Source organism: Rhea pennata, chromosome 3, assembly GCF_028389875.1.
Source record: "Rhea pennata isolate bPtePen1 chromosome 3, bPtePen1.pri, whole genome shotgun sequence".
Lineage (NCBI taxonomy): Eukaryota > Metazoa > Chordata > Aves > Rheiformes > Rheidae > Rhea > Rhea pennata.
In genome coordinates this window covers 92147198-92291376 of record NC_084665.1, presented here as the reverse complement: position 1 = coordinate 92291376, position 144179 = coordinate 92147198, and the positions used below count along the sequence as shown (strand labels likewise).

Sequence of the window (144179 nt, the reverse complement as noted above, 5' to 3'; positions counted from 1 at the left end):
TCCTTTGCACTGCTACTCCCAGTAATACTAAGTACAAGCTTTTGTTTCACTGCTTACCATTGTTTCAATGAAATGATGTATCTAAGACACACAATTTAGGTTATTTTATTTAGCCAAATTGAAGGGATTGTCCAAGGACGTTCTGTAGACTTGCAGTGAGAGGAAGTGAAAGTTCTATTATAAAACTCTTCCATTAGATAAACTGTATTACCTTATGTTTTGCTGCTGGCTCATAGGATATATATGGACAGCTAGAGCAATTCAGATGCTGATTGGTAACTTGTTATGCCAGTGCACTGGCAGAGGGTGGATTCCACAGAGTGCATGTGATAGTGCTGTTCATCTCCCTGCCCATCACTCAACTGCTGATAACCAACAAATACCTTAGGTGCTACATCAATTTTACTGGTAGGAAACTGAGGGCTTTTAAGGAAGCATCACACAGTATGACAAGAACAGCCATGGAGCGCTCCAGATCCATCAAGTTCAACACTCTTTAGCACACCACTCCTTAAATACCATTTTAATTGCTCTTTTCTTATTTATTTCCTGTATAGTGTTATGAACTCACTTCCAGAATTTAGTGAGTCCAATAGTCCTATCTGCTGGGCTAGGCAGTCTTCAAGTGTAAGATTTAGATTCTCAAAAACAAAATGATGATGCACTTGCTAAATAATCACAATTCTCTAAGCAAACTAGCCATTAGAGTACACACAGCATGCACCCGGCTCACCCGCAGCTGAATGAACAGACATGACAACAAGGTCCCACAATCCTGGCAATCTACATTTTGCATTTAGGGACATCCTTAAAGATATTTGGCTTAACTCACATTCCAGACACTGGTTAAGTAGCCAAGGAAAATTCAGCTTCACAGAGCTAACGTTCTCTGTGCATTAATTTTAAAACACATACCCGTACAAAAATCAGCAGACAGCTCCACCATATACCTGTTCATCCACGGTCAAGTGAAAAGAAAAACAAACCTACTCCGCAGAATGTATAGATTTAAGTATCACATTAAATTTGTCCACTGGAGCCATCTTCACCATCCACCCCAAGCAACAAATCCATTCAAAATGATACAAACAAAAGCACAGAAGCAGTGCAACTTTCCAAAGAGTAGAACGCTTTAAATAATAATTTCCTAAACTTAAGTATTTTCTAATACAGAAAAAACTATCCTTCCACCATAAGACTCACTCATTGACTTTAAAAGATAATTGTTGACCTAGAATGGTAATGACCATCAGTAATTAATGCCTAATGAGAGCTAACCAATCTAAAATCTAAAGCCCTGCCTTCTGATGTTTGTAACTTTCTGCACCTTCTAGCTATAAATGTTGTCTTCCATGGTGTGCAAGATGTTTGCATGTCAGGCTCCAGATATATATCTAACACTCATCCCTACCCCACAGTTTTGCTAAACATTTCAATGATCGTCTATGCTCTACATTATTTTGTTTCCTTCCATACATGAATGTGGGTCTTTGGATCAGCACAAGCAACACTGCATTTAAGCAGCACTAGAGGATATATGCAAAAATAGATTCAGGATGATGTACTACAAACAGCAATTCTACTGCAAAGTGATACAAGTTCTAGACATAATAAAGCAACATGTATAAACCATGCTGAAATTTGATCCCACAGCAGGCTGAGTTGTCCTCTCACTTTCCATTTCTCCCCAGTGGGAGCTAAGGACCTCAGGGAGTATGTAATGCAGCATTTTGCAGCATCAGATGATTGTATTTCTCATTTAGTTTCTCTTCTCTAGATTTACTCCCTCTTCAATCTGCTGATTCCTATTTTGCCACCAAGCAGAGGTTGCTTCAAACCAATCTCAAAGCTATAGTCGCCAAAGCACCACAGTATATCAACATAAATCAACAGAGATAAGCTGAGAGTTGTTATGAGGAACAGCTGGCATCTAGACTCAATTTAACAATCCACACATAAACAGTCTTCCAATGGTGGACAATAAAGCTGCCTCTTAGACCAGGAAAAACATTATTTGGCCCTTTCTTTGAACCATATAACAGCAATAAATATGTATGTAGTCATATTTCACTCCGTTATGCTTTGATTTATGGATAACACAGACAAAGATTCCTCAGTTATCTCAATCTGATCCTAGTTAAAGCCTGGGTATGTGCTGATAAGCTTTTTCTCATTGACTAACCCTAATCAAGTGATGGCCGTTTGTCCCAAACTTCTTCAAGCCAGAATTATTCTATCTTTGTCAGTCCTTTAAAAGAATCAGCTACAGTTTAAACTAGCTTCAATATAGCCACAAAACACTTTAAGAAGCTTGTTCACTTGCCTATTTGTTTTTAAAGCTCTAAAAGTGCTCATTTCTACAGGGATAGGAATACTCTATACTGTGGAACTGTTTTCCATTAGTTGTGTGATCCTAGGTCTGCAACAAAAATTTTTACTAGTTTCGTACCACAGGCTGTGGGTTCAATGATCTATTTCTTTTTTAAATGACAAAAGCGTAATGGCTTCTCAGTTATATCAGGAGGGAAAAGAGTGCTTCAGTTATGTATTGTTTATTTTATACCTGCAATGCCATGAAGCTCTGCCAGACGGATTATTCTTTTGTCATCAAAGCCTACATTTTCAGTAGAAGAGTTCAGCATTCTCATTATAGGCAGATTTTCTGTGAGACTACTAGTCCATTAACACTTTTCTACAAATGAATGGCTGCACTGATTTTAAATGGAAATGTATTTTTCTTCAAACTTCATAAGTACATTTTCCCATACTGTAGCTTTAGGTATTTGATTCCAATAAGCAATAAAATACTAAGTATATTTTGCTCATTTCCTGTAGCCTCACAAAGAAAAGCACTAAAAGTTATATATTATTCCTTCTAAAAGTTCATAATCCTAAAAAAAAAAAAAAGCAAGAGCTATAGGAAGTCTCTAGCAGTAGTGAGGACCAACACAGAGGATCAGGACTTTTTTTGGTTTTTTTTTCCCCATACGAATATTACATTTCTTGACTGAAAGGCAAATAAAATTGGCCAGTTATGGTTCCTGGCTTTTTAATACACCATTATTACAGTTCATTAGAAAAAAACATTAGAAACAAATATACCTTAGTAGGAAACGTGTCATATTAACATAACTGCCTGATGTCACAGACTTCCCAAGCACCAAGGCTCATTGCTACCAGCGGTATTGAAAAAGGCAGAACAAACAGAACATTTGCACCACAATAAAAAATGATGATTAAAATAAAATGGTGTGTGATCTGCCACAGGCCAAATGAAGCCTTTTACACAGACGTCAACTCTGACCTCAATTTCTAGCCTCTGAATTGTTTGACTTACGTTTTAAAAATATGTATTTAGCTGCTTACTAACGCAACAGTAGTGACAAGTAATTCTACTTAAACAAACATTCACAAGCACCTCTGAAATGATCATCTTTTGAGCACCCATGAGAAAATCCAGCTCTCCAAAATTTGTGGCCTGTGCTAGACTCTCAGTTACACTCAGCCTACTCACTCAGTAATCTTAGTGATTAACAAAGTCTTGTACTTTGCAGGAGTTTCTTGGCACAATGGGTAAAGTTCTCTAAACATAACAAAGAAGGTCCTGGATGCTGCATGTGCAAATTTGCAGAGCATTTTGTGCTGAATGTGAACTGAGATGAAGGACTGAGGGCAAACTCTATGCAATGCACGGTCTCCAACCATGCAGACATGGCATCAGGGGCCTGACAGAGTCAGAGCTACAGTTCACAGGCCCATTGTCTAACACGGCCCTGACTGCTTTCATAAGCAATCTGACTGCTTCTCCTTTGCCATGGCACCCTTCCAAATAAAACAAACAAACAAACAAACAAACAAACAAATAAATATAATAATAATTCTTTACCTTATAGTAACTCTGGTACTTTCAAGTGTATTGTCAACCTAGATTCCACTCTTTGGGGTTCATTCAGCTCAGGTAAGAAAGATAGGTTGCTTTAGCAATGTCTTTTAGAATATCCTTAAGAACATCCTTATCCTTAAGAATATCTTATCTACTTCTGTTCCTTCAGCATTCAAGCAGCCCAGAAGCACAGGAATTTAACACTAGGGAAAAAAGTTGCAAGCACTAACCCACGCAGACAAAGTGCCTCAAAAAGGCTGGTTGCTGTAGTAATCTAATAGCCCTTCTCTATTCTTTCAGAGATTACCCACATGGATCCCACCATGACCAAAAATCAGTAATTGTAATGCATAACTACAAGCACATGAAGATCTCCCTAAATATGACCTTCTGAGATGGGCATCTAATCCATAATGTTCTACCAAAAGAAAAAAAATAAAGTCCAGACCACATCAGGTGTGTTCTGAACATGGAACAAGTCTCATCCTGCTGCTTTGGAAATTTCAGAAATGTGGCTGTTCTTCAAAATTTGTTCTTCAAAAATTCAAAAAAAAAGTTTGATTTGCCAAGGTGTTCTGAAGACGAAAAAGCACCAGTGTCAAAGCCATCAGACCTCCAAAATCTGCCTGTTAGTGCTTGTAACTCTTCAGATAGACAGACAAACTCAGTTATGAGGCAGATATCCCTCCCTTATCGCTGGGTGCGAATACTAGGTGGTTGAAGGTAGGTAGTTTTATCGCCTCACTTGAAAAGCAGCTTAAAGAATTCCCTATTACATTTATCCCTATATATCCCTATTTATTTATTTATTACTCTTAATAACTGACAGAAGAAGGTAATGGTTTTAAAAGATATGCTATACAAAATACCAAAAATGATCTTGAATCAAAGCATTTTGATCAGCAGAAAGGTCTCATAAATGAGATGGAATGTACTAATTAGCTAACACAGTTGAACTGGAACCTCTACAGAACCCTGATTATCATAGGTGCATTGAATGGCAACATGATCCAATTTAAAAATAAAAACAAGATCAATCATCTTCCACATTTGGACTTCCACATTGGACTTGGATGAGAGATGGTGTGTCTGGTCTAACAAATATCTTGTCATTTTCCCCTTAATTGCATGTTTAAATAATTTTCAAAAAATAATAAGAAGAAAAAGAGTCCAATAAACCAAACAATTTACTTCTTGAAAGAGACTTTCAGAGCCTCATTGGCATTAACTTTCATTGCCTATTAATCAAAATTGCAATTTGAAGAATTATTGGTATGTTCAGGCTGTCTTGGCATCTCTCAATATTTTTTCATTAATTTCAGTTTGCCACAAGAATACTGTACACCTGAGTTTATGATTCACAACATAACATACAACCCTAAAACAATCAGCAGTCACAAATGTCTCACAGCAGTGCCCTGCAAAATATCCACTGTATCTAAAATTCATCACTTCCTAAACAATCTAATAAAAATGATGATTTTAGGGATACCTGCAGCAATGCAGGTTGTACACAAGCCTGTTCTTCCACATGCACTTCAAAATGCTGTTATTAACATTCCTGAGTGGTAAAGCTAGCTGGTAGAGATCTAACTATTGGCTGTCAGCTTGTCATGTTGAATCAGTCACCACTGATATGAGTGAATAATGCAGTTTAAAGTGAGCACTGCTGCAGACTATGACAAAATATCATAACAATAGTAAGATCATTATTGACTATACAACATGATACTTATTTCAGAGTTTTATTTAATAATACTGACAGTGAATAGGGCCCTTTAAGCACAACAGCACAACAAAAACACAGTTATTTATGCCATCCATATACACGATATCAGAGAAGTCCAGACTTGTAGTGAGAAAGACATGAGATTCCTTCTTGAACAAAGACAGACTAACTGGTGAGAAATAGCTCTCCAGAGGGCCTCCTAGGGGAAGCCAGATCTCCAGTATCACCAGGTTCACCATAGGGTCCAACACCACTGACATTCCAGAAGTATGCTGCTGTTCCCAAACCTTCACAGCTATTTGTGCTGGGGCATGTCCCAAGGATCCTTAGAAAAAAAGGATGATATTGGGCATACTCTAAGATCAGCTTCAGTTATTTCATACTACTTATTCATGTAACTTTCCGACTCTAGCCTAACCTCTTGTTTCAAGATCGTCTCTTGCTGCAATAGCCTCACAGTTACCTTGGTAGTCCTGTCTGATGTTCAGAGTGAATTCAGAGAAAGCCAACAAAGCCAGGGTATCTCTTGGAAGCAACACATCTGTGCACAGACAACCCTTTAGAGCTACCATTCAACCTGAGAGGAGCTTGGAAATGACAACTTGGCCAAATGGCATAAAAGCATCTATATGAGTCTAGAAATACTAGTTCCCAGACTCAGGGTAAAATTCTCCTGTGATGTGCACTAACTAGTGCCTCTCTGGCTAAAATCCTATTCACACTTTCAAGTACTCTGCTGATTCATGTCAAGAAAATAAATCTCCAAGAAAGGCAAGAGGGACAAGTACAATTTTGAAAAAGTCTTTACACAGAGATAGATGCAAAGACATAGCTGTGCAACCATTGTAGGAAAGGGGAAGTACCTTCAGCTCGATTTTGGATTTTAGGAAGAGCTCTTTCTAAAATCCTTAAATTAGTATGGTTACCTGCAGGGTTAGCACAGAGTGCATTTTGTCTACTTTTCAGATTGTTTTCTGGAGATATAACCACATAAACCTGCTATTCTTTAAGCAAACAGCAGGCAACAGAGTATAAATAATAGATACTGCAATGCTGAGGTTTTTCCTTTCAAGGGAGCAGATTGTTAGACTTGCTGAGACCTTTTAAACAGCAGTTCTGACTGCCGCAGCAGACTCAAATTCAATGGTTCCATCCAAGAAAGACTTAGTATTCAGAATGAATATAAAAAGATGTTTTTATCCACAGAACAGAGTTACTGAAAGCTTCCTCAAGTGCTACATTTTTTTTTCCATTAAATCTTTCTATTCAGTTAGAAGTACTGTCTTTGCCATCAAATTGGAGAGATTCTCATATGGGTCCCTACGTGCAGGATAAACGCAGAGGTTCTGACAGCCACAGTTTATGAAAAAGAGATCAAAGCACCAGGTCTGAGATATCTTTGACTGAGGGAAAAGAATACATAGGCACCTCAGGTTCCACGACACTAGGAGGTGTTGAGCCCTATAATCTACCTGGAAAGGAGATCAGCAGATGTTATCTAGACTTGTCCACCAATTGCACATTTCACTAGGCTCTACTAATTTTTATTTATACAGGAGAACTATTTTTCTGCAGTGCCCATACCACTGGTGTTACTGACAGTGCTGTTGAACTGCAAGGAAGTAATTTATCATTCCATTACAGCTATACTTCCCCGCAGTACAAAATCTGTTATGGAAATAAGAGATTCTTAAATTGCATGACAGAGACCTAGGAAAAAAGTTGAAAGTAATCCAAGAGCTGTATGTTATGTAAAAAAGTACAAGAACAGATTAACATCTCTAATTACAAAATGGGGATTATCCTTAAATGTTTGCATTTGGATGGGTAATTAACTGAGATAATAACTGTTTATAAGTGGTCTGGGGTATTCTTACCTTCCATGTCAAAATAAGACTTCCATAAGGAAGAAATGTTCTCAACGCTTACTTGCCATATTAATCAAATCTCTCCATGTGGGAGGATAAATTCTCTCCCATAAATTGTGAAGCTCTTTTTGTGGCTTTTCTCTTTAAGCAGCAGAAATGCTACAGTGACTTCATGCGGAGAGCTTGATGGCTTGGTACAGCATGAGCTCCACAAAGATTAATCTGACCCAAACCAGGCAATGTTGTCTCAGTTCTCATCTGCGCAGAATAGCGTAGAGAGGGGAGAGAGCAAGTTGCGCTGCGTAGTTTGCTTGAACATCAATCTCTCATGAGAATGTAATCCACAAGGCACTTAAATAAACTCTGGTTAATTAAAAATAAATAAACGAAATAAAAACCCCACCCATACATGCAGCTTACAAACATCCTGGGCACAAAGGGCAGAGCCGGGGCTGCAGAGGTGCCCGCGGCTGAGGAGGCGCAAGCTGCCCTGCGGTCCGTTGTGGCCGGTTCCAGCCGGCCCCCTAACGGCGCCCTAACGGCTCCCTAACGGCTGGCAAGGCCCCACCGCGGGCACGGGGCGCTGAAGGAAGGGCAGCACGGGAGGAGAAACCGGAGAGGTGTCTGAAGCAAGGAGAGGGAGGAGGCAGGGCCCTGGGGACGCGGCGGGGGATGCAGCGGGAGGCGCTCTCCAGGAAGGGGGTGCCCTGTGCTGGGGCGGGGATCCCTGCCGGGGTAGAGGAAGTGGATGAGGAGCCAGGAGTAGCAGAAGAGGAAAAGAGGCATCAGAGGCAGGACCTCAATATCCTGCGCTGCCCGTGGCCCCGGCGAAAGGGCTGGGAGGGCAGGAGCGCAAGGTGCAGCGAGCCCAAGGAGAGTGGAGCCTGGGGGCGGGGGGGAGGAGAGGTCTTGGGCTGAAGCGGAGTTGGGGAAAAGGGAGGAAATGTGCTTCGCTTCATGTTTGTTCATTGGTGTTTCTCAGTACCCGAATCAGTAATTAAAGCCTATATGAATTGGCAATAAAGTAAATTAAGTGAAATTCTCCTTGGACTGTTTTGCCCGTAGCAGTAAGTGGTGGAGGGTGAGAGCAGCATCCAGGCCTGGCGTGGCTGTGGTGGTTTGAGACTCCTGAAGGAATCTTGATTTTGGTGCTGGGGATTTGTGGTGGTGAGTTGTGGTGGAAGTGGCACAGCTGCTGCCTATGGGGGATAGGCATGAGCAGCATGTAACAGGGGAGAAACCAAGGGAACCCAAGAAGGCTCTTACAGATGGGAAGGCACTGGCAAAGAACTGGGTTGGGCCCCAAGCCTGGGAGCCTGGACCACTGCCTGTCTCCATGGGGGATCCCCAAGCACTTGCCCAGGGCTGCAGAGGGGCTGGGGCACCTGGGAAACCCCTGGAGAAAAATGTGCTGCTGCCCTGTGGGGGGCCAGGGCTTGCCCTGTGCTCCCAGCAGGACTCCAAAGAGACCAGGACCCCTTGGCTGACCAATGGAGATCAGCTGACAGTCTTTGTCGGAGTAATGGGCCACTTTACTTTAAAACATTAACAGTGCAGAAGGCAGCCCTTGCTTAGAGGTGAGCTGCTGAAGTGGCCACATGCACCGGGCTGCCCAGGTTGCTGCCATTGCAACTGGCAGGCTGAGAATGACTGCCCTGCAGGAAGGGACACTGCCCTGGGATGGGGAAACTGAGAACTCAGATTATGAAAACAAAGCCCTTCCAGGCCACCCCAGCTGGAGTAATTAAACGGACTTACTTAAATGAGAGCACTGCTCCCCAGAGTGTGAAATGCAGGACACTTACAGCTGCTGCTCTGGAAAGCAAGCTACAGACGTGCTGGGAAACCAGAACTGCTGGAATACAACTGATGGTCCAAGAGAGCATTTGCTTTGGGGAGTCTGGGGCCTGTGCCAGTGCCTTGCACAAGGAAGGAAGGCTTCGCAATTTGCCTATGGAAAGATATGTGGCGCAATGGCCTGAGGTAATTGACTGCAGTAGCTTGGACCGCTAAAGTATGTTTATAGGCAAGGAGGAAGGGACTCCAGAAAAGTAGTGATCACTAATGTCATGGTCTGATAGCTCTGACAGCTAGCCGCTGTTACAAAGACCGTGCTGGTATCACCTGATAAGCTGGTGTAAGTCCAGTTGATCAAGGAGTGATTTGTACATACCTTATGGGGGAAGGGACATGCCAGAAGACAGGTGTGAGATTAGCAACATGGCCAAGGATGATGCAGGGATTCCAACAGCATGGGCAGCCTTGAAAAAGTTGTCAAGAAAGGATGAAAATTTTCCATACTTCTGCCCTACATGCTGGGACTTATCGATGTTCTTCAAGGAAAAGGGGGAGGATATGATGGAAGTGGGACAGGACACCTCCCCAGAGATCTAGAGTTGTGAGTTAGGAATTGCAAGGTCAGAAGGTTGTTACAGGATTTAGAGTGTGCTCTAGGAGATCAAAGCCATTTGGTGCATCATTTCACACTTCAAATGCAGAAATTTCCCCACTACATCAAGTGAACACTGTTCACCACCCATTTGGGGTCTAGGTAAAGCCCTGTGGTAATTGGAGTCGTGAACCCGATGATAGTACCTCCAATAGTGGTGATACTCATTGCTCATGCTGTCTTTAATCATTGGCTTATATGCTAAAGTAAAGTGAATATTCAAACTGATGTAGACATGGCATGAAGTCTGTAATAACAGTTCAGATTATTATGATGTCAAAGATAATAATCTGGTCAGAGGTAAGGGGTGAAGTTTGTAATGCGTGTATTTCAGACGATTTTAACTTTCTTGATCCTATGTTTTACAGGGGCAAGGGGCAAAGCTTGTAATAGATGGGTTCAGTTTGTGGCAACATTAACCTCTGTAGCCTGATCTGCAGGGACCAGGGGTGGACTTTGTGGGGAGTACATTGTCGAATTGTTACAGTGTTAATAATACATTTTTCAGGGGTGAGGGGTGGAGTTTTACTATGTGTATGTACACATTGTTCAGTACTGCTCTCCATTGTCTGGGAGAAGGGGTGAAGCTTACAATGTATGAATGTTGAAGTTCTAATGATGTTTAAATATACATCTATTATAAACTCTACTTTTAACACTTCTTAAATACATGTTTTGCAGGGACAAGGGGTAGAATGTATTGGGCATAAAAGTCAGGGTGCAGGAGGCTGCAGGAGTGCCCTGCGTGAGCGGAGGCTATGAGCTAATCTGTGCCTGTTCTGGCCATCTCTGTATCAGAGGAAAACAAGCCCACCATGCACCAAAGTTTCAACCAGGTGGAGAAGCACATGGCACCTCTGCTCATTAAGAAAGTGTGACAACTGTTTGGGGCAGGAAACACAGGAGGACATGCAGGCGTACATACATGAAATTAGACACAGTAGGAGACACAAAGAGGCAAATGTGAGAGAAATATGAAGAGATGCATTTGGAGAAGCAAAATGGAGGAGACAAGTAGAAGAAGATGGTACTGGAAACACTGGGAGACTGGGGTATGCTCTCAGAAGGAGACTCTCTATGCCAGAGGAGGTATGCCTCTGAGAGGACCGTGGTCTATGAATGAGCAACGCCAAAGCAGGGACACCACCAAAGGGATTTGTGTTGGGGGGTGGGGAGGACCCATGCCAGGGAAGAGAAAATGAGTAACAAAAGAGTAAGAAGTCAGCAATGGTAGAAGAAAAGAATAAGAGGAAAAGAGTGGCAAAATGAAGCCATTACACACAACCTCGACTTGTACCAGCTGTTGCCTTGCCATAGAGACAAGCATATTGTGTAGCTGAAACGAGAGTGAAGACTAGGAAGGGAGGAAGAAAGTGTTGGACTGAAGCAGAGCCTGGGGAAAAGGAAAGAATGGTGTTTCCCTAAGTGCTCATTAATTGTTTATTGTCTTTGTTTCCCAATACTGGAATCAGTAATTAAAGCTTATGTCGTGAGTCAAGACTGTTTTGCCTGCAACAATGAGCATGACCTTTGTAGGTGGGAACGACACTGTATTTTGATGTTTTCTGAAACTGCACCTTGATAAAAGTTCACACAAGTGATTAACAGGATAACTACTTTGTTTCTAGTCCAGTCATCTTATTTACAGTAATTAGCTAGCACGTCCTGACGTGCCTCATCAGAACTTTAAACCTGGCTCTTATATATGGAGTATATTCTTAATCTGTATTTTTTTAGATTCAGTTTAATTTGGTTTAAATGAACACATGGCACACAACACTTCTAAATTTTGGCTTTGTTTCCAAACCTGGCAGCTCTTGCCTAGATGTAGTGATGAGGGTGCTAGGTAAATCACGTTAGGTGTATGGCCTGCAAATCAGGTGCAATTCCATCCTTTCCTGGGCCCTTCCCTGCCCTTTCTATGCTTCTGAGAAACAGCATCAGCAGCAGGTGCAGAGAGACTGCTGCTCATCTTGAGATCACAGCTGGGAGTGAACTGGCATAAATGTATCAGAAGATACTATACTGCCAGCTGGCAATAAAAGCTGAGTGGGAACAATGCTCCCCCAGACATTCAGACCGTCCCATATGCTCTTAGTGGTAAGCTAACAGGCTGCACATCCTGGCCTGTTCACTAGAGAGTAACTGAAGTGGAACAGTTCCAACGTGCAACAGATTCCAGCTGCTACCCTATGCCCTGTTGTTTCTGGAGTAGGTGTAGGTTTTATGAAGTAATATCCTTAGATGCTCCACAGGGGATAAGGTTGTTTTCCAGAGCAATGACCATCAGTCTCCTTACATGCTACAGAAATTGCTGTAGTTCTTGTTTTCTAAGTTACTGCTTCAGACCTGGTTAAAAAAAAAAGAATACCTGCATACTTTGGTTATATCAAATAAGCATGAGATCATTAAACATACCTGTAAAGCAATGAGATCTGCAAGATGTAGTAAGCAGAAAAATATCATGGAGGAAGTAATGAGGGGCCTTTGAAAACTGCAGGACATTCTCTGCCTTTAAAACACATTTCTGAAAACAAAACAAGGAATAAGCATTTCATGCAAAGATGAATGGACAAGAAATTGTAAAAATAAAAATAAATAAGACACTATGTAGGAAAGAGACAGGAGAAAATACAGCACAAAAGAAGGAAGGAAGGAGCACAGCAAAAAATCAGTTTGCAAGAATCTGTAAAAAGTTTAGATTCCAGAGGTAATTTTCATAGTCAGGTTAATAGAAATAGATGCAAAATGTATTCAGATCTTATTCATCCACAATAACTAAAGTTATGCTAGTTTACTTTCCAATAGACATAAGGTCTGAACTTTGTACAAGGCTTGTAGATCTATGCACATCCAAGCCAAAAGACTGTCTGGATCTTTACTATGCAGATTTAGAAAATATGGCTATGAAAAGCATCTGTAAGAATTAGGCCCATACCTTTTACCAGTGGTCAGGTGTTAACTCCAGTGGGAATTCTTGAGGAATGTGCATGTGTATTTATGGTGGGAGAGAATAAGGAAGGAACACAGCAAAAAGTCCTCATTCGGGGCTGGGTTGGCTGAACTAGCTTCTGTTATAGTCATTTCCAGACCAAGAACACACTGCTTGTTCATAGCTTGTGGAGAGCTAATTGGTTTTAGTCTTTTTGGCTCTTCTTCTCATTTCCACTTGATGTTCAGGAAGTGACATAGCTTCAAGAAACATGTTGTGTAGTTGTGAGCAGCAGAGGCGTTGTGAGCTGGGAGGCTAAGGAGTAAGTGTGATCCATCTATTTGGGAAAATCCCTATTTAATCACTGTGCCTTTGCGGCAACATTGCTTAAGGGGGAAGGGTCCCTTAAGAGAATTTCTGGTTTCTCAGTCTTGTTTTGTCTGTGTCAGTGGGGCTGCCTCAGCAAGATTCAGACCCTTTGACAGCTCCTGGCTCAGCCCCATCCCCAGTTGCTTCTCATTTTAACAGTAGTTTACCAAGTTCACAACTAAGATTCACAGGCAGAAGCTTCTCATTCAGAGCTCTGCTAAATCCTTGCACAAGAACAGGAGACAAATTATGTGATGGGGTACAGTGGGAAAATGTGTCTTGTTGCCACTCTTCCAAAGTATCTTCATGAGATAAATCAGTAATTAAATCTTTCCAGGTTGGCAACTCTCATGACTCTCACAGCACAGGGGAGGGAAGGGGCAAGGGAAGAGGAAAAACAGGTCTCAAAAATGCAGATACTCTTTTAGTAAGGCAGATGCAAGTGAAAACAGATGAGAGCAAGAGGTTTGAAGGCAGGAAGTTATTGAAAATTGGTTTTTTTCGTGCGTGATGTTAAATACTGTTGTTAATGCAAAAAATTGCCTTGTCCATAGGCCTCATGCTCAACTATATTGTAAGAGGCCAGAATGTACTCTCTACTGCAACGTGAGTATTCCCTCATCCACTTTGATCTCACGAAAGTTGATTTCATAGTGCTGAGCTAACTGTGGGTTATTACAACAGGTAAAACTACGGCATTGAATATAGGTGCTGCTTATTGGCTGTCTATTGAGATAGTATCTAGACTGAATAATCTAAAAATCAGAAAAAGACCACATTTCTTTAATACCCACTTAGCTTTGTTCTTGATTTCCTTGAGAAACCTCAATCCTTTGTTTGGACTTCCCTTGCATCTTCTAAACAACATCCCAAAGGCAACAGCATCAAGCAGGCTACAGATATTTTGACTAAACTAACCGTAAATGCTAACACTTAAACACAGAAAAAGCTACGGGGAAACCTTATCACAAGGACTGCAGTTAAACTTAAAATATCACACAAGAGAATTTGAATGGCAGTTGATGGCTGTTTTAAGCAGAGGGTCTTCATTTATTGTTTTTATGCAAAGGTTGATAGAAAGTCAGCTATTTAAACTCTGAAAGACCTCATAGTTTCTTACCAAAACAGCCTCATAGCTTCTGTTTTACCTGGGGGAGAATTATTGCAAGGAAAGGTTGTTACTGCTGATTGAAAGTTTTGGTAATCCAGGGCACTTTTCTTAGCATGGCTTAATTTCTGCTTCTGTAGAGGATTTCAAACAAAAGTGTTAAAATTGTCTCCCCTAATTGTTCAGTCACTGGTGCTGTTGGGGATAGCATATGAAGATTGGGGCTAAAGAGTTCATGCAGGTACTGTAAACTATGTAAAATAAAGCGGATGCCTGAGTGTATTTGCTCTAGTCTGCATTTCTTTATATATACTTGCACATTCATACTGCTATTATATATTTCTACTAAAAACTAGGTCCTTACATTCTGTACTTAGGCTTCTGATTTCCAAGATTCAGGCACTCAGCGCTCTCTTCAGACACTAAAATGTCCAAATCGTAGTCACTCTTTCAAAAATGTTTTTTAAAGTGGATATGTTTTACATAATTCACACAGACTTAGTAGTATTAGTATGTTATTTTCATTGAGCCAATACAAAGCTCTAGATGCTTTGAATGGCACTGCAGGTGCCCAGATGCATACTAAAAGCCACATGCTGAAATAAAAAGAAAATAAAATAATTTCTGATTATGCTTAAAGGTAATTTCAGAGCAGTGAAAATTGATAATACAGTCAAATCTTGTTATTCAGCTATGACACATTAAACTTATGCTTTGATGATTGTTAGTTATTTAATTGTTTCCCCTTCAAACATTGATTTGTTGAAATTTGATAACTCTCCAGGGTTGTTCTAAACTAGTCTAAAGCAATTTGTCCTTAAAAACTTGTTGGTGATCATAATAAGTTGCAAGTCTGAGTGCATCTGAGTATGCTTCATGAACGTCAACTGCTAATAAGAACTCCTCCCAAAAAATACAGAAAGTTCATTGTAGTAATAATAGCCTTTAATGCAGAAGCTTTCCTCATAATAACTGAGTATACAAAGGTTTTCATACAGACATCAGCAGTGGCAGAAAGTGCTTCCTTTACTGGAGGATGCACATTGTGATTTTAGGCTAGCTGCTAAGCACTGTTTATACTCGAACATAATCTGCATGAAAAATGGAAGAAATGGCTTGGAATGGTACCTCATCCACCTTATCCTGAGGTGGGATTAATTAAACTTGACTTCATCCAAACTGTTCTTAAAGATTTTAGTGATGAAGACTGCCTAGAGAAGCTATAGCAGTGCTGCACTATCTTTATTACAATAATTTCCCCAGTGTTTAAACCATGTCCTTCATGCTCCAGCTTAAGCTTTTTCTTCCTTATTCACCATAGACAACAACAATAGATTATGCTTTTCCTCTGTGCAGATTTCTCATGCATGGGAAGATTCATTACCATTCTTCTCTTTTTGCAGCTAGACAACTTTAATATTTCCAGTCTTTCCTCAGTGGTCAAATTTCCGATTCCAAAAATGCTTCTTGTTAGCAAACGTGTCCGTCTCAACAGAAAAGCTCCACAGGAAAAATAGTGCAGACAACTTTCATAGGTATGATTTTACTGTAGAGAAATAGTAGGAGGTGCTCCCAAAGCCTGCTGCGACCTCTGAACACAACACGCACCTGTGCACACACAACTAATACGTGATTCCATACATTTATGTAAAATCATACATGCAGGAACAAAAACGAAAGCCACAGTTCAGTATGAGAGCTTACCTGAGAAAATAGTGACTAGAGAAAAAGTAGCTAATGAGCTAAACACAAGCTCTCAGTATGCAAATAGATTTAAGAGTTACCGGGATTCTTGTACACATCAGCAAGTCAAGTCAGAAAACTGGGAAAACATTTCATACTTCAGCATTTAGCTCTAATGCGATTGCTAAGGCAATGCTGTATCAGCCTACTGCAATCCAGTATTCACATTTCAAAGTCTCTATTTTTTAAAAAGTGGAAAACTTTCAAATAAAAGCTATTAAAATAACTACAAGATGGGGATATGGCCCTACAATAAAGTGCAGAAGGAATCCAGCATACTTAGTTTAGAAAGTGCTGAATTACTTTCTTTGATTCTAAATAAATAAAATAAAAAGACTGCAGACAAAGCAGTATTGAGACCCAGTGATGGGAGGCTGAAGCTAAGCAAATAAAATTCAAAGTCAGTTCAACCTACTACTGTAGGAGACCAGACTGTTTGAAGTATTTCACTGGACCTACAGATCTATCAGTTGACTTTTGGATGACAGACTGCGTACCTTTAAGTGTCAAGGTGCTGCACTTACATCAAAACTTGGTTAGATTAATATGGATAAATTTCAGACTTGCTGATTCTGGGAATTCTCTGTTCACTGCGCTGTTGCTGGTCTATAATTTTTTGATACAGCTTTGATTGCTTGATTTTGCTTTCTTAAGAGCAACAAAAGAAAGGAACAATGCAAAGTTTTGCTTTGGAAGAACCACTCACATTTTCAAATTAAGCAGCTCAATTAGCTTCTTTTTCATCACAAGAAATGTGGGACATGAGTTAGTCCATCTTGTTCATATGCAAACATACCTAACAGGAAGAAAGTAATTAACAAAAAAAAGGGATGAGAGGAAACAAAAGCATTATAGGATTTGACTCTAGCCTCCATAAAAAGCAGAGAGCTCAAACATGAGCATTGCTGACAGTGAATAAAAAGGTTGGTTAGAGCTCTTTTTATTCTGTTGCAGTCCTCTGTGCTTCACAATTCATTCTCAAGACAACATGACATACCACAGAGTAACATTTCTGACCTAGAGTAGCACGTAACACATGAGAAAGCCTCTTCCTATTCTGTGGGTCATACAGACCCACAGGAAAAGAACTCAGCAGAGACATTTGCTGGAACTAGACATTTCTGCATGCGCTATGGCCAGGCATCGTTTCTGAGGCAGAAAGGTACTGTTCTCGCAATTTCAACACTCCTCCATTGTATCAAAAACCTGTATCCCTATTTATCAGAATTACATCAGTTTTTACAAGAGTCAGGATGCAGAAATCTGGCTTGGTACTCAAGATTTTCTACTAAAAATAATTGAAAGATTGTTTTATTTTCAGAGGCTGGCAGATTTTCTCTATTGATTTACCCTCTCTTACTTAACTATCACTGATTCTCTTAATTTGATTTCAAAAATACTTAAGCTGCTTGATAAAGAGGGAAACAAGCTTCAGAAGTTAAAAATAATGGCACTAACTGCTGGAAACTTACTTGTGAGATAACACAATGAAGTGGTTCAGGACAGGGGAATCCCAACTGGGTGTACTCCTGAAATGACTTTGACTGCCCAACATACAGGCTAGCAATTAGCAAAATATTGTAAGAACAGAAAACTGTTTCCAGAGATCTGGCTGAATGTAGTTTTATAGACTTCTGCAGAAACTCAGAATAGATAGTAAACTTTAATCCAATTTCTAAATTGTATTTAAAAACTGAATATGGGCCAAAAAAGAGAACTGCCTGCATCCAGAACTAACGAAAAGAATAGAAAGCTTCAGTGTGACTGGCTTCATGATGAATCACATCTAGAAACAGGTCTAGATACCATATTACTAAAGTCTCAGGAACAGACATCAAATGAGAAGTTTTGGATATTACAAAAGCAATATTTAAGTAAAATAAACCAATGAGAACCTGGTAGTAAACCAAGTTCTTGTTTTCAAAGAGATGAACTTCAAAGGGAAAACTTTTAGTAAGTAAGTTTTCTTTAAATAGTGACAGTACCAAATTACAGTATGAAGGGTTAAAATGAATGGGAGCAAATACAAGTGGCATAAGGAGCAGCATTTAGAAAAAAAATACTGCTACCTAATACCAGAACATTATATAAATCAACAAATAACAGGAAGGGGGAGAAGGTATCCTAGGAATTCTCAAAAAAAAAAGTTTAAACCCTTTAAAAAATTACATGCATGAAACATCTTTTTGAACAATGTAATCAAGAAATTGAAGAAACCATACAATAATATTTTGCCAAGTTATGAAAAAAAAATGTCTGACTCCTGCGATTATCCAGTTTGCAAAGACAAACAGATGGTATTAATAACAGAAATGAAAAATGTGCTAACTATAATGAAAGCATAGAAGTTTCATGCAAACTCTACCAAATATTAAGAGACTCAAGAAAACGTAATGAACAAGTTTATATCCAAACATAAATCATAAGTCAGAGATGGACCATACACTGAGAAAAAAGGAGGCAAGCAAACAATACAAAAATAAGCTCACATTCACCTCAAAAGCAAACATACAAGACAAAATAAAAGGAGAAAACCAATGACAATGTGTAGAAAACTTAGTGAAGAATCATTATGTCAGCAGTATCAGAAGAAAAATATGCATATATATGTATGTATGTGCATATATATATATATTAATCATCAGGCATGACATTAATGAAATGCAAAAATAAAAATAAAGGTTTGTCAGCCCCAGATACAAGACAAGATAGCAGCAAATTGAAAGGAAATCAGAAGCCATTGAGAAAAAAAAATGGAACATTTGTGCCATACTAAAAGCTGTGCAAAATAGTCTGGCTAAAATTGTACAGTAAAATGATAACGAGATTTTTATTACAACAGTTATATACACATGAAAAAGCATAAAGATTGAAATTCCACACTGAGTGGAGAAGCCACAACTTCCAACTAAAACAAAGTGCATATAAACTTACACTGCTCTTAATACAAACAAGTAAATGTAAAATTGAGTAAAATCACAATGGTTTCAAGTCAGTCACAAGTCTGAGACATTTGTTGATCATTCAGCTTGAAGTAGAAACACTACTGCAGATACATCTTTAATGTTATCAGTGCAGTAATTAAGACTTTTAAATCATCTCTGACATTTCTCCAAAGACCTCCATGCATGTTCAGCACCTGAGGCAACAGAGTGAACTTCTACAGTATATTTACCTCAGCATGCTCTTAACTCCTATACTGAAGGGAAAGTAGTGAATGAAAAATATTGTATGGCATGAGATGAGCCAAGCAGAGAAGTACCGCTCCAGCAAAAAAGTAAGCAGGCAAATTGCACATGGTCTTTATATAATCAACAGATGATCAAGCAACACTTGCAATAAATGTCTGCATGAGAAAAGTTTGACTAGAATTTGTAAGAGTATGGAAAAACTAGTAGGAAGGAAGCACAAACCAATGGAGAGAGGGTTTTTTATTTGGTTGATTAGTAGGGGGTTTTTTTGGTGGGGGGAGGGGGTTTGTTTGTTTACAGAAATGCCACAATCAAACCAATGTTTAAGTAAAGGGACTGGGTTACCTAGCTAGCTGCTGAGACAGAGTTGCCTTTTGATATGAAGATAAATTAAGTGAACAAGAATATTAAACCCAATCAAAGAGAAAGCACCAGCCATCACATTTAATTGAGAATTTTTAAGGAAGGTGATGGAAGGAAACAAGAATGAAGTAGAGGTATCAAAGTGCTGACCCAACAGGAGACAAGAAGTTTTGTTTGTTCCTGGGAAGGTAAGAACTGTAAAGACAAGCTGAGTCTACCTGGAAGCATTGCACAAAAGGTAGACTGGATCACTGAGAATAAAAACAATCTCACAGTGGCCAGAGCCACTGTGAGAGAGCAGCCTATTCCTGAAAACCCTGAACTGCCAAATTCAGCTAAGGACGCAAAAGTAAGTGGTTATGATACCTGCAGATAAAGCTCAGTGGCAAAGAATAATGACAAAACCTGGGACCTGCTACAGTTTTTTTTTGTTTTTTTTTTTTGTTTTTTTTTTTTTGTTTTTTTTTTTTTAAACAAAAGTAGGAATGGCATTGTACTGGAAATGTACACAGACCTGCCTCTGCATATTATAGAACAGTATTCAAAATTGTGGAAGTTAGAACATGCACGCCCTCAAAGAAGCCTTTACGGAAAGAGAAGCACAGCATTTCAGCAGAGCGGCATTGCAGACTGGCCAGTTGATTTGCAGTGAGTTTGTGATATGTGCATATCCCTTTACCACTATATCACAGTCACATAAAAAGGAAAGCCAGATCTTCTGTTAAAATCCCAAAAGCACTGATGTTGTTTAAGTTGAAGAGAAGAAAAAGTATCTTTTGAGTCAAGAAACTCTCCTGCAGTAAGATTACCAGCAAACGCTTTCAAGGTGTGGTATCAAGCCAACGCATGCTCGGAAGCTCACTAGCCGCAGCATTTCTAGAGACAGAAACAAAATCAGTAAGATAATGTTTGCAAAGGTCGGTCTACAGTGTCAGCAAATCAAAGCCCCCCAGAACTGCAAACAAGACTTTGTCAGGATCAACCTTTTTCCTTAGGACAAATCACTAGAGATGTGGAAGAGCTAAATTCTAGTCTCTCTTTAATGCAGGATTGAGCACTTCAGTGAAATACAATTAGTTTGGATGAATGTGGTTGTGCTTTTTTAAGGATAAGGACAATTTGGTATTGACAAATATATAGTATAGTCAACTAATCTATTGATGCTATTTAAATTTACTTTCTCAAAATAAGTATGACAGAGGGAGAAGTTACACAATGTCCCCTTATTGGGTGCTATGATCTTAAACAAAGGAACTGGAAAATACAACTTTTTGAAAGCTTTACTTGGTGAGGACCAAGCATGTGTAAGAAGAAACAGGACTTGCACACTGCTCTTTTTTAGCTCACTCGTTTGTCTCACACCCAAAACAAGAGGAAACTCTAACAGTCTGTGGGATAAATTGCTTGAAATACTCCTAGAATCAATTTGGAATTTTCAGCCTGTTCTTTATACTGCTTTTTATTCTTAGCTGCCTATACCTGCATACCACTGTGTAGTGGTTAGTGTAATCTCCATGTCAAGGAACCAAGAGCAGGCATTAAAAAAACTGAGATATAACTTTCCTCTCTCAGGTCCTTGGTTTTTAACTCATTCTGGTTAAATATTCCTAAGATCTTTTGTAAAGTGGATACACTTACAGAACTTGAGCCAGCCTAAAATAGCTTAACGAGAAACTAATTCTAAATTTCTCCTTTCCATTCAAGCAAGTGTTTAGTGAACAGTTGATACTATATATTTTACATTCACTATCAAAACATCATCAGACAGCTTTAACCCACACCCTTCCTTGGTAATGTAATTGTTATTTCAAGGCAGAATTTTAGTCAGTCTTACATAATGCATTAAAATACATGCAATTTGTTTTTTTTTTTTCCCTCTCTCAGCCTGATTCAAAATGTATTAAATCAATAGAAGAATGCCAAGAGTGCTGCAAAGGCTCAAGCCTGACACATTGTAGATACAACTTTAGTGCAGCTGATCTTCATCACAGCTGTATCACCACAGAAGTAGTACAAAAAGAAGTCGCCACGCTTTCTGGAGATTTTCAAGGCACAGGCACTTTGGGGGAAATAGGGCTGCCAAGACAGTATCTGATTTGAATCTGGGAACCCCAGGAGAAATACTCAATGTACATGGCCCAGCATGATGGATTCCTTTTCCACTTCCATCTTGCACTTGAGTTTCACAAAACTTAAGCATTAACTTCCCTCTTCGTAAATTGGCCAACAAGGACTAAAAGGAATTTTCGTCTAGTAACTGAAATTAATCATCATTACACTTCTGGCAGTAGAGCCTAAAAGAGATGTTATTAAAAATGTTAGAAATATTTATACAAGAGTCAAAAAGCTTTTTCGAGTCCCTTGGCAGTCAGCATACTGGTCTAAGCGTCTAAAGCAGCATTAACAACATCCAGCTCTAAGCTTAGTGATGACGCTTTTAATGAGTTATAGTAAGGAAATATTAAATACCTATTCATCACAGCTTCCCTATTGCAAAATGGGTATTTATTAATTAGGTGTCAATAAATAAAAGATAATCAGCTTTTATTCTATGATAAGCCTTTCAACTGCAATGTGTCCTCACTCTCCCTCACCACCCACTACATCCCTTCTAGGTGCTATGAGTTATTTCTAATGTTTGCTAAAGGAAAACATGGAACAAATACTGTTTCTTCCCAAATGTGCTGACAAAAATTAAATAGGTAACCAACATTGTTGATGGCTTATATGTGTTCCAGTCATCTTCATTGAACATGAGTATAATAATGCAAGGGACAACTCAGTTTTACTCCTACCATTTCTCACCTGCAAAGAAAAAAGGACAGGTTATGGTACGGATGTCATGGAAACCTGGAGAAGTTATGGTCCATGTGTCATGGTTTGATGAACAACAGTGATCTACTAGGCCATGATAAGCAGTCCATAGTTGTTTATGGGACCATTTTAACAGCAGAATTTGCAAGTTTGTTATTTCCAGAGTCGTGTGCCTACAGCAGAAGCTGACAGTTGATCAGGAAACATTGGTGCAAAAGGTTGGTGAAGCAGCAGCCTAAATGAGCTAGATTTTACAGAGAACTATATAGGAACTGAGTGCTGTATGGTTCTTCAGTGGCACCTGGTTAGAGATTACTGCCAGAATTAATTTCTAGTGCACTAAATTGCTCCCATCTCCCCTAGCTGACTACATGGGAAAAATAAGTTCCTATATTCCACTTGCCTAAAAATAGCAAATGTAAAAAAAAGTTTTTCAGAGCTCTTCTCCAGTACATCCATTTTACTACGAAGTTCTTCTCAAAGTAGATTTTCTTCCGTAGCCCATCAGTTAGTTTCCTGTCCTACTTAACATTCAACACATTTTGTGCTAACTAAGCTTTAAAAGCTTTCTGGGCTTTTGTATTACTGCACCTGTATTAAAGGCTTGTGAGAATTTGATGAAGACCTCAATGTAAGCACAGAATCATGATAATAGCAATATATATTTTATAAGGTTGCATAATTCATGATGTAGTAATCTGCTTTAAGCTGTTGTTTAAGTAGAATTCTGACAGTATGCAATCTATGTTAGTATTCCCAAGCCACAGCTAAAGCTGGGAACTACAAGTTAAGGGAAGCAGTGAATACAGAGAAGGAGAGAGATCTCCTTTCCCAATCACAAAACAGCTTAAAGCAGCGAGCTAATCCACCAGCAGCAGGAGACCTCTGATAGCTCTCCCCCCATTAACACATTACTGAAACAGAAACAGAGATGGGTAGGTCACAGAACCTCAGTCAAATACAACCACTAAACACACGTTTGATCTGTCATTAGTGGCCCGTCTGAACTGCAGGAAGAGGAAAGGCAAGATGGTACATCCATTAAGTAGAGGGAGAAGTGGATGCTCTCCCCGATAAATGAAGAGGAATTGGTTAGACTAACGGTGTTATCTATTTTCTACTTATCTGTTCTACCTATGTTTTTCCCCAAATTTATGAACATGTGTCATTTCTGTTTAAAGACCCCACTGTCCAAATGCAGTTAGAGCTCTCTGACTGGAAAGCTTCCCTGCTAAAAGCTCACAGACAGCCCCAAAACAAGGCAATGCAGTTTTCCAGCTATGGGCTAACCAGTGTGCCAGGAGGGATCCCAAGAGCACACATATGGCCATTGCAATCGTCAGCACCAAGTTTAGAGAAAGCAGTCCAACTTTGACTCCAGTAAAAGAAAAGAAGACACAGAAGCTGGAAGTCTCTGTTCCTGCTTAGATGCAGGCAGTAACAGCATTAGTACCCACCCAAAGATGACAAATCCAAAGCATCTCTACAAAGGCCACAAGCATATGGAATCTGAGGACAAATGAGTGATGCCCTAGAAATTTTTCCCCAATAACACTCCAGTAGGATAGATGAAGGAAGATTAGCAGCCAACAGCATACCACAAATAAGGAAAGCATATGACACTACTTGTGGTGACCCTGAAGATACCCATTACACTTTAATGGCAGTGCTAATTGTGGATCGGTGTTTAGCAGGGATTTAGCATTAGTGGAAAAATGCATCTATGGAAGCTTGCTACACGGTGTAAAAAACAACTTATTGTAAAAGGTTTACACTGGGTTGGTAAGTTACTTTTAATAGACATAAAACCTCTGTTACATTATGCCACCACTACCTCACTTGAGAGCAGGAAACTTTCTGTGCTTTAAATTATGTGACAAATAAAAACATGACCCAGGAAAAGTTGAATTCATCTTCAGAACTACATGAAGTTGGACATTGCATAAATTAAAATGATCGTTGCAGGGTCTGAACAACATAAAAGAATGCATTGCTCAGATAGGCGTGGAAAACTTTCACACTGGAATATTAAGAATCTTTGGGTGCTGTTTATATCAAGTCCACTCAATAAATACATCACACACACATTTCACCATTGTCACTTACCATGAAACCCTTACAATTTTTGCAGCAATTGGTGCATTTTTAACATAACCGATAACATTTGACAGAACAAGCCTGCACTGCACAGGATTACGAAGATTTTTAGATCTCCCTTTCCATGAAAGCTTTATCAGTGTGTGGCTTTATTTATTGCTGCTCCTTAGAGAGCAGCAGAGGAGCAGGGAGAAAGGGATTGAGTAAATCCTAGTATTACTGTTTCTGGGAAAGAAGAGTTTGGAAGGTGCAAGATGAGGGAAAAAAAATGCAGCTTGCAATTCACAGCGAGTTTTCAGAATTGCAGCCAAACCCTCCTGTGTGAAGCCATCAGGCAGAAGAGTGCTCTGGGCATGCAGTTTCCAGCACTGTCTGCCTGCGCTGCTGCCCAAGCCGGATGGGACACTCGGAGTCCACACAGAGCTAATCCATCACTTGCTTGTAAAAGTGACCCAACGCTAATTCTCTCCCCTCCCACAACAGTCCAGTTAAGCTCATGCTTTTTTGTTTATTTGTATGGTTTTGCTGTTTCCCTATCTCTCTGATATTGTCCTCTCCCGGCCCCCCCCAACCCCCAAGCTTAACTTACGGGGTTCATTTTGTTTTTATTACTTCAAACAACAGGAATTACAAGTCAGATCTTTTCTAGATTTACTAGAGGACAAGAAACTTTCTCAGTGCAGTCACCAAGATACTTCATAGGATGCACTTAAAGTGCTTCTCTTTGCAAATACTAACAACTAAGCCTCACTAGTGAAAAAGGTACACTAATTTAAGGCAAGAGATGAACTGCACAGTAGGTGTCACCTGCTTGGGGAAGTGATGGCCTATGAGATGCCAGAAGGTGAGCTGCAAAGTTCAAATGCCAAGTATCACCACTTTATCTATATTAAAAGAAGTCTGCTCTTTTAATGCCTGTACTGTCAAATAAGAAGACTGCTCAGTACAGATGGAGATAAGACAAAACATGGTAAATTCATTTGCTGAAGTGATGCAGTATAATTCAATTCTGCAACTGCAGACAAATCAATTGAAAAGTTAAGATTGTGCATGCAGGCATACATACACACTCTCCTTCAGCCCTGGTGCTATCAGCTATTTATACAATATTGTTACAATGAAGTAATCAGAAAATGCTGTGGTACAGCATTACTGCTCAATTTCAAGTTCAGAAGTGCACACAAGTGTGGACAGTGTTTCTCATAAACATCTGAAAATACAGAGACTAGGAAAAGGATTACAAATCTGTATAGTTTTCCCTTGCCATGCAATAAAGACTGCAGCAAATAAAATGCAGGCTGAAAAAAAAAAGTATACGTGCTTAAGGAAAACGTGTTTGTACTTAATAAAGTCTTGTCTTTACTGTTTTCTTCATTTACCTGATGTACCAACTGTTGTTCCAGGCACTGTGTCACCAGATGGCAAGACCCCAGTTCTCATTAAGTGTTGTGCTGTGATCAATGACACTCAGCAGAAGCTGCAGTACCAACCCTTCAGAACCAACCTCCAGCATTAAATTAGACAGAAAATAGCCCTAGAAGAACAACCATAATGCAAGACAGTAACAGCTAAGGAATCATTACAACTGGAGAGAACAGAGCCGGAGCAGATAGCCTGTATTCCCATCGCAGTTCTCCCAATTTCTTCACTGAGTGCACTGCAATCCAGACAGACGGGCAAAGCAGATGTAGCTGCTGTGCTGGAGGCAAAGGGCACCTGGCATTTCATCAGGTTTTCTCCCACAGAATAGCATAACATATACAACATGCAGCTATTTTTCTTGCAGTCAGGCTTTTCTGGCTGAAAAAGGCTTATGACATTCCTGCAGAATTACCAGATGGTGAAGTAACTAGAAGAGGAAGGGAAGGCTCATCTTCTGTCTTAGTGTTACTTCAGTCTAAAGAGACAAGGACTGACAAACAGTTTACCACCACTAGGAATCAATTCAAAAGTATTTGTTGAGAATCTAGCCTCAAGTGTTGCGTATTCCTCATATATTCTTAGAATAAATTTTAAAGGAATAGGAAGGGGAAAAAAAGAAATCATTAAATATTGACAACCATAAATTAAGCTTCTGAGTCAGTTTTTCCTGCTTACTTTCTTATTTGAGAATTCTTCATGTAAAAGATGTTTTCTTATTAGAAGGAATTCTGGATTGAGAGGAGAGGTAGCTGACCCTTGGCTTGCCCGCAGCTGTACATTATTACTTCAGAACAGATGCTGTGGATCTGTTACATCTGCTCCTATATAAACTTACTTTTGTAGTTGGCTTTTTTTCTGTTCCGCATGCAATATCCCGTATAAAAATGAAATTAAAAAATAGCAAAACTTAACAATTTTACTGTTTGTTACTTGAAGTTTGTGAGATTTGGAAGAATGGGTCTGTAACATTTTAAAAACTATGCATTTCAAAGTAATACTATAGACCAATAAAGAGCGAATTTAAATCAAACCAAGGAGGACAGTGCGATCATCTGTTCTGAACTATTACTTAATTACACCACATGACCTTCCTGGACCAAATTTACCCTCAAATTCCCTAACTGCAGTTGAACAAGAACACTATTTTTCCATGCAAATTTCTGCTATATTAGATTCTCGGTCATACAGAGGCATCTCATTTTGACCGGAAATTTTGTTCTTTATCCAAAAAGCTCCCTCATAAAAGAGCCACCCAAAGATGATGCATTTGATGGTTTTCCTGTGAAAACATTAACCAAGTTCTCACCTGTCTTTGTCAACATTCAAGATCAAGACATCTAAATTCAGGTACCTTTGTGTGTGAAGTGTCTAGGGTCCAAGTGGAGTCAATGGAGATGCAGACCAAGGCAAGTAATGGAGAGATTTTACCAAGTAGTTATCAAGAGTCTGCTCCAGGACTCTGTTGAGCTCTGTTGTCTGCATTGACCATTATGGCTCTGGCAGGAGCATGGTCACCCAGCCTATATGCAGAGGCCTGATTTCAGGTGTCAGTATATACAGTGCATTGAAATAGAACTGCAGTAATGTTTTTGTTACTCCTAGTACAAGAAATGTGCTTAAGTGACACCTTGATAAATGTAAGTGTATTCTTCAAGGCTGATGCCCATGGAACAGAATTTCAGTTTGTCAAAATTGAATTTTTAGTTCCTGCTAATCCTTACCTGAAGGCTCTGCAAAAGTTCATTCAATTTCCTTTCTCATTTTAAGTTATGCAAGAAAAAATGTGATAATTTGAATAACATTCTCAATGTAGCAAAATTACCATCACAAGACACAGTTGTCTGTATACACAACAGCAGGCCACGCTAAAGAAATAGCATGTACACACTAAAAAGCACAGAAAGGAGCCTTTGGTATAAAAATGAAGATAACTCACCTGAGTAGCTTCATCTTCATCTCCAGGAGTTTTGTTACTTCACATTATAGCTTCTTTCCTCTAGACAAGGCCTTTGAGGCTTACTATGCTGCAACACTAGTGCAACATTAGCCCTTGCAGATATCTGAAAGCTGCTAAGTGCACAGGCACGTTTTTCTGTATCCCTAAAACCAGCAGACACCAGTGTTTATAAATAACTGGTGGAGGGGGCATATAAAGACAATGGAACAGACTGTTCTCAGTGGTATATAGTGAACGGTCAAGAGGCAACTGGCATAACTGGAATACCAGAAAATCTAGGTAAAATAAGAAACACCACCACCATCCCTCCTCAGTGAGCATGACTGAGCACAGGAACAGGTTGCCCAGAGAGGCTGTGGAGTTTCCCTCCTTGGAGACATTCAAAGTTGACTGAACACAGTCCTGGGCAACGTGCTCTAGGTGATCCTGCTTGAGCAGGCAGGTTGGACTAGATCTCTGGTTGGATCCAGAGATGCCTTCCCACCTCAATGACACTGCAATTCTATGATGTCTATAAAAAAAAAAAAAAAAAAAAAAAACACACACATATATACACACACACACACAGTGATCTCACATTTGTGCTGTACACTGTTTTAGATCAAAGCAAAGCATGCAATTGAACACATTTTAGATTTATGAATTCTACCTTTTTATAGCAAGACATTAATAACTATTGATGCAACTGTCTTTTTGTGGGTTTTATTTAGATTTTCATATGTGCAATAAGCTGTCCCAAGAGTATATCAAATGAGTTAGAGATTTTTGTTTGTAATTCCATTATAATCTTAAATTTTTGAAGTATGTTTCAAAACTTCTGAACTCTGTTTTCAAGTTTTAAAGTTAAAAACACAGTCTCTAATTTTACACAGCTTTATGACATATTTTACCCTTAAATTTAAGCTGCTTTAGCACAAAACAGTTTGAAGCATTTTCAATTTCTGAAAGGTATACTTATAATTGCTCTTTTTAACGTGTATATAAGTATAACCAGTAACAATGCATAAACTGCTCCAATAAACCCAGAGCTTAAAAGCAGTCAACCTCTTCTGCAGTGCAGAAGCACAGTGCAGAAGCATGAGTCCTCATATAATGACAAGTGAATGACATTTTAAACAGCATACCAAAAGCAATTTTGAAAAATGTTTAAAAATGTACATTAGCATCATTAAAGTAATTTTATATTTGAAAACAGACTAGGATAATAACATGAAAAAGCCCACTGCTTTTAAAGCTATTTCTCACTGTACACAGGCTTTCCTTTAATTCAAGAGGAGTTTCAGAAGGCCCTAAGGCCCTACCAGAATCAAATAAAGCACTTAAAGTACTCTCATCAGTATATTAAATTAATCACCAGTAGAACTTAAAATAGAATTAAAATCTATGTAAGTAATCCTCCTTTGTATGCGTAGCTTCTAAATGCCTACAGTTCATGTTTTATATACATAAAAGAAATACTTTTAGATTAGTTTAGTTAATTACTCCAGTTACCAAAAGTGCTGATTATACATAAACAGCATATAAAAGTATACTAACTTTGTGTAAATCAAGATTTTATGTTTTATTGCATTTGTTTACAATTGGGAGAGTGGGAAGTTGGTGTAGCTCAACCTGAAACCGGTAGTCATAACTACACAGCTTTTTCCAAAATTCAGATCTTTTATCGCACAGTGATCAATTCCATACATTCATCTTCTGTGGCTCTCTCAATTCCAGTTTTTCAGTTTGTAAGTACCAACACTATCAAAAAAGTTCAAGTTCAAACACAGCTATACAAACAGACAAACTAGACAGAATACTGTAGATAAGGCTACTCATTTTTTTATAAATTTGTTGAAAGGAACCAGGCACAGAGAACTTTGGAACACACAATACTGAAAGCCACTTATGATAATCTTTGCAGGGTAGGTGTTTGCAAATTCCACAATTAAGCATTCACCCCTATAGCTTTAGCAACGAACATACAGATTTTATATTTCCTCAGCACTTCAAGTAAATTGTACCTTAATCACAGTGGTTCTTATACTGTACCATATTTATCAAAATAAGCCTATAGATGAGCTAACTAAGTGCCACCATATCCTATTCAACTGTGTCCTTTACTTCACAACAGAGCTGGCTGCTCAAAGGCCAGTCTCACAACAGTGAAAAACATGCACAACTGAACTGAGAGCAGGCAACAGCAGAGCACTTAGGTACAGCATAGAGATTCACTGTGGAGCATGACAGTCAAAAATACTGGTCACAACAGAGAACCAGTACTTACATACATAAGTTAAGGAAAACTGCATGATCAGACTGTGCTTTTACATAAAGTCTAAACGCAAACTTTGGGGGATATTCCTAATTTGCTAGTAACTTCTGAAGAACATAACCTTTAAAGATGCATAATTCTGCACACTCAATTTCACATTAAATCACAAAATAAGCATTTGTTTTTCAACCACCTGTGAATTTAACACACAAAAAAAACCCCTCTTACTTAAGATAAGCAAATGCATTTCCAATCTACAACTTCATGTAACATTACTAAGAATAGGGCTTGTTAAAGAAATTTTCTCAAAACATACATACAATATATATTGCAGGTAATGGACACAGTGTGGACAAGTTATTTCCATTCTCTCTACCAAATGTCTATAGATTATGTGCAGTTTTTTTAACGCTGATGTTGAATTCACAAGATTCCTGCTCTTCCAGTCCAGTTCTACCTGTATGGAGAAATAAGCCTTCAGAAGTGCACAAATAATAAGGACTGTGAACAGTGAAAATTAGTGCTTGTTCCACATAGGTGTTGCTATAGGTCCCTGTGAAGCCCTTTCAACAGTCACAAATTCGTCAGGGTTGTCAAAAGCTTCATAGTGGATTAATAAATCTTGAATAGCACACTCCTCAATCTGGAAAGAGGAGAGAAGAAAAAAAAAAAAACAAATGAAAACAAATGTATTTCAGTGCCAGATCTACACTTACAGCAGTAACACAATTATGAACAGGCTTTAGTGGCCCTGAATGTATCTGCTACAGACTGGCCGATCAGGAAGTAGATGAGGCCTTCTCTAGACAACTGGAAGCCACCTCATGATCACAGACCCTGGACTTCATGGGGGTCTTGAAACATCCTGTAATCTGGTGGAAGGGCAATGCAGGAGGGCACAGGCAATCCAGGAGCTTTCTAAACTGCATCGATGCTAGCTTCCTAACATGGGTGATCAAGGAGCTGACAAGGGGAGATGCTCTGATAAACCTGATACTCACAAATAAGGAAGAACTGTTTGGGAATGTGAAGGTCAGACACAGCCTTGGCTGCCCATAAGATGGTGGAATTCTGGATCCCAAGAGAAAGGAAGAAAACAAAAGGCAGAATCACACCTGTGGACTTCAAGGACATACTATGGCTTGTTTGGGGATCTGCTTTGAAGAATCTGATGGGATATGGTCATGGAGAGAAGAGGAGTTTTCAGGAGAGCTGGCTGGTTTCAAGGATCACCTCCTCCAAGCTCAAGAACGGTCCATCCTGACAAATAGGAAGTTGAGCAAGAGTGACAGGAGACCTGCATAATAAACAAATTGCTCCTCACTAAACTCAGACACACAAAGGGAGTATACAAGATGTAGAAACACAGAGCGATGACCTGGGAGAAAGAGACACTGAACATGCAGGAATGTCACCAAGAAAGCCAAGAGGAAAGACACAAAGGGCAACAAGAAAGGTTTCTACGAGTATGTAAGCAGCAAAAGAAAAACTACAGAAAACGTGGGCCCACTACTGAACGACAAAGGACATGGAAAAGGCTGAGGTACTCAATGCCTTCTTTGCTTCTATCGATAGTGGCACACTGGCCTTCAGCAATCCCAAGCAGGGACCAGTGGGAAAGTCTGAAGCAAGGATGACTCACCTTCTGTACAGGAGGATCAGATCAGGAGACACAAAAAAACTGAACATACACAAGTCCATGAGACCTGACAGAACACACCCATGAGTGCTGAAGGAGCTGGCCAATATGACTGCAAGGCCACAATCAATAATCTTTGAAAAGTCACAGTGATCCAGAGAGGCTCCTCAGGACTGGAAGTACACATCATCCCTGTCTCCAGAAGGGCAAGAAGGAAGAATCAGGAAATGACAGGCTGGTCAGCCTCACCTCAATCCCTGGAAAGATGAAGGATCAACTAATCCTGCAACTCATTTACAAACATATGAAGGACAGGAAAGTGATCGGGGTAGTCAGCATGGATTTCTAAAGTTGAAAATGGTGCTTAACCAGCCTAATAGCCTTCTACAATAGATGTCTGGCTTGGTGGATGAGGGGAGAGTGGTAGATGTTATCTTGATTTTCATATGGCTTTCAACACCAACTCCCACAACATCCTCATATAGAGCTGGTGAAGTATGGGCTAGGTAAGAGGACAGTGAGGCGGACTGAAAATTGGCTTATCCGTTCAGCTCAAAGAGTTACAATCAGCAGCATGAAGTCCAGCTGCAGGCCAGTCATTAGTACAGATCCCAGTGGCTGATACTGGGGCCAATACTGTTTAACAACTTCATTAATGACCTAGATGATGGGACATAGTACATGCTCAGCAAGTCTGACAACAATACAAAACTGGGAGAAATAGTTGGTATACCAGCAAGTTGCACTGCCATTCAGAGGGACCACAACAGGCTGGAGAAAGGGACAGAGAGGAACCTTATGGATTCAAAGGGAAATGCCAAGTCCTTCCCCTCAGGAGGATTAACTCAGGCACCTGTACAGGCTGGGGGCTAACTGGCTAGAGAGCAGCTTGGCAGAGTGGGCCCTGGGGTCCTGGTGGACAACAAGCTGAAAATGAAACAGCAATGTGCCCTTGCAGCAAAGGTGGTCAACAGCATCCTGGACTATATGAGGGGCAGCACTGCCAGCAGGTAGAGGGAGATGATCCTTTCCCTCTCTTCAGCCCTGGTGAGGCAGAGTGCTGGGTCCAGTCATGGCCTCCCCTGTATAAAAGAAACACAGACCTGCTGGATCAAGTCCAGTGAAGGGCCACAAAGATTATTAAGAGATTGGATCATCTAACAGGGAGATGCTGAGAGAACTTGGATTTCTAGCCTGGAGAAAAGAAGGCTCAAGGGGGATCTTGTAAGTGTATATAAATGCCTGATGAGAGGGAATAAAGAAGATGGGGCTGGAGTCTTCTCAGTGTATACAGTGACAGGACAAGAGGTAAAGGGCACAAGTTGAAATACAGACAATTCCATTAAAAATAAGAGATTTAAAAACAAAAACAAAACAGAAAACAAAAATATACATCTTTTTAGCAGGAGGGCGATCTGCTAAAAAGGAGGGTGGTCTGTTGGAGCAAGAGGCAGTGAAGACTCCATTATGTAAATGATACTCAGAATATCAATACATAACTAACCCTAAAAACTGATCTCTGAAACAGCCAGTGGAAACTCCTTGTACTGCTTTCCAGCTGTAGTAACTTAGCACTTTACCTGGATCAAAGCCAAAGGCTTTTCTCTGCTCCTAATAAGAGCGGCTTCTTGCTGGAGCTCTTCCTCTACAATAGCTGCAAACATGACAGGTGCTATTACTGGAGAGCTAGTCGGGGATGTTGCTAACCAAGGACTGCAAAAAAAGTAAATGACATCATGAGGTAACATAAAGAACAAGGTTAGCACAAGGCAGAAAACAAGATTCAAAATCTAAGCCAGCGTCAAACTTACTTACGACTTTCTGGCTGTGGAGAATCCAGAACATGGTCTTCCAGGCCTGGGCTACTTCTGGTTGTACATCTGCAAAAAAGTTAGGAAGAAAGGAAAGCAAAAGTCACTGGCAAAATGTTCTCCTGGATCATACCATGAATTACAAATTCACAGTAGCCATTTACAAATTTGTGTGTGGATGGGATTCTCCTAGAAGATAGGCGTGAGATTTGATGCTGAATCTATTTCTGTAATATTGTAGTTGAAGACACACTGATGCCAATTTCTGACAATTAGAACTTTCATTGATTTTTAGCTCAGACATTAACTTCAATTCTTCCTAGTATCTGAACATTTGAACAAAGTTTTTTTTTAAGAGTTTTTTTAATGCATATAATATAGTCAACTGAGTTATGCACGACAGCATAGACTATAAATCTCTTTGCAATTAATATGAAAAGAATGTGGCTCCAAGAAAAAAAAAAAAAAAAAAAAAAGGAACTGCCTTATACACCAAATAAACATTTCAGGTAAAAGTGTCATTCATTTGCTGCTACAATAACAGTACTAATGAATTGTTTTCTCAAGTGTAAGTCAGCTTTTTAAGCCCCAATATTATGAACTTTCAGTACACATCCTGCAAGGACCTCCCACATTCATAAGAATAGCGTAAAATTAGAATTAATGCAATTGAAAAAAAAAGAATCCTCACAAATATCAGTAAAGAATTCTCAATAGCATTTTCTCAATAACATTTTATTCTGTTGCAAAACATTAAACTGCCTACAACTGAAAGACACATTTGGTATATTTAAGCCATAAGTGAATTTGTCAGGAAAAACTCTTCACCAAGATAAAGAGAGACCTATTGTTATCTAATCTCTTTCTTTGGCAACATGCAATTCCTAGAGCTCTAAGGGAGTGTTAGATCATATGATGAATTGCTAACACAATTTTTTGAATTATTCTATGATATTGTATTAAAAAAACCCACACAACCTCTAATGGTGTTGGTATTTCAATAAGTAGATCTTCATTTCTCTGACTTCTCAATAATCTAAGTGGCCACAAAATGTTAGATACAAGGAAAAATCTACAGAAAGTATCTAATAAGAGCATTCCAATAACTGTTAAGTTCTCTGCCTGGAATTTTTTCCCTTGAACACAACTCCAAGGACAACAAGAACCACCACTCCTACTGCTAAGTTAAAAGGGCAAGATTTCAAAAAATATGAGAAGCAGCATCCATCATAAAAAATGACATCCAAATGAACCATGCCCAACTTTTTCCAATAAAATTGGATTTTGCCCACTGAACAGCCAACTACTCAAGGAACAGAAATAAAACAAACATTAACTACTTAAGGAAAAAAAAAAATCTTTCTGCACCAACAGCTGCCAGGGGATAACAGTGGACATTAAAAGAGGCTCCCTAAAGTGTCACTCCCTTGGATCAAATCCAGTAGATCCACTGTAGATCTACAGTAGATCTGCAAGGTTATATTATTTCCATGTTTTCACTGAAAAAGCACAGTTCATATGACTAAATATGATCCTTTTGTTCCATTTGCAGTAAATGCTGACTGTATCAAACACTGGCAGGACAGTAAGTGGGAAAGTGCATGGTGTGGAAACAAAAAAAGTGTGGTACATCCAAACTAGAAACTTCTGGATAACCACCATTCCATAGCTCTGAAAGAACCAACACATGATGAACAGCTCCATGCAAGGGTGGTCAAACATGCTCTATCATTCTCCAGACAGTGTCTACACAGCTCTAGTTCTGTTAGGTTGACCTCATTGATACGCAATGCTTTTTCCATAGGTGCTTAAAGGAAAGAATAGGTTAAAAACAAAGAAAAACGAACACCACTATCTTGATTTTTTTCTTCTTCCTATTTTACCTTTGGTAAAATATTCCATTAGACATCCATTCAAGTGCCATATAATCTTTATTTTAAAGAATAAGTTAACACTTATAAAGTGAGTGTGAAATTAGTTAGGAAAGGGATGGCAATTTTTGTTTATAAATCTTTTAATTAAAAGAAAAAAAATAAAATTAATGATGGTGGGCACAAGCAGCAACGCTAATCAAACCCGCAGACACAAAATAGGTGCTCTTAATTTAGCAAAAGATAATAAAACAGTATGCCTGTGAAATAAAGCAATGGGAAGGGAAATTCAGAAGTATGAAATACAAGATTGTGTGAAATGAAGTTAATAACAACCATAAATTGAGAGGTATCCGGAAGAGAAAGGTGAGAATCCAGGGTGCACTGACCATGGCAACAAATCAGAAATACGCTGCTTCAAAGAAGAACTCCAAAAAACAAATCTGCTGCTTCAAAAATACATTGGATGACTTGTTTCTGTCTTAACGACTTCTACCAACACATACCACTGGACAAAACTCAAGTGGTAGAGATTTCAGTTTTGGTCTCTTAAGTTCAAGGAAGAATAACCTTAAGAGGCACAGATGGAGAGAAAAGTAACGGGAATTGACTTTTCCACTGCTCATCTTCTGACAGCAGACTAAAATTTGGCTACAATTTTGCAAAGGAAGGAACAACAGAGGATATGACTGCATTCCATACATATATTTTGTGGTGGTTGTACAGCCACTACAGAAATGACATGCCTGTGTCAAAAGACAGTGTTGTCATGAGAACATAATTCACTAAAACAAAACAGAAAGTTTCTAACTATCATTGTGAATAGGGCTTTATAGCCTGATGTGACATGATGAAAGTTATAGGACTTGCTTCAAATCTGCTCAGGTAAAAGATGGTATCTGGACTCACTTCTGATACCTGAGAACAGCCTCTTCAATGCACAAGAGCAGTCCATTCACCAGCTCAAATACAGAAATGAAGCACACACACAGTAGAAGCAGGGGCAGGTTATGAAAGAGGAATACAAAAATACTGTCTAAGTGCACAGGGAGAGAGTTATGAGAACTAAAGTTCAGCTGAAACAAGGTAAGGATGTTCAGGGCAAGAAGGAGGGCTTCTTTATTAGCAACACCAAAAAATTTTAAGGAAAACATGGACCTACTGCTCAACAGGAAGTTCTTGATGACAAGAAAAACACAATTTGCAATAAAAATTAGTCTCACTTCACTCGCCAGGAAGGCTGCGAAGCAAATCCTTCCAGAGGTCACTTCTCAGCATATGAAGGACAAGATGACTGGGAACAGCCAGTATGGATCCAGGGCAAATTATGTCTGACCAACACAATTGCTTTTTATGATCGTACGTCTGGTTCTGCATACATCTGGAGAGCAGTGGATGTCGTTTCCCTTGGTTTTATAGCAAGGCCTCTGACATGGTCTGTCATTATAGCCTTATATTCAATCTGGACCATATGGAGCAAATGGACAAGATGAGTGGAAAATGGACTGGACTGCAGGGCTCAGAAGGTTGTAAGCAGATGTACAAAGTCCAACTGGTACCAGTTACTAGTGGTGATACTGGGACCAATACTGTTTAATGCCTTTCCTGATTGTCTGGATGGTAGGACAGGGTGCACTCTCAGCAAGGTCACAGATGACCTGGGGGGGTGAGCAGGACCTCAGCAGATTGAAGAAGCAGGCAGAAAGGAACTCATGAAATTGAGAAGACAAATACGAAGTCCTGCATCTGGAAGAGAATAACTCCATGCACCTGCACAGACTGAGGCCTGATTGGCCAGAAAGCAACTCTGCAGAGAGGGACCTAGAGGTCCTGGTAGACAACTAGTCGAAGATTAGTCAGCAGTGTGCGCACCACAACACCAAAGGTCCCTTCCTACCTAAATTATTCTATGATTTCAATAGTAGGGGACTACTTTTAGGACGGAGCCTATATAAATCAGTGTCCAGCTTCTATTGCAAAAGCAAGAAAAGAAAAATAAGATAATAACAATCAAGGAAGAACCAAAAAAAGAAGGAAGGAAAAGAGGAGATGAAGGAGCTTTTTACTGAAGTAGGGGGGATGAACAGGTGTTAAGAGTATGTTTGTACAGCTTACTAAATGCCCTTATTCTAGTGTCATCTCCCAGATTCATCTCTTCTTCCACCTGCTCTAATAATGCCTACCCACACGCACATTTGACAGTAAACCCTACCTGCTTGCCCCATCTGACAGCTACTCTGTCCTTCCCACTCACAATCCAAAGAGCTCACAGTACAACTATGCAAACTAATTCAAATAGATTTGTTTATACTTAACAACCTGTTCTAGAAAAGTTCTTTTCAAAATAAGACTTTTAAAAAAACATAATTAACAGTTCTAGTGTCACAGCACACTCTAGTGATCAGTTAAAAGATAAGTTTAATTGCCCATGTCATCTCCCTCAATTTAAGTGTGCTTTTAAATGTAGTAAGCAATTCAGATATTTTGAAGTTCTTTGTGCATATTTACATCTGTGCTTCTTGCTAGTAAAACTCTTAGCCCAGATATTAAATCAAGTGCAGATATTGCAATATGCTAGATCCACTGCTCAGCTAGCACCGAAATAATTAAGAGAAATGGAACAGAGGAAAAATGGAAGCTGGAATATACAGAAAAATGGAAAAAGCCTCAAAAATATAGAACTTGGAAGCCTTGAAAATTAAAGACTGATGTAGAGACACAAGTGGTTCTGTATGGAAACAAACTGGCTCAGTACTGAACCAGCCTGATTTAACTCAGTTGGCTGAACTTGCCCTGACTCCTGCACAGCCACTGAGGTGTCTCAGCACTCAACTCCCCAGTGTTCCTTGAGGATTTGCTCATTTGAAGCCAGTTCAGGTCTGGTACCTCCCTGATCTAATGACTCCTCAGAAAGAAAACACAAAGTCTGGTCTCCTGCAGAATCTCTTGGGTTTTGCTGTACTGTTTGAGTCATGTACTACTTATTAGCTCAGTATTAGCAGTGCCAGAACTAGGCCATTCCCATGTGAAGTCGCAAAGACATATTTCCACTAAGACTCCTCAGTGCTCCCTGGAGTAACACAGTGAAGACAACCCAGGCTGCCACAACAAAGTAAACCATGCCAGGCCTACATTATTAGCTTGGATTATGAGCTATATATGCACAGCTGCGCAGTGCAACTCCCAAGGCTGAGCTGACACTGGAAACAATGCAGCCACATCCACACAGCCCTGCTTTTCAACTCATTTGCCCATGGACTCAGTCCAGTTTACATCTTTGTATTCGTGACATGGTTAATCAACAGAAAGTTTCAGGGTTGCAGACAACTGGAAGGTGACAATGTATGGAAGAGTGTTTATACAACCACTCAAAAAAATCCCAGAGACTACTGAAATAAAGAATATAGCTTTATGAAAACTGCCAGTTTAATTACTGCACAATTTAGACAAAGAAAGAAGAGAAAGCAGGAACAGCAACCATGCAAGTATCTTCAATGTCCCATCAGTTAAATCTGACAACAAAAGATCAGGATCCCTTATGCTCTACCCACATTCAATTTCCCTTTCATAAAAAGGAGAAAAGGCTGTGGATAATTAGTCTTCATCAAAACAGACCATGAATGCCACAGGCAATTATCAGCATCTACTGTGACAGAAACTGTACAGTCAAAGAATAAAATTACCTACAACTAGAAACTAAGCTCCTAACTTTCAAATGGATGAACCAGTCACCTAGGCTCTTTACAGCTAATAGACAGAAAAAAACATCTTCAGAGACGATCCATAACAACCTGGAATAAGTTGGGAAGTGCCTTCTTTTCCCACTGACAGTAGTCAATCTAGTCATCTAAGCTCCCAGTATCTTAACATATCATTTTTCAGACAGCTAGCTTATTAGGCCCAGATTCAGCTCAAAGAATCAGCTTTGAGAGATTTCCAACTGGCCAGACTGCACAGACTGGACAGAGAAAATCAAAAAGAAAGTGACTTTATGAAGGTTACAGAGCAGGCCTGATAGTGCTAGGAATAGCATCCAATACAAGTTCCCTTATCACGAGGCCATACTGTCTCTCATATGGAAAGCTTTATTATTCTGCTAGCAATTAAATTAATGATACCTAGGCTTCATGGCCCTACCCCTGCACTCACAACCACCACCACAGCTTTCTGACAAATGCCCCTCCCTCACATACACTCTCCAAGTCCCTCTTCTCCTTCTCTTCCTTCTCCTCCACCACCCACAGGAACTGCCTATCTTTTCTCCCCTCAATTTGTTCCTTATCCACCAACAGGAAAAATGCAGATTGGTTTTAAGGAAACACTGGCCAGTTTCTACAGAAGGTGAACAACCAAGAGGAAGGCCCACTGTCTTTTCCTTTCAAGGACTATTTTTGGAGGGGGAATAGGGGTTCTCATGAAACACTAGGAGGTGATTGGTGTCAAGGCCCTCTGTTCACCAGCAGGCTCTGCAAACTCTTCCCACTCTCCCAGGGCTTGGCAGCCCATGTTCAAACACAGCTCTGACACAGTGCAGCTGTATAACCCGGGGTCAGGCTGCTGTGAAGAGTTAAGTTGTGAGAAAGAACTGTGAGAAGCCTCATGGAGGCTCCCTTCTCTTTGCTCAGAAATCATTTAAGCTCAGGCCCTCAACCTTAGCTTGAGCTACACTGCAGCTATGTCTGGTCCCAACCGTGCTTATCCTGACCCTACCTCGACTTCCAGGTTTGACCATGGCCAGTCCTGCCCTGCCACAGCTTGTCCAGCAGTCCTTGACTGTGACTCACGCTGGTTGCTGTCAGGGAGCCTGCCCTGCTCTCCTCACTGGGCACTCTGGGACTGTGCACTTGTCAGCAAGGCCACTGCCCTGCCTGTCTTGCTGTCACCTTCTACTCCTGGGTCCCCTGTCACTGCAGGGCAGCTGGCCTGTGCTGCTCCCAGAGAGCAGGTAAGGAAGTCTGCAAAATCTTAAGGCCCTCTCTGTCTTAGGTATGTTAGTGTACTGCTCAAAATTCTTGATGACAGGGGAAGAGAAGCAGACAGTGGACAATTCAGTCACACAAACTTTTAGAGATAAGGCTGAGGTTTCTTTCCTCAAAACTTCGGTAATTATTTTATCCCCAAAATTGAGGTTTTATTGGAGGCAGCAAGAGGGTGCAGGGCTAAAACAACTGAAGAGCAATATACATCTAGTTATTAGACAATAATTTACATGCACCTCAGAACACGCTATTTTTGTCCTTATAATTACAAACATTTCCCTAGTAATTACAATACACTAATTTTTAAGCAGTGCAACAATTTTTCAGTAAGACCTCTTAATTGTTTAGGTACACTTTTTAAATGGCTCAATCGGCTCGTAAGAAAGCTCAGATCAGAAAATGCCAGAACTGTGTTTGAATAAACTCATTTTATTATGCTCCCAGTGGTCACATAGAAATACTCATAAGCAAACTCAGATTCACGTATGCCATTCCTACGTGCTACAGAATATCTAATTTCTGCAGAGGTTAGAAAATTTAAGTATAATTATTTTTAGATATACATGTGTGTATACATATGTGCACATACACACACACTCAGATGCAAACACTTCAAATTACAAACAAAACACCATTGGCAATACTAAATTACTTCAGTCTTCATTTTTAACAGTCTCCTATTCATCATAGTATTTATTCACAAATCCTGTTAGCAGAGCCACTAAAATAATACTTGCAGGATTAAAAAAAAAAAAGAAAAAAGACATTCTTTCATCTTTTCTTCTGCAGAATTTTTTAAATTATTTTAGTTCTCGTATAAATGTTAATCACTTAAAACAAAACAAAAAACACAATTAAGAAAAGCTGTCTTACCTTGCAGAGTTATGGATTAGTGTATCCTCAACTCCTTTACATACAGCTCTTTTGATACCAGTACCTGGTGAATTACTCACACATTTTTCTTCTTCTGTTACAAGATCACGGAATGACTTTGGCAAAGAATAATGCAATGAAGACGCCCTTAAAAAAAACAAAAACAGAACATAAAGCCACTCATTTTATACTTGCATTTTTCCAAAATTCCATTCCAGTCTACATTTCAGATTAAAAAAAAAAAAAAAAAAAAAAAAAAAGCTAAGTAATACTGTATTTTCTAACTCAAAAGATACTTGCCACCATCTTACCATTATGCCTGCTACTCCCCACCTGCTAAAATAACTCACTTTGGGTCAAATGGGTAAAATATCAGGTAATTTCAGCTCTCTGAGGTTAGGTATGCATATTTGACTATGGTAGAATTAACAGACACGGCTGTCAAACAGGATCTAAATTCCAAAAGTTGTAGAAATGATGGCAGCCTAGGATGCACAGGATGAAAGACTCTTGAAGACAGACTTCATTTTGTATTTCCCAATAGCAAGCAAGGCAACACCTAGTCACACCAAGTTCCAGTACTACTCCCACCTATTCATAGGCTGTACTGCTGCAAATATTCTCTGTACAGGAGGCATCTATGAGAATAGAAAAATAAATAGTACAGAATTTCATTATGAGGAAAAAAGTTCTCCCCCTAACCTACTCATTCAAAAAAAAGCATTTCATTTTCATAGATACCCTGTCTCAGAGAAGCTGCATCTTTCCTAAAAGCATTAATCCTTGAGAAGTGTCCAGATAAATTGCACAATGCTCCAATTCTTTTGCTGAAAATGTTACAAGCATGCCATCATGCAAGTCAAGTATTCCTGAGACTCTTTCCGGAGAATACTGAGTTACTCAAACCTACTGAAGCCTCTATAAATCCCTCGCTCCACAGTGAAATCTAAAAGACTACCTAATGAATAATGAAAGTAAAACTTTTGTTTTACTTCCACAAATATAACATGTATGCTACTGACCTAGATCCTGCACATTAACTTTCAAAAATAAAACAACGTCAAGTATGAAAATACAGCAATTGAGAATGATAGCTATTCTCAACACATTTTGATCCCAAAGCTTTTTTGCTTACAGAAATCAAGAAAATTACTATCCGTTTCTCCACTCCCCTATCAAGATACTGGACTTACTTTTTCAGATTTAATTATTACTGTTTAACTTTACTAACCAAAGCAGTCCCACTCATTTCAAAGAGTTATTCACAAACACACAAAATATGTATAAGAAGACTAAATCTGCTCATTAGCTACACAAAGAAGTAACAGATCAGTTGTAAATACTACTGATGTAAAACAAGTTGCCTATAGAATGCTTACTGTCTACACAACTACCATAAGGAGGGGAGCATCCAAACCGAAGACTTTCAAATTACCTTTACCTGCTATACAAAGTAGAGTAGTAAACATAATGAAATTTCATTTTTTGCTTTGCAGGAGAGCTCTAAAATGCTGCAATAAGAGCATCAAGTACTGTACATGAAGCCTTATGCCAGATCACCTGGCCTTGAGTTTCCTGCATACAGCATGAGCAATCCAAAAGGAATAAAAAGCAGAATGGGAATCTTCCAGATGCAGAGGCCTGGGAGTTATTCACCTCATGTAGCACTATTTCTACCTAAATAGTGACAAACGAGAGACCTAGATGTTAAAATACAGAAGTATCATATATATCGTTAATGCTCAGGACAGAAACTTTAAACTGCTTTATTCCTCTGTTCTTGAAAGGCCACAGGCTCTCCTGAGTAACAAGGAGGATCAAAACAAATTCGGAAAACTAATAAGCTGTCTCTTTTCTTGCATGACATACTCTCAAAGCATTCCCAGTGTGAACTTTTCCTCCTTCCTTCCACCATTCTTAAAAGTAGTGTAGCTTCAGCGCCCCCTCCCCCCCCAATCTATCAAATTGGAGGTTTCTTTTGGCAGATAGAGCACGTTGTATGATATGCTTTGTCTTTTAGTCAACCCAAAAAGAGCTAGAAGGTCCCACACCCTTCTGGCAAGTGCTCTTGCCGCATATCCAAAATGAGTATCTTATTTCACTGGAACACAAGTTCTATGGTTTTCAATATATTGCAAGCATGGAAAGCTCAATCTGTTGCCAGAAGCACTTTAACAGTCTATTCTGAATTTACAGAATAGAACTTTGCAAATATGATACTAGAGCAGATGAGTACTTACCATTCTACTTTATATACAAAAATTAGTTTGGACAATTAACAGAAGCAAACAATCTATGGCTTGCCTAAAACAGCTTAAGGTTCGTTTAACAAATGCTCTTTACCAACAGCTTGCCATAATGTGAAATATTCATATATTCCTCACTGATTCTTCACTTGAACTCTTGGGCCATTGACATTTTCCAGATTAGCAGCCAGAGGAATGCTGCATAAGAACATTTAGGATCATGTGTGACCACATGAGCATTAAATTGGATCGCATCCTCCAAAAGTATACAGTGGCCTTGAACTTAAGATTCTTTATATAGCACAGTAGAGCCCTGCTATTTTCAAAAGCCATTTAATCAGAACCTTAAAGATACAGTTTTTAGCATATCTAAGCATATTCCAGGTAAGCCCACACTTGTTTTTAAAGTATAAACAACAGTTCATAGGCAATTAGTAGTTTAAAATTGAACTACACTCAACTGGTAGACAGAGTAGGTGAACAGTATGAATAGTCAGCCTATTCAGATATCAAACTAAGGTAGTTATGCTGTGTATTTTTTAAATGCCCTTCAGCAGAGCCGCTCTTCCTATTTCCTGTATCCAGAAATAAATTATCTAACTTGAGGCATCTAAGCTCATGTGCTAAGTCAATTTAGGACAGATACTTGCCCTAAAAAGTAATTTATCTTAAATTGAAAAATAGGCCTTCAGGAACCAAAACTAACTTCTTGCACAAGTCTGAGTAAGTAGATAAACTACACAATGTCCTGCAAAGCATTAACTTAGGTTTTGTTGTATTTAAGAATCGTGTATGGAAGCTGCAGACACCCACAGGTCCATCCTCCTGTAGAGGAGTCCTCTCTGTCTTCCCTTGACACCTGAGGTCTGACAGAACAAATACATAAACTATAGCTTTAAAATGGTTAGTATAACCAAAAAAAAAAAAAATCTAACTGATAACATTTAAGATGACTAGTTGAAACTACTCATGTAATACCCAGACCAGTAATCACCAACCATGGCACCAGCCACAGCAGGCTCAATTTGGAGAAGTTTCTTTGCAGACTCTAAAGAAGAGCCATGAGTGACCACAGATCACAGTGGAGAGACAGTGAAGCAACAGAGGCAGGCCTTGGTCCAGCTCAGTAAAAGCACATCCAGTTACAGCTGCCCTCCTGTACTAGCACAGAGGCCCTTTCAAGCTACAACTTGGGTAATGACTTCTCTGCTGTTGCAACATACTCTGATGTGTAAAAAGGTGATGGTTTTATAACAGGTTAATCAGCCCATGTGACTGTGTTGGTAAGACTATACATTGTCATTGCAGGTATTGGGTTACGTGTTGTTTATGCATAATTGTAACATTAGCAATAAGATTTAAAACAGTAACTGGATTTTTTTAAAATGTAATAAAGGCTGGTATAAGTCGGTATTCCTTGTGTTGGTCACCAATCTGATTCAACTGTCAGTCTCTGTGCAAGTTTTTAAACCAAATCAAATAGTTGCCCTGTGACACCTCCCTAAATAATCAATTTGCTCCTTGACCTGCAGTATCAAGTGAACCCTATGTAAAGGAAATACTTTGGAGCATTCCAGGTAACTCATGTTAAGAATTCTGAAGTTCAGCCACTCATATGAGAATTCAGTAAGATAAATCCTTCAAGATGAGAAACCAGGTTTCCCCCATTGTAAATGTACAGTTACAGTTCAGTTGTCAGAATGAGTTACTTCGTAGTTAAGGATTCAGAACCTTTTTTCCTAGCATGTGGAGAAGGGAAGATGAAGGGAGGGAGACGGGAGTAAGATCCTGTATTTTGATATTAAATGTACACAGATGAAAGCAAATAGAGAAAACTGGTATCAAGTCCTGCTTGTATAGATCAAAAAAATAATTCAGTCTGTTTAGATTCACTTGAAACGTGTTGAATGTATTTTTAAAATTAGGTCACCTTAGGCAGTTAATTTTTGTAAATAACTGATGTAGTAGCATAGGTCTATAGCTTGTAATCTGGACACTGGAAACATATAACCAATTCTTTTAGTTATAATAAACCCATGATAAACAAGTCCAGAGAGCAGATTTCTTGACCTCGCTCTCATTGTTCCTTGGAGAAGTCTTCGCCATCACTGTCGGAAACATTAGTCAAAGGCCACTTCATGTCACACAACCTTGAATTCACTGCACATTCATCCACTGCACTATTTATCATTCCAGAGAAGACTTGCATGATCTCTGAGATGCCCAATAAAATATTAAAATCTTTCAACCATAAGGCTGAATGTACTGTATGGTGTCCTCTCTCTCCTCTCCTTTCTATACACTCATTAGATCACCATCAGGCTGCATGTTTTATCTAAATTTCCAAGAGCCCAGCAGAAAGGCAAAAACTCAAGCAGATGCTTACTATGCTTCTTTCAAAAAGGAGCAACCAATACATACAGGAAAAAAAAAGGAAAGAGGGACAAATGAAACAAGAGGGAGAAGGCTCAAATCTTGGAAGATACATTTAAAAATATATACCTATCCTAGAAAACACAGACTTTATGTTATTTTGAATCTATCCAAAACAAAGAAAACTACCACCTTAGCATTTAAACTAGGCTATCCAAAAAAAGATTTCATTTAAAAATGGGGATATTGTAGCAGATAAGTAGCAAGCTTTCTTTTCCTTCCTGCACAAACAGGTAAGCTTTAGAGAGAGCAAAATGACTAAGGTTCTCCCAGAGTACCAATACAGAAAAAAAACTGTGACAAAAAGCTACATCTTCTTGAATGGGGAAAGACAAAGAACTGCTCTGTGTTTACCTCAAGTTAAACTCAAGCACGTAGGTATTTATTTTACAGTAATTAAAAACACACTAAATTCACATAGCTTTAGTTGTGGCAACTTGTCTTACACCTCTATGCTTTCATCCAACACCACCCATATTTGTGAAACGAAGCATAAATCAGGATAGCACCTCATTATATTCATTGTTCTAAACCTAGGCCTTTCAGCACATGATAAATCCCTTATTCTATCAGATACAGTGATACTAACTCTGATATTTAAATTAGGCCTAATCATCATTAAAAGCCATTTTAAACACATCACACACATACTCAACCGTAAGAATTCTTAGCATGTGCATCCATCGCTCCCTCCAGCTAGTATCGCCTACATGTTCAAACTTTGTTTTGTATTTTGGTCCTTACTTACTCTATCACAAAGTCATTTAGGACCTTCTTCCCCAGCTGTTCTCACAACAGAAGAAAAGAGCATTCATAACTTTTAATTAAAAAAAAAAATCCGAAACTTCGTCAGGAACAGAATATATTCTACCATCTTCCTTTTACTATACTTCACTTTGATACTGTTCACAAACACCACATCCCACACAGTCAAGAAACAGACAGGATGATCTTCTGACTCACTATAGGAAAATTTTAAAGTGTTAAACTACAATCACCACATTTCCTTCCTGCTTTGAACATCTAGTTTACTACCAAATGGAGATACAAATAGCTCAACACTAGTCTTTTGTAATGAACATAACCTAGGCTATTTTTATTTTAAAAAACAGTTTATGAGAAACTACTCAATGTGAAAATCTTCCAAAACAACAAAAATTATATTTGAATTATAACATACCATGCATTCCCTAATTTTGCAACTTTTGTAGGTGTAGGTGGTGTGTTCATTATTGGAGCAGTCTCCATGCTGTTAGTTACTGATCCATTATCTTTTGCTGCCAGGGCAATCATTTTCCTTTGCTTCTGAGAAAGCCTGATTCCATGAGAAGCCATTCTGCTGTGAATTGATATTGCAAAGACATAAGACGTAAGATCACCAGTGTCCTTTAAAACTACTCTCCTCTAATTTTCAAAATTAAACTGAGAAATGCTTCTTCCCTAGATCAAGCTACTTTTTGTCCAGAGTACCAAAAGCATAATATGAGTAGGGTGGAGGTTTTTTGTTTGTTTGTTTGGGAGGAGGGGAGGAGGAAGAGGATGAATGAGTATCAGGAGGGGTAAAAAGAACAGCACCACATATTAAATATTCATCATACAGATTCCTATGAATGAAAACATGCAGAGTAGGAATCAAGTCTCCAATAGAGATGAAATGTCACCAGGTAGAGATTATTTTCTGATTTTGTGACCTTCTTAGAGATTGCCAGAAAGCTTAAATGAAAAAAATGAAAAATCTTAAATCTTAAATGAAAAATCTTCGCACATAGGACATGTATACAATAGAATGTAGCCTTTTTTAATATCTGCAGTAATTTGATTTCTAACTTATTTGGATTCTCCAGTCTCAGCAATTCAAATTCAGTTCACAGCTCTGAACCTATCCAAACAGTAACACTTTACTTACTATTAAAACAAAACAAAACAAACAAAACTTCCTTCAATTTACTATAAAGCACTTAAAACTGACAACAAGCATACATAATGTCTCTCTTGTGAAACACAGTATTAGAGCTCAAAGCGTTAGCTTATTGGAGGGCTCCAGGATTATTTCCTAGCTCTCTTCTCTAGCAGTGTTACATTATAAAGGTCACACAAGTCACCTCTCCAGTTCATTTAAGAAACACTAGGTTTAATCCATTGCCTCCTGAAAGCACACACTTTTATGCTGTATTTGAGGTGCTTCTCAGAGCAAGAAGCATCCTTCCTTCTAACTGAGGAAGAGTTATCAAATGTGCCACCATCTGGGTGGTAGGGGAGGTCAGATGATGTATAGAAAAAGAGAAACACTTCAGAATCAGTTACAGTACTGGTCTACAAGTAGTTTCCTAAGTGCTGTGGACAAAAGTTACATCTTTTTAGTTGGAACCATGAAAGCTCAGAGCAGACAACTGATTTAACATACCAGTTTAGCAGTTCTTTCATATTTCTAATGATGAAGACATGCAGTTGGTAAAGCAGGATGACAGCAGAAAAAGAGATGCATTTTGAATGCTCACAGAAAAACATCATAATGAAGAAAACAAAGCTGTTCCAAAACAAAAAGGACAAATTTTCTCCTGCTTGTTTTAAACTCTGAATTATCTGAACCACTAAGAAAATTCATAATAGCGTGGACTATCACATTTTTCTTTTATAGATGTTGGTTTTTACCAACCCTGAATTTGTCTTTGGCATGGTTCCACATTTCTGCATATTTTCTTCAATTTCCATGATGGTTCTTAAATCCATAGCAGGAGGGCTGGTGGGGCTAAATGAAAAATAAAGTTACCTTACAAAGCAATCTTTTACTTACATTCCACAGTTCCAACCTTCACTGAAATCCTCTAAATCATACATAAGATTGGTAACTAGATGTATAATTTATGTCTGTTTCCTCAATTATGGCAAACCTCAAATAGAATGTTTCTGACAAAACTTTTATAAATACATACATATTTAAGAACATACTACAAAAATACTTTCAAGAGTCGTTACGTTATGAAATAAAAAAAATGAGAACTATGATTAGTTTAAAAAAGTTAGATATCCAAATCCAGGATACTTATTTAGTAGTCAACTGCTCATGTTAAGTATTAGAAGCACTGGTCTCAGTTGTTTCACAGAGGCTAAATTAGATCTTTCGTTGAAGAACCGGATTAACATTACTTCACATGGCAAGAAAAACACCGTTTGCAAAATTACTAATTTTGTAACTAGTAATATTCTCACTGTTTGAGAAACAGTTTCTTACAAGTAAGTGACCTAGTTTTAAATTTCCACAGAAGCATAAGTGAATTAAATCCAGGTATTTCTAAATTTTTGAAGACATTTGTAAATTAAGCTATGTTACTACACTCAAACGCAAACAGACTTTGAAACCCACTATAAGCAGCACTGTCTGTCTGCCTGTCTCTCTCTCTCCCTCCATAAAACCAGCTGTCACATGCTCATTAGTAAATTAACCAGCTGGAGGTCACGCCAAACCCAGTTATCACTGCTCCTCACCCAAATACCCTGGAGTATTAATCTTTAGAATACTCTAAACACTGCTGCCAGCCTTTCCTTGACATCATGCCAAGCAATACTGAAGAAAATGAGGAAGGATACTTTACTCGTGTCCTTTAAATGCACAGAAACACTGTGCCAAGTTTCTACAGTTTTATTTGCTCCTTTTCCATATAATCTTCTAAAAGTGTTCTGAAAGAACTGTAAGGTAACAGAGGAAGGTAGTACATCCTCCAACTACTAGAAAGACTAAAGAGTTTGTTGGGGGGGGACACGTTACCACCTCCACACACACTCCTATTATTTGCACAACTATGCAAAGAGACAACACACATAGCCCGAAGGCCTCTGCTTGCTAAATGAAATGGCTCAGATTTAAGATTTAATTTTCACAACTATATAACCTGTATTCACAAGCCCACAAACCAATAGAAGCTGGGCAGAACCTGGTAAATTAACGCTATATAATTCCCTAACCCTTAAACTCTCCTCTCTGGATCCTTTACAGGCAACTGTCAAGAGACAGAACACCACGCAAGACAGACTTTCAGTCTAATACAGTATGCTAACCTTATGTATGGAGATACTGCTAAAAAATAAGAATCAATAATCCAATTATTACTGTATCAGTTAAAGCTGAAATGTTGATTTTTCAGAAACCATTTAAGCCAAAAGACGTAGCTTAAAAATGTCAAAGTACAACAGCACTTCTAATGGCTCCACCACAACATGCTGCAAAACACAGTATTTTGGTCTCATTGTACAGAATGCTGCCAAATATTTTACACAGGGGTAATCAAGCAGGCTTCTAAAAAACAAAACTAACCAAAATGCAACCAAGAACTCCTAGGCTTTTTTTTTTTTTCCTAAATGCATCAATTCCTTTTCCAAACAAAAAGTCTACTAAAATTTCTAGTTTACAAGTCAAATTAGTAGAATCTGATATAAAATCATTTTGAAGAGCAGTTAACATTTTACTCTGAATAGACAATTATTAGCATTTGCTACCAAATAAAGAACATCAATTGTAAGTTAGATAAGTACCACAATTATTACTCCACCTTAAACTAGTAGCAACCCAATTGGGAGAGCTTGCAGTTTTGGTACTGGGAATGGACTGTGGAACAGACTGTGTCAATGCTGATGATCCCTCGCATGACTTCACCTCTTTGATAGGTTTAGAGGCTTTAATACCCTGACTACATGGTTTGTCCTTCATCTAAAAAAGAAAATAAAAATATGTTGCACAAGTTTTTTTTCACTTAGAAAAAAGGATAATATTACAAGCAACCCAAATGACATGTATACATGAAACATTTAAAAAAATATATCAGAAATAGGCAGTATCTTAGTTAATCCCCCTAATGCTCAGTCTACATTTTTCAGTAGTGGTTCTTCTTTTTTTTGCTTCATGCTTCAGCCTGAATCATTTAAGTGCAAATATGCTTCTTGGTAACTGAAAACGACTCCAAGCATTTCCAAAGCTATAACAACTATGCACACAAATTTCTTCATATTTTCAAGCTTATTGCTCTTTACCAGTTATGCCTCAGTTATTTTAAATAGTACTTCAGTCCAACTACAGTAGTTCAAGAATATTAGGTTTTTTTCTAGAGTCTTGGGTTTTTTTTTTTTTTTTTTTTTGTTTGAAGCTCATCTTTGCTTTATATTTTAAATGAAAAAAGGGTAAAGACTTTATACAATTGATATTTTGAGTTGAGATTTTATAAACAGTACATCATACAATTTTATGACTTATGAGGAAATATTGTTAGATAAATAAAAAATAAATAAGTACTTAAAACAAGTTCTCTATTCCCTTTTAAGGGCAACTGCTTCTCAGAAAACACTCCCAAATGCAAATCTTGCTTTTTATGGATTAGATCAATACACACATCAACTAGTGAAGAAGGAAGAATGTGAACTGCTAGGAACATTGAAAGCCAACTGCTTCTCAGAAAACACTCCCAAATGCAAATCTTGCTTTTTATGGATTAGATCAATACACACATCAACTAGTGAAGAAGGAAGAATGTGAACTGCTAGGAACATTGAAAGCCAACTGCTTCTCAGAAAACACTCCCAAATGCAAATCTTGCTTTTTATGGATTAGATCAATACACACATCAACTAGTGAAGAAGGATGAATGTGAACTGCTAGGAACATTGAAAGCCAACCTCAGTCCTCTCTGGATGAAATCCTTTTGTGAAGTCAGGGGACTGCAAGTCTCTTGGGCTACTCAACCCTGCATAGCTACCTTCAGAGTCAGATGTTAACAGTTCTGGAAGCGATTCCACAGAGTTAGTTTTATCCAGTTTTACTGAGCCTAAGAAATAAGAATAGAGAGTATCATGAAAGCAAGACTAAACAACACTAAGAAAAAAACATATTCTGAATACCGAATAACCAAAGATTTAACTAGTCTAGTATACTAGTCTGTAACAATTGTAATCAACCTGTAACGTTTTAAATATTTTTGCAGACTAAGATTACTCCTAGCTTCTTCTTTCTGCCTCAAAAAATATAAGCCTAAGGAAAAAAAAAAAAAAAAAAAAACACAGAAATTGTCCTGAAAATAAATGCTTCTACTGTATTTTGAATAAAAAGTAACTAATTTAATTATTTTTTACATTCTAGGGGAAAAAAGCATGCTAATAGAAATGTTCTACTTAAAGACACAAGAGTAAAGTATCCATTAACTTTGTTTGACACAAAACATGTTTTTACAGATTGTCAGCTTTGGGCACAACCTTAAGATTACAATCTTCCTTTCAAATAAAACTCAACTTGATAGAATTCACTACCCAAATACAATTGTGTGTGTTCACCAAAAGAAAAAACCTTTGTAACACTTGCTTATTAAGTTATAGAAATCGCATTGTTTTACATATTAAACTTGATGTTCTAGCTTTATATCTGAATGGAACCTCTTTCCCACTGACCTGTAGAGGCTGGACTCTGAATGATATCAGATAGATTATACCCTCCAGAGCTGTCAGATCGTTTCCGTGGCTTCTTTTTTGCCTTAGTTTTTGCTCTTTTGAAGAGGGCCTCCCTATTAAAAAAAAAAAAAAAAAAAAAAGACATTTAGGAAATAAAGAAATAAAGTCTCAGAACTATTAACAACAACCTCAAGTTTTTCAGGCAACAGCTGTATTTAAAGTTTAAACAGTAATAGCTGCTCTTACTAGCTGTGTGCTCCTGCTCTTGTACTACCACTGCTTACTCATTAGCACAACTCTGTAGTAAACAATTCGAAAAATAATCTAGGAGGAAGAAAAAAAACTCTTTTCAATCTAGCTCTGGTCCACTGCACAAACACTTCTGCTGAGATAGTGGATGGTACAGCAACTGCACAGGCTGGCACTGCCACCTAGGTCCGATTAAGCCAGCTACATGTTGGAGTAACTGATGGAAAACACAAACTTCGACACCAATATCACAACAGAGCAAGTCCATGGTCATGGTATCAAAATGTCACTTTTTTTACATACATATTAGGAATATTGATACTAAATAAAAAAATGTCTTTAATTTTGGCAAAAGCACTAGCTCTTCAGAAGAGCTTCACAATAGAATTGTAACTACTACAGCATCTCTATTTCAAAAATCTTCTACTTGACATTTGTGGAATACATATATATGAACTTATTAATTCCTGCAGCAATACTGGACCTTAAACTTATTTTTTTTTCTTTTTTTTTCTTTTTTTTTTTAATCCTTATACTCCCCTATCCACAGGGTAGGTTAGGTAGCAATAAGATCCTCATGCAGCCTTTAAAAAAGCTGAAAGGCTTGAGGTCTAGTAGAAAATAACCTCTCAGCTTCCTTGATCTATTAGCCATTCTCTGAACCAGTTCAGTTAGCATAAACTTTTCTTGATACAAGGGGTCAGAACAGTACACAATATTCCAAAGGATTCATCTGTACAGTGACATTACATTTTGCTATCTCTGTTAGGAACACACTTCGCAGTCACCCTACCAATCACTTTTCATAGTTGTGATAAGTCATAGACAAAGTTCTCCAATTTAAAAAAAAATTACCAAAATAAAATTAGCATATTTATTATTCAGTTGTTACAGACTGTTAAAGAGACATATCAAGTTACCCTGCCAAGACTTTGCAGATTCTGCCACCTCTGCGTCTACAGAAAAAATTTTGAAAGGCAGAGTAACAGAAGTCTGTAAACCAACCAAGGCCAAATCACCCAATCTGCAGTTGGTTTGATCACATTTCCTAACAAAGCCAACTACCTGTATTTAAGAAATGTTATTCACTAGCCAACCAGTAAGTACTTTAAACTGACAGATTGAGAAGTCCTGCTTCAGACTTTGCCATTTCACAGGACTATTCTGTTAGACTCAGAAGCATAGATTATCACCATTTTCCAAATAGATTTACAGTATATTAAACTCTCTGCTTTCTTTTCTCTTGTTTTTTCCCATTTCAGTTACGTTCAATGAACTCTGCAGTTAATCTCTATATATGCAGGTGCTCTTACATGCACAAGGCCCAAATATAATTGTGAATATTAATTTGTCAACTTTTGATCACTTCTTTCTTATAAATTTAAGTGTCCCACTGCAGTTCTGCAATATTTTGCAATATTTAAGGAAACAAAACTGAAAACCTCCTTCCTTCTATTTCTTCATATTTCAGTTTTGAACCTAAGAGAGTCAGGCATCACCCAAAGTGTATAAATACAAATACAGATCACCTGGTTAAAGATGAAAAAACAGATACTCTGACACGGAATTAAAAGATAAAACTTACTGAGAATTTTGTTCTGTATTCATTTCTTCTTTTAAAAAAACAAAGTTTTCTCCATCTTCAGGGTCCAAAGAACTTATGTCAGGTCCATCCAGATATGGAGTAATTACTCTCCTGACCATAGCTGGAATCTGTGATTTTAAAAGCTGTTACTCTGTTTCTCTTAAGTTATATGTTAGCAAATACACAATCTCTTGCAGAATGACCAGAGTGAGTTATTTATAACATTTTCTACAAATCAAGTAACAAATTAATAATAAAAAACCTAGTTTATAAACTCAAGTTACATCTTTAGGTAGAACAAAAGTAAAGCTTTTATTTAAACAACAGACTCGGAATGCATATAAATTTCAACTGCCCACAACCCTGAAGCATTGCTTTGTCAGGAGTCACGTAAACAATCTTTTACTATCTGTCCAGTTAAAGAACACTGGCTTATAACGTATCTTGGTTTTCCCCTTATGCACAGAATTTCAATTTTCACACTATTTTTCCTAATGCTTTTAAGGCCTATCTGACCACACTGCATTTCTACTGGAAAAAGTCTAATTTGCTTTCTTCTCCTTTCTGCTTGGTAACAGATGCCTTTTTCAACAGATGCCCTTTTCAACAGATTTTGTTTACGGTTTTTATTCAACAATTGTTAGTTCCAGAACATTAATAAAATTAATGGGTAAAATTAATGTGTTTAAGGGACACAGTGCTATTGTGGTAGTGGCTAGTGCATAAGGAAACATGAAGTCCATGAAAATGATAGCAGCAGCTAACCTTCATTTGAATTCAATGTCCCACATTCAGTCTATCATCAGACATGACAGACTGTATGTATATATGCATTACTCTTCTGTTCTCATTTAAAACCCAGCCAGCTTACACTCGCAATGCACAACTTACCATTTTCCTGTAATAAACAGAAAGGTCCTTTACAACTTCATCACTTAAGATATCCAGAGTCCTTAAGAAAGAAAAAAAAAGTAATACAAGTTTAGCTTACCATGCTCAAAACAAACATGAAAACAAAAAACAGAAACTCTCCATATACATTAATAAAAGAATTCCAGCAAACATTCTAAATGAACCTTACCTACAGGCATTCTTACCCATTCATGACAGTCATAGATTCAAAGGGAATAAAATGAAATCAAGATACAAGGCAGTTAACCTTTTCCCTGGTCCTAAGGCAGAATTAAATCTGTAACCTTTCCAGCCAGCCTACCTTTACTCAAGCCACAGTCAATACAATTATATATATAGTTAAATTATCATGAGCTGGTTATTACTTTACTTATTTTTACACACTTTCAAGTTCCCCTAGTGTGCATTCTAATACTCCAAGCTCCTGAAATTTCTTTCATTACTCAGACACAATCTTATTTGACATTTATGACAAAAAGAAAAAGAAATATACCCTAACAACCAAGTTTTATCAATAAAATTCTGTCTTGTGTGAAATGCTCTCTTTGCATAAAGCTGCCAAATTTCATCTGTCTCAAGCCTATCAGATTAAAAGTAGAACAAAACATGATGAACAAATATGCACAAACTCCAGTATCTGTGATAAAAGAGTAGTGCTGTGACACAGTATAGCAGTACGGGCATTCTTAACTGTTTAGTACACTAAAAGATCTCTAAGAACTTCTGTATATAAAAGGAAGTATGACAAAAAGGCTAGGATAAATAGAGGGGAATATCAAGAGCTGATTTAATTTTTTTAAAGCCTCTGCTAGCAAGATTGAGGCTTGCCCTGAGCCAGATGCTGCCAGATGATATACACTCCGGCAGCAACTTCAGGCCCTACCTGAAACCATCAAGAAAAGCAAGAGCACAGGACACCTTCAATTTCCTAGAAGTCTAGCTGAACCTTTGAGGTAAGCAAGCACAAGTCATTTGTTCTGCCCTTCCCACGGGCACTTAAAGCAAAGAGACTACCAGAAGGCAGGCCCATCGTCTTTAGAAAATGCACCAGCTGTAATAAGCCTACTTAAAATAAATTCTATTAGCAGAGTAACTAACATGTTAAAAAACGAAACAAACAAAAAACCCACAAAACCAGAAAACCCACAAAAACACAGTAGTTCTATGTATCTTCAAAAATAAATTTAAAAACTCTGAACAAATTTAGGTATAGTCCCAAATGGCACAGAATTCAAGAGAAGTTTTTCCCCTTAATCCAGGCTCCTCATGCCATATTGCTACACAGTCTTCTTGTACTACAGCACTGGTAAAGTATGTCCAGTTACGTAACTACTTAATCAGTCCCTGTTTCACATAAATGAGTTTCTTTTTAAGCTAGCAGCATTCAGTTACATTTCAACACTTACCTGCCCTTATGAGTTCTCCAATCATTTTGTCTTTTTGCACTATTGAACTTACAAGCTTGTAGACAAAACACATCTGCATCCCTCCTTACCTTGCTTCAAGCAAAGCGGCCATATTGAGTCCTATGAACTGCAAGCATGACAGCTTTAACTGTTCAGCATTATACATTGCTGAGAACTCCAGCAACTCTGCAGCATTCTTCAATGTAACTACAAAGAGGAAACACAACTAACTAAATTGGATAACATGCTGTAATCCTATTTAGCAGTTTTTAAAACTTACTGCACAGTACAATGAAGTTATTAAAACATATCAGGAAAAGATACTCTTTCTATCCCTAGAGAAGATGCTAATGCTCAAATGGCCATAGCCTACAGCAAGCTCCACACAAAACTTGACAGCAGCTTGAATGCAATAGCTGCTTCACAGAAACAGAGAGGTCCTACCTACAAATGTATCAGTTTCAATATATTGCAACGTGGGGGGGGGAAGAGAGAGATAAAAATGGTGTTAAGAAACACCAAGCAAAAATTGTATGTTTGTTTGTGTATGAAGCTGAGGTACAAACTTAGTGTTTCCTAGACATATAAAAACAGCAGTGTCAAACAAACAGAAGAACTAGCAAGATTAAATACAAACACTAAATACAAACATTAAATACAAAATAGGAACTCAGAAATCATTTTATCATGTTTTAAAAACACGAAGTTTGAATTCAATGAAGGACAGAAATTGGCAACAATAAAAGTTTAGTTTGTCTTCACCTCCTCCTTCCCCTCCAAGGGAGTGAGATGGAAGAAAAGGAAACTTCACGAAAGGAAGACTATGCTAACCTAAAACACCACTCAGACTAAATGGCCAATTGATCACAGCTGTGCAATGAACAGCAAACAGGAAGCAGAGGAAAGGAATATAAGTAATTCTCTAGAGAAATACAGAGGGGAAATAAAAATAAATAAATCAAGAGCATTAACATTTATAATGAGTGTTATTTTAATGCCAAAACCTTTATAATAGAAATGAGAGAACTCACGTTTTTCTGCAATGGCCACTTCACAGATTTCTTTGAGTCTGGATATAAGAAGCTGGTCTGCCACCACAAGAACGTTACATACAAATTCCACATTTTGAGAATCTGGAATACAAAATGTCACTAACACTGTGAGCAAGCCATAATGAAGCAAACTGGATGAAGACATTTAATAAACACAATACATGCAGCTCTCAGTGAGATTTAGCAGAGGATAAATGTACTGGCTCTGCAAATTTTGACAGGATTTGCTAAGAACAAGCAACAGTGCAGAAAAGGGCAAAAGGCAGTCTTTTGAGGCAAGAGAGAGAGGAGAAAAGAAATACTGAAGAGTTTGTCAAGCTAAAGAAAAGGCATAACAAGGCTTTGGATAAACAGCCATTATCTCAATGTTTAAAGCAAGAGTCACGTGAATTTCAATCCTCTACATAAAACATCAAAGCAAGCATACTACGTTTCTATTTTAAAAATATGAAACTTGCAGGACCTACAGTTGTTGAAAATGTATTACTGGTACCTTTTACTGCAACAGCTTCATCTGTATATAGGTAATCTACAACTATCTGTAGTACATCAGAATGGATTGGCATTTCTAGAGCTGAACAACAGGAAGCCTAAAAAGGCAAAAGGATTTTAAAAAAAAGATAAGAGAAGCTAACAGCTTTAAATAAAATGTAAAATTGAGACAGTGATTATATTTAGTCAGCCACTCAGACTCAGGGTCACATTTTCAAAGTCAAACAATATTCAAGTAACTGCACAAAATCTTCAAGTTCTTTGATTAAGAATCACTTGCAGCAGAACTGTTAAGTCTTGCAAAACAGAATAACTGAATCAATACCCATGAAACAGTTGAGCGTTTCATAAGTTTGAGGGTCTTCTCTGATAGTCTTCCTTAATTTTATTACTTAGCCATGGCTGTTTTAAAGTAGAGCTATATAAAACCCCTATATAAGTACTGAATCTCATTTCTTTCAGGACAAAAGATATAATGAAATCAACAAGTTTCCAGGCAGGAACAAACTGAATAATTAATTCAGCTACTACTGTTAATCCCTCAGAAAATAAGGTCTCTGAATCTCTCCATCTGAAGAGCTACCTTAACCATTAAGGTAAAGCCTTTATATGAGTCAACATTAGCCATTAAACTGTGTATTTGACATTATTCAAATGCATGTAACTTCAGTAATTAACAGCTTCAATTTTTTTTCAGCTGATGCTGAAGTAAAGCTTGATATTAAAATTTTTTTTGCTTTAGCAGATGTGATGATACCAACATATTTCATATATCAAATTTAAAAATGTCTTACAGGCGTAAAAAATTTCTTTTTGATATAAGGTCTAGAGCACATGATTTACAAAATATAGTTACTTACAAATTCAGTATGAATTAGTTTTACTTATGAAATAACAGATTTAACTTATGAAATTCAAACAGTTAATACCGAACTTGCTGAAAAAATGGACATCTTGATTTTTTTTTTTTCTTTTTTCTTCTTCCATCAGGCATCTCAAAATGTTTTCAGAAATGTTTCCTCAGGGACAACTGAGGAAAAGGCAGCAAATAAACTTAGAGGATAGGTAAACTTGTATTACTAACAAAATAGCTGCCAATATTTTGTCTGGCTGTTAGATTTATGTATTGCCAAATGCTAAGGAAACTCAGTGGAACTCCTGCATGTTGCTTCAGTCTTCAGTCATTTATCCATTCCCATCTTATCCTTCTTCTCTTTCACTAAGCGTTAGCAACGGTATTCAGACACTTGAAGCAAGAGGCATCTACTGGCATTATGATGCCCAGTGGCAAACAGGACACTGACACACAGCTAGCAAACAGGAATCAGGGCACAGGAAAGATCTGCACGTTTTGAAGCAGCAGCAGGAAAGTGGAATAGCCTAGACTATCCTTGATAGGCTCTATTTCTTTAGCAACAGAACTCAAACAGAGCTTCTACATACAAATTCTTTATTCTGCTGCATCTTTCACTTAGTACATATAAAAAGCTATTTCAGACTACCTGAACACTATCTACATTGTAAGATCTTTTACAGATGGGATATGAAAATCCACCCAAAGATATCAGCCTGCTACAAGGACAGGCCAGTAGCTTTTATAAAAGCCATGAGCTAGCTCAATATAAACCTCTAAAACAAAGTATCCACTTGATCTCCTTTGATATACATCATTGTATTTATCACAATACAGAATCTCAATAGTTCAGATAAATCAAAGATGATCTGTTTCACATGAAAATGGAATCAAATAAACCCAGTCTCTCCCTTTCTCCCTCATTTAGGATAACTTGTTCTGGAATAATGCTTTCACTTATTTGATACATTAAAACTTAACACTACACATTTTTATCAGCAAGCCTACCTCAATCCATGAGCTGCTTAGCATGCTGTGAAAATAATCTGAAAAGAAAGCAGTTTCAGTTTGAGATGCAATAAAATTTCAGTTACAGAAAGAAAAATAAAAATATATATATATATATGTGTATACACATACCAAGTCTTGCACAAAGTACACATTTATGACATGGGAATTCCTTTCCATCTAAAGATTTCAGGGTCACATCGCAGAGGTATGAACTAGAAGACATTTAATGGGATCAGAACTATGACTATTCAGAAGAACTGTAAGTAAAAAACTCTACAAAAAAATGTTTGCTTACTTTAGCAAGTTGAGACTTTGCAAATAAAATGCACTCAATTTTAATAATGTGAACTGAAGTGAACCTAATAAAATAGGCACACCAGTTTCAGGAGATGATTTTTTTTGTCGAAAGCAAAGCTACTCAAAAAGCACAGTCATTTCACTAAGTATTTCCTTCAAAATCACTATCAGTTACTGTTTAAAAATACTCTGATCAAAAATAGCCATAATAAATAGATTCAGAGTCAACAGAGTTGATTTGAAGTCAACTTCAAATGGTCTGTGTTAAGTTTGTTATACCTAACACTAGCTACCATAAGATTTGGCATTGCATGCTAAGAGTAAAATAATCCAAATTCTGTTTGGATTATTACATAACATAGCTTTTACTACATATGTAGACTATTTAAGCTTTATCACTATCTTATAAATAAGCTCATCAGAATCATGAAATTAAAGAACAAGCAACTTGATAAGTGTAGTAAACCTTTCCTGTTGAAAGATATTTCAGAGACTTTCTTCATTAGAAAAATATTATACATTTGCTTATTTCTAATCTATGTAGTTTTACTGTCATTGCAAGTATATTTGGAAAAGTCAGACTATTTTTGGTTGAACTACTCACAAGATTTCTCCTGCCACTGCTATTTTTCAACACAATTAATCCACAAGCCACGCTAATGTACAACAGAAAGAAGAAGAAAATATATCATATACAACCTATCTCAGATTACGAGTTTATATATTAAACAGCAACAGACAATTTCCAAGCATCAGTTACTGTGAAAGAGATGTGTGTATACCAGAAGTTAAAATATGGCTGAACAAGCTTAGCCTATAGTTAATAGATAGAGGTGACAGAAGAGAAAATGACAAGGAGAAAACAACTCAGTTGTAAAAGTTCACCATTTCTTCTGATTCAACTTTGGTTTGTTCCCATTCTTCCTGTTGATGACATTTATCTTTCCATTCTCTAACCTGACTCCATCCAATCTGCAAATCAACAACAGTGATAAATAACACGATCAATACAGTTCCAACCATTAAAAAAAAAACCCACACAGATTCAAGAAGTAAGAGCCCTTCAGTAGGCTCATACTGTAAATACGAAAAAAAATCCAAACTACATATCACAAAAAACCAGAAAGGACCAATCATTTCTTGAAAGTCCTCACTGCAGACATATAATATATAACATTACTTCTACTCCTTAGCTATCTTACCCCTTGAACGACAGCTATACTACTATAGTTAAGGCTTAAGCCCATTACCACTGAGTTAAAAATCTAGGAATTATGTTTATTGTTACTGGTCAGATATCTAACTAAAGGGAATGGTGTAGAAGAGATACGTGTTTCAGCACAATATCCTAACTCAGGAAAGATGCTTGTGAATTAAGCTGGTAAAATTACGAGGGTATTGCTGGTAGATTAGAAAACAGTGTATTTTCACAGAGAAACAGCTTCACTGTGAAAATTTTACTTGAGCATCTAGTTTTAGTAGCAGCTTCACATCTTTGTTTATTTGTATGCCAAAAATGCAGTGAAGAAAACTGCCCTTAAAGAGCTTATTCCCTCCTCTGAAAGGAGGCAAATGCAGGAGAAAAAAAAAAAGGCAGAATAATATAGTTCAGAGAACAATATAGTTCAGAGATACTTGATTTCATTTCCATTATTTTCCTCATATACTATTAAAACAACATCAGTTGAACAGGTATTTAACTTTACTTTGTATTGTTTTATGCTAACTATGTTCATCATCTACCAAAAAATTTTCACGAATTCTTATGTTGTGGCACATAATCTTCTATCAAACACTCAATGATATCAGCTGTCTATAGCAAAACAGATACTAACGTTTTATGACAGTCGATCTGTAAAGCCAGATCATCTACATTGGATGTCAAGCCTCAGAGGGCTCACGCCCCAAAGATGTGCAGGCTAGATGTTCTAAATAACGTTCAGGAGGTACCAGAACAGAATAAAGGGCAAGCAGCACATTGCCAGGACATAGAAGCCAGTTGGAAGACGATGCTTTAAATACTGAATCATGCTAGGGAATTCTATTTCTGACGTTATTTGAAAGGTCATATATGTTTTCTCTTAGAGAGAAAAATATCAAAACTAGCTCATCTTGCATTAAAGAGGTGACATTGTGTCTGCTTTTAAACTTGTACTTACAACCAAAATGCAGAATTCTTGGCCCTAATTAGCCTTCTAATTTAATGCTAACTTAAGTTAGATCAGCTTAAATAAACCACAACATCGAGAGGTTACCAGAATATAAGTTTATTTCCCTTAACATACCTTCCACTTAAATTGCTGAGTCCAAATTTCTTTGCAACACTTTGCAACATTTTTATGAGGTTAGCTTCTTCACCAGCAACTTTGCCTTTTTTAGATTTGCTCTTCTGTTTTTCATTTATAACTTGTACTTGATTATTTCTGTAAATCTCAAATGCAGCCTTTCCATTAACATCTTCATCAAAACTCATTTTGTTCAGGTTAGAAATTAATGTATCTTGATATTCTTCTGATTTTTCTTTATGCATGATTTTTGGTTTGTAACCATGAGTCAAAAGATCACAAGTATCAGTGTATATGAACTGCAGAAGGTATGCAAACAGATCTGGATGAATCTTCTCTATTACATAAAGATCACGTCCAACAGCATCTTCATCTTTACGGTAGATATCTGAAGCATCTAGCTGATTGTCACTGGAAACAAACAGCTTCTTGAAGAAGTCAGAGCGCACAGCCAAGATGTATTTGTGCACAGGGTAAGTTCTTGAGCCAATCTGAAAAGTCACATCATGGATGTTGTCCATTTCATCTGTTTCATCTAACAGTTTGCCAAAATCCTCTCCAAAACTTGACAATGACACACTTGGAATTTCATAGAGACTAGAACAAAAATTAAAACCATGAAAAAAATGAACTATTTACAAGCTACATGAAGGTTTACGTTTTTCAGCATCTCAAGTGAAGAGGGGGAGGTAGTTTTGGTTTGAGTTTTTCTTACTTTGCTGGACTAATCAAAATTTCATGTTCTAATCTTTACATATTTACTAAGAAATGTTTACAATATTCCATATTACAATTCCCTACAATAAGAAAGAAGTTAACTAATATTTAGTCACGTATCAGATACACTGGAAACTAGTAGGAGCGTGCAAGGAATATCATTCAGTATTCTATTTATTCATTCTTTCTTTAAATATATTTTTTCCAAAGATTCACCTTCCACTTTCATTTAAGAAATGATTAATAGATCCCATCACTAATGGGATAAGTATCTACAGTACTTAACAGAATTCAGTATGGTAAGAAATATTTTGCAAATGCTTGCTTTGAACATTTTAGATAAAATAGCAACACTATCAATAATAATTACTCAAAGACAACAACTTATTTATTTGCATAATTTCAACATAACTGTCATTAATAAGTGCTATTGCCTTACAGTATGGATAATCACACTTATTGTGATTCCTGCATGAGCCAAAATGTTGTTTTCTAAAAAGCAGAATGATTTAGTTTCAGTCACAAAAAAAGGGAGGAGAGGGGTGAAATATGGTTACCTACATTTCTGATCAATACTTCAGAGGAAAAAAAGAAAGTTACAGCTGTTGATATACCTTGTTTTAGGATCTGACTGCAAAACAGCAAAATTGCATCCATTAGGATCTGTAGCAATACTAACAGCTCGGTGGACAAAAGTAAGCTTCTGAAGTCGAATTCTTTCATATGCACTGTTCGTATCATATTGACAAGATGCTTCACAGGAAGAATTCTGAGGACTTAATGCAAGTTCTGATAAAAAAAAGTTTAAAAAGCATAGGAAGGTCAAGCTAATTAAAATGCAACTAATACAAGAAAAAGGCAAGATTTATGACTTCTGTAAGTCCATCAATGGAATCACTGAATAAGGCTGGATCAATCTGAAGATTTTGGCTCACTTAACTGAAATGTAGGAAGACACGTTTTAAGAATAAGAGCTTAGTAACTCATAAGACAGTCTCCATCAGAAAGATTCCTGTGAAAGTGTTTTGCTGCCTTTTCATATAGAACAAAATCACCCCATCTAACATTTAATGCAACCTCTTCAGGAACAAAGGAAGCTGTTTACCCATATACAGCAGTGCAAGATTGTTTTCTTTTGCAGTCCTATTAGTTAGATTAGGCATAATACAATCACTGACTGAAGATTGAGGAAGCCTTTAGACTTCATATTATATCTGTTTGAATCATTCCAAAACCAACAAGATGTCACTGAAAAAAACATATTATCTCAATACTGAAATACTATCTTTGGAGAACTGGATGCCCAGCCATTCAGCACACACATTTAAAACCACCAAAAATAGAATTTCTCATTCTTCATAAATTAGCAGTAGACTAGTCAACAGATCTGGATTCTGAAGTTTCCTTGAAGATACTAAAACTACAGAAATAACATCCATAATCAAAAAGAACAGAGTGCCTGCAGACACATACCAGTACCAGGACATGCTTCTGTAATGAGAGAAGTACCGTATAATATGGAGAATAAAGAAAAGTAGTCACAGAGAAAAATTAATTCATAACTATTTTGAGGAAGAAAAGAAAGACTTTGCTGTGAAAGACTGCAAAAAACAGAGTTATAAAACTAAAGATGGAAGCCAGTGAGTGAAGTAGAAATGTAATATAACGCCATAAAGTTCAAATAAAAAATAAAATTTACTATTAGAGAAAGAAAACAGCAGTGATCAGTGATCAACACTACCAACTGTCAGCTACAGTTGAAAGAATGCACTATATAATACTATCAGATTAAGCAGTAAAAAAAAAAAAAAAAAAAAAAACAAGAGAAAAGGAAGTCATACTAACCTTTCTTTTCCGAGTTTCTTCTTCCTTCCTCTAGCCATCTCCCTGTAAAGGCTTCACCATCCTGTGTGACGAACATGATTTCATTTTTATTTAAAGCAACATCAGACATGAAGACTTGCCGGCCATACACCCAACGACACTGCTTCACAGGATTGTTAGATGACTTCCAACAAAACACCTATAAATATCAATGTTGTTTCTTTAGAGAAGGTGGAAATCCTTATATAAAAGTACTTACATGTTATATACCACAAAACTTAAAAACAAGAAACATGCCATCTCAAAGATGAATTTAAAAGGAGAAACTGCACATTCTTCAAAAGTTTATCCTAAAGGATTATGAGCATCTATTACAAAGATCTCACACGAGATGCAAGTAAATGGTGTTATAACATCAAGATTCATTTGCCTATGACTGCTTTTAAAAAGCTTCTCTGAATATTACATCATTTTCACAACAATCATCTACAGGACAGTTTTTACAGACGTTGCCACAACAATAGCAAGAGGGGGGAGAAAAGGAGTCAAGGAACAGATTCTTAATTTACAGATCTGTCTAACTGGTTTTCCTATAAATCAGGTAACATTCAAAGCTAACACACCGGTAATTTAAACTACTTGTAAATTGTTTGACAAAATCCCAGGTTTCTCTGTACCTTCAGAGGGCTGTGTTTTTTTTTCAAATTGAGATTATGACCCAAAATAAACCTAGAAATATTCATTCTAAGAAAGAAAAGCGTGAAGAACTGCATGCACATCAGGACCCCAGCCAGGTATACTGTGGAGATCAGAAAAAAAGTAAGCAAGCAGCCACAGCCCCAAGCAAGGAAAAGCCTGGATGCTGCATCAATGCTGCTGAAGTTGGGCTCTCCTCCCCTCCCACTGAAGCAGCTGTTACAGGTCTGACAACACCTGCATAAGGAGGAAGCAAAGGAATCCAAGTAACCGGTTGTCTTTCCTCTCTTGAGCCTTAAAGAGGAGACAATCAAATTGGACAAAGAAGCATTGATTCAGAAAATAAGGGCATTAAGATTCCATCCCTCTCCTTTCTCAGTAATTTACAGTGCCTAAAGATCCCAGAATTTTACCAGCATTCAGCACGCGAAGAAAAGCAATACAGGTTGACATAGCTCCACCAATGCAGGAAGACTAAGCAGTATTTTACTGCTAAATCAGTATCCCAAAGATGTCAAAGGCACACTGCCAATACCACAGATACTAGAGGCTACATTTAACTTCAACAAATACTGAAACGGAGGTTTACGGTATCTTTCTGAGACAACTAATAACCGAATATTAAACTGGCAACAGTACACATTAAGTGACAGTTGCTGTGAAGTGATGCAGCCATCATTCAATCGTGGTTAATGCAAACCATACCTGTTTTTGAGACAGACTTTTGAAAAAAAATCATCACAAAACATAAATCAATCAAACGCAAGGAAAGAAAGAGAAATACTCACGCTGCCCTATACTTAATAAAGAACCATGACTTACGACAGCATTTCAGTAACAAAACCTTTCTGTAAGCACCACTAGATGGCACTGTAAATTCAGCTCTTGTAGTCAGCAGACCTAGAACAAGCTGGTGTTTCAAAGCAGTCTGAGTTGTAAGAACAAGGGAAGAAATAATACAATGCTCCAGAGTGCTCCAGTTCTAATAAAACAGTGACTGCATTAACTATAAATACTAAACTATTCACCAAGTTTAGCTGCAACTTTTAAACAATACAACACGCCTATCCCCAAAACAAATGCTGTTCTGTGAATAAGCTGAACAATTTGTGGTGGGTCTGAACGGTGATGGGTCAGGCAGTGAGGTAGGGGAGAAGAAAGATGGGGGTAGAGGGGGAAGCAAAAAAAAAAAAAAAAAATCCACATCAAGTAAGACATATAGACACACATGTATGCAAGAGCAAAGGACTTTGCATCTCCACTAAAATGCCATTAGGGGCTCACTGATCAAAAAAACCAAAACCAAAAACTACTGTACATTACTTTAGTGGTCCTCCCATAGCGTTTTTGGGGTTTTTTTTTTTTTTTTTTTTTTTTTTTTTGGGGGGGGGGTGGGGGGAGGGTAGGGTAGGGAGAATTAACTTAGAACCTCTACTCACATTTTTGCTGTATTTGTATTTGCCATGCAAGATTTTAACCTGCCAATTTACATTTAAAGCAAAACAATAAAATACAGTTACTTGGTTATTTCAACATGTATTTTCCCCTTCTCTCCAAAAGTATGTTTCATTTAGATCGCTTAATCAAAATAAAGGCTTGCCAAGTGGTTCCGAATTCATCCATAACAGTATGCAGCTTGCTACATACATATGATCTTAGGGACACAACTTACTCTTCCAGCTTCATCCAGTGCTAAAATGCAAATCTTCTGACCCCCATTTTCCTTAAGATTCTGGGTATCTACCTTGTATTCCAAATATCCTCCATTAACAAGAACTTTTTTAAGATTCAGTTGTCTGAAAGAACACAGAAGGTAATTAGTACTTCTTCACCGAATATTGATGTTGCTTTATGACAGAGATATCTCTTTCATTTAAAGAGGCAGCAAAAAATACAGTTGAGGTAGTGACACTGAAAAAATTACTTTTCTTTCCCCTTCCCCAGTTGCTGTAAGTAACGACTGCTAATTTTTTTGTTTTTGCACTGAATAAAATCACATCGTATTCACAAGTTCATCACAAAATCCAACAGTGAAAACACTAAGTCATAAACTGATCTTCACCATTATAGAAATTATGCTTATGTAAGTTCCAATATACATTTTAATAGCCTGCATTAATAGACTATCTTACACCACTAAGCCATCCTCACATCTTAGTATGCCAACATCTTCTGGATTTGGGGGGGTGGGGGGTTAGCTGATCAAAACCATGGAAGTTCCTTATTTTCAGTATCTTAACATAGCAATGCAGAAAATGGTGATATCAACTTTCTTCAAGTGCCACTACCTTCAGTCAATCATGTAGAAAAAGTCTAAAAAACAATCATTAAACTAGCACTTGTTAACAAATACTGTTAGAATTCGATCTGAAGCTGAAAAGCCAGCTGGAAGTTGGGGAAATATCTGGTTAGTTCTTCTAATTCCTTATGGCAAACTAACTAGGAGAGAATGAGATCAAATAATTCCATAAACTTGAGGCATAGGACCCAATTTCATCAACAAGATTTACATTTGGTTTTTAGCATATGGACCAGATAACCTCCCAACTTAAATTAGTCTACATAACATACTATACATAACATACTACAGATATATATGCATGATGAAATATAGACCAACTTACTGATTCAGAATCACAAGAGCATAAGTAAACAGGAAAACAAAATTTCAGTGCCTCTATGAAGATGCACTTATACGAGCTCAGGCTAACCAATGAATAAAAATACTATTTTTCAGTATTTCCCCCTACTTTGTTTTTTGTAAATGTCTTTGGCGAATCTGAGTGACACCTTAGCCTTAACCCCCTTCCTCCTCCAAAAGAGAGAGTGCGAGAGCAAGGTGCAGCCCATATGAAAAATTATCACAAGGAAATGTGAGGGTTCACTTTATCACCTCTACTTTGAGCACAAAATCTTTACAATAGTTTGAATGGATAAGACTCCAGTCAAATTTTTCACTATCATACTTCACCATAGATTAGTAAAGCAACACGTACTTTGAAGCCAACTTTTTGCACTGATAGTCTGCAAGTAAATAAATATCTCCTCTTTCAGTAACACATACTGTAGCACCATCGCATGCAGAGACCAAGGACACCGAGATATCCTTATGGTGTAGAGCAGAAACTTGGCGAGGTGCAGTTACACATTTTTCTCCATTAGGGTCCAGTAGATAACCTAGAAAATACAACCCACCCCAAAAACGTTACTTAACATTCCACACACTTTCATTTGAAGTACATTTTGCTACACTACGTTGACAAACACTTATATTCTAGAAGATTTCATAGGGAGTTAGATAATTTAGCTTCAAAAATAATTAGACAGTCTAGTATAGCACAAACTGAAATATCAGAAACTTTAAAGATCTGATAAACACACACAAAAACAGTAAGTCACATTCTGCTGGACAAGCTATTTAAGGTGGTTAGACTCTGCAGTCATACTGTCCTTCCATTTAGTGTGATTCAAAAAAAAAAAAAAAAAACAAAAGAGTATTTTGCAAGATAATTATAATTATTTGATCGCATTACAGTTCAAGACATTAGCTTTCATATCCCAGAAACAAACTACAAATTATTCCAGCCACTGGAAGATACAGTATCTTGTAGGTCAAGCTTGTTTGATAAGTGCAGGTAAGCATGAAGGCAGGGGGTTACAGAAACAATAGAAACAGGGCTGAAGTTGTAAAGTAAAGCCTCTGAAAACAAAATCAGTCAGGTCATTAATGCTCTGCTGCCTCAAGAATCCTAATACAAAGAATCTTTAAAAGTGTACACAACATAACCGTGCTCTGTGTGCACTTAGTCTGTGCCACATAGTGGATCAAGGTACAGAAATCCAGAAGTGAGCAGCAGAGCTAGCTCCGGAACTGGAAGAAGTCCTGTCATGATAGTGCTACATCTAAACATCTTAGAAAGGCAAGGTTTATTAGCGTAGGTCCATCACAGTGCCAGGCTGACTGAACTACACCACTTGTAATTCAAGTTACTATCTCCATAGGGTACTACACGGAACCACGTGGGTGCCAGAATAACCTCAACACAAGCAACCACGAAGAAAGTTATATGGTGCATGCATATATTAAGAAGATTCCCAAAAGAATATGCAATAGTAAGATAGTTCTCAAACAAGTCTTACCACACAGCTTTGAGATCTTACCTAGGAACAAACAAAAAGTGCCAGAGCCTGATGTCAGGACTAATGCAAATTAACCTAACTAGCTAAAAGACTGGCTAACCAGAAATACCTAACAATCGTCTGCACAAATAAAGACTTATAGAAGTGCAGATCCAAACCCAAGTTGCAATTCGGTTTTATTAAAAAAGCCCAAAGCAATTAAGATAGCCCATTGATAGAACTAAAAAGTTCACTAGTTGATAATATAAGTTATTAAGGTCTTTCTTGACTTCCAGGGTAATCCTGAATTAAGTGACAACTCTGATAATGGCACTGTTGGAAAAAAAACAAAAACCAAAAAACCCCCCAAACAAACAAACAACAAAAAAATCTTACTGTGGTCAAGCATGGACAAGCATTTTATGTCAAAAGTTAGCATGGAAAAGTTAACTGTAGTATTTCTACAGCATGGGAGGAAGGAGGACATATGCAGGAGAGCTGAATGCTATTTTATGATGTATTAAGGGCAGCAGGAGCTAGACTGTTGGGAGGAGAAGCACACACTGGAGAAATTTACAGCGCAACCAGTAGTACCGTTTCCAGAAAGTCATCAGTAATAGGGCCACATGTGATACATGGAAAGCAAAACATTTATAAGTAATTCAAGTAAGAGCTAAGTCTGACTAGCTACCATCATCTTAAAACATGAAAGTGATGGGCAGTAAAGAAAAATGTCCTTAAAAAAAAAAAAAAAAAAAGTGGTGTCATTATGTCATCAGATTGGGAAAAAAGAGATAGTTTAAACGAGGCTTCCGTTGAAAGCAGCAGCTGACAGCTTTATTATGAGTAACATCTTTTAATAGCTGGGTTTTATTTTTAGAACACTTCTACCTTACCTAGTTGGCCGCCATTCAGACCCATGGTATACACTGCTTCCTTAGTCCATAGCACTGTATGGAATCTGCCTGCAGCCACTCCAATCACCATTCTACCTTTCAGGTTTTTTGCCTGAACCTAAGCACAAATCCAAAGTACATCTTAATATTAAGCAGCAACAAGTGAATTTCACATGTACAAACTTCTGACAACAGTTAACGCCTAAAGTCATTAAGAATGCAGTATTGGTGTCAATGCACGTACGGTCTGAAGGGTCAGGATTATTTCAGAAGTTTGTCAAGTGGGACACTATTGCACTACTGATAAAAAAAGCAAAAATTTTGCCTATCTTCTTAGAACTACAATCAAACCTCTAGGTTTGATTCTTCATATGCAATATGCTGAACAGTACTGCAGTGCGTATGTGTAAGTGGGAGCCAAAGAAGATTCAGGTCTTGCACGAGTTTCAGTTATGAAGTTTCAGCCTGTAAATCTTACTATCCTAAAGAGACTGCAGAACACTACTAATTCGATTATTTTTCAGATGCAACCTGGTTTTCCAAAGCACTCTTGATGATTGAGGTCAAAGCAAATACTGTGGATATACAGCTATCATTACACTACTATTGTATCCCAAAACACTTATGTCATTCATCATTCTCCTGGCCAATTATTGTTTCCTACCTTTGTAACACTTTATGGGTTTAATGCATAGTGTTGTTCTATTGCAGATGAACCTTCCTTTCAATAAAGCATGAAGTCATTCTTTTTTATTTCAAAAAAAAAAAAAAAAAAATCCAGAACTTTAAAGTATGTTATAGTTCGACCAAGGAAATTTAGTCAAGTTGCTGATAACCATACCCTGACACATCACTGGCTCTTTGGTTGCTACTCCTTCCTCTTGCTATTCTTCTCAAAGCATTATGACTCCAGGACCACCAGAGCTTCCAGCAAAGGAGACAACCACCTAACTTTAGATCCCTCATCAAGTGATCCAAAACAGGATACAAACATGAATCTCAAGTTATACGTATCTATTACTCTTGCTTCATTTCAGCAACAGAACCGCTCAGGGGAGAGAGGAGGAAGCTTTAGGCAACTGTGCCTTCTCATATTTAGCACTACAAAGCTTAGTATAGTTCATTTTAGAAGATTAAGTTTAACTCAGGATGCTAATAGGCAAGCATTTAAGATCATCATGTACAGTAACACTGAGTCAAGATTTTATCTGAATTCATGTTCCACTCTACTGCCCTGAAAAAGTTAGAAGTTATTAGAACTATCTTCATACCTCACTTTGTTAAAAGAAACAACTATGGTTTGAACAATGTTATTTTACCTGTCTAGGAACACTGCAATTAGAAGGAGGAGGAAGAATACCCAATTGATGGAAAGTATTCAGACCAAAGGTGTAGACACATCCATCTTCTGTTAAAACAACAGTATGATCTTTAGCTGCTGCTATCTGGGAGCACTGATGGCCAGCTAAACCTTCCACAAGTCTGGGAACCTAAACGTGAAGGAAAAAAAAAAAAAGTTTGACAATAACCACTGGCCATATATGTAACCAAAGTTACACTAACAGAAACTCATAACTGAATACTGAAATACAGATGAAAATGCATTTAACATACAATTTACTCACTAACAGAATGATCACATACAGTGTAATGACAAAGTACTTCCACTGAACCTTCTGAAATATCCTCTGCTACTACAAGAGACAAACGTTAAATCATCTGCTTTGACATAAAGTTGGAAATTATTTCTGCAGAGAAGCTGGATAAATATTTAACTATTACCTCTTTATTTTCTCTTTTTGAGTTACCATGAGTGATGAAGGCTTCCTCCTAACTATACGATAAACTTAGTCACACAGAAGAAGGGTTAAAGATACTGAACTACTTCCATGACTTCTAACTGAAAATCTCCCTCGTTCTGCTGGATAACATCGCAATTTCAAAACAGCAGTTCCCACTCTCTTTCATAAAAATTTAATACCCTAAAAATTGTCTTTTTAAAAAAATTGTTAAAAAATGAACCCTAGTCTTTACTACAGCATCGTATCTCATAATATCAAGTTCTGACAGATATTTGGCAGTTTTAAAAAATTAAAGCATCAACCCATCTTCAGCACTTACTTTTGCAAAGTGCATTTATTACCAGGATATAGAGGATAAATATTGAAGTCTAAGAACTATATTGTCATACCTAAGTCTTTTCAAATTTTGTTTTTGCATATTACAACAACACACTACACAAGAAAGTTATGGGTGATTTTCCACTTCAGACCTGTGCAAATCTAATCCTGCAATCACTCTCCTGTCACTCCAGCTCCACAGTACTGCTGTTTTCTTCGCATCATCCCTGATGCTCATGTGACTGCATTAAACCTATCTAGGGAGTCCGCTGAGTGGAAAACCAGTTACTTACACTTACCTGACATCAGCTTGCCTTCAGACCAACTCAGCCATGATATGAAGTTTAACTTAGTAACCAGCTAACTTTAGGTATATTTAAATATATATTCTTCCCTTCTCTTCAACCCCAGTAGTAATACTAGAGAAGTTTTTGTTTGTTTGTTTTAAACCATCAGCAAACTGATCTAAAAAGCTTTGGAAGTATACTAACAGAAAACTAATTCAGTTTTTAAACTTCATGTTTCAAATAAAAGAAACACCATGCTACATTACAACACACTAGATAGCATTAAGATACCAAGCATTAGGATACCAAACATGTTTGTTCATCACCATGACCCAAGCGTCCTCCTTGTCCATGGCCACACGTATAAATTTGTCCTTTCTGGGAAAGGAACACAGAGTGGAATTTGCAGAGTACCACCTGAAGAAAAAGGAGTGGGGAGGGAAGTACAGAATTAATTAGTTTTCTTGGATAGTCTGCAATCACAGGCCAAAAATACTTTATGAAGGAGTTCAGCTTTAAGAAAGATGATCTATATTATAGCACAGACAGAACTTGTGAACATGAAACAGTATAAAATACTGCAATACAAAATCTTTATTCTAAGAATTAAGCAACCTAAACAATGCTTTTAAAAGAATATAACTGATCAAAGGCCTATTACATGCAACTTTCCTGAATGCACTACATTCAACATTTCTGAATGTGATAATTATAAAAGCTCACTCATGCTAACAAAAGGAAACAGATAAATGTCAATTACGTAAAACACAGCAAAAAGACATGACTGCAACTTACAGTGGCTTATGCTGTTAGTCCTCCCAACTATACTGAAAAGCCTGCTCTGAAGTTAATTCAATTAGCCACCAAGAGACTTTTCCATTATAACATAACATTATAACCTCCCCAAAGAACTTCTTAAGAGAAAGGAGAATTCACCTAAAAGTGAGGTGCATCTACTGCCTGTATTGCCTTGATCCTTGCTTATATAGCAAAGTAATGGCTGCTTTCCATACAGATCTAATGACTAGACTAGTCCAGGATACAGAGTGCACAGGACAGACTAACACATAGTCTAGAAAATGTGCCAGTTTAGACAAGAATTCCCCTGATTTTATATGTACAGCTACAGAACAGAAGTTAGGCATACTCCTAGGTATTTAACTTCCTTGTGTGGTAAACCTTTTTAAAAACTAAGACTTAAACAAAACTACAAATAGTCTCATGGGTAATGATTTTTTAGCTGTTTGTGAAAATATGAGCAAGATGCTAGTATTAAACCACCGGCAACACCAAATCAACCTGCAAGGAACACAAATCTTTGGCTTTAAATTTGTTACTATTTATTAGCCTACTTGAAAAGATTTGCAGTTCACATTTATTAAAACATGTTCAAACATGGTCCTGACAGGATAACAAAAACAAATGCTTCAGTGTTAAGAATTCTCAGAAGAGCTGTGGGAAACAAGACTGCAGCACAAATCATTTGCCCTGACTGCCTGCAAATTGGATTTAAAAACTTCCAATTTATTTTAAACTACAGTCACAAAAAATTATTAGGGAGAAGCTATTGTTACAGCAGGAATGCTGTAACAGCACAGGCTGATTTTAACACAAAAAGTATTTTTATATAACAGATCAAATTCATTGTTCCACTGCAGATCACTATGAGTTGCACAGAAGGTTAGAAAACCAAAAGAGTTACAGAAGTATCATTTTTTCACTCTTCTGAATTATTTATTTAATGATATGTAAGTCTGATTTACCTTGGAAATATTTCACAGCTATAAAACCCCTTATCAGAGAACCATGTTTTTACAGGATTGACAAAGGGGACATAACATAGCAGGCTTGGTCTAATGCTTCTTAGCCCTCTAAGTAGTCTCACCAGATAAACAGAGACTGCTTACAAGACAAAACTAGGAGAAATCAGACCCAAAGTTAAATTTTCCACAGAAATTTTCAAAAGTTAATGAAAACATTGATGATGGTTTCCCTCCCAGGTTCACTGGGAAAGGGGCTCATGTAATTCTTTCAGAATACCTGTTTGATATACACGCCATTGCGAGGAAAGAGGTCCACCAGTTCAGGATGATGTTTACTCTGTTGACCACCATGACCCAAAGTAAAATTAATATTGTTTCCCCAAGTGTAGACTTCTGTGGGATCTGCAATGAAAAAAAACTTCTCTGCAGCTTGTAAATTTAGCAGTCTCATGTATACTGAATTTGAAAATTAACTCCTGATGTTCATCTTTAAACTCTGAAGACAAAACCTGTTTTACCCAAAAATGAACATTAAAAGATAGTGTAATGATAATTAAGATGCTAAATTAGTGTATAGAAAAGAGTCAACATATAAATATTTTCCAATTACAGAAAACAATCATTCTTCCTTGTGAGGTTTTCAGAAAAACATCCCTATTACCTTAAGTTACACATGCTGTTTCAATTTAATAAAAATGCTTTCCTGAAAAAAGGTTACACTCATGTAAGAAAACCATAAGCAGTTTCAAATGAGAGGTATAGCCAAAATAAACATTTCAGGTTTTTAAAATATCCTCTCAGCTACAGTAACATTTCAATAGTATTTTCTGATGAGTAAGAAAATGAAATTAGTTTATTTGACCACTGCAGCACCACTACCATGAGAATAAAAAAAAAAATTTAAATTAATTTTGCAAGGTAAAATTAGAAATACACAAAATTCAGGATCTGTATAGCCAAAAATACTTCAATTAACTATAAGCATAAGCCAGAAATAACAGCTTTCTCTGTACAACCAGATTAAACACAGGCATGGAGAAAAGGGGAAAGAAGTAGATAAGAAAAGGGGAAAGAAGTAGATAAGAAGCATGAACAGCACGAAATAAACAAAGAATAATGGAAAATAACTACTCTCCCCGGGGAGGGGGGGAGCAGCTTGCTCACAGTTATTCTTACATACTAATTTTAAATACAGCATCTGCAATTTGCAAAATAACTGTAATTAGTTTATTGCAAGAGCAACCCTCCTCCCCCCTTCTTCACAAAAGCCACAGATGGGGTATAAACTGATCTATCGAAGACACTGACAGGCCTCCAATGACTTAAAATCAAATAAGAGAACATCACTTTGCTTTTTCTTTTTATTATTTCTGTCAAAATCTGTTGTTAATCCTTCCTTCTAGCTATGCATACACATTCTGTGCCTATTGGTAAGATGCTGCTTCTGTGGTCTTATTACACTAGTGACTCCACAACTTCTGTTATCTCACAATTTACACAATTCTAATTAGAAATATAAAACTTTTGTCTAAGCAGGTACACACATTTATATGCTGTTGAAACAGACCTTCTTGTAAAATAAATTTTAAGTTATTTGATTTCCTACCAGTTTTCTTGAACACCACGTAAGCTGGCCTGTCTTTCATCACAAGATCCAAAGCTGATAAGCCTTCTTTATCCTGAATGTATAGACTAACGCCATGCTGACAAAAGACAGGAGGGGAAAGAGAATCATAAAAGTTACAATTTACTCCACAGTTTGAAGTAACCCAGATAAACAAATCTTTAGTTGAATTTTAATATTAAGAAAATGTCGAGATTCTTTCAAGTCAATTGTAAGTGAATCTGAAAAGACTAGTGCAGTTCTGTCCAACTATACATCATGCTGATCTATTAACTGTGATCTTATTGTAGAAATACTGATTGTGTAATAAGATATAACCAGGAAAACACACAGGAAACATTTGAAGACAAAGCACTGTCATCTAGAAGGGGCAAGCACTTACCAAAAATGCATTTACCAGCTTTGAAGAATCCATTTTCTTGTACTAGCAAGCTTAGGAAATCAGTTTTGACAAGGTAGAGAACTGAGAAGATCAAAAAGATCTACTATGCTTTTGAAGACAAGCAGGGAACAGAGGTTCACAGTTACTGAGAAAAGGCAAGGGGATACCAACTGCCACATAAGACACCAGCACTTGTGCTTCTGAAGCTTCATATATGACTAGTCATCATTACAGAACTCACACGGGGAGGTACATTCTCTCTATACAGACAGTGTCCTCAGTACAAAAGAAAGTGTTGCTATCAATACAGGTTTTAAGAAAGTCAAACTCCTTCAGGGATCTGACTGATGGTAAGAACTGCAGGTGTCCCGAAGCAGAACCTGACAGATAATAGGGCTGTACTGATGTACCACAGCTCAGGGCTAATATATAAGAAAATCTTATAGAATTTCATGACTGAAAGAGAGGTAAAGGCATGAAATAACAAAATTAAGAGAATACACTCCATCCAGAAGTAAGAGAAGAACTGCCAGTCACATCAACAGGAATGGATTTTAACCTGTAACTCCATTTGGAAATACACTAGCCAAAAGAATAATACCATATATTATTCAAATTTTAAGGGAAACCTACTAGCAAAGGTGCTGGTGTTAATTCACTACTTCAGAAAAAAAGAAAGCAGTACTGTAACAACATTGTTAATGACATGGATGATAGCATCAAAGGCACCCTCAGCAAGGTTGCTCATGATACAAAGCTGGGAGGAATGGCTGATACACCACAGGGCTGTGCTGCCATTCAGGAGGATCTCCACAGGCTGGAGAGATGGCCAGAGAGGAACCTCATGAAGTTCAACAAAAGCGAACAACAAATCCTGCCCCTTAAGAGGAATAACCCTAGGCACCACTACAGGCTGGAGGCTGACCTGAGGGAAAGCAGCTCTGCAGAGAAGGCACTGGGGGTCCTGGCAGACAACAAGCTGAACATGAACCAGCAATGTGCCCTCACAGAGAAAAATGTTAACAGCCTCCTGGGCTGCATTAGACAGAGTGTTGCCAGCAGATGGAGGGAGGTGATCCTCCCCAGCTACTCTGCACTGGTGTGGCCACAACTGGATGCTGGGTCTGGGTCTGACTCCCGAGTACAAGAGACATGAACTACTGGTGAGAGCCTAGTGCAAAGCCCCAAACATGACAAACAGACCGGAACATCTGTCATATGATGATAGGCTGTGTGAGCTGAGCAATTTAGCCTCAGGAAGAGGAAAAAAAAATAATAATCATCACAGGAAGATCTTATCAATGTGTATAAACACAGGGAGGGGGGGAGGAGGGGTGAAGGCAGGGGAGAAAGGTAAAAAACAGAGCTCAGTAGTATCCAGTAACACGATGCAATAGGCATAAATCAAAATACAAGAAATTCCATTAAAACACATACACACACTACAACTTCACTGTAACTGCGGTGAAACATTGGAGCAAGTTGCCCAGGGAGGATGTAGAGTCTCTATCCTTGGAAATATTTAATACTGAGCTGGACACAGTATTGGGCAAACTGCTGTAGCTGACTCTGCTCTGACCTGGGGGTTGGACTAAATGATCTTCAGAGGTCCCCTCCTACCTCAACTACTTTATGATTTTTCTTCTAAGATTCTTCCTTGTCATCACTGTATCTTAAGGAATACTTGCTTTTCACAATGCAGTACCACAAAGAGACTCAAGTTAAGGAACTGAAAATTATAGCACTCTATATGATCTGATTTGTTCTGCTTCTTAGAGGAATATTAACAGAGCTAGTTGTCAGAAAGACTCACTCATTTATGCAACTAAAAAAAATAAAATACATTTGGAGATATCACTGCAGGCTTCATGCAAGCAAATATCTTAAATGTACATACATACAAAGGACTGAATAGCTTTTCAAACATCACACAAAGCTTTCAAGTTCTAGAGAAGAGAATCAAATATAATCCTCAGGAAACAAGCACTTTTTGGTAATTTGAAGGAAAAGTTTCTCATTATGAGAGTGCAGAATATGAAATACACATTTAACACTTAAAATTTCAAGAATTAAGAACTACTGGATCTACAACTATATTGCTTACACTACTTGTTAAGAGTAGAGTTTAACACCTATATATGTCCAGCCACAGTAATTTTTAAAACAAAAGGGCTGAATTCAAAAGCCTAAGTTATTCTCCTCATGTTTGCTTTTAAGTAACCTTAAACCACCAACATTCCATTTTCTCATGTGGTTAAAAGGACTTTGAACATTTCCATCACACGTAGCTTCCTGTTGCAGTACTGAGAGTGGAATGAACACAGGGAAGAGCAATCAAAAACAAACACAATGTGCTAGAAGGTAAGGAAGAAACAGCAATTATCAGAAAGGAATGAGGGGGACTGAGTGAAAGTCCAGGTTAAAACAAGAATGCATTTGGAAGCAACTGAATAGAATACTGTTTATCTTGAAGTGCTTATCACTCAAACATACGATTCATCACTAACTCCATTCAAGCATTCCACATTTTCCAAGAACACTAATTGGTGTAATTATTGAAGAGCCTGTTTTTACAATATCCTTAGTGTGATGTCAAGTTCAAATTGCACTTTAGGATCCTGACCCTGATACTATCCAAACAAATCAGTCTTTTAGGGAATTCCACAGTTAATCAGGAATTAATTACTTAGTGCCATTTTTTGTGTGTGCAAAGAGATATCTTTTATGGGTAAATCAATGCACTGTGATCTAAACATAGTATTACACCAACCTCAAGAGGCTTTGAAACAAGTTAAAAAATTTTTGAACTAATCAATAAAAAAACTCTTAAAAACTGTAAAACTAAAATGTTGCAAATCACTCATTAAGAAGATCAGAGCTGCGCACTCACCTTCAGTAATGACAGAACACAATCAATGTATCCATAAAATATACTTCTGTGCAAAGCTGTCCATCCAGACTCTTTGTCTTTTGCCAAGAGATCAACTCCTTTGGTTTCAGCCAGCCAATCGAGTATACCTTTTTTGCCACAAGATGAAGCAAGATGAAGAACATTTCTACCAAAGGCATCCTTTATAGTTGCAGCATTGTAGCAGTAAGAAGAGAGAAAAGCCTTGATCTGGCCTTCATTTCCTCTGGTAACTACAGAAATAACATCCAAAGCATGCTGTAGAGAACGACACTTCAAAGTGCACTCTGGCATGAGAGAATTCATCTTCTCTTCTGAAGCTGTTCTTCTCCTTAAGGGGAACAATCATCAAGTATATGAAGGCACTCCAGTTCAGTACACGACACAGTGCCTTCAGAAACTTGTAATTCCAACAATTTAAATCCAGTTTTATTGAGCTGCCATTAGAAATCTTTGTACTGTTATGTTTGGCACTTGATCAAAATAAATACTTATAAATATATATTTTTAGAGGTCTTATTTCACCATTGTATATAACAAATACTGTTGTCCATAGAAAATTCCAAAAGCAAACTACCTCAAGTGTGGAGAGGGGGATTCCCCCTCCACACTCTCTTATTCCTCTAAAACTCCATAATTGCAAGGGAGACCTGAAAGAGAACAAAACAGAACAGATTAGTCAACAAAAATTCTTCAGCAACTGTGCCAACTCAAATGTGTATCAACCTAAGCCTGCAAGTACAGGAGTGAAATAGCAAGGGTTAATTGACCTCGCATCAGCCCATCTGATTTCACATTCAGGCATTCAGCCAATTTAAACAGTCATGACTATTCTCCACCCCAGTCTCCGAAGGCACCTCCCTCTCTTGCTTTGACATAAATCTTTGAGGTTATATGGTGAACTGGATCAAAAAAGTCACTTGGAGGCAGGGAAAAGAAAAAAAACATGAATTTTCTCAGTCTCATTAGTTCCCTGCTAGTTTACTGACTAATTATACAGTACTTTGTGATCAGAAGGCAAGGACTAAACTACTGCTGGGAAAAAACAAAACACACACATGTATGGAGTACACTAAGGAAACTTTGTCAGTCCCACACAGGAGGAGCAAGGGATCACCTAGCCACTGCAAAAAGGATTATGCCTCACTTTCTCTTCCCTGGCCGGAACTCTTACCCATCTCCCTACTAAATGATTTCTGAAGAATCAATAGGAAGGCTCCTCTCTAGGGCTCCCAGAAATGCTGACAAAGGTGAGAAGAAGCAAAGAAAAGCAGCTTTGTAAAGAGATGTAAATTCAGATGTTTGTTACTCATACAGGGCTAGTCTAAAGCTCCCAGGATAGGCAGGAATAAATGAAGTTCTAGGCTGGAAGGGTTAAGGGAGGAGGAAAGAACAGGAAGAAAATATAATTTATATTGCTCATTCAAATATATTCATTGTTTGGGGCGTATAGCCATTTCTTTGCATATCTAATACTTATCTGTAGCATATCCACCTTTTTTGGCATATACTTTCTCAAAAGCAAGGAAGGCCTGATAGAAGCATTTATTATAGTACAGTATGAATAGCACAATAAAAGCTATATAAAACCATCTGGAATAGCAAGAGTAAACTTATATACATCACTGATATACTGTACAATTTATGCATGAACTGCTAATTCAGTCCCCCCAAAAGCTTCAGACTTCAGTCTCTCCAAGCATAAGTTTCTGTTTAATCATTCTGTTAAACTGATTGATGTTTTTGCTTGCTGTCCAATGTGGAATTTAAAACTGTTCTACCAATAAAAAAGAGTGAAAAAATGCTGTCATGAAATATGGATAAATGAAACTAAGAATGTTAACAAACCCTCTGAAAAAAGATTGCAATCAGCAGTCACTGTAAATCCAACCGTAAGTCCGAATTCTCACCCTCCCTCAGAAAGCCTTTCGAAATTAGCTTCCATTGTTTTTCAGACACTGAATACATATCCATATTTTATTAATACATCTATCTGCAAAGACACATCAGAGAAAGATTACTTTGCCTGTTTGGAAGAAAAAACAGAAATCTCAGTCCTTCTTCTTCTGTTTTAGGAATTGATATCAATTCCACCACCAAGTTTAGGCCATCAGAAGAAACACTAGCAATGGAATCTAAACTTCCAAGAAAAAAAACAATTCCAATCCAATAGTATTCACTTAAACATTTCTTAACAAAGCTTCAAATAATTATTTTTTTCACTTAATTCAAGAGAGATTAATACTTGGAATTGTAATCCACAGATCAAAGTTATTCAGTATGAACTTTCAAAACAATTTTAAACAGCAGGCAAACAAGAAATACAATACTGGTTTTTATTCACTAGAATTTAGTCATTCATCTTTATCCAAGAGTAACATTAAGTATTTCAGAGATAAAAATTGACCAGAATTCAGTTTACGTTTGTCACAGAGGGTTTCTATTTACCCTACAGGCATTTTCATACAGACTTCTGCAAGAACACCTGAAACTTAACCTACAATTGTATGCATTCTTCTCCAGCCACCTTTTCTTTCTAGTCTAAGGGTTTAGAAAAGTTAGAGCTTGGAAAGAAAGCATTAGTTTTAAAAACACAGCCTAACTTGCTGTCCCAAGGAATCATAGTATGATGACTAATTGCTATCAGCAGCCTTAAATTTCCAATGCATCACTTCTAAATAGTAATAAATTTTTTAAATATTTGGAGATGCATAGGAAAAGCATCAGAAGTGCTACTATCTTCAAATCCATTTGTCATATTTCATCAATACTCCACTAGACAACAAAATCACTCTGTGGAAGAAGCATAAATTTTACATTAGCCTTGCACCACTATATGAAAGCTACATTCTTCCCTTCAATACTATGCTCTAGAGAACCCTTAAACAATCAAAATCAGTGTTACCACTGTCTGTGATACCAGGTTTCAGATTATAGGCCATGTGGCAAAAGTCGTTCTATAAGCACATCTTAAATATCGTATTTTGTTAAGACATGCCTATCGGTACTACAAAGAACATATAGTGAAAATAAAAAGAACATAAAGTGAACATAACTCCAGGAGTCACAAAATACAGTTGACTAAGTGGTTAGTTAAACTGGCATGAAATGGCACCACTCACTGAAGCAGCAGTCCTGAGTTGGCCCGCACCGTGCCTTCCCTTGGCTAAACACACATACCTATTTAAGAGACTGAGCTGGATGAGGAAAATGATGGACAAGAAGGTAAATCAATCCCCTCCCCTGGTTCCACAAGAACTTGTGTCAGTAAGAGGAAAGGAACAGAGGGCAGGGAAAAAATGCTTCTTTTAAGCACCTGAACTCTAGTTCAAGACACCAAACACTAAAATACTGCAGACTACAAACCATATATTAAGAGTGAGAAGTCTGCAATTAGATAGAAATAAAATCCCACCTACCTCATACTAACTCCTTTGTGGTGATATTTATTGCAACTATTTGGAATCTGACTCTGCTGAATTATTTCTTTATTAGTCATTCTAACTTAGTCCTCCTATAAAATTTCAACACTAGAAATATTAATATATACCTTATGTTTTGAGACAGAAGGCTTCAGATCAAGTTTTTGTCCCTCCATGATAGACTGGTACACCAGCAACACAGTTATGTTATTATATCTGCCATTCAGAAAGGGTTGACAATCAGACCTAACTATTTTCAAAAATGAATAGGTCCTTAAATGAAATCTTAACACACACACACACACACACACACACACGGCCTCAGTACCATAAAGTGATGGTCACATCTGTGTGAAGACCTTGTGATTGCTGCCCAAAAGCTTAGCTCTGAAGTATATTGAGTCCTAGCTGAATTATCAAAACCTAAAATAAGCAGGAAATATGAGTAGCACCAGTATTTTTTAAAGTTTAAATATCTAGAACATGTCACTCTTGACTATGCGTCTCTGCTTTTATTTGTAGATATTTCTACAGGCTTCTTACCACCAATTACATCCATTTACAATACCAGTCTCTTCCTAATGCCATATGAGATAAATAAGATTATTATCTTTCAAACTATTTATTTAACACTTATGTGTTGGAATTTAAGTTCTTTTCAAAAATATATACCCAATTAACAATTTCATTAAAGAAAAATTTCGGGGGGGGGAGAAAAAAATGGAGCTATTAGAACATCACTCAGAGTATCACAAAGAAGTTTTAGTCTTCATTTCTGCAGTAAGCAGGTTTCTAAATTTTCCCTATCCTAGCCCCCAAGAGGTATGAGATATTTACTATACTTCACAGCCCAAGAAAAGATAAAATGTTACAACCAAGCTGGAGGCAATTCCTACATAACAAAGTGTGTGCGGAATCTTGCCGCCTCAAAGCAAATAGGTAGAGCCCTCTTACTCAGCTCCTTCCCTCAGAAAGCACATAATAGATTTGGCACTTTTCTGCCAAAAAAAAAAAAAAATAAAAAAAAAAAAAATAAAATAAAAGCCAGAATAAATAGATGCTGATCTAGCAGCATCCTTAGGACCCTCTACAACTTATCTGCTTTTCAGTCTCTATCTTTCAGAAGTCAAGCCCAATGAAGGCAGATCACATTCAGCATCAGTTTCGGTGAGGCCTAGACCTCTGCATTTAGCAGAGGTATCCCAAGTTACTAGATGAAGAAAAATGCCAGGATGTTCATTCCTGTATCTCTTAGATCATGTTTTCCACCAACACATTGCCAATTATCTTTTTTCCTAAAAGTATTTTCATAGAGGTTGAACACAAGAGATAAGTATCTCCAAAAGGGGAAGGAATGAAAAAAGAGGTAGAAAAGATTCAGATATTCAGAATTTAGTGTCATTTAAAAACAGATAGCTGGTTTTGCAGCTTCCATGTGTGCTGCATTAAGTAATTCAATTGTTACATTAATGACAATACTCTGAAATCCAGCTTCAGGCAGCTTTATTAAGAAAATATTTCTCAAGACTTTATTTGACCATGAAACAGGCTTAACCTGTCCTCATTCCAATCACTGTTTTCTTTTATTTTTAGTGGTATTACCTTTTCTAAATATCAGTTACATCTGGAACGCACTTAGTGGAAAACTATCTAGTGTTTGCTCCAACACAACCAGATATCATTTGCTACTTCCCGTGAATTCAAAATCTGAAAATTTTTAATTATCATCAAAAATATTGTTTTTATTGCCTGCACTTGAGGGCAGGTGGCCTTAAAACACACAGTAGAATCTACTTAGATATTTAGTATAGCTTTAACTTCTTAAAAAAAGTATTAAAAGCATACCTCCTATTATTTACAGGATATTTTTTCCTACGAAACTACTGTATAAAAAGACAACCTATCACACAAATTCTAGTTTTCTTTTTCAACAACCCCTCCTTTTTTTTCCAATAGTGCAAGTATTACAGCTTTTAGAAAGGAAAAATCCATTTGACATTCTTTGCTAGCCACTTAGCATTTAAGTAGCTGGACACTTAAATGAAGACAGTTATGACTGGCAACATCTTACAATTCAGGTAGGTAAACTCATCCTTACATGGGTATTGGAGGTTTTTAAAGATTTATTATTTTGTTTAACAAGCATGGTGAGGTTTAATAATATTCTTCAAGTAGTCCATTCACTCTTGTTTCATAACATTACAGAAGACCTGTAACCATAATAGCATAGAATTCCTAAAAATATTCGTATATAAAACAAACTCTATAATGCAGGCTGATTAGCTTACTAATGAAAATACAAATCTAAAGCTTACAGAATCAAAGCCAGCGTTGTTTGTTACTGATTTTCCAAGTTTTTCTGTTAACTATATTCTTACCTAAAGGCAACTTTCTTGTCAGATTCTAAACTACTTATCTAATATACATTTGTGAGTGACTAACAAATTGAAACTGGAAAGTAATATAATAAATGTAGCACTAACTTGAAGAAATATGTCCTCAAGGATACCTTCCAAGAAACCACTGAATATAGATGAATTGCCAGATAAATAACAGTAAACAAATCCTTCAGCTACAAGCAGTACATTTTCCAAGGCTTTAATGATCAGCTAGATTACTAATTTCTAATCAGAAGACAACATACTCACACAGTCTAACCTATTCAGAAATTTTTGCATGTTTCTTGGAAGTCTGGGCATAAATCTATGTTGTTCGATTTCCTGAAAAATACAGTTGAATGTAAAATATATATCATAGGCAAAAATTGATCAAATGTACAAGCAGAAAAGGGACAACACCAAGCTACTTGCAGTTAAAACACCAAGCTACTTGCAGTTAAAACACCAAGCTACTTGCAGTTAAAACACCAAGCTACTTGCAGTTAAAACACCAAGTTTTAAGAAAAGCAGACAAGCAGAAAATCTTGGAAAGAGTAACAAGAAACTCAAAAGATCTGGAAAACAATCTTTGAATATAGGGTTAAACTGGATCTATTTTTTCCATCAACTGTGTTTTCTAGAAACCATTGTCTTCAAACAAGACTGTTACAAAAAGGAAGAAAAGGATCAAAAACAAATCTATTACCCTTGACAGTACGATAAGTTATCATCTGCTCTGCACTGGAAATTAAGGTTATATGTTAAGAAGCACTTAAAATTTTAAGCTGAACATTAAAGAGGCTACCCACAGGTATCATAAAATTGTCAGAATGTTCTCAGAATAGGTTAGACAAACAATCTGGCAAGTTTTAAATGAATGCGACCTGACCAAATGTAAAGATTCGGACAAAAATCAGCTTCATTTAAAAAATACTCAGTTCTACCACACCTGCTACATCCCCTGAGCCTTGGGAGATTCCAGTTGTTTTTATTACAGGGCCATGGGCCTCTGTGTCAGCTTGGTATCCTCAGTAGACGATCTTTAGAGGTTCTCTACAGACTTTCTATGACTTCCACCATCATAGCAATGATGGTATAACCCTTTTCAGGATGAGAGGTTCAGAGATTCTGGTCTTTTGACATTGTATCTGCCTTGTTTAAGAGAATCCAATAACTCTAGTCCATTTGCTCCTAACAGTGCTAACAAACATTAGACAGATGTGCCTGCCTATAATTCATAACAAATACCAAAGCACTACTGGTAGCTACATTCAGCTACAATACCTCAGAGCACATCTATTTGTCAGAATTAACAAGGTATCTATGTGAATGGTAAATAAACAGTAAACTAAAATATTGTGCTTGGCACATCTAGAAACAGATAAAATTAATGATGGTTAATAACTTAATACTATCAAACAATTAAAACATACAAAAAGGGGTATACAAAAAATTAAAAGTGCACTTGTAGACACTTCCACAACACACTGCTCTAGATCTTCAGTTTATCTGTGTGTCAATAAAACATAAATCAACAAGAACGGAAAAATATTTTCTAGTATTTCACTGTGCTTAAAACTAAATTGGATAAATATATCAAGTCTTAAGAAGAGGTGAGGAACTCAGAATATTCACAAAAGTATTATTAAAGAGTAACCACATCGATCACTTAAAAAAAAAAAAAAAAAAAAAAAAAAAAAAAAAAAACACAACGCACAAAAGCACAAGTCGTGGTCAGTTTACATGAGGAAAGACATCAGCAAAAGGAGGTCCAAGTCTTAAAAGACTCGCTGGCTGGCCCTTAAGACGACAGCATTGAAATATCCTTTAAACCAACTGTCAGATTTCAGCTCTCTGGTGCCTACGCTGCTGTTCAAAGCCAGTAACACCGAAAGCTGCTAACTAAATGCCACAGACAAATATCGCCAAGAACTTCGGAAACACTAGAGACCTCCCGGAAATCTCCAGCTGAGAAAACCAGGCAAACGTTGCCGGGGGAGGCTGCAGCGTTTCCAAAGGCCTGGCAGAGACAGGGGCGGAGGGGGAAGGTGCCTGTTTTGACTCTCATTACACATCTCCACGTAGCCGGGCGGCGGCGAGCGACAGAAAAGACTCAGCAAAGCAAGCAGCCGAGCTGCTCTTCTTCCGCCTCGCGGAAGGTCCCCTCCCAGCCTGCGCGGCTGCCTGCCCCGGCCTCTCCGCGGCGATCCGGCCTCGTCCCTTCAGCTGCGCTTGTCCCTAACCCAAGCCGCCCCCCCTCCTCCCCGGACACATCAGCAGGACGCGGCCCGCCCTCACCAGTCGCTAGATGAACGGGCTGGGGCGAGCGGGGCGGGACGCGCGCTGGGCAGCGCGGCGGCTCATCCTCAGTGACACCGGGGCAGGGCCAGGCTGCTGCGGCTCGCGCGAACCCTCACACGGCGGCAGCAACGGCCGAGAGCAACGACGCAGACCGGGGCGCAGGCAAAGCAACCGCCGCACCCCCAAAGAAGCAAGCAGCGGATTGGCGGCGCCGCCACCTCACGCGCCCATTGGCTGCGGCTGCTGTTTTGCCTCCGCCCCGCCCCCCGCCGCCGCGGAGCCCGGATTGATTGACAAGCCGGATCAAGGGGCGGGCCCGGCAGCGCGCTCCGCCGGCGGCAGGGGGCGGGGGGGAATGGAGCGTTGACGTCACGGCCGTCCCGCGGTGCGCGCGCGTTCAAACGGAAACGGCTAATGTATGGGGAGGGGCGGTTGGCGGCGCACGGTGTGTGCGCCGCGAGGAAGGGGTGCGAATAATTAGAAGAAAGAGGGAGAAACGGGAAGAAGAGGTCAATGGGGAAATAGCACACGAATGGGGGAAAGCTGAGGAGTTTCTCTGCCCTTTTCCTGTCAGGCTTAATTTTAAAAAGAAAATTATGGCCTGATACGTAAAATATTTCTAATATGTAAGTAGAAGGATGGCAGGAATATTGTAAAGCCATGTTTAGGAGTAGTTAAATGAAGCAGGTGCTTGCCTAAGGAAAAAAAGAAGTCTGTCTTTGAAGCAGTGTTAACCTCATGAAAATTAGAGGCTGTTGTGGGGGAAGTGAGGAGGGAGAGAGGGTTTCTAGGCAAGCCAACACCTCTCCCAGCTTCCAGGAAGACACTAAAGCAAATAGGTAAATAATAGTTTCTGTACATCTGTAGGAAATACTGAAGTGACAACACGAAGAAGGCTTTGTCAAGAACAGGTTGTTTCAGGCCAATATAATTTCCTTCTTTGACAGAGTCAGTGGACTAATTTATATGATACAGCTTGATTTTGGTGAGGGCTTTGACACTAACCCAGAGGGCAGTTTCGTAAGCAAGCTTGATATTTCCAGGAGGATTTGAAAAATTATTCTTGGTGGGCTTCTCAAGTAAACTCCGTAAGGACTCAATTAAATTCAGCTTTTTAATTAATGACTTGAATGATGTAACAGGAAGTACTGATTACAGATTAATCTAGGATTTAATATCTTAGAGTGGCAGACTAGGAAACAAGACAAATAGTATATAATGTAAAATGCAGAGTAAAATAATCACACATCACTTTTTCCAAAGTAGAAAGGACATACAGGCCATATTAATGTCAACTGCCAAATTTCCTGTGCATTCCTGTGAAAGCTACAGTTCCTCCCTTCAGTGGTGCAGGTGAAGAGTTGTGCAAAGAGTTAAAAACAGTCTAGTTAATTTTTAACCACAAAACATTTGAAGCTACAAAAAGTTTTCTGTGTTCTTCTGCAGCAGACCAATCTGGGGAAAAAACAAGAAGCTGTATATAGGTGAATCATAGTCAATTTTACCCACATCATATGACCCTGTTAACGTGATCTGTGAGGTCTGCTTTCTCTGTTTCACTGTGCAAAGGTTCAGCTTGCTAACACTCCTTCACCTTTGTAACTGCATGCTATCAGAAAATTATTTACACATTATTTTCCTAGTGATCACCTAGTTTCTACTTCAATCATAGCATATCTCAGAAATGGCCTTTCTACAAGTATATTGCCAGCTGGCCTGCAGATACTAATGATCATGTGGGGTAATGAGGAGATCCAAATAGAGCTGAAGTCAGTCATAAAAAAGGCTTTGTTGTATAATAATAAATTCAAGCAACTAGCTGAAACAGGCATCCTTTGGAGAGGTAAACAATACAGTGGCGAGATCAAGAGGCTTAAAATACGGCAAGACCTGAGACAGCGTAAGATTATATATGGGAAAAATAATTTCTGGCAAGCATCTCTATGCTGTAGATGCTTACTCTTTCACACAGCTCAAAATACTGTCACAAAGAATAGAAACTTGATTCATGAATAGGACCTGATAGAGCCCCTGTGGGTGAACCAAAAACTTGACAGAGTAACAAACAAGCTTTTAGTGAAACATTAGAGGCTTTACAGAGCTGTGATTTTTGTATTGGGATATGTCAGTTCCCAAAATGACATTTAACACTGTGTTAAATGGTAGGTTGCCAAAGAGAGCATGGCCTTTCCTTTACATCACCTCTGGACAGGTCTCCTCTGGCCTTAGTTTACTTCTTTCTCAGTCTTCTCAGTGACATAAGAGTACTTGGGAAATTAAAAAGCTTAAGAGAATAAAATCTCCAGAGCTAGAAGACACACCTTTCCACTTACCTTGCAGTGCCATCTACAGTCTAAAAGCTTTTTTGACACTCAGATGATGTGACAATTTTATTTGGTTAGCCGCTCACAGGCTTAACAGAGTCATTCTGTAAGGAAAACTTTATAGCACCACTGATTTTATCATATTCTGAGCTTTTTCTCTAGTTTATGTCATTAAGGGTTGGGTATGCAATGGTCGCAATATGAGAAGATGTTTAGTGCAGGCCAAGAGCTCAAGGCTATTCTGCTGAGCTAGCTTCAACTGTGCCAGCAACTCATTGAATATATTTGGGAAAACTACTGTGTCAGAGAGAAGGCAGTCACACTTCCTCCCTTTAGGCATGTAAGGTAGATCTGTCTCCATAAAATAGGCTCCTCTACTAGGACTGCTCAAAACAGGAGTTTAAGTTGCTTTAAATTGTTGCTTGTATGAGCCTGTCTCTCACCACTGACTGCACTGCAAAATGGGGAGGAATATGCTTGTTGTATAAAGTGTGCTGATACCTATGAATGAAAGCTTGTATAAGAAATGCTAACTATTTCAGTACTTGCAATTAGAGATTCACTTTTGCTTTAGTGTATGATGAAATTACAAATGAAAATGTAGGTGAAAATATAAAAGTAGAGTAGTGTAGAGTTTCTACGCTTTTTAAAATAAAACTATGACAAATTTAGGGGAAAAAAATTAAAGTTAATTTTTCCCCTCAGGTAATTCCAACCTATCCAGCTATCAACTCTATGGCTACTTTAAAAAGGTTGTTTGTATGCACATTATATTCCAGACAAGCTAATGTATCAGGAAGTATTTAGGATTTTTTTTAACAAAATATTTCAGGATTTCTGATTAACAGCTTTCAACTTTAATTGTAGTAACTTCAGTACATCTGTCAGAGTTTCTGTTGAGGATTCTAACAGCAAAACCCAAGTAGCAACATATCTATGAACTGCCATTCTACTGTGTATAAATACACGCTATATTTTTCTATAATCCGTCATGGAACCATGGTTCTAGCCTTTAAAGTTACTTATGATGAGCGTCTTTGCATTATAAAAAATTGCATTTTCATATCCTATTAAAACTTTGTTGAAATTAAATTACTAATCATTAGTCATCATGATGGAAATGATCGTTTGTATGATTTGTTCTGGTTTTACAAAGAACATGCATAATTTTTGATGGATTTCATAGACTTGAATAATGTATAAGCTTTTATAAGGTAATCCCAAGTTTGATGTAATTATTTATGCTTATTTCAAATTTTTTACTCCCAGGTATCAATATCGAAGTGGACTTCTGTCTCGTCTACTAGCACTGGTTGCTGCAGTGTGAACTCCCAGTCATATAAAGGCGTAGAGGCTTCAGCTTTCTTGTTCTCTATCACGGTTGCATTCATTCCTTTGCCTATTACTACGTATTTTGGGGTACTCTGATGAAATTCAAATCAATATGGAGGTAAGTCTCCAAATGATAATCTTCCATGTAGACTTTTTAACCAAAATTTTGCATTAGATGTCTTAGATATATTCAAAATGATACATCTCTAAACAAATCTTTACATTTCAGTCCAAGATCCTTCTAACTTACATCTGGTAAATAAAGGCAAGATGTCTGCTTATATTTGGTTTGAAATAATTTTCTCTTTAATATGCTGCATGTAATCTGTGCTGTAGTAATAGTCACTGATGCCAAACTTACAACGAAGATAAAGTATGTCTTGGCATGGTGTTGAATTCGGATGCAGGATTTGTTCCTATTTACGTTTTGGCAAAGATGAACTGTAACTCCTGATTAGCTCTTTACTGTGGTTTGTGCTAGTTAATTTACAAGACTGAAACAGCCATGGGAAAACAAATCAAAATCAAGGCATCAGCCAAGTACTACCCAATGTAGTTTTACTTTTAACAAGCTTAGTTTTTAACAAAATAGAAATGTCAGAAATTTTATGGTCTTTATCAGCCCATTTTCTTTGCCTGCATAAGGATTTGAAGGTTTGTCAGTCATGAAAACGCAATGTTTTTCTATAATGTTTATTTGCACCGCTTCTAGCAATAATGAAAAGAGATTCTTGTTAACACATATCTCAAATGTGTTCTAGTTTTTAAATGCTGAAACATGGCATTATTTAATGAATTCAGTAACAGTTTATATTATTAGTGATTTTAAAGGTATTATTGTTGCAGCCATAGCATTCCTAACAGAGGAAAGACAAGTTCATTTTATAAAATATAGCATCTGTCTGCAGACATTGTCTTACTAAAAAGGCTTTTGCAGAGAAAAGATTTTTTCTACATGAATGCCAAAATTCTAATCAACAAGACATTTACTGTCTGTTTTCTCTTGTCAGCCTCTTGTGGATGACCATCAGCGATTAAGGTCTCTTAAGGAATATTCCCTAAAATTACATATCCCAATGTGTTACAGCAACAGACCCAGAATTTAATAAGTTGTACTAAAATCCTAGCAAATAATTACTAAGTGATTTTTGAAAGGCTTACAATTTATTGTTTTTAAATATTTTTCTCAAAGGAGGGTTTGTGCTGATGAAGATTAGTTCATTAAGAATAGTGCATTATTCTCTCACAGTTTTAGGCTTTCATTGTGGTGATCCCGTAACTTAAAATTAGGTAAATGGTTTTTCTTCACATTTTCAGAGTTTTGGTTATCATCATAGAATGCTTTGCACTCAAAAATGAGCCTCAGATTGAAAATAAAAAAGGGAAGTTTTAATAGAACTATGGGCCAAAAAATCATCAGTGTTTGTGAGACGTCATGTTTTGAACAATAAGTAGTAAGAAAAAAAAAAACAATTCTCTTCAACTTTCTTTTCCAAATGAATAATAGCTTCAAGGGCTTGTTCCTGGGCCTGTCTGAGATTAAGACCCCTAAGAAAGATGGAGTCCAAAGAAGATACTTATGGTTTGTCTCAATATACTCATAACTGTATCTCCTTTTCATAAAAGTTTGCCTTCCAAGAATCAGGCTAGCTCCTACACTTACATTCATTTCAAACCCCTCAGTGCTGCTGGGCAATCATATATGCAGCCTAAGAGTATGTTCCTCTGTTGTCTTCTGACCAAGGAGATACATCACTGGCAGATGACAAATCAAAGCACATATTGGCCGGTAGACTGAGTTTTTGCAGTCTGGTGAACATACCAAAGCACAGTAGCTCAAACATCAGCAATGCTGAACTATTTTGGAAACATATATATATCATGATTTTTGTCCTCTCTCTCTCTCTCTCTCCATTTTTTTTTTTAATTTCCTGGTGGTTTAGTATTTGCTATTAGTTCTGCTAACTAAGAGGACAGCACATGCTTCTCCACTCACCATACTGAATCCCTATAAAACACGATTCTCATTTTTATGACTTTCCATGACTATCTTAAAGAATACTCTTTTTTTCTTGGAATATACCATCTCCCTTTATGGTTTAATTACCTGTGTGTGCAAATGGCAAACTTTTGGTAGCAGCTAGCTCAAAAGCATCGACCCCTCCCCAGAGCAATGAGAATGGCCTCATCATTTCCTGTGCAAACTGCTAGAAGCCCTTTCCTTTCTGTTCTGAATGAAAACAGTCTACAAACCATCTGCAGGGAGATCTCCCAAAAATGTCGAATTTGTGGATCAGTCATTAACCAGCGTGTAAAGGAGATGCTGGCTAGCTGTTCAGATGAGCAGCTGCTCCTCGCTGAAGGTGTAGCAGGCCTCGTGTGTGTGTTTTGCCGCTAGATGACACTGTTGAGACATGCTTGTTTTCCTTTCATTCTGCTCCTTGAAGGGTGCTCAGGAAAGCCAGATTAAAAACGGCAGGGTATTTTTTGTTGGTATCACTTTAGAAAGCCTTAATCTTAAAACAGGAGGGCAAATGCAATTGAAGAAACTGAAAAAATTCTAGTGATTGTGGCAGAGTACAGTGTCCTGAAGTAGAACAAGAAAAAATCATTCTCAGACTATTGAATGTAAATTAATTCATTTTACATTCAGCTTTTTTAAATAGTTATGGTGCCATTTAGAGATAGAGTGAATGATTCAAAATTAGAAAGAGAATGATACATGTGAGATTTCTATTTGTTTTGGGCTGGAAAAATGTCAGTTCTTTCCTAGTTTTGCCAAGATCCACTCATCTGGGAATATATGCTTCCCTCGCTAAGATGAGAAAGCTCCTTTCCTTCCCTCAGGAAAGAGATCTAATAACCAACACACAGGAGAAGAAAAGAGAAACAAACCATCCTTCTTCCCCCTTCTTTTGCCAAGAGAGGAGAAAATAACAATTCTCCCCTTACCCTGAAGGTTATGTGTGGTGGAGGAACACTCTACCCATGAACTGATGGGGACTAGAGCAAATTCGCAGTCGTACTTCTAGCCCTTAGGAACTGAAATTGTCCCTCAGTCATGTAGGATCTTCATCTGAATCACAGTGTATCAGCATACACCGCATTTGTTTGATCTAGGGGTTATCTGAACAACTATCCTTATGCTGAATCTTACTCAGTTCTCAGTAAGGTATATTAGAGGCAGTGGGATCATTTCCAGATTCCATAAGGCTAGCAGAACCAGGAGGCTGACCTGAAGGGCTGACTGAGAAGCAGTAATACTGTTTTCTACAATTCTGATTCCATTTTGAGTAAACATAATTCTATTTTAATTTGGAATCATTTAAAAGGAAAATAAAAGGACAGAATCTGTTAAGTTACAGTTCAGTGAATGTTCACTACTTAAAAAAAAATGAAATAAAAGCTGTAATATGTCAAACAGGTATTAAAATGCAAAGACACTCATTCTTCATTTTTAAGAATCTCTTTTGCTATGCATACATCCTCCCTAACTGTTGAGGTTTGAGAGTTTGATCAGAAATAAATTGCTTCCAGAACAACATGTGGTTACTTCTTGAAATACAGTCTTCTGATCTTGCTGCTTTTATAAATCTCCACTGAATACACCTATGAGGACAGACTACATTTTTTGCACAGCCCCATGAACTGTCACCTTAGCACAACTAAGCAAACTGCAGCATGGAGATGGGAATGAATGTCCAATGCAGAGGATAGGATGGAGTGGCAGGATTTTCTTAGACCAGCTTTGTCAGCAACCCGCCCTCCCCCAACATATTGTGGACCACACCACAGTCTGTTACACAACTAATAGCACCATTCAACAATAACGCTAGAATAGAGACATAACCCTGCTTAAACTGCAAATGGATATTTTATCAGAGATATATAATATTTTCCAGAGAAGTGGTAAAGTACTTGAGAGCTACTGTGACAGCCAGAAGCGCCAAGTCAAATCATACTCAATTTCAGCTACTCTGGATAAAGTCAGTGTAAATGTAATAGAGACTATTAGGAGTAGCGACTCTTTGTCATGTAAAATAGTACAGAAAATAATAGATAAATTTGCAGATGAAAATGATATATAAAAAAAGAAAGACTGGAGGCAGTTCTCAGCTGTAAGTGCTGGGTATTATTTCACCCACTGACATGGTTAAGGAAACACATGCAGAAGACATTCCAGAAGGTGCTTTGTGGGGCCAAGTTGCAGCATGCAAATCTATCATCTGCATGGGACAAAGGGCACAAAAAAATCTGATATCACTTGCAGCGACCTCATGGTCTCTGTAAGGTCCTCACTCAGTTTTTGCTTGGCCTTTATTTCCTTTGACTCTGAGTATGTCCTGTACCAAGATAAAAGTCAATGCAAATTGTAGATGTTCAGCAACCACAAAAATGACGTTCAGCCTGGATACTCAAATGTTTGCCCTTGTGCTTTTGAGAATGTTTAGCATCGGACAGGCTCCATTCCTAATAGCCTTCTATTTTCCTCCCAAGTTCACATTTTGCATAAGGTAATGCTTTATTCAGATAGGATCTGTCTCATTTCTAAACAGAAAAACCATTGCTTAAGAGAGTTATTAAGATAGATGTGCATTTTATAATTCTACGGTGCATTTCCACTGTAGGAGTTGCTTGCTCTCAGGGCATCAAGAGTAGTGACAGCCCTTTCGGTCCCTGTCCACCTCCCCAGGACCTCCCCCCATGCTGCCCAGGCCCAGGACCCCATTTCAGCCCAGACAGGGGCTCAGTCCCTGTCCTGTGATGCAGCTGCGAGTCCCAGCCCTACTGCCAATGGGAGCCCCATCAACACCAGTCCCAGGGGAGTCCCCAGCCTTTGCAGTGCCTAACACTTGCTTCATCTCAAGGACAAGGTCAGGGGGAGCAAGAATAACTATTTAACTGTTTTGCCCCAGAAAGCAGTCATTATCTTCTCTCTCTTTTATTTTCTTTTTTTCTTTTTTTTCCTAGTGTTCATTTCTTTCTAAACATACCCATTGCTTTACCAGGTACTCTTCCTTACTCTCACAGCACTATTTTTTATAGGAAATAATATGAAGGAAGAAATGAAGATCATTTCTGATGCCTAAGTTAATTAAGCAAATTTGATTCAACTTCAAAAAAAAAAAAAAAAAAAAAGGGGGAATGGAGAAAAGGTAAGTCAGGAGCCAGTTCCCCATACTTCAGTAGCATTCTTAATGAGCTGACCTGTGAGAAATCATTGTCTACCTTTTAGTTCCCTTAGTAAAGAGTTCTCAGCATTGTCTCATTTCAGCATTGTTTTATGTTTTGTTTCAGCTATACAGCAGCACAACAAATCCTTTAGTATGTTCTCACCAGTGCAGGTGCATTTTATACTAAGTAGGATTATGCTATCCTTCCACCAAAGCAGATAGAAACAAGGCTGGGGCAAAAGATATTCAGAGGTGGTATTTTGAGATCAGAGTCATACTAAGGAATTTTCAAGTGACTGAGGTTGCACAGCTGTGAAAACGATGAGACACAATATGAGATTTAAACAGACCCGGAGAGATGGGGTTTGATGAGATCAAGTAGTCAGTGTGATGATTCACTGGTTACTCTGTAGCACATCACTGTTACAAGCCCTCCTTAGGTCCTTTTCTTTCTGCATCCTGCTTTTGTATGACTTAAAGCTTTGTTTTCAGCCTAAGCAGTTTACAGCCAACATTTTCTCAATGCCTCCTAATGAAGAGCCCTGTATTACCAGTGCAGCCAATATTCTTGCACACATTTTCCCTGTCCTCACAGAACTGTGGATAGCTTTCTGCAAATGATAGACTGAAGGGAAGAGAATAATAGAAAACTTCTTTTTATAAAAGCTTTTTGTCTTGAAAAGTAGGAAGCTTAATCTGTTTGCTCCGCTCTCTTAAGGAGTATCTCCCTTTAATAGTTGCTAGTAAAACTGATCTGGGACTCAGCTGCTTCTTTTGTAAAAATGGCATATGTCACTGAACCTTCAGATGCCTCAGCACCTACAGATATTTTAAACACACAAGCAGTCACAAAATGTCATGTCCAGATGGTGTAAGACTTAAACATAGTTTCTCTCTTTCCCTGGGACTTGATTATCTCCTGTCTTACTCTTTATATCACTTATACTGCTTGTACTTTCTAATTTATATCTCTGTAAAACATTGCCATCCTGGTAAGGTGACATTTTGCACACACCTATAACCGGCTGCATAAGATACAAAGTAGGAGAAAATCAAGTCTTCGGTTTCAATCTGTCCTGCAGAATTAAAAACAATCTACAGAGAAAAGGTAAAAAGGAATTACCAGCCGGCTAGGAGAGCAGAAGATAAACAAACCTATTTTTCTTCCATCAGTCAAGGAAGCAGAAAAAAGAATTCTTTAGTGAACCCAACCACTTCATTTAGGATTGTATTTTGCAGACCCAAAAATATGAGTATCTAATGAAAGAAAGTCCATAAAAATGTTTTCATGATTTTTCCCTGAAAGAATATGAATAAATGTCACCCTTCTACCTTCAACAGAGTGCTAAGTCACTCTAACAAACAGCAGAGATCAACCCTATAACATGCTTACATGGCATTTAATCAGTATTTATTTGTGGACAGCAAGCATAACAATGCCTATTTCAATATAGCTGTAATGCTAGACATCTGCCTTATGCACCTGAAAAACTGGTAGGGAGCTAATTTCCTCTCTCAGTGGAAGAGAGAATACTCCCAGTGCATCTTTCTTGCTGCAAGTGGAATACTGGAAAGATTAATGCTTCTGAATAAGGAAGCTGGGCCATCGACAGCCGCCCATGCTGCTTGCGCGAGGAGAGAGGAAAGAGAAGAAGGGGAACATGACAGCCTCCCTGTAACACAACAGCTGCTGGAAAAGGTTAAGGTCTGCAACTCGGTAACCTGCCAATATAAGCATGCCTACCAAACCACGCAGCAGTACATATTTATAGTGTTTGTGCATAATTCAGACATACATATATACAGATGATAATGTAATCATAAACAAAAATTCTAGTCAGACTTTCTACATGCAGCTAAGCAAATCAAGCAGAGTCAAAGTACTGTCAGCCGTGAATGTTTGACAGCTATGACCCCGTCACAAACCATTGTGACTTGGAATATTTTTTTGTTTTCCAATAGCTCTATCCCTCATCTCCACGTTGTATCAACATTTTAATTCTTTAAAATAAGATAAACACATAAATCCCAATACTGTCTATGAAGGATGCAGATGAAAATGAAAGGACGGAGCATTTGCAAAAGTTTATAACTGTCAGCTTTTTCAAAATGTAGGTTTTCAAAGCATCCTGAGAGAAATGTAGACAGTAACAAAAATTGACTCAACTGGGTACATAAATCTATTGATTTATGTGAAACATTAATACTTAATGTATCTGTTACATTGTCTACAGGCTGTTCTTTATAGTGAGTTAAAGGAAAGTACTGGATGTCTCGAGAATGCTCTATATGTTGTTAGGGAAGCTTTTTAACAGCTGAAGAGTTACTTTGTCATTAAGTGGAGTATCAGCCATGAAAGTTCTAGACATATTCAGAATACAGAACTACCAGAAACTAACAACCTTAGTAATAAAATGGTATGACCTAAGCAGCAGTGTCTGGTGAACAAAAGTGAATTTGCTATTTCACTTCCCACAATTATTCTCCATTTTGGCACCTTTATTGAAATGAAAACACAGGTTTAATCAGGCTCCCAGAAAAGTCCAAAAGTGGAAGGGAGAAACTAGTAGTGGACAGGGATGGGTTAAAAAAAAAGCTCAGCCTTAGCCTAACCCTGCTTTTATGGAAATCAATGCCTTCTAGTGGAACAAAATATGACAGAGATTTTTGAAAACAGAACCTGCTATCCTTTTTTATTAATTACTTCTTTTCTGTAAGCTACCTTTTGCTGTGGGAAAAAGAAATAAGTACTGCTGTATCCCAAGGATACAGAGCAACTAGAGCTGTGTTACTCTTACACTGAACAATGTGCAAATAGAAATATTTCAACTAACAGAAATACTAATACAGGTTTTATACTCTTCCTGTCTCAGTTTGAAGTGCAGCTTATGGGAACTCAGCTAGGAACTGAAATGTAACATAGGGAGCTATTTGTAGTATCAGCACTGAAATTTAGTCAAGCAACTTCTGTAATTTCAAATCCATTCTGACCTAGCAGAGTTATTCCTTTTTATAATTAAGTCTATCATAACAGTAATAGGAGCCCCCCCACTAAAAAAAAGATAGAAACTGCTTCATCAAAATAGGAAAATATTCAAAGGTATTAACATTTCAATAAAAAATGGGTAAACAAGTCATTTAAGCTGTAGAAATAAGCCTACTGCTTATTTTCATATTACTGTGTTTATACAAAGACCATCTTGTAAGCAAAGTAATATTCTCTATAATTTGCATTTGACATTGCATATGAAATAATTTCCACCCATTTCAACAAAAGCAGGTTGTTGATTTTGCTCCACATAATACATCTCTGGGATTCTCAAGCTGACTATGGAATTTTATCCAGATAGTTTATTTGACATGCCTATAGCAAAAAATAAAATAATGCACTCCTTTCCTATAAAAGTGGTGGATCTTAGCATCTTAACACAATGCAATCTAGCATACAAAAAAATGAAAACAGTTATAGTAGATCAATAAGGAATAAATAGGAAAAAAGAAGGGAAGGGAAGGGAAAAGAAGGAAAGGGAAGGGAAAAGAAGGAAAGGGGAAGGTCATCTTTTTTAATAATAAATAAATAGAATATGCAATTAAAGACTGCTATGAGAAGCTGGAACTGTTTTATAATAGGCATGCTTTGAAAAGTTCTGGTTGACTTAAAAGCTACAAAAGTGGTCTCTTCATTGATTGCAAAAGCTGTTTGATAGTGCATGGAACAGTCCATCATAATTTATAGATGGTGAAAAACAGCATATCCATGTGACACTGCAAAACTAATTTCAGGTAGGCAAATATCATAGAATCATAGAATCAGTAAGGTTGGAAGGGACCTCTGGAGATCATCTAGTCCAACCCCCCTACTCAGCAGGATCACCTAGAGCATGTTAGATGGGGTTGCATCCAGGCGGGCCTTGAAGATCTCCAGAGGAGACTCCACAACCTCTCTGGGCAACCTGTGCCAGTGCTCTGTCACTCTCACAGTGAAGAAATTCCCCCTCACGTTCAGGCGGAACTTCCTGTGCTTCAATTTCTGCCCAGAAATACATCCTTGTCAGTGAAGAAATGTTTACCACAGAAAACACCTACCTAATGACTAAGGTGAAGGGCTAGGGTATCCACATACTTGGTGGCTTTTCTTTATGTATCTCCTCTTTTCCACATAAAATTAAGGGCTATATTGTCCCATTATCCTCTACACAGCGCAGGCATAGGTTCATGAGTAAGTAGTTTTGTACCAATAGAAAAATATAAACAAGCTTGACTGAGTAAACATAAGACTGGTTAGTTTTTCAAAACCAGAAATGCTTTATTACTGCAGGTAGACACACCAACCACTCAGATACAGATAGTCTGCAGTAGGCTTAACAAACTACACAATACTCCTCTTAAAATTCACTTAACATTTTGCTTAACAGAAAAAAAAATTAGCCTTTAGCAAATACAATTTAAACAAAGAAAAGATGATTTGTTCAAATCTACCTCAAACTTTGTAATAATGTTATTCTTTTTAAAATTAATTGGATGGAAAATTAGTTCTCCATCCAGCTAAAGGCCTATACTATATACAATTAAGTCTTGTCTAGACATGTTCAGCTCTCTTTTCTGCTGAAAGTCAACATTTGACCTTTTCACATACAAAGTATTGCTTTCTACAAATTATTTTTATTTTCAGACTAAATAATTCCAACACTTTTCCTCAAAGATGCACCTGCCATTAAAAAGTAATTCTGTCTATTCATATTTCACTACTAAAAGGCATTTCCTGAGCAATGAATAAACCTTCTTTAGGATTATATTTGGCAAGGAAATAAATGAGGTTTAATAAATGTAACCCATTTTACTTTTTTTTTTTTTTTTTTTTTTTTTTTGCATTATACAATAGTAAATAGAGAATAGTAAAATTTTGGCTACACTGAGAAATGTTTCTTTTTTTTCCTTTTCCCAAGGGACATATTTTGATATTATACCCAGAACCTTAATTTTTTAAGTAGTGCTAATCTACCTATAGTCTGCAAAAAAATAAAAATAAAAATACATTATAGATGTATTGGCTGGGTTGACAATATCTCTGTGACCAAGGAGAATCAGAAGGCCTAAAAAGTGCACTGACTCAAAAATCTAGTTACTTAACATGAATAAATTAAACACATGGAACCACAACAAGGTTAGCATTTGTTAAGGTCATGGGATTTTTTCTGTTTTCTATGTGAATTCATATTCACACAGAAACAAAATCTGAATTTATATGCTGATGGTTACTCATTAGCATATTATCAATTAGCCTGAAGGAAAAAAACAAAAGGCCTTAACTGAGGAAAAAGTAATGAGAAGAGTTAACATGTCCACGAGAAAGCTGAAAAGATTTAAGATAATGACTGCTCTAGCTTTCATGTTCCAAATCTTTATAGGTATAAATGGCACCCATAAAACCTGGGAATTACTTCATTCTATTTGAATTGGAAAACTATTTAATTCTAAGCCTACAACACAATCGTGTAGCCAGATGAAAACACTTCTATAGAGCTTCTGATCTCATTAAAAACATCTGCAGTGTCACATTACCTGTGGCATTCCCAACTTTGCAGTATTGTCTCTTTCCTAGAATCATAGAATCAGTAAGGTTGGAAGGGACCTCTGGAGATCATCTAGTCCAACCTCCCCGCTCAGCAGGGTCACCTAGAGCATGTTAGACAGGGTTGCGTGAGGGCAGGCCTTGAATATCTCCAGAGAAGGAGACTCCACAACCTCTCTGGGCAACCTGTGCGAGTGCTCTGTCACTCTCACAGGGAAGAAATTCCCCCTCACGGTCAGGTGGAACTTCCTGTGCTTCAGTTTCTGCCCATTGCCTCTTGTCCTGTCACACGGGACAACTGAAAAGAGTTTGTCCCCATCCCCTTGACACCCTCCCTTCAGGCACTTGTACACATTGGTAAGATCCCCCCCTCAGTCTTCTCTTCTCAAGGCTAAACAGGCCCAGCTCTCGTAGCCATTCCTCCTAGGGCAGATGCTCCAGCGCTCTGATCATCTTCATAGTCCTACGCTGGACTCTCTCCAGTAGCTCCATGTCTCTCTTGGACTGGGGAGCCCAGAACTGGACACAGTACTCGAGATGAAACCTCTCCAGGGCTGAGTAGAGGGGCAGGATCACCTCCCTCCACCTGCTGGCAACACTCTTCCTAATGCACCCCAGGAGACCATTGGCTTTCTTGGCCACAAGGGCACACTGCTGGATCAGGGTCAACTTGTGATCCACCAGCACTCCCAGGTCCTTCTCTGCAGAGATGCTCTCCAGCAGGTCAGCCCCCAGCTTGTACTGGTGCCTAGGGTTATTTCTTCCTAGGTGCACGATTCTGCACTTGCCCTTGTTGAATCTCGAGGTTCCTCTCTGCCCAGCTCTCCAGCCTGTCCAGGTCTCTCTGAATGGCAGCACAGCCCTCAGGCCTATCAGCCACTCCTCCCAGCTTGGGATCATCAGCAAACTTGCTGCGGAGGCACTCTGTCCCCTCATCCAGGTCATTGATGAATAAGTTGAACAGGATGGGACCCAGTCCTGAGCCCCGGGGGATGCCACTAGCCACAGGCCTCCAACCAGACTCCACGCCACTGATGATGGCCCTCCGCGCTCTTCCTTTCAGCCAGTTCTCAATCCACCTCCCTGTCCCCTCATCTATCCCACACTTGCTGAGCTTCTCTAGGAGGATGTTACGGGAGACAGTGTCAAAAGCCTTGCTGAAGTCAAGGTACACAACGTCCACTGCTCTGCCCTCATCTACTCAGCCAGTCATTCCATCATAGAAGGCTATCAGATTGGTTAAGCAGGATTTCCCCTTGCTGAATCCATGCTGGCTACTCCTGATCACCTTCTTTTCTTCCATATGTCTGGAGATGACATCCAGATTCATGCACATCTTAGTTAAAGTGCCAGGTCTAGCCTTTCCTGAGAGTTTTGCAACACTTTTCCCTTCTCTACTTACATAGACTCATTGCCTATGCTGCCTAATGCCTTTTAAAAATAACCCCACACCATCCAGGACAAATATACAAATAAGTAATGTTGCATCACCAAGCACCAAGCAGCCAAAGTTTATTTGTTTCTCAAGGAGATTTAGGGAACCCTTACTGAAAAGCTGAGAGTTAAGGCCAAGTGCAAACTTCAGTGATCCCTCTGGTTTTAGAGAACTGTTATAGCCAGACAGCAAGCAGAAAATACTGCTTACCAAGTCACTGAAATTTTTGTCTTGGGAAACTGTAGTCAATAGTCCTGGCAGTCATCCTGGTCTTCTGGAAGATGGTAACTGCTGTCACAGCAGGTGTGTGTGATTCAAAAAGTATCATTGAAAATGCCAGACCCCTTGTTCAGACTAAAAGGTAAAAGTAAATAAATGCACCTCGATGTGGGGGCAACAGCTAGAACTTAAGCAAAGTCAGACTGTGATCTCAGAATTTTTCTTGGGGCAGATGGCACATACACAAGCTGACGGGTTAGTTGTGACCGTGCATGTTTCACTATGTGGAGAAACAGCATAGCAACACAGCTGGAAGCTGCGACTTGCTCAGAGCTTTCATTTGTGTCCTGGCGGGACGTACGCACACGCTTTAGTTTCTAAAGGGACTTCCAATATAAAATTCAAACAAAAGATTGCACCCAAGGCATACCAAGCTCTTATCACCAATTACTCTTTCTACCAGTAACAACCCATCAAGGTCCCAATGCCTGGGTAACATTTTAGCTAAAGGACCAGCAGTACAAAGAAGGCAATTCCAATGTGCTAGAAGTCACACAGTCAGGTAAGAGATAGCCAACAGTGCCACCCCTGCAAAACCACACATCAGGCAGGGGATGAAGAGGAGAAGCTGCAGAGCACTTCTTGTAGTTAAGCGCAACTACCGCTAAAACTTCCAAAGGCAGGCAGAACAGGGGAGCCGAGTGATAGATATCCCATTATGGTTTTCAAATTGCATAGAGAGGTGTATGCTTCTTATGTAGTCTATGAAGCCTCAGAGTTAATCAACAGAGCTGACAAAGTGCTGCAGGCAGTATTTGACCACTATCACAAATTCACTAAGATAGACAAGACTTGTCTAGAAAGGCCCATGAACCCATGGCCAAGATTCTTTTTTTCTCTCTCTCTTTTCTGTAACGAATAAAGATTTTTGGCTTGGTGTATCATGATTGATGTTAATGACACTTAAAATTCTTCAGTGATTCTCGAAGACCTGAATTTGATTATTGTCTTTCTCCTTCTGAAGCCCTTTAACTTCAGATAGGAGAAAGGAATTTTTGAATGATTCTAAAATCATGCAAAATCAAACAGATATATTCACGAACAAGAGTTTTGAAAAAGAAGACATGTCCCATAAGAATGTTTGATGTGCTCAGAGAATATCAATGTGTAATTATATCTTAAGTATTTTCCGAAGCATACATCTTTAAGCACGCGTGCTTAAAGATCGGTTAAAGATCAGCTTCTCATTTGTTTTCCCAAAACATTGTCTCCATCAACATTCAATCATGTCTACTCTCAAAAAATAAAAGGGGAAAAAAGAACATCTAAGAATGCCAAATAATGTTAATGTGTGTATTACTGTTCTGAGTGCTAACACCCTCTATACAGATTAGATATCGACTAACATGCAAGCTTTTTGGCAGGTTCGCTAGAATGTGGGTACCATTTGCAAAAACATTAAAAAAACTTGGAAACCTAAGTAAATTTAAGTTCTGCTCTTGTACAGGGAAACTTCCTAATGTCAGTCACTTCTGAAAACAAAACTTAGATGCCTAAAGGAACTAGCCTATATGCTTACTGCAGATTGCAAAGTTAGGACAAAGTTACCTGAAGTAGCTCAAAACAAGTTAACTGAGATACTCACAGTCAGCCACAACTGCAAAGATCTTGGCCTCTCACAGAGTGCATTACATACTTAGCCTTCCCTGGCGGGGGGAGGGGAGGCTCCACTGGGTTTGATGTATGCTAACCTTGTATTTCCTTATACCAAGCCACAAATAAGCAAACAGCATGCTGAAGGATTTCCTGAAGAACAGGCTTTGAAACAGTTCTACCTCTCCATACTAGGGCTCCTAACAGCATTAAGTGAAACCTTGCCCCAGGTTAGTCTTTTTTTCTTGTATTTTTCCAGCTATTGAATTTGTCTTTGTTCTTCTGCAGCTCTAAACTGTGACTTGGCAACCTGAGATTGGCAAAGTGAAGGCATTTTTCATACTGATACTAGATGCCAGACAAAATACCGACTGGAGAAACAGCTGTCATAAGTGATACAAAAGCTACCTCTACCTTATGTAGAAGCAATAGATGATTATCTTTTTAACACTTTTTGAGTTTCAGTTGAAAATACAGTAAAGAACAAATGAGTGCATCTGAACCTTTCTTTTTGACCTCACCTGGTCCTGTTCATTGGCTTGCAGTAGCTGCTTAAAGATATATGGCTTTGCAGTTTGTCTAAATACTGGAAAGGACATATTGAATAAAAAGAGTAAATGAAATACTGAAAGTGCAAAAAAGTGAGCAAGCTACTTTTCTGTGACTGTGGAACTGTTTAATAAAAAGTTTTACCAGTAGCTTCAAAAATGCTGAAGTGTTATGCAGGTCCTATTCAAAGTGGACTACCCTAACAGAATATATAAAAGTACAAAGCTGTTTCCCTGTACTTTGTAAAGACTGGGTTGACTTTTTCACAATAAAATTATTATTATTAAATCTGAAAGTGCTTACTATTGAAGAAAGCACTCTGACCCCAGCTTAAATGAACCTATGACCTCCACTGTGATCAGTTCCCAGTTACACTAATAACCATGAGTGAATTTATATTAGAAGTAATAGTATTTCCAGCACTGAAAGCTTTAGTGGCTTTTTTTAGTATGACCTAAAGATGATTTAACCATGTTAACAGCTGTGTTCTGGCCATTTTCCATGGCACTACATTAATTTTAAAATGTCATGTTTATTTACTTGGTACCAGAGCACTGAAGTTCAGAATATTTTAACCTAGTTGTAAAAGAAATATCTTTTGCCAGCCCTAGGTCTAATTTCATATCATAAATTGCATTCTGAGCTACACTTCAAGCAGAGAAGCCTTAACTAAAAGAACACTATGTTTGTTACACTGCCAGCACCACCTGTTTTGGAGGCACAGTCAAGCTAGCAGTTGTTATAATATCAACTGTTCCCCACTCCACTGTGTTTAAGTGATGTGCCTTTTTTGTTTCAGCATCACATGACAACAATATTTTAATTCTGTCTTTCAGGAGAGTGTGTAGCTTGTACCTTCAAATTTCTTTCACTGCCAGGAACCTGTTCCAGTAACAAGTTTCCAGGAAGCTGTTTGCAGTCCTTTCTTTTACATTCAGGGTATGTGTAGCAGAAAAGAGAGACAGGCAATGATACACCCTTGACCTGTGCTGTAGGCTGTGAATATCCAGAGACCTGCCTTGTCCCAAATATGAGTTAGAGCAGTCTCACTTATTTTTTGCTTTACTCAATCCCCATGAAAGAAATTGCAGGTATACTTGGTTCACCCTACAGCTAATATGACTCTTAATGTGTTGTTCTATGCCAGTACCCCATTTCCAGAGGAGGTCATCTGCACTAAGGGAGGGGAAGGAGCCTCAAAAAATCACCCTTTTCACCCTCTTTAGAGCATTTTAACACTGTCAGAATGACACCAGGAGGCCCTAATAGAACTAAGAAATAACCCAACAACTTGATGTGCTGGAGTCTGCAGGATCTATATTGTGCAAGTGTGTTCCTAAGAATTTATTCAATATCAAGCATCCGATATGGTACTGAAATGCATTATTCATCACAAATACATCAGAAAACTATTATTAAAGAGTGTTTGGCATTAGGATATTTGTTGAATTTTAAGAATAGGAAAAACTGATTTTATTAATGTATTCAGCTGACCATATAATTTCATTACAATTGTCAAAAAAATGTTCAAATACTTTTTCTCTTCATATGCTAGATAGGTTTTAGGAAAAAATAGATCAAAAATAGATTCAAAAAGAGCTTTTCTTAATTTTTCTTTATATTTGGTGATCAAGAATTACAAATTCACAGATTTTTAGAAATCTGTAAAAAATTCTGTAGAAATTCTCGCATTTTTCTCTCCCTATTCATCCACAGAATGGAACAATGAACTAGCCTAGTGCCTTTTCCATTTTTTTATTTTTCTTCTCTTTTTGGACTCCTACTGTCATTCCAATGAAAGAAATGAAATCTTAGTGTTGGAAACTGAAAAGTTAAGCATGTTTAAGTGTACTTTTAAAAAACATTCAAATATTAAGGATGAATAATTTAGTTCTAAAATTTCTGCTTAAAAGATAAACTTATTTCATCAAAAACATAACCTTTTGATGAGGAAATCTTTCAAGTGAAACATTTCAGCTAACTGTAAGGTTTTCCAGCTGTGACTTGGGAAGTCCCATAGCCACAAATCACAGAACCACAGAATAGGTAAGGTTGGAAGGGACCTTTGGAGATCATCTAGTCCACCCACCCACCCTGCTCAAGCAAGGTCACCTAGAGGATGTTAGCCAGGGTTGCATCCAGGCGGGCTTTAAATATCTCCAGAGAAGGAGACTCCACAACCTCTCTGGGCAACCTGTGCCAGAGTTCAGTCAGTCTCCCAGGGAAGAAGTTCCCTCTCACATTCAGGCGGAACTTCCTGTGCTTCAATTTCTGCCCATTGCCTCTTGTCCTGTCACATGGGACAACTGAAAAGAATTTGTCCCCATCCCCTTGACACCCTCCCTTCAGGTGCTTGTACACATTGATAAGATCCCCCCTCAGTCTTCTCTTCCCCAGGCTGAAGAGGCCCAGCTCTCGCAGCCGTTCCTCATAGGGCAGATGCTCCAGCGCTCTGATCATTTTTGTAGCCCTATGCTGGACTCTCTCCAGTAGCTCCATGTCTCTCTTGGACTGGGGAGCCCAGAACTGGACACAGGACTCAAGATGAGGCCTCACCAGGGCTGAGTAGAGCAGCAGGATCAAAAATCAGTAGAGGCTGGAAAAAATACCGGGGAGTTCATGTTCACATGGAACTCTTTCTTCGGCATCCTGTGTCAGCCACTATAAGACACAGAATGATGGAGTAGATAAACTTTTCCTCTGATTCTATAACAAGACCTTGGCACTTTTTCTAGTTTATTTTCAAGAATAATAAACCAAACAGGCAGGCAATTTTGGACATCAAGCTTGTAATTAGAATTCATAATGTAAAACGCATTAATGCTCATAAAGGATACTAAAATAATTCAGTAAGACTGGTAACTCTCAGTCGCTAGCAGGTGATAACACACATCATGCATCACACATCACAAGACTCTTCCTCTACATGTAATTGCTGAAGATCTTGTGATTTTGTCCTGAATGTCATAGCAGAAAAGAAAGAGAAAACAAGCATTTCTTTAAAACATTCAATTTCTGCATTAACTCTTAGTATTTTTGCTTCTCCATCTCTCACTTGTAACAATGGTCTTAGAGCAAAAATCTTCTGAGGGATACAAAGGCTAGACCTGGGTAAGAAGATTCTTGGATGGAGGCAATAGTGAGAAATTGCACAAAAGTCCTGAAGTGTTGGCAACCATGAACTAAGGGAAAGCAATTCTCAAAGCCACAAGAAAACAGTCAAGAAAAATCAAAGATTTGCCTTTCATACATGCAGATTTACATACTCCTGCCTGCCATTGTGGTCTTTGTGACTCTTTTTTCCAACCTAACAAAAACATAAGTATGAAGGAGTTCTACCTTCACTAGTTTAGTCAGCTGAACGTAGCACAGAGACTTACTGTGAATTCTAATGTATGTTTTTTAATTAGGTAAAATCCCAATAACCCAGTACTAAGGAGACAGTTCTATAGTGTAGACAAGCTTATTTTTAATATCAAGCATGAGTTTTTCTTTTATGCATTTTATCTTATCATCTCTACAAACCTTAAATTACTGTAATCAATTTCCCTTTTCACTCAGTTTTACAGATTGTGCTCAGATAGTTATGATATCCTCTACAGTCCTTCGCTTGGCCAAGCCATACCTTTTTAAAGATAATTCAGCCTTTCGTCATAAGTCAATAGTACCTCTAGTCTCTTAACCACATTTACTGCTCTTCTCTTTCTTTCTTTCTTTATTTTTATAGTTCTCATTGTAGGATGCCAGAATTTCATTGCAGTATTTCAGATGCAGCCCCTAAAGAGAAGGGAAAATATTATATCCTTGCTTTGCTGTTAGTGTCCTGCTCCCACAAAAATACAGTGAACAAAATCACTCTGCCTTCCCTGTTCCGTCTCCTTCCAATTTCTAAATATACATTCACTTCAAAACACATGGGATGTAGTAACCCAGAAAGATGCAAAGACTTGAGATAAAGCAGGAGAGGGCTGAGAAGGCAAAGCAAAAGAGAAACAGTTCAGTAGCTGAAGAACATATAAAACTAAACGTGGCACAGTGACTGAAAATAGATAACAAATGATCAACAATTAAATACGAAAAGTAGAGAACTGATTCAAGTTTCTTTAATCGTATGCATGCAGTCATATCTGTAACTAAGTGGAAGTAAATCCTGACAAGGCAGAGAGGTTGTCTTTTACATCTGGTTTGTCAGGATGTAAACAGCTACACAATGTGTAAGACAGCAGAGAATCAAACCCCATATGTTCTCAAATCTGTTCAGTCTTTTGTATGACATTTTTTAAAATGGGGAAATCCTCAAAATCAGCTCTTCTCTATAAAAAATTAGTTTCAACAGATGAGCATGTTTTCATGAAAATGATTTTATATGGAAATACTCTCAGCTTACAGTTCTCTAAGTCTAGAGATCCTGAACCCTTGTGTTCTGAAGCCAATGATTTTCAGCTGCTGGGGAAGGAGGGCAAACTGGGAAACCCCCTTGGCAGGCAGAGAGGCTGTGAAACCTTGGAGCAGCACAGCCTGAGGAGTGTGGAGTGAGTGGGACTATCACTTGAAGTGTGAGGAACACATTGGCCCAGATTCTTTGCAGATCTGTTTTCCTGTTTTGCAGAGCTAGGAGGGAAGGCTGGTTTAGCTTTCCCTTTCAACCCCTGTACTGCAGCTATATGATTGCCTTAACCTACACTATTTTTTGAAAGTCCTCCAGAAATCATTAGCTGATGTGAGCCGGAACACGGTACTTCACTCCAACCATGTGCCTTCCTTACATACTCTAACCAAGATAAAATAGCAAGTTGGCCCAAGAAATAGGATTTTGAGTTCAACGTCCACTGAGAGTAATTGTGTGCAGCAAGGCAGGTCTTATAGCACAGCAGAGCACTAATCCAACAGACAATCTGGTCTGCTGACTTCTCCAGTGTTACAATGAGACTTCTAGATTGTTGCTCCTTGAAAGGATATCCCAAGCAGACATGAACAATTATACAAACTTGTCAGCTGAAGCCTGCTCACATAAACAGCCCTGCAGTTAGAACAAGAGAAAAAAGAAGTAGTAAGGAAAAGCACTAAACTCACAAGGCTCATTTTCCACAAGGAAGAATTTTACTAGCTGTAATGATTTATTCTTATCTAAGCAAAATTTATGCAGAACTTAGTCTAGGTCATGGCAATCTTAAATTGTTAAAATGATGGAAAAAAATTAGCATTTTACAGCCATATAAGCAATCTATCAAAGGTAGCTTGAAGGTAAGAGACATGCAAAGTACTCTGAGCAAGGAAAGAATAAAGCAGGGTTGAAAATTTAGCCTGACCTGTTTAAACATGTTGAATTTGTAACATTCTGATGAACTTGTAAGTCCTTATTCAGCTTGGCTCCTGTTGTAGATCCTCTGCTTGTCAGAGCATGTAGAGTTGGATTACACTGGACAGAGGAATGCACATACACATTGGCAGCATCTGGGATTTACTTTTAGTTAAAATCTATTAGTATCCGAAAAGTTTAATCTATGTTGATAATGTATTAAAGTTGACATTCTTTAGACTAGACTGATTTTTGGTATTTCAGCATAAAAATGGATAGCATATAATAAAATGCAAACATGGTCTTATCCTGCATAGTGATTAATGACTAAATGATTTCCACATGAATACCTAGATCAATCACAGGACTTACCCTGCATTTATCATATAGACAATGAAATCCAGAACAGGTCAGCAGATCATTTAGGCAGGCTGTTATGTCTAGAATAAAGTGCTCCAAGAAAAAAAAAAGGGGGGGGGGAATTTATTTAAAAGTCAGTAACTACCAGTAAAATTTAAGCACACCTAAAAAGAAGAAAAAAGAAACATAAATGTTTATGTGCGTGAGCATGTGAATACTGAATGGAATATTCCCAATAATAGCTCAAGGTAGCTTATGTACTTTTCTTGCACTGCTCTACAAATGCTGATGATGTGTCTTCAAATGGAGCCAAGCTCCAACTGAAACAGAAGGTGTCATCCTGCAGGCCTGCTGGATCACTCCATGCAAGGGAGCAGATGGAACTTGCAGCCTGTACTCCCATTTTTGTGGGAACATATTTTTGGTAAAGGAGAAGAATTATGGTCTTTGTGCTATTGCTCACTTGGTATATATTCTCTAGCACATCATAAATACCTTTTTAAGGAATAGGCCACTTCCTATGAATTACTGGGTACCAGCAGGTAATATTGAGACAACTTACAGACATTTCAGAGAAGAAACAAAATTCTCAGTTAAAAAAAAAAGGGGGGGGGGGGGAGAGAGAGAGATTACTTTAGCTATCACATGGACTCCTTGTCCACACTCTTCAAACTCTAGCTTAGCCACCAGCAGGAATCAGGCCACCTAGAATCTCATAAAAAGCATCCAGCACCATCTAGTAATTGGCCAAGGGATTCTGTGAAGATTATATAGGATGGGCTTCATCTCTATTAACTTCAACTGCCTTAAATTTCAGTGTCTAAAAAAAATCTACCAGGCTTTCCTAAAGACAATGGAGTGACATGAGCAACTATGAATGTCATTTTATTCCCTGCTAACATGAGAGCCTAAAAGGGATGTAGTAACTTCAAAAATATCAAATGCTAAGTACAGGTATAAAAGGTTCTTCCTGTGACTCTCTCCATTCCTTTAAGTAGGTTTCCTATGTTCACCTCTGGGAAGCTGAAATACTGGACTACCTGTGTTCAAAAGCAACCAGTTCCCATCACTGTCACATAAGCGAGCTTTCATCTTCTGCAGAAAGAAAGTCAGAAGATCCTTTCATAATTTCAGATGACCAGCACATCACCCAGCTGTAACTTGAGGCCGCAGAACAGAGTGGTAGGTTCCCTTGAGAGACCAAAGCATTACTTCACACTCCCTTTCTCAGTCAACTTGTAAGAGTATTAACCACTAGAACAATCTCCTTATGATAAATTCTCCTCCAGTTTGAACCCTGCAGCCAAGACTGTGTTTTTCTAAATATTGTATTTAACTCAGTCAAAAGTTTTGGGTCGATGCAAAAAGTATGAGATGAGATTTTATAGTGCAAATTCACAAACTAATCAATTATAACAGCCAAAACCTGACTTATTTTTCCAAGTACAGATTACAAATGCTTCCAGGAAATCCACTCTATGTTCACCAGAAAGTACTGTTTTCTTTTTGGGATACTATTTAAATAAAACAGGTTTTCAGTGATGGGTAAGAGAATACAGCAGATTAACAAGTGCTTTTCTTTTTGCAAGCATAAATAGTCTAATGGGAAAATATTTGTTATTCATTATTTGCATTACTGAAGCACACATAAGCACCTGTCATGGTGCACTTCATAAATGCAGTACAAAAAAGATGTTCCCTGCCCAAAGACCTTGCCATCTATTAAGGCAAGAGGCACAGATGCATTAGATAATCATGGAGTGTCAGGAGCCAATAAGACCATTTCGGTTCACACAATGAGCACATCTGTGCAATTGCTCTTATTTCTATTATTCCATTAAAAATGACTTTGTGTTTAAAGTTTATCCAAACACAATTATGTGCATACTTGCTAAGTATTCTTTTCTATGATTTACCTCAGATTTTTTCTTTTTTCAGTTACTTACTTTAAAAAGTTGGTTTCTCTTCAGAAACTGGTGACAGAATCTCTAGCCTGTTATCTAATAGGCCTTTAAAACTTTATTTTTCCTTTAACTTTTTCAAAGAATTCTAATAATCAGAAAAACATGACTTCCTTTACACAATGTGGGCAGGCTGTACCTATGTAAGCCTTATGCTAGCCTGTATTTAGTAGGAGAGTTGTTTGGATCTGGAACTCGTATATTCCTTAACAATCCAAAAACTCCCAAAATGGAGTGTCACTGTTCTTGTAACACAGCATCAAAGCAGTAACTTCCCAAACTCCCAGAAAACTTTGTGTTCCCAAGACCTCATTTTTATCACTATTACTTCTGCCATTCCATCTTTCATTTTCTCTACAACCTTCACATAAACAAGATCCTGGGCTATCCACTGGCAGCCCGAGCCTGCCATCCTGACTCCGGCTTGTTGGTGCTCCACACTACACGCAATGGCACTATCAGGGCAGTCACAGACAAGGGCAGTGCTGCAGATCACAAGTTTTAGCTGTTGGTTCCCTGGATTCTGGGACTCATAGGCTTCATACTGGATTCCTCAGCCAATTTTCCCCAGAGCTCTAGATACCTCCAGAACAACTGCTGACTTCACCAAAAAAAAAAAAAACCCAAAACATACAAACCTTAAAGTCCACACACACAATTCCTGTGCATTTGCAGAAGTCTGAAATGAGACAAAAAAAACAGAAGAAAGATGAAGAGCCCACCTACATAATCTAATTGATCAGGAAAGTAGAAAGAAGATAACTCTGTAGAAAACTGGGAAATTTTGTTATTTTTCTTTAAAGCCATCATGAGAAGGGTAAGGAAAGCCCAAAAGAGTTGCTAATCCAATATGCTCACTGCTCAGATTCACGTTGCTTATTTGGAGGTACTGGTCTGAGCTGATTAGATGTTATTTAACTTCCACGATCACTTAAGTTTCCAGTGGAAGTAGCAGTGAGATAGCTCCTGCCTCTCAGCACTTCCAGATTTCCCCCCCAGAAGTAACCAAGCAGATTAACAGACAAAGCAGCGTTCGCAGCCCCTGCAAATGCCCCTGTGATTCTGGCACGGTCGCAGCAGCAGTAACTAGCAAAAACTGTACGTGAAGGCAGACATCGAGGCTTTCTACCTCAGGTTTACGCTGCCGGCCTGCCGCTCCAGGTCCTCGTTACACGCCCTCTACAGAGCCCAGCGCTGCCTCGGGCTAGCGTGGGGGCTCCTCTGGTTTGGTGGTTCTTCCACCCCGCAGGAGACGGCTTCTGCGGGTAGCGCTGCCTCTCCTCCCCCCTGGGAACGGGGCTGGAGAGGAGCGGCGCCGCCTCATTTGGATCAAGTCCGCCTGTTTTGTTTTGTTTTTTTTTTTTTTTCCTTCTCTCTCTCTCTCTCTTTTCTTTTTGGTTTTGTTAAGCCCGAACGACCGCGCAGGGTGCCCGCCCGGCCCTGCTCCGCCCCGGGCAGGGCCGCCCCGAGATGGCCGCGCCGCGCCACCCGGCCCCGGCCCCGCTTCTTCCCGCCTGCGGCGCCAACCGCCAGCGCCGCGGTCTGCGGCTGGCAAACCGCTGCCCGCGCGTTGCGGAGCGGAGGAGCAGGGGCGACGGCGCGGGCCGGGCTGGAGCCGCGCCGCTCGCCCGCGCCTCGCTGCCCGGGCTGCCGGGCGCCGACACGCCTCGGCCCGGCCCGGCCCGGCCCCGGCAGGGCAGGGCAGGGCGGGGAGGGGCGGGGCCGCCGGCCCGCGGCGGGCGGCCGTTGGCTGCGGGCGGCGGGGGGCGGGGCCAGGCGCGGCGCCGGGGGCGGTGGCGGCGGGAGTCACTCGCGGCTCGGTCGGGCTCGGCGGCGGAGTTTGCGGCGGGCGTGGAGCGGGAGGTAAGGGCGGGCGGGGCGGCTCGGCTCGGCTCGGCTCGGCTCGGCTCGCTCCTTGCCTGCCGCCCCCCGTCGGCTTTGTGCGGTGCGCGCGGGCTCGCTCGCTCCCCGCCGGGCTCCTCGCGGGCGCCGGGGCCGGGGGCTGCCACGTGCCCGAGGGGCGGGCGGGTGCCGCGGCCCCGCGGGGCGCCGCCGCCCTCAGGCGCTTTCCTCCCCTGTCGCAGGTGCCGCCGCGGGGAGCCCCGGAGGAAGCGGGCGCGCGCGGAGAGGGGCGGCGAGGAGCGGGCGCCCCGCGGCCGGCGCCGCGTGCGGCGGGAGCGGAGCGGCGCGGCGCGGGGCGCGGCGCGGCCATGGCGGCGGCGGCGGCGCGGGGCGCGGGCGCCCCCGCGGAGCGGCCCGGCGGGGCGCTGTGCCTGGGGCTGCTGCTGCACGTCCTGCTGGGCTGCGGCTCGGCGCAGCCGCCCGACCGCTGCCCGCCGCTGTGCCAGTGCTTCGAGCCGGCGCGGACGGTGAAGTGCGTGAACAGGAACCTGACGGAGGTGCCGCCCGACCTGCCGCCCTACGTGCGCAACCTCTTCATCACGGGCAACCGCCTGGGCCGCCTGCCCGCCGGCGCCCTGGCCGCCCCGCGCCTCGCCGACCTGCGCGCCCTCAACCTCAGCGGCAACCACCTGCTGGCGGTGGAGGCCGGCGCCCTGGCCGCCCTGCCGCGCCTCCGCCAGCTGGACCTCAGCGGCAACCCGCTGGCCGCCCTCAGCCCGCAGGCCTTCGGCGAGGCCGGCAGCCCGCTGGAGGAGCTGGCCCTGCGTGGCGCCCTGCGCAACCGCAGCGTCGTCCTCAACCTCGCCGCGCTGCTCCAGGCCGGCGCCCTGCGCAACCTCAGCCGCCTCGAGCTGGCCGACAACGGGCTGCTGCTGCTGCCCGCCGGCATGTTCGCCTCCCTGCCGGGCCTGCGGCACTTGGACCTCAGCAACAACTCCTTGGTGGGCCTGCGAAACGTCTCCTTCCAGGGCCTGGGCCACCTGCAGAGCCTCAACCTCAGCGACAACTCGCTGAGCGTCCTGAGGAACGGCACCCTGGCCCAGTTCCGCAGCCTGCCCGCCCTCCGGAGGATCGGCCTCGGCCGCAACGCCTGGGTCTGCGACTGCGCCATCGAGGACTTGGTGAACTGGCTCAAGGAGAGCGACCAGGTGGAGGGCAAAGAAGCCCTGAAGTGCGCCTACCCCGAGAAGATGCTGGGAAAAGCCTTGCTGCAGATCAGCAGTTCGGACCTGAACTGCTCTGTGCCTGTAGACGTGCCCTCCCAGCTACAGACTTCGTACGTCTTCTTAGGGATTGTCTTGGCTCTCATCGGGGCCATTTTTCTCCTCGTTTTGTATTTGAACCGAAAAGGAATCAAAAAGTGGATGCACAACATCAGAGACGCGTGCAGGGATCACATGGAGGGGTATCACTACAGATACGAGATCAACGCGGACCCCAGGTTAACAAACCTCAGCTCCAATTCAGATGTCTGACAAAACACCAAGCAGGAAGCAGGGCAATGCACAACAGCTATGCATGAGAGAAGTGGACTTGAGCTTTACCCCCGTGCTTGCCTCCCTCTCCCCAGAGCAATCACAGGCGTGTTTGTAACGTGAAGGGAACGTGCCTCCATGAGATGCAGAGTTCATTACTGTTTTCTTTTGTGTTGAGACACAGAGCAGTTGCGTGTGGTGTTGGGCTGTATATAAGAAATAAGCTGCTACTTCTCCTCCTCCTCCTTGCCTATTTTCATTGGAACTTGCTGCCAGTACTTGTTGGAAAAGTTTTCAAAGTCTCAAAAGATAAAAGGATTCTCTCTCCATCTCTCTCTCTCTCTCTCTCTCCCCCCCCTCCCGGCTGCTGTAAAGCCACCAGACTTTATAAAGACTTACCGATACAGATACCATTCAACAAAAGCTGCCTCAACTTTTTTGGGAAAAAAAGTTACATTCATCAGTACCAGTTTTAGTCTTGTATATCCTAACTGCAAAGACAAAGATTCAACAGTTCTATTTCATAGACTGCCTTCAGGCTGAGGAAAAAAAATAAAGAAGAAACTAAACGACTTTCCTGTTAGAAGGAAATAAAATAGCATGCACAAATACATTATAGTTTTACATGTTAGGAGAATTACAATCTCAGTAAGTCTCCTATTGTTTTGTAAAGTTATTTTTGATTGCAGTTTATGTGAAAAGAATGATTTTTTTAATATAAACTGCATCTAAACTCAATTAGAATTGTTAAATTCAAATAACAGTCTTACAAGAACTGTTGCATTGAAGTTTGCTGCTTAATGGAACATGTGGATATCTGATGTGAATAGCTCTACAGTCTCCAAGTAATAGCCCTACAGTAGTAATTTGAATTTAAAAAATTATACAAGTGTATAGCTTAGAGACATGACAGAGTTTTGTGAAATACGCTGTAAGAATTACATTGATCCACAATGAGAGTACAGTTTCACTTAGCACAAAACCCACAGTCAGCTCTCAAAACTAGTCAACCTTATTGAAATAACTACAAACAAAATGAATTTACTACAGACTTTTAAAAATTCAAATTTAATTGCTGAGTTTGCAATACCAAAAATTGTATCTAGATATAATTATTTATTATAAAAGACATACTTTTAGGACTTGAATTAAATTAAATGTAGCTTAGTCCTGTCGTCAGAGAGTTTCAGACTTGGATACAGAATTTGGCTTATTAAATTAAGTACTTATTGTTTCGTATAAAGCTCTCAGTGCTTGTGCCATTTTGTAGTAATGTACATTGAATAATGTAATTTTGCATTTATCTCAAAACTACTGGCAAGTCTGTTTAACTATTATATATGCAGTCATGCTTACTATTTGTTTGAGAATGCATTTTTGTTTAAGTGTATGAAGCATGTAAAGGAAAACTTCAAAGATGCATCCTTTAATATGTAATTCTGATGACATATTGAAAGATTAGTGAGGACCTTCCAACAGCCACCAATAACTAATGCATTTTTCTCTAGTACGCTTACAGATTCTTGAAGAAAAAATACATACCGATTTACATTACACTTCTGTATTTACTGTATCAGTTCATCAGTGGTGTTCTCTCTGTGAGCACTGTTACTTAAAGCTTTTAAGCACTTAATAATTTTGTGAATTGTCAGCTAATTCCCTTCAATTCCATGACAGTTTTCTCATAGGTATGTTCCTTTGGTAGGAGCTCATAAGTATAAAACAGTCATTTAAGTATCAGAAGGAATAAATTATTATTAATTTGGGCATCAGGATTATTCAAGTGCATTTTTCTCTCCTTAAAACTTTCAGACGTTGTCAGAACAAATAGCACATGTTGGTTCAGACTAGTTTTCTATTGCTTTAAATTGGCTTTATTTAATAGCAGTGCTTATTTTTAATGTATTTTTGTACAGCCACTCTCAAAAGTTTAAAAAAAAGTGCAATCAATATTTTGATAAATCAGTGTATTTTACAATTAATGTAAGCTAAGTTAATAGCTTATTTCTCCTGCTGTAAATTTAAATGTATGAGCAATATCCAGATAACAGCATATGAATTTAAGTTTGTGGATTCTTGAGAAAATGTTAGTTGCACATATTTTAAGACTAGTATAATTGTGCTCCAGTATGAATAACTATTAATGAGCAACTATGCAAACTGTTCATATTGAGTATATATAAAATAGTTTCTGTACCAAGACAGAATTTGCAGTAGCTATATAGTGTGCTGTGATGTACTGGTCATTTTGTAGAATTACAAACTCACGTTTGTTTATACAATGCCAAGAAAAGTAGAGCCTCATCCTTGCTAAAGATGCTTCTGTAATACAGTATGTAAAATATGTACAAGCTAAGCCATTTCTTGGACAATTTCTTGATTTGTGTTATAAGATACTTTTAAGTAAATACAGTGAGACCTACCATCCATAATGTATTATGCAATGGACGTCATTTACAGAACTGTGTAAGGACAGACAACGACATTATATTCCATCACCAATGAACTCGGTAAATTAGTATTTGTATAGTGAGCAAGTGTAACTATTGTAGTACATTCATTATTCTAAAGATTATCATTTCTTTTTTGTATAATAAAAGTCATTGTAATAGAATTTTATTAGAGACATGATGACCGCTACTTTAAAATATTTTCTGCCATTTGCCTACATGTGTATTTATTAGGGTGTGACAATTAGCATGTGTCAGTACTGTGTTAGATAATGTTCACCTACAGTGATTGACCAACAGTGAATGCTTTGGTGTTCTGTACAATGCATATGATCTTAAATCCCCTTCTATAAACAATGCTTGGAATTTGTCTTCCTTTCCTACTATGAAATAGTTACAATGATACACAGAAGACACTTAAAAGTAGCTCTAAAAGTGCTTCAGAATTTGGTTGTAAAGTATACATTTAAAATATCCTAGACTACTTCTGAAGCATACTTTATAACCTTATTCTGCTTTGACACCTAAAATTTCACTTGATTACTATTTCCAGAGCAGCTTAATTAGCAAGGCTGGTTTATTCATTCAATCTTCAGTAAAACGCATGCGGTACTAAATGCCTCTAAAATGTGTTTTGTATACATAAAACCCCAAAATTCTGCGTGACAAGTTTGTCACTGACGTTTTGTAGAAAACATCTGGATTAAAGTAATGGGCAAACCTTCAGGAAAGGCTAAGCATCTAAGAAGTAAAAAGGATGGATCATCCAAGAGTCAACTGCTCTCTTAAAATCAATTTTAATTGTAATAAGCTTCAAGCTTTCGAAGAAGAATAGCACAAGGAATTGAAATATTTTAATACACTTTCTTAAATGTTTTAGATAAGTGGTTAGTGCCAGTTAAGAAATGCAAAATTCCCCAAATCTTTCTTTACCTGAGCTAGCTGTAGGTTAGATTGCCAAACATTTTCTATGCCTAGCTATCTGTAACATTGCCAATAACTTTGAAATCCAAAAAGTAATTAGAAGTTTTGTGCAGCTACTTTAAATCTTTTCATTCAGAGTGATTCACCCTTTAAGCACCAGCAACAGTCCCCCGTGACATGCTGGCTAGTGAAGCTGTCTGTTCAGACCAGTATTTGCTTGTTGACTGAGCTGGATGTCACTGAAGACAGGCATGGCAAAATATTCGACATATTACTGCGCTAAGCTGCCAAGCTCTCGTTATTCTACCAGCACGTTCCCTGTGATATACTCTGCAGATCAACACAATTCTTTGTTCGTCTCATTTTTCCAAGAAATCCATAAAAAGTGCATCGTGAGTCTGCACAGGTAGAGAAACCAGTCTGATTGCACCTATATTTTAACATCTTCATTTCCCTTTAAGTCTTAACAGGAAAAAGAGCCCTTGTCAAAGTGGCTCAAGTGTCAAAGAATGAAAATTTGATACATGCTCTCTCTTTTTCTTTAGCAGCTGAGTGTTCATGAAGAACCATTCACTCTGAGCATATGATGAAGGAAAATAGCATTTGGTAAGAAAAAACATTTCAGTTTCAAGCTTCCAAATGACATTTATATACTGTGAGGGAAGGCTGAACGGAGAAGCTTATAAAAGAAACTGAGAGTATCCCTAGGTAGTGTGTCAGCAGTGAAAATAACAGCACTATGGATAGGGACAAATGCTGATTGGTTCTCTCTTTTCTGCTTTTGTCATGTTTTATGGGTATAGCTCTAATTTCTTGTTGCTATGAACTGAAACATTTTACTAACAAGTGGAATTGTGTCCTATAGTATTTTGTAATGCAGGTGTTTCTGCTGCAGTATTTTTGTTGGATATAATAGAAGAATGAATTTAATTCAGCGTCTGCTGCTTTGATGGTGACTAGATCAGGCCCGTTACATACTGCTCGCTTTTTGCACGTGTGCTCCTTACCAATTGCAAGGACCTTGCCTTGAAATCAAGCAAGTGGAAGCCCACTGAGACCAGGTCAGTTTGTTCGGGGAGTGTAATGTTAGTTAGTTGTTTCATACATGCTTAAAAACGAGACTTAAGCCATGTGTGAGCCAGCAGTCCTCCGCTGATGCAGAAGTGACTGTATTGTGCTAGCTTCTTGAGCCAGTGCAGCAGCAGCAAAGTTGTGCATCGTACCAATATAATAAACCCAACAGCATTCCTCCCCTGCCTTGAAAAACAAGCTTTTACAAATTAAAATGAAAGATTCCCCATATAACCATGTCCTTAAAAAGGACTTCTGCTTCCTCAGTACTGTTAGCGTTCACATGTTGTCACATCCTTGGGCAATGTTGTTGTGCTAGAAGTCCTCTATAGCATAGCAGAAGCTCAAAATCAGGCTGTGCATCCGTAAGGTAACCCTAAATAGAAATAGGGAACTGCAAAGCACGTGAAAATGGTATTTTAACCACAATATTTGTATTTCTGTTAATAATTTAATATTTGTAATTATTTATATTTTCAAAATAGTCATTAGATAACATTTTCTTTCTGATGACAGAGTAACAAAATAACACAACAGATTTGTATTTTCTGGTAATTATACATAAAAACTACCATCGAACATCTGAGTAAATTAGTAATGTTGTTTGAATACATGCAGTGGTGAAAATGTTAGAAAATAGAAATCTATCTTGTTGTTCTAGCATGTTTCATCGTTCTAGAAATTTTACATATATAACAAACTGCTGTAAATTTCTCTGATTAGGGGTTCAAGTGGTTTGAAGTTTTATTTCATAATTAGGAAAGATTCTTGAGCAAAAACCTAATAAAATGTTTACTAGGTTGCATATAAATGTTGTGCGTTCACACTGTTGACTTAATTATATAAATCCTTAGATATTGAGGTCTTTGCTAGAAGTGTAGTCATTTTATTTATAACTCAGGTTGATTATTGTGGTGTGAATTTGCATGAGAAAGTAATGAAAAAGCAACTTACATATAGATTGCATGATTAATTTATTTAGAATGAAAGTTGGCAAGCTAATTTAAGGGATTGTGTTCTAATCATTCTTGTTATTTGAACATAATTTGATAGCTTGTTATTTTTAAAGTTAATATATGCAGTATTGAATTTCAAGTTAAGTGTTGATTCTAAAATGAACAGTAATGTATTTTCAGGTTTTTAATGATTAGATCAAATTGTATATTTTAAGTCTTCAAATACATATTTACCTAGTGAGCTCTCTTACTGTAAAGGAACCATTAAAGAAATAATTTTTCTGAGAGTTTTGCTGAAACAAACAATGCAGGCTGAACTCCTAAGGAAAAAACATTTTGATGGCAAACTGTCTTACACTCTTTTTATATGAATGTTTAGATTTTATCTACGTGGCAATTAAAAGGGAAAGGTGATGCTTCAGCTCCTCACTGATAGCTATTGCAGAGATCTGAAATTTTTACAGGACCACGGAATTCTTCCGTGCTGTCCCAAGAGCATTCCTGAAAACTTGTCTTGTACCTCACTGACTGCTATTACTATTTTATCACATTGTTATGGGATACCTAGCACAGAAGGATATTTAGCTTTATGCACAGTTAATTGATCTGTCTTGGATTTTTATATCAAGACTAATCTGTCTTAGTATCTGCCTGCAGTCTGGTTTAGATATTCTACTTGTTCTCATACAAATGTTGTTTGTGGCACAGCCTAGGATAGCCTTACATGAAATAATGGGTGCTTAAGCGTTACAAGGATGTTACAAGGATGCTGTAAACACTCTTGAACTGACAACATTTTGGAACATTTGAACAATTTAAGCTTGATTTGAAGAAGAAAAAGTAGTAGTGACTACATTGACAGTTTTTTTTTCAAATTTCATTCATTCATTCTCTAATAATAGCTTATAAACAAATGGTAACTAGGTCCTGCAGTTGCATGTAGATTTGAGTCTACTTAAATCAATGACTTTACCACAGTGTTTTTGTGTTTCCCTGTTTTCAGGGGTGGGTAATTCTATTAGCCTGAAGGTGGCTGAGATAGAGCTCTTAAACATCAGAAAACAAAAATTATTATTGTATATATAACAATGTAAAACTAGGAGATTTTTAAGAGCAGAAAAGTCTAAGACACACCAATATCTTCAGTATTTTCTGTTGGCTAGTTTAGATGCCTGTTTTCTCCCATATGTTGGAAAGGGAATTAAGTGCCTAAATAGAATATCTTCTAAGAAGCGCTTAAGATTTGCACTTTGCTTTGCTGCCTACTGAGTGCTCTCAGTGAAGTTAACACAAATTGGTGCCAAGACCTTCTGAAGTGACCATGTTTTGGGGTGCTGCTTTCAAAGTATCTTAAAGAGGCTCCATTTTCAAAAGTTGTTGAACACCTGTGCAATCTGCCTTTGGAAAATTACATAGTTTTAATGTAAATTAAGGTAAATATAGAGAAACATTTTTCTGTGTAAAAAACCTTGTGTCCAGTGTATACTTGAAAAACATAGTAAAGACTTGAGAATACCAAAAGCTCTCACAAATATTTACAATGTGTTTCTTGGATTCATTTTGATTTTTCTGTAACACCCTATATGCAGACAGACTCTCCTTCCTCTATCTCCTGCTCACTTAGGTAATCATTTATAAGTCAGATACCCTTTTTTCCTTCACCTTTGTATAGCGACCGTGTTTATTCCTTTTTCATTAGTAGGCAATCAAAGATAGAATTTCTGTGAAACTGATCATGCACAGAATCAAATCTTGAATGTTTATCACTAAGCAAATTAATTAATAATATTATATAAGTTGTTAGACGTTCATGCAGGTTTTCTCTTTTCCTGTTTGTTGTCTTCTGTTTAATTTTCCAGCATACCAAAAAACTTCTGTGGTCACTCAAAGGAACTCTGTGATTCAGATTTCCAGTTATGAGAAAGGAAATCATAATCTGAAAAGATAGTCTAGAAAAAAGCTTCCAGAAATAATGCTCGAACTTTTCTGACATGCAGGATAGTTAAATGCCACTGCAAATGAGTCAGCTAATATACTCTTCATTTGTCAGAAATACTACATATGCAGAAAGGATTGGAAAGCTGAAATGTGATATTGAAATACATGCTATTTAATCAGGTAGGGACACTTCTATTTTAACAGCTTATTGTATCTCTGTTCTGATTTCTTCTCTCTCCAACCCTGTACACATCCTGGTATGTTTGGACTCTCTGAAGAGAACTTGTACAAGTTTAGGACATGTATTCATCAAAATTGTAATTTTTTTACATTATTCCTCATATGTGAAGGCATTTCTTTTCAGACACTTCAAGAAATACATTTTAGTGCTTGTTAATGTTAGCATGGAAACAAACTAGCTGGCAGAAGCCTGGTTTCATAACTTATCTGTAAATATAAAAAATGCTCTAAATTTCAATTTACAAGGAACAGATGTCTTTCAGCGAGCATGAGTGTAAATTCAGCAGGATTTCCAGTTTAATTCAGGAAATGATGACACTGAAATTTATGGCAAACAGAGAAATGACTGGTTCTGCATATTAGTTATGCAGACTATGCCTTTTCCACAAAGCAGAACAAGGTGTTTTATATCATAGGTTTCCAGGGAGATAGTTACAATCCAGTAGGGGTTACTGTTGTTCTTAATAAAGCTCTCTAGATTTTGTAGTTTTAGCAATTTTTCTGATCAAAATCACAGAGATAGCAGGTACGATTTGATAAATGAGACTGAGTAAAATGGATTGATTTGACCTATTTCAAACAAACACACAGGATGCTGCAGTGCATTAGCTAACAGTAGATGATACTAATACTTCCACTAGCTGGAATCATCGTTTTAACTGCCAAGAGAGGACTCAAGCCTGAATGTTAGTCACTTGAGAGAGCTAGACAAAATGTCCTCATCATTTAGCTGTTGATATTCCCTTTGGATTTAAGCATGAAGCACCTGCTCCTCCACGGCAATTCTAGGTATGTTCCTATATGAATTCTATAATAGTTCACAGAAGACTGTTTCCCTAATGGTTTAGAAAGAAGATAAGAGCCAACAACAACTGGTTAGTGTATATTGAATTAGTAGACAAAAAAAAAATCTATCTTATCTCTCACAAATAATAATAGTTATTGATGACATTATTGATGAGATTTCCAGAAATTCCAGTAACAGAAATATTTTATATTCCTATATTCTTCTTTATTATTATACATTGTACACTATGAACACTGAACTTCCAGAGGTAGCCTTCAGTACAAGGAGACAAACTGACAGTATAGTACGGCTGCTGAGGACCTTCCCAGTCTTACTTTTCATTATTCTGTCATGTGAAGGGGAGGAGTAAGAAAGGGAGATCTTTGACAGAACAAACTGTTTAAGGCAGAAATGTGACAGAACCAAAAATTTATTGGTAATGACAGTTCTTTTTGCATTCAATGAAGAGTGCAAAACAAAGTGACAACATTAAAGATTCTGAGCTAGAAAAAAGAAAAGTTTATTTCAGAAGTTTCAAGTTATTTAGGTCTGTCAAGACAATCATTTTGCTGGAGCCACAGTTAATTCACATTATCTACATTTCATCTAGCTCATCAGAAAATATCCATATCAGAATATGCTATACTTCTTATCATATTTTTATGCTGCATTTTGTGCAGCTAGTGTTCTCTCATTCCCTCCCAAGGGAAGTGTGTACAGCATCTGAAGGAGAGGATATGCACTGTCTTGCCTTAAGTTTCTTAGAGAAGTCATAGGCAAATTAAAGCACCTTGTACTTAGAACTGAATGTTGGTTAGCTTTCTGATACTCCCTAAATCTTGGAGGATTAAGTTCCTTTGGAGTCTGCGGCTTGTAGAAAGTTTTGTCTCTTGTGCAAAAAGCCTTTTGTCTGCTTCATGAGAAGTTTTTAGGTAAGACGTATTATTCTTCTCTTGCGTTAATTTAATAATAAATGTTCATCTTTCCAAAGGAATGTAAGTGTCTTAATTTTTTCTTTTGCAACAGGAAATGAGACATAAGCTTTGCATAAATTTGGAAGCATAGCGAAGCCGGTAGGAAAATGATCATTGTGAAAACAGTGGAAAAACATAGAGTAAAAATCATACCAATTAGATATGATTTCGAACTACACTGAAGTAAATCCTTCCATAAGATCTTACTTAGACTTACACTATTACAGATTTACAGACCAGTTAGTGTTGGAAGGCACCTCTGGAGAACATCTGGTCCAACCCCCCTGCTCAAGCAGGATCAGCTGGAGCAGGCTGCACAAGACTGTCCAGCTGGGTTTTGAATATCTGCAGGGAAGGAGACTCCCCAGCCTTCCTGGGCAGCCTATTCCAGTGTTCGACCACCCTCGCAGTGACAAAATATTTTCTTATCTTTAAGTGAAATTTCCTGTGTTGTGATGATACACAACTAGGAGGAGTGGCTAATACATCAGAGGGCTGTGCTGCCATTCAGAGAGACCTGGGCAGGCTGGAGAGCTGGACAGAGAGGAACCTCATGAAGTTCAACAAAGGCAAATGCAGGGTCCTGCACCTAGGGAGGAATAAATCCATGCGTAAGTATAGGTTGAGGGTTGACCTGCTGGAAGGCAGTTCTGCAGAGAAGGACCTGGGAGTGCTGGTGGATGACAAGTTGACCATAAGCCAGCAATGTGTGCTTGTGGCCAGGAAGGCCAATGGTATCCTTGGGTGTTGCCAGCAGGTCGAGGGAGGTGATCCTGCTCCTCTGCTCAGACTCGGTGAGGCCACGTCTGGAGTACTGTGTCCAGTTCAGGCTTCCCAGTACAACAGAGACATGGAACTACTGCAGAGAGTCCAGTGTAGGGCTATGAAGATGGTTGGAGGACTGGAGCATCTGCCTTAAGAGGAATGGCTGCGAGAGCTTGGCCTGGTTAGCCTGGAGAAGACTGATCTTATCAATGTCTACAAATACCTTAAGGGAGAGTGTCAAGAGGATGGGGCCAGACTCTTTTCAGTGGTGCCCAGCAACAGGATAAGAGGCAACAGGCACAAACTGAAACACAGGAAGTTCCACCTGAACGTATGGAAGAACTTCTTTCCTGTGAGAGTGACAGATCACTGGCACAGGTTGCCCAGAGAGGTTGTGGAGTCTCCTTCTCTGGAGATACTCAAATCCCACCACCTGGACACAATCCTGTGCAATGTGCTCTAGGTGACCCTGCTTGAGCAGGGGGGTTGGACTAGATGATCTCCAGAGGTCCCTTCCCACCTCAACCATTCTGTGATTCTGTATGTGCCTGTTGCCGCTTATCCTCTAACTCGTCACCACTGACAAAAGTCTGGCCCTGTCTTTATATGCCCCCCGCCACTGCCCCACAACAGGTATTTATAAATATTGATAAGATTTCCATTGAGCTTTCTCATCTCCAGACTGAACAGTCCCAGCTCTCTCGGCTCCTCACATGACAGATGTTCCTGTCCCTTCATCATGTTTGGGACCTTTCACTAGACTCTCTCCAGTATGTCCATGTCTCTCTAGTACAGTGGAGGCCACGACTGGATCTAACACTCCAGATGTGGCCTCACCAATGCTGGGTAGAGGGGAAGGATCACCTCCTTCTACCTGCTAGCAACTGCATAATGCAGCTCAGGAGGCTGTTGGTCTGCTTTGCCACAAGGGCTCATTGCTGGTCCATGGTCAACTTACCATCCAGCAGGACCCCCCAGGGCCTTCTCTGCCAAGCTGCAGACAGTTAAATTTCCCTTTGTTGAGCTCCATGAGGTTCCTCTTTGCCCATTTCTGCAGCCTGTTGAGGTTCCTCTGATTGGTAGTGCAATTTGCTGGGATAGCAACTACTTCTCCCAGTGTTGTATGGTTGGCAACCTTACTGAGGGTGCCATTGGCCCCATCATGTAGGTCATTAATGAAGATGTGAAACAGTATTCTTCCCAGTGTAGACCCATGGAGCACACCACTATTGATTGGCCTGCATCTGGACTTTGTGCTACTGATCACAACTCTCTGATCCTAACAGTTCAGCTAATTTTCAGTCTACCTCACTAGTCCATACTTAATCAGCTTATCTATGAAGATGCTATGGGAGACAGTGTTAAAAGCCTTACTGAAGTCAAGAAAAACAACATCCATTGCTCCCCACCCACATCCACTAAGCCAGTCTTCTCATCATAGAAGGCTATCAGGTTGATCAGGCATATTTTCCCCTTCACAAATCCGTGCTAACTACTCATCACTTTCCAGTCCTTCCTATATTTGGAAATGACTTGAAGGATTAGTTGGTCCTTCACTTTCCCACGGATCAAGGTGAGGCTGACCAGCCTGTTATTTTCTGGATCCTCCTTCTTGCCCTTCTTGAAGACAAGGATGACATTTGCTTTCTTCCAGTCCTCAGGAACCTCTTATGTCAACGAACTTTCAGAGATGATTCAGAGTGGCCTTGCAATGACATCTGCCAGCTCCGTGAGCATTTATGGATGCCTCCATCCAGGGCCCACTCAGACACCCTCACTGGTCCTAGTAGGAACAAAATTCCAAGCAGAACCCCAAGTGTTATGATGCAGTTAACTCTCAGGCCAAATTTTTCAGCAGTAAAATGTGTTTTGTATTTCTATATTATATCCATTCTGTGAGTTTGTTACAGCACTGATTTTTGTGATGGTCAGACCATGCACAAAGCTCTCAAATTTGGGTATCATGATAGCCAATGGAGTGGTGGTGTTCTCTTTTCCTACAGAAACGGTTTTCCTATCCTTATCTCAGGATACAGAAGTCAAGAACTCTGTAACCTGAAACTGCCAGTCAGCTGCTTCTCCCCATTGATGTCTTGCTAGTACAGTCACATTACACAGAGAGGATTTATTCCTGGCTGTAACTTCAGCTCATCAGAGAAGACTGTACTGTCTTAGTCCGTATTATACTGACTCCAGCTAAAAAGGACATGAGTTTCATCCTGTTGCCTTTCTGGATACAGTATTTAAATCTGATTTAAATCTTGGGATAAGTTTAATATCTTCTTTCATCAGCCAAAACTTAGTGTATGCTGATTTGAGCCTTGCAGTTTGTTTAAGTGTATAAGGAATGCAAGGTTAAACTGGAGATGTGCAGGCAACTTATCCATCTCGAGAACTGCTCTTACTACTTTTAAAAAGGAGAAAAATGTTCCCATACCATTTTATTCTTTGTAACTTCATAAAGACACAAACAAATAAAATATTTCGTACAGTTTTGGTTTATATATATACACTTACATTCATATAACACATTTTAAAGTTTATAAATTACTAAATATTTTTTTAAAAATATATGTAAAGCTATTCCCTATATGTGGTTGGAACTGGACATTACCATTCTTGGTGGAAATTAATATTTCAGTTTTATCTCATCTTCAGGCTTTTACAAACAATATTTATTAACAGCTAGTTGTATTTGGGTCTGTTTTGTAGGTAAAGGAAATAATGAGTCTAATGTTTTAGAGCTAATTATTTATTGCAGTGAAGTTATTGTAATAAACTCTTTTGACAGCTGGAATGATGGTGTGGGATAACATGGTAATTTTTAGCAGCTGTTAAATCTTGTGAGTAGCTTTAGAATCCATAACTTGTAAAACAGTTAGATGGAAACCTATCTTGGGTGAATAGTTTAGCACAAAATACTCCCTTGCCTCCACTTTGCTTTTATTGCTTCTTCAGCACTAAGATGTTGCCAATTTTTTGACTTTTTTTTCACTTTAAAACCTGGATAGCTCTGTCTCTAAGCATGTGCCTTCTGAGGAAAAGAGAAGGGGACTGGGATATTTTTGGATTTTCTTATCAAAGCGAAGACTGAATAATTGCCAACAAACAATACAATTTGGCAATAGTAGAGCAAGTATACTAGATACAAGTATGTATGCCTTGCGAAAGGGCGTAGGTATAGTTAGTGAATTGGTGAGGAATAGCATTTTGCTTTTCTGCTTTTGTAACTTGAAAGAGTTGGTCTCAATTTTCAAATGCAGCTGAGGAGTGAGAGCACCTGTGTGACAGGGCGACCTCAGGCTCTTGCTCTGGCTTACCTGTGCTGTGTGCTGGGCTGTGAACAAGAGAGGCCTCTCTACATTATGCCAACACTTTACAACTCTGAAGAGCCATCAGAGCTAAGGAGACTGTCAGAAGTCATGTAAGTGCACTTTGGCCATTTCCTTTCCTTCATCTGCAGCAATGATAATCTCCATGGATTGGTAAAGATCAATATCAGATATTGGAGGGTCTCTCTACAAAGTCAGTGTTCTTTTTATGGCAGGTTATCCTTGCTCTGTGGCTGTCTTGTCACAGATAGAGTGACATAAAATAGAGTGATTATGAGTAAGAATTAGAGTTTCATTGCATCCTGATTCCAAAATTTTGAGAATATCTGATACCTGGTGTGACTTGGGGCATTCCAGCAAGACAAGTGTGAGCTCCAGAGGTAGATCTGGGAACCCTGGGGTTAGATCATTCTTGCTAGAAATAATTTAAACTTGCTCAGGGAGGCAGAGCTCTACCAGAGACAGGAAAAATGCTTTCTAGTTTTACGATACAATTTGTCTTAGGTACTCTTGAGAGCTCTCTTTAGCCCATCAGTTGCCATTTTTTGATGGCACAAAGTAACACAACATAGGACTGACTTTGAAAAGGGAAAAAGAAAATAAAAAGCATTATACTTACTTAAAACCCTGATTTCATTTACAACTTTTTTTTTCCATGGTGAATGCTACTAGGTAGAACTTGTGGATGTTGCAAAATGAGATGTTTATGGAGCTCAGATCATAACCTTGTGACTCAGGAATAAAATATTCTAAAGTAGGAATAGGTTGACATTCTAAATACATTAGGAAAAATATTTTCAGCAGCTTGCTGTCATCTTTCCTTGTGAGCTTTTAGGGTAGGGAGTATTCTGTATTTCTACATTGCCTGGCATACTGGGTTGCTATTTTCTGTCAGGATCATCCAGATGCTACTGCAAAATAAATAAATAATGCTAGTGCTATGCTGACTGATGCATAATATTTTCTTTGTTAGCTCCCCAGTAACATTTGCTGCTTTAACATAACCAGTGCTTTGGGAACAATTCCCCCAAACACCTAAGCCTTCTCTTTCAATGCTTAGCATTAAGTAAATAGTATCTTCTTGGCACAAACTGCTCAAAGTTTTAATAGTACTCAATCAGGAAAGAGATTTTTAAATGAGATGTTCAGAGGCAAAGCTAAGACATCTTCTTCAGACAGCTAAACGCTGCATGCTATGCTGGGGGAAAGCTTATAGGTTAGTGTAGAGATACACAGTTAGAGATAGAGATACCTGAGTTGTCTTTAGGTACACTGATGCGGGCACAAGAAGTCTAGCTGTAGCAAAAGAGATCGTTTTCTCTGCCAGAGAGACTGCCTCATTCAAAAATAACAACAACGAAAGGATACCTTCTTTTTATGGTAACAAGCCTTCAAGAAAATATTTAAAAGCTAATTCAAAGCAGAACTCCTTGGATAAGAAATAATCTTAAAAAAAAATCTATATATAGTGAGTAAGAACGAGATAGTGAGGAGACTGCAGTGAAATATATGAAAGGCTCTCAAATGTACCAAAAGTGCCAAAGACCTCTTTGTACCAATATTGTATTTCCTATTGAAATCCAAACGCCTCTGGACATCATCAGCCTCTCGCTCCCAGGGCCTGCCTGGGGTTCCTGGTTGAAGAGCAGTCCCTGCTGGGCTGCCTTTCCTGGGGACAAGCGGATGTGCACAGTCCCTCCATCGTCACAGCACCTGTGCTCATAGCAAATGGGCAGGGGAGGAGGAGAGCAGAGACGGTGATGGTGAGATTTTCTTATACAAATAAACTGATAAAAAAAATCTGTGCAAGAGGCCTTGCAGGAACCTCTGGGGGACAGTCTGGTCCAGTAAGTCTTAGAGACTGTGGACAGTTTTCTTTGAAGTAGTTGTATCAAAGAAATATGAGCAGTGCACAGTTTCTCTTTCATTTGTTTTCTTTCATATGCTTTCAGCTGCACTAATTTTATGCAAAGATATCTGTTAGCTGTAACAAATATTTATCCGCTATAGGAGCTGAGCCCACTAGAGTACACAGAGGCATTTGTAAGCTCTCTTCTGAGAGAGCAGGTGTGTGGCTGCTCCATTCCTTCCCCTTTTTTCAGCTAACCACCTTACATTACCCTCCCCAAAAGAACTGAGATTCCCAGGTTTAATTCTGTGTAAAGAACTATAATAGGCTTCAGTGGGAGTTGTACTTGAAGCATCTGAAGGTGGGTGAGATCTCGGAAGGGTATATCCAATACGTAAAGCGGGTGACTTCTCTGAGCAAAGTAGTCATATTCCTGGCCAACAAAATAGGCTTGTCCTGAACATCAGAGCCCAAGCACAAAATAATGTGTTGTTTATACAAGAGAACCTCAGCAAACAGCAGCAAGAGGCAGATGATGGTTCTCCCAAGCCTTTCACAGTTGTGCCTTTTAAATTTTGCATCCGCCCCAAAGGAAAACACATAGACATTCTTTCTTTGAACACTTTAGCTCAATTATCTTCAAATAGCTCAAGTATATCCTGCTGTGGTCATGTGGCATCAATGATACTTTTTAATTCATGAGGGGGAAGGAAAACTTGAGAGCAGATGATTCACCTTTCTGTTCTGTGAGAGCAGATCATAATTTGTGTCCCAACTCTTCTGACTCATCACTGGAAAGGATGTTTAATGCAAAGAGCTACTAAATCCAGTTGTTAGTACTTTTCCAGTAAAATGAGATTAGAAGACTCTTGTAATGGCATAATTTATGTCAAATTATTAGACATTTATAGCACTCAAAGGCCCTAGTATGTCGGAAAGCTCATCTTGCAGTATAGCTGAACATCCTTAAAAATTCCATCACTAAGGCATGTATGTTTTGATCATCAAATTATGACATAAACACAAATTTACTTTTTGTATATGTGTTTCAAATCTATGTACCGCATATATGTGATACATATGCACACACGAGCACAGATTTAGGAAAGACTAAAGCAATTTCAGGATATGGAGACTTAGAAGACAGTTTGGGGGATTTTTTTATTTACCTGCTGGCTCAAGAAGTACACAAATCATAATACAAGATGCTGTGACCCTCTTCTTGGGAAATTTTTCTCTTGGAAGGTCCATCGCTGTGACTCAAGTCTTGTCTCAAGTCTTGTCTCCCCTCCTGTAAGTACGTACTTTTTGGTGTCTATTGGAGGAATGGGCTGAAAGCTGAAGCAGGAGGACTGTGCTACAGACCATGTAGAGTTCAGGCAAAGGAAGGAACATTCAGAGATGTTCACCAATTTTTTAAGTTCATGAGGATGCTAACTTTCTAAATATCAGAAACCAAAGAATTTTGCCTGCTACATATGCAGATCTGCCAAGTGAAAACAGAAAGTGAGGTAGTAGTTGTAGTGGGACAGTGATTACTGACTGATTGGCTTTATATGTTTTATTTTGTGGCTTAGAAAGGCACAGTTTGTCCCTTCTTTAGATATCCCTATCTTTAGATAAGAAGAACTTTTCTTTTTGTTCTTTGTGCAGAGAGAGGAGCATTTGGTTCAGTCTGATAGCTTCACTGAACTGCTAGATCATGTTGTTGTCACTGTGTGATTTTGGTAATGGAAATTCTTCAGTGAGGACTTTTCCAGCATTCCTTTCACCTATATGTGTCTTTTATTGACATGCACTGTCAGAACAGAAACTCAGTGCATTTCCAGAGCAGAAGCCTAGAACAAACAGAACTTTTGGTTCCAAAATACTATTAAGAAATCCTTTCGTAGCTGATAAAATATGTGATGGACAGAAATCATCAATACACTTCTTTTTGGAATCATCCCACTATGGAAAAAATTGATTCTGTGAGTAGCACCACAGATACCATTGAAAAGCCAAGAATCAACTAGGTAATCAGCATTATTTTCACTATAGTTATTTAGTAACACCTCAAGTTGTTTCTTTTTGTGAAAATTAACATGCCAGGTCCAAACTGCTTGTTCCATCCAATGCAGAAATGTTTTTCTGTGGCTTTGTGAAAGTAGCGCTTCATGCTGTAAAGTACAGTTCGTGCACTACAGTGTTTTTCGCTGAGTTTTTCACTAGATAACATTTGCAAAATACTTTAAAAAGGAAACTCTATAAGCTGAACTTTTATTTATATAAATGTTCATCAGTTATTACCCATTTAGTTGTACTTTTTGTACAAGATTTGGTCATAAAACCTCAAAGCTTATAAAAAATGATATTGCAAAACACAATACGTTTTTCTTTCCTTTTTCTTTCCCAACAGCTGCCTGTACGTTCGTGACCTGTGCTTGTTTACACAAGTCGGAGCTCAATGCCTAATGCAGTAATGCAACCACAATATGTACTTCCACAACACCCTTTAAACTCCTGTATAATTAACTTCCATGAATTAGTTAATGAATTAGCTTTCATTAACCTCTCTCCTCTACAGTTACAGGGATCACCTTCAAATGCAGAGAGGCAGCAGAGCAAATAGGAGTTCGCTAGGAGTAATTCTAAGAGATGCAAACTGACCTCATTAATAGCTATGGGAACCCACTTTGAAGCTTAAGAAGATTCTTAAAACTTGAAGAGCAACACAAATTATTTCTTTTTCCTGTCACTTTCAGAACAGTGATGCCAGGCACTTGAGGCTTCACCTCATCCCACCGATCTTAGTCCATGATCACAGCTGGATCTAGGATATATATAAAACGATTCACTTCTGGTACTTTATTGACTGCCATAGGTCGCAAATATCACTGCCAAAATCCGTGCCAAGCCTCCACAGTGTAGATGTGTTTTTGATAATAAAAGCATCGGCGCTGCAGCCTGAAGCAGCGGCGAGCGCAAGCGCGAGGGAGTGAGAAGCGGAGGCTGGGCTGCACGTCGGGGCCGGGTGGTGCGGAGCGTTGTCTGCTGGGGCTCCCTGGAGCCGGGCAAGGGCCGCCCGGAGTCTCCCCAGGATGACTGCTCAGCAGACACAGGGGACGAGCCCTCTGCCGCGGACACCCCTGCTTCCACAGCGGCGACCATTCCTGATGGCAGAACTTAGTACGCGCTCTGAGAACCCGCGTTTTGCTCAAGAAAGATCTACGGGGCAAGTCTCAGCATAGTTAGACATAGCATGTTAAAAAGAAAGAAGAGGGGAAGAAAAATAAAAAATAAATTTGTTCTTATTTCTCACCAAGGCATAATGTGCTTGGGCATTTTGGTGTAAAACCACTACAGTTTTTGTGTATGTGAAGAGAGTGAAAGACAGACCTTCAGGGAGAAAGAGAACTTCATTGACTTATAAAAATGATTATTTTTCATATATAATAACCATTAGGGAAAGACCCTTAGGATGGAGATGAGATTTCCCTATAAAGTTTCTTCATGCATGACAATTTAAAAAGATATTGGTGGCAGAAAGATCACGTAATTTTCGGTAGTCTCTAAGGGAGAGTTCTTACAGCCGAATACGTTACTCCCCTTGCCACTCATTACTTCGTGGTTGGTGTAAGGGATATTACAGTGATGAAGATGGTAAAATGAGGAACCAGGTAACTAATCTAAGAACCTTGAAGGTTATGGGTTGAAGACTTTGACCTCCTAGAGAAACAGCATAATACCCCGAGATGTGATATAAAACATTTATAATCTCCTTTTTAAAAGGCTTCCAGACTCAAAGTTTCAGTTTTTGAGTTTTGCTTCATAAAGCTTCACTTTAAGAAAGGGAAAAGCAGAGAAAGCAGTAACTGCCTCCCATCAGGGTTTTTTGTTTGTTAGCAACTTTCTTGGTCATTTCTACAAACTAAAATATTTCAAAGCAGTAAAAGATATTTGAGTTTCCTTTCAAAACAGGAATAGAAAGTGTATTTTAAAAAATATTAAATCTTCATCATATGCAGTTTGCTTTCAGTAATCCAGCCACAAGACAGATGAAGCCTCATGTTTCAACCATAGAGCCTAGGGACACACAAACATACAGTTAGAATATCTAATACACCTTTGTAGCCAAGAGACAATCTGTTTTCATAAATTTCCCAATAATACATATTTAAACAGTTATTACATTTATAGCTAAATAACACATATACGCATGAATTTCCTCACTTAGTACTGAAATTTGTAACACGTGATGGGACATCTATTTTATTTAATTTTGCTAGATAAAGTTAATAATGCCTAGTGACGTTATGTAAAAGTAAATTAAAAACCAATATAAAATAGAATTATTTTCTTTTAGTTCACCTCTCAATCTAGTATCCTGTGGAGAGACAGTTTTATATCTCATCCCAATTTATGTTGAGTTTTACCATCTGAAGAAACATATTTAAATGGAATAGTTGTAAAAGAGAAATCACATTCTAGTTACATTTTAATCCACCCACAGAGACGCTGTATTTTATTTATTCGATTAGCAGATGGCCATTCCTTTTCTGTACTCATGAATGCAAATGTTGCACTAATAAATTGAATATTATAGGACAGTATTGGTTACATAAATCAAATATGTATATATATAAAATGTGTGATGTATATTTACGTGTGTGTGTGTATATATATATAAATATATATACCTACATGTGTATATACATTATACGTATATATATCAAATACAATGTAAAACAAAAATTCTTCATTTATCTGCAGCCTGCAGTCATTCTTCCTAAGAAGAAGTTATCATTACTCTGAAACACATTTGTACATCCTATCTCCACAAAGAGGGAAAGGGTCAAAACAAGGAGAAGCCCTAACTGCCAGTTGTCTCAATTTCGTAGCAGAAATCATTTTTAATGAGCATGTTCACTTGTTTCAGGGCAATCCCCACAATATCACATTGCTCTGAGCAAGAACACCTGGGAGTCTTCAGAAAGGTTCTGTGTTAAGAGCAAACCAAAAATAGGCCTGCAAAAGATCCCATGATAAATTGCCAGCTACTGTGAGTCGCCTTTGAAACCTGAACTCGTGCTCTTTGCTATTGTTTCCATCATTTGTACGAGAAAGTTCAGTAAACTTAGCCACAAAAAATTTATGACCAGTTTGAGCATGTGCAAAAGAAGAGATTTGGTATGCTTCCTGATGCGGATGATGATGGAAACTAAAAGCAAGTAAGATTCCAGGTGCAAGACCCTACAAAGTTGCATTTAATGGGACTTGTGACTGTCCCTGTACCCATTTCTAACAAGACAACAGCACGGCAGTGGGGTTCACTGCTTCAGCATAAAACTATAACATGGAGGAGATTTCCTATATTCATAAATTCAAGCTGTTATACTAGGTACTGCTGGGAATTTGTCAGAAAAATCTCAAGAAAAAGTTTAAAGATCTAATTCTGCTGTCCCTATAATGTAGACTGAAGACCTCCATTTGCCAGTTCACCCTTTACTTTGAGATCCTTTTAGATCTAGAAATCCAGCTTTATTTCCCTGCAAGGAGTCCATCACGTGGTGGATTCAGACCATGTAGTAGTAGAAATACCCAGTCCCTGTCCACAGGAATCCTACTGCTGTAGTTATGACTCATATTAACTGCTGTTAGTGCAATGATAGCAGATTTTCTGTAATATTAGTACATTCCTTTGGTTTCACAAGGAATGAATTAGCCTTGAAACACAGACTTTCCCTCCAGGCCCTTCAGCGAGCAGTCGTCTGTGCTTCACTGCAGGAGAAAAAAACCTATTGCTGGACCATAAGGCCTATCTGTTGTCTTTCTCAGGAAAAAATCAACAGCAATGCAATTTACCATTCCTATGAAGTGATATGTGTTTTATTATCATCTCTGAGTTAAACCAACACCAGTTCTTCAAAAACAGAATAACCCCCTACCTGCACCCTCCTTCTTGGTGACCTAGCTCATGTCCTAGTACTAACAGAACTGTCCAAGGGAAGATTTGCTGCATAGTTACTGAACAGGATGTTGTACAGGAAACCATTAAGCCACCTTAATATTAGACACTGCTTCTGCCTCATCTCAGACTAAATAGATCTTTGGACAGGGTTAGCAGAGAACCAGACAAGCATGATCTTCCCTATCCATGCAGAGAAATGGAGTTTGGAGACGTTATCTCTCTTCCCCAGAGTCCCCAAACTTTTATGTAATACTGCAGTCTCTTCAGATAAAGAGTGGCACAACAGGATAGATTCTTCAGAGCAATTTAGCACAATCCTGTGCTTTGGTTACTGTACTATTTTCTGTTCAGTGATGAGTTCCCACTGGTTATTTTGAGGGTATTTTAATATCTGTTTTATATGAGGTGAAGTATTATCTTCCCCAGAAGAACCAAGAAAGTAGCAAATACTACTTGTTGCAAAAGAAGCAAATGCAAATTGTTTGATACTAGGGAGAGAGAAGTCAAACTCAGATTCATTATGTGAAATATATTGCTGCCCAATAATGGCTCACCGTCTCCTCACTTAGTCTGATGATCACAATTTAGTTACACTTTCCTTTTGGTTTTATGAACAGCCTATTGATTCAAAGACAGACTATTTAAAATTAGATACTAAAGCAAAAACGAGGCAGCCCCGGGGAAAAAAAATACAATAAAACTAATACAAGTCAGAAAAAACAAGAGAAAAATAAATTTGCTAGAGAATTCAACTCCAAGATGTTATTACATCTGAGATTATTTTCTACAATCTTTAAGTCATTCATGTATTAATTTTTGGGGTGGAGATGTTAAGGGAAGCTACACCCAAGGGAATTCTTTAGTTTGCTCTGGAAATTTAAGAAAGAACATCTGAACTCCTCTGGGAGTTTTATAATAAATGTAACTGCTGCATTATTCACCAAAAAAGCATATACACTCATCCTTACTATTTAGTAAGGATTAACTAAGGAAGTGACTAGAAGAATGTTTTTTAGGAAGGCTGAAGAATGATGCTCAGAATTTCGTTGTTTGAATTGTTGGAGCTAGATATAGCTCCAATATTCTGTTCTGGTCTCCTTGAGTAGCCTCAGGACAACACACTCAGCTGAATGCTTTTCCACCCTTGTGGGCTATATGCTCTGTCCCCCTTGCTAGGAGGTGGGTGACGTGTAGCAAATGCCACCGTGTCACATTTTTTAGCCGTTTTGAACAAGCAGCCTGTTCCACCGCGTCAGCAGGCGCTCAGCAGGAGCAGCTGCTGCCCGCTGGAGCAAGGCACAAGGGATCCCGCCGAGCGCGGCAGTGCTTCCCGCTGCGTTCCTCCCAGCCCCTTGCAGACGGCTGGCGCGTGAGCCATCAGCGTCAGGACGAGGTGAGCCACTGCCAGTCGGCTGCTCAGCAGTAACCTGCCAGAGCACCTGCAGGAACGCAGCAAGAGCCAGGAAGGGCTGCTTCACTGAGAGCAGTTGGCAGGTTGCATGTTACCCAAAGGAAAGCAGCAACTTCCAGCCAGCCAGAATTGCTTACTTCTTTTTTACCCTCCTTCAGCCACTGTCCAAAGGTATCAGATAACTGCTACCCAGAAGGTCTTCTGATAGGTCCTGGTAAAGAACTGGAGAAATGTCAGTCTTTGAAAGCGGTATTGAGAAGTATGTAAAATTACGGAATAGTTGGGTTGGAAGGGTCCTTTAGAAGTCCTTGGTCCAACTCTCTCACTCAAGCAGGGTCACCTAGAGCACATTGCGGAGGATTGTGTCCATATTTGAATTTTATCTCCAAAGGCGGACACTCTACAATCTTTCTGCTCCAGTGTTTTTGTCCAAAGGAGCAAAGTTTGGTCCCCAGGTTGAACTGGAGCACAGAGTGGCTGGTGCTTGCATACTTTGGGACTGTTTCTTGCTGGAGAGATGGACCATACCCACTCTGCACAGTCATTTCGCTGGGTCTCCTCTGGGTGCCCCTCTGGCACTGAGACACAACCACTAGGTGTATTTCTTTTCAGTAGAAAATGCCTGAAATACTGTAATGCCAAGTTCTGTGGCCACTGGGCTGAGCACAACCAGTAGGCACAAGGCCCTGGCCATCCTTGTGTTAAGTACAGAAAACTCACCAGCAGAAGGAACAACGATTGCTCTCTATATATAATATTGTAACAGGAGAAGAAGTGCAGAGGAGGAAGCAGGTGCTGCCCTTGTTTCAGACCCCTATTTTAGAACAGCACCACAAAGCCCAGCTTTGTTAAATGCAGCATTACTGCAAGCACAGTGCTTCTTCATCATGTAGATGTGAAACAGTGTCTCTGCTACTGATTGAAGTATAGCCTTCCCATAAAAACATCAGCTATAGTCTTGATACTAAATAGGTATATAAAATATTTATTTATTTAATGAGGAATTATAGCTTCTTTGCTTCTGTCCTTTGACCCTGCACTACAATGATTTCTGCAATAGCAACAGGAAGGTCTGTATTGCAATCCAGTGGAAAGGTGCGTTTATAGCATGATGCTAATGGTATGTGTTATCTCGCCCGGGCATGAAATGGAGATAGTCCAATGTACAGTTTGTATTATCCCTTGCTGGGATTATATTAGAAGACCAGCATCAATTAATGGAGCCAAACTTGGTGTGTTTTACACCTAGACCCTCTGCCCAGAGTAGGCTTCCAGGTGAAATAGTCTGTAAATATAAGCTTTGTTTTAGAGAGAACTAACTGGTTTGCTTCAGGGTTGAGCTCAGGAGAACAAAATAAAACAAAACAAAAGGCTTATCCCTCTAAAAATTGGTTTATATGTACTGTGACTGATGAGAAGGCCAGAGGTCCAGGCATGGACTGAAGGGTTAAGAGATTTAACAGTGTAGCATAACCTCACACACCTCTTTCTTACCTTCCACCCCCTCTGAAGCCAAAAGGTATTTCCACAGAGTGACTGCACTGATGCAAGTGGAGGGACAGTTTCTGGAGCAGGACCTCAGCCTACTGCAGGCGCTAGCTCTGAATGCCACATTTTGTTTCATGACACGGCAAAAGACATGTACCAGAAGAGTGATTAATTCTCACAGTAAAGTAGGGAAACTTGGAATGGAAACCTAGCATCCTTGAATTGGGAGAAGCAGCACAGGTTAGCACATCTGCTGAAGGAAGGAGAACTCTCTCCACCTACGTGTGGTTCCTTGTAGGATAACTCATCCTGAGTAAGTATACAAAATATAGAAACACAGGTCTCAGTTCTCTAACCCGTACCAAGGACCAATGCTTCTGGTTCTAAAATCATGAAATACATTGTCCCAGAGCAGTAAATGGCAGAAGCGTGTCCCAGGACGTGCTGGCTCCTGAGGCTGCATGATGCCACTGCCAGGCATGATGGAGAGCTCTGTGCCCTCCCTCAGTGTCCCCATCAGTTTGATCCAGAGACTGTTTTATGCAAAATGAACAGCATTTCTTAGAGCACCAGGTACCGTATGTTCAGCACTGAGCTACATAGGTAACTCCACTACACCGTCCCCTCTGCTGCACCCCAGCCTCGAGCTGCTACACCCGTGGTAGGAGAGAGCCTAGCGCAGGGGCCAACCACTAGCAGTTGCCTACCAGCAAGAACAGTTTGTGGTGGGTGGATATCCTCAGTGAACAGAGGTAATTTTCTCCATCTCTAAGTAAGGCACATAAGCTCCAAAAAGAGCATGTATGTGCTTTTTGCTTTTTATTAGGTAGATGGGTTGCTGCATAATATGTAAGTTGTTTTGGAGCACCACTTCATAGCACTTAACTGTCTCACTATAAGTAACATAAGGTTTCCTCCTGCAGCCAAACAACTAGGTAGTTATCTTATTCTGCTTCCAGGATAAGGGTTGTTTGCTCCTTTTTTGCATGCCTAATTTAGACAAAAGTAAAACTCTCGACTGCTTCTTTCCTACACCATTTTCTTCTTTCTTACAGCCAGTAAGAAGATTTTTTTTCCCTCTTAGTGTGAGTCCTCGAGTTTCAAATACATAGCAGCAAGAAAAATCACCCTCTTGAAGAAACTGTGTACTTTGTACCAGAGGGTGAACATTTCAACACTAAGCTATGTAGCATCTATTTACGGTTTGCAAATTTAATTCACCAAATGATTCACCAACACAAGTATCTGGCCATTCAAACCCCTCCCTCCCCCCCAGGAAGAAAAGACATTGATTTTATTGTAAAAGAACACATAAGAATAAAAAAAGGACACAAAATGACATTCTAATTCCTCCTAGCATCCTCATATAGACTAAGTACCTACAGTTTCAATTACACTTTTTTTTCGTTGATAACAATTGGGATTAGTTGATCCATCCTTTTTTTATTTATTTTTAAATGTAATATAAGTAAAAGCTATCTTCAATGAAATGAGGCAATGATGTACATCAATAATTTACCTTCAACAGCTATAATATTTAAAGGTAATCAGGCACTCGACCATTTACTAGCCCTGGCAAAGGGAATACAGTGTCAGATATCACTGAAAGGCCTGGAGGATTAAGGCACCAACCCTACAAACTCTGGCACACTTGCCAGTCAAACTAGTCTCCAGCATACAGCTAAACCAGGTCATAACCCTTTGCCTGAAGTAAATGCGTTTAAGTCTATTCATGCTTCGAATCACTGTCTCTCTCTGGCTGCAGGGAAAGCGCAGCTCAGTATTGGAGGAAGAGTAATATACATTTATTTTCTTGATGCATAATTTGACTTGCAACCGGTAGTTTATATAATTTGTCTATAAAACTGTAATTATCTATTCTGTAAAGCATTATGATAACTAGAAATATAAAAAAATAGATTGATGTGCTGTTTTGGTGAGGTTAGGAATTTCAGCAAGCAGGAACCCTTCAGGAATTCTTTTAGACCCTTCAATGATGTACAGGAAAGAAAACTTTTGCTTTAAATATTTGAAGGACATTTTATTACAAAGAAAAGTTTTTTCTTCTCATATTCTGGTTTAAAGAGAGTCATAAAATCAGATCATGCTGCCATAGCACCACAGTGCATTTTATTCATTTAATACCTATAATTTCTGCAATACTCTGTGCATCCAAGAAGAAGAAAAGCAACACCAGCACTCTTTTTTCCCTTAATTTAACACCTTTTCATATTAGATTAATAAATGATCTGTTATGATTAGAAGCAATGCTGCTAAAGGAGGAGAAAAATGAAAGACCGAGTATTAAATCTGTCCTGTGCCTCCAAGTCAATGCTGCTACCTCAGGTAGCAAATAGAATTTTATTGGCATTATCTGCCCTGCTCCATGATCTGTCAGGTAGACCCACATGCTAGTTGACAAGCGTAAATTAGTCCCATTTGACATACTTTGTCTCAGACCAGCGAACTGAGCAATAGTCAGGTTGCCTTAGGTGGAGAGAGCAGCCAGGCTGCTGATGGTTCTCGGTCGGTGGCTTCTGCAAGAAGGTCACCCAGCAGCTTTTCTGGGGATGCAAAGAGCCCCGTTGAGTGCATGTATGCTTTGCTTCATGTGTGTGTAAGGCAAACCGTGGCCTGCACAGTGCCTTGCACAGGTAGAGTGAGCCTGAACACCTCTAACTTGGGCTGGATGGTTCTTGCTTAGGCCAGGCTTACCTTAAGCTCCTCTGTTTCATGATTATAAGGTGCAT

General features: G+C 38.7%; 2 protein-coding genes across 5 annotated transcripts; one reads left to right on the top strand and one right to left on the bottom strand.

Moving 5' to 3' along the window:
* Nucleotides 1-28611: 28611 nt before the first annotated feature.
* IBTK (inhibitor of Bruton tyrosine kinase) lies at nt 28612-88209 on the bottom strand. 4 transcript variants are annotated; one of them, XM_062572810.1, is made up of 30 exons: nt 88037-88209; nt 79921-80588; nt 76631-76727; nt 75302-75426; nt 73568-73678; nt 72174-72344; nt 70855-70972; nt 68836-69016; nt 67512-67635; nt 65165-65342; nt 63934-64108; nt 62603-63199; nt 61203-61289; nt 60150-60232; nt 60018-60055; nt 58158-58254; nt 57644-57745; nt 56702-56819; nt 55186-55246; nt 54295-54422; nt 52461-52573; nt 51696-51844; nt 50579-50736; nt 48688-48780; nt 48436-48558; nt 47212-47370; nt 41353-41499; nt 33630-33698; nt 33399-33531; nt 28612-30822 (listed from the first exon to the last, which is right to left on the bottom strand). In XM_062572810.1, the coding sequence occupies exons 2-30, from the start codon at nt 80242-80244 to the stop codon at nt 30697-30699; spliced, it is 4185 nt and encodes a 1394-aa protein (XP_062428794.1). In that variant the 5' UTR covers nt 80245-80588; nt 88037-88209; the 3' UTR covers nt 28612-30696. The 4 variants fall into 4 exon arrangements, with proteins under 4 accessions (XP_062428794.1, XP_062428795.1, XP_062428796.1 ...); XM_062572811.1 differs by lacking the exon at nt 48436-48558; XM_062572812.1 differs by lacking the exon at nt 48436-48558 and having other exon boundaries at nt 47212-47367.
* Nucleotides 88210-116154: 27945 nt separating this feature from the next.
* TPBG (trophoblast glycoprotein) lies at nt 116155-117800 on the top strand (the record flags this gene model as incomplete). Its single annotated transcript, XM_062571051.1, has 1 exon — nt 116155-117800. A coding segment is annotated over one exon (1140 nt), but the record flags the coding sequence as incomplete, so codon positions are not given.
* Between the last annotated feature and the right edge of the window lie 26379 nt (nt 117801-144179).

Coding starts and splice junctions, on each gene's coding strand:
- IBTK (XM_062572810.1), bottom strand. CDS start 80,244: ATGAATTCTCTCATGCCAGAGTGCACTTTGAAGTGTCGTTCTCTACAG. Junction 76,728..79,920: donor GTGTTCTGTCATTACTGAAG/GTGAGTGCGCAG, acceptor GTCTTTTGTCAG/CATGGCGTTAGTCTATACAT. Junction 75,427..76,630: donor CGTGGTGTTCAAGAAAACTG/GTAGGAAATCAA, acceptor TTTTCATTGCAG/ATCCCACAGAAGTCTACACT.